At 40.1% G+C, this 144,179-nt stretch overlaps 2 protein-coding genes across 3 annotated transcripts in view; both read left to right on the top strand.

Moving 5' to 3' along the window:
* Positions 1–4,553, top strand: part of sox8a (SRY-box transcription factor 8a) — a 4,561-nt gene extending 8 nt beyond the window's left edge. Inside the window, exons 1-3 of the mRNA XM_088936740.1 lie at positions 1–699; positions 1,590–1,825; positions 2,301–4,553. The exon at positions 1–699 is cut by the window's left edge and continues 8 nt beyond it. Of these exons, the coding sequence (XP_088792866.1) occupies positions 287–699; positions 1,590–1,825; positions 2,301–3,001 (1,350 nt within the window). The 5' untranslated portion in view covers positions 1–286 and the 3' untranslated portion in view covers positions 3,002–4,553. The remainder of the gene's footprint in view (positions 700–1,589; positions 1,826–2,300) is intronic.
* Positions 4,554–76,424: 71,871 nt separating this feature from the next.
* On the top strand, positions 76,425–141,732 carry pemt (phosphatidylethanolamine N-methyltransferase). 2 transcript variants are annotated; one of them, XM_088936817.1, is made up of 7 exons: positions 76,425–76,666; positions 79,251–79,354; positions 99,339–99,454; positions 118,210–118,355; positions 129,708–129,819; positions 137,566–137,640; positions 140,851–141,732. In XM_088936817.1, exons 2-7 carry the CDS (start codon positions 79,253–79,255, stop codon positions 140,903–140,905), a joined length of 606 nt encoding a protein of 201 aa, XP_088792943.1. In that variant the 5' UTR covers positions 76,425–76,666; positions 79,251–79,252; the 3' UTR covers positions 140,906–141,732. The 2 variants fall into 2 exon arrangements, with proteins under 2 accessions (XP_088792943.1, XP_088792942.1); XM_088936816.1 differs by having other exon boundaries at positions 79,247–79,354.
* The last annotated feature ends 2,447 nt before the right edge of the window (positions 141,733–144,179 follow it).

The following is a 144,179-nucleotide window of genomic DNA, read 5'->3' as shown; positions in this document are numbered from 1 at the left end:
GACTGGACAGACTGCAGCGAGGAGGAGTAAGGGAGCAAGTGTCCGGTAGAGGAAGGAAAAAGGAAATTGTCAAGTCGCCTACCAAGAGGCTTTTATTTCTATTCCAAAGATTATCACTTAAAATGAGAGACTGTGCGTTAAACAGGCTACATTTGCAGCGTTATTTCTACTAAAACTAGAAGTGGCATCTCATGAGAGATTTTGTTAACGCGCTGCATATAACCTACAGTTAGGTGTCAGAGAAGGACACGGTGTAACAACCAGGTTCGGGATTTTTTACAGCCAGATGTTAAAAATGACGGAAGAGCACGACAAGTCCCTCGCCGATCCCCCCTGCAGCCCCGCGGGGACAACCAGCTCCATGTCCCAGGAGGACTCCGACTCCGACGCCCCCCTGTCGCCGACTGGATCGGACGGACCCGGGTCCCAGCACAGGCTGGGGAAGAAGCTGGAGGGCGAGGAAGACGAGCGCTTCCCCGCTTGCATCCGCGACGCCGTGTCCCAGGTTCTCAAAGGTTACGACTGGTCGCTCGTCCCGATGCCGGTGCGCGGAAGCGGCTCGTTGAAGAACAAGCCGCACGTCAAGAGACCGATGAACGCCTTCATGGTCTGGGCGCAGGCGGCGCGCAGGAAACTCGCGGACCAGTACCCGCACCTGCACAATGCCGAACTTAGCAAGACCTTGGGCAAACTGTGGCGGTAAGTCCCACCGCAGAGCTGACTTTCCTGCATGTGCTCTGTCCTGCTTCCGAGTGGATTTCAACGTGCTTTCGCGAAATTCTCAATGGGCTGAGCAACACTGGTTGCATTTCTTAAATCTGCGTGCTATTTTTTTTTATGTTAGACAATAGTAAAAATGACCCTTTTAGTCTGTGCTGTTGTACACACGCATAGCTCATAAAGACGCCAGATATACTATATATGATTTTTAATTTTCGTTGTATGGTTTTCAATTGCATAGATGCTACTTTAAGTTAGCATCTATATTAAAGTGGCGTCTATAATATATGAAACTAACAGATTTTTCACTTGGAAATAATACATTTATTTCCCATGAATGCAAAAGGTAAAAACTGCACGACTACAACTACATTTTTGTAAAAAATCTGTATCTGTTGGTTGTCTCAAGATTAGAACAATGTGTTAACCCAGTAAAATGTAGAATGCGGGTTTAAATATTTTGTACTTCGAGGTGATTCGAACAATACGAATATTATGCATAGATCCCCATACTTTATGTCTTTTTACATAAAGGCCCGTGTAAGTCATGTAATTGAAACATATCCTTTTATACTCCTACAAATGTGGATGTATCAGTACAGATGCCACTCGTTGATTTTAAGATTTGTATTTTTTGTTAGTTTAATTAACTTTTCCCGCTGATGCACCTCAGACTGACATGCAAACTGATAATAAGGGGTTGTAAAGCGGTCATGGTTTGAGATGAAGCAAGAGCCGAGAGTCTTATGCAAAAAATGATATATTATCTCGTCTATTTCAATGAACGGCACCGGGAAAAGACATTGCATAATGTCTTTTTGACTGGTTGAAATAAAAGGCATAATGTTATCAACTGTTGTTAAAACCAGATTGTTATCCGAGAGCGAGAAACGACCCTTCGTGGAGGAAGCGGAGCGGCTGCGAGTCCAGCACAAGAAGGATCACCCGGACTACAAGTACCAACCCCGAAGGCGGAAAAGCGTTAAAACTGGACAAAGCGACTCCGACTCCGGGGCCGAACTGAGCCACCACCCCTCCAGCCAGATCTACAAGTCGGAGCCCCTGGGGGGGTTGGCCGACGGTCACCATCACTCCGACCACGCAGGTACGCTATCACTTTGAAACCTGGCTCAGAAATATTGCAAACGTGAAGTCCGCCTGGAGATTTTAGACTTAAAAAGAGGCAGAAAAACGTGTGAAATGGACCGCGCGTTTCTTTTCTTACTTTAATTCTCTCCGCTGTTCAAGGCAATTGAAAACGGAACTCAAGGTCCCCTACTATTTAATGTAAACGTTTATGACGTTTCAAGTGCGTTTTGTGCTTTTCAAGTTTCAAAACTAAACTAAACTAAAGGTCGGAGCCTCAAAAGCATGGCGTGTAGTAGACACTTTTTAAGCCGTCCTGCGAACTGGAAATAACGCCTCTCAAAAGTTTAAAAACTAGGATTGTTGCCTAGTTTGGAGTCCCCCCCCCCACGGGCGAGATTAATTTAGCAAGTCTAACATTTTGTGTTGGTTAGGCCAGTGTCCATCGGGCTTCGTGTCTCAACTTTTTGTTTTTTTTGCTCGTTGCCAAACAGGGCAGCCCCACGGCCCCCCGACGCCCCCCACCACCCCCAAAACAGACCTCCACCAAGTCAGCAAGCAGGACCTGAAGCACGAAGGCCGGCGCCTGCTGGACAGCAGCCGGCAGAACATCGACTTCAGCAACGTGGACATCACGGAGCTCAGCACCGACGTCATCGGCAACATCGAGGCCTTCGACGTGCACGAGTTCGACCAGTACCTGCCGCCCAACGGCCACGCCGCCCCGCCCCCGGAGCACGGCCACGGGCAGGGCCCCTACGGCCCCGCCTACGGCCCCTCGGCCTGGAGCCACAAGGGCGGCGCCGGGCCGGCCCCGTCGCCCGCGGCTGGCGAGGGGGGCCCGCAGCGGCCGCACATCAAGACGGAGCAGCTGAGCCCGAGCCACTACAGTGACCACTCGCACGGCTCCCCGGCCCCGGCCGACTACGGCTCCTACGGGGCCCAGACGTCTGCCGCATCGCCGACCGTCGCCACTTCCTTCTCCAGCTCCCAGTGTGACTATACAGACCTCCAGAGCTCGAATTACTATAACCCCTATTCTGGGTACCCCTCCAGTATTTATCAGTACCCCTACTTTCATTCCTCTCGGCGCCCCTACGCCACCCCCCTCCTCAACAGCCTGTCCATTCCGCCGTCACACAGCCCGACGGCCAACTGGGACCAGCCCGTGTACACCACCCTCACCAGGCCCTAAAGACACCGCCCGGGGACCACCGACGGACAGCTCTCCCCTTCCTCGCAAAGTCTTGAGGACCTCTGAAAGCTGCCCAGAGCTTTCTGCACTAATGAAGGAATAGAGTACAGTAGGGTCGAGCACCGTGCCAACGGGTTTGAAAATAAAGAAGTGCCTGCTGATCTCAAAACATGGAGGAGGGACAAACAGAACTGTTGCCTAGGCCAAGCTTGTAATGTAACGCAAACTGAAACGTTTCCTTTTGTTTGATGAAGACACTGTCATGGCATTGTGTGTGTTACAAGGACTAATGTATGAATCCTCTGTGAGGACCATCTGAAGCCCACGTACGTGTACGGACATGTGCGTGTTTGTATGTGTACGGAATAATATACGTGTCTGCCTTTCGTATTAATTCTGAAATACTGACTAGGGGGGTAAGGCGATTGGCGTTAAACGGGCAGTTTTTCCGAAGCGCACTGGGACCAAGTCTGTGAACTTCCTCTGAAACAATCCTCAACACGTCAAAGCCAGAAAATACATCTGAAGGTTGGACCGATTATAACGAGTCAGTTCCACAACGCAAGGTTTAGCTCTCTGGATGTAAAGGGTGTTTTACTTTTCTGTGTTTATTTTATTCGTGCGACGTATTTATGTTTGCAACCGTTCGTTTGCAATCAGTGGAATTATTGTATTGTGATTTGTGTGTGGAAAATTAAATTCTAATATTCCGTAGTGGAGAATTTTCTGTAACCTCTAACCACTTCTCGCTTAATTAAGATGCGCCGCGCACCCCTCTTTTCAGGATTATAAAACACAAAGAAAGAGGGAAAAAAAATAAGTGACAGTTATTTTATATGGGTTTTGAATGGCAGTTATTGATTTACATATGGCAGTGAAAGGGTTAAAGGAAACGGGTAAAATAATACAACACCTGTTTTGACTGGCAGAGCAACTGCTGTCTGAATGCTAAATCAAATCGGAAGACATGCACTGCTGAGCTGTTACACATTTTAAGCACCGTGAATACTTTCCCTAAGGTTGCCAGTGTTTTTGAAAGAAGAAACCCACTTTTATGGTTCAACAATATCAGCTCCTGAGGATTGTGTGTTCGTAGTGGAGTTGTTAACTCTGCAGCTCGCCCCTAGATACAAAGACTCCTGAGATTGTTCATAAGCGGAAAACTAGTAATTGTAAAGGGCTGAAAGCAAAAAATGATGAAAAACAGCCTTTTTTGTTACTAATTTGTGTGTTGTTTTTCCACTGTTCTTATTGTATGCCGGGCATATGATAACTTTTTTACACATTCAATACTAACTTGTGCCTTCAAAATTCTTTTTTTTTCTCCTGTCTGTCTCTCTGTTAAAAAAATATATTTTTGAATATGTCTTTTTCAGAAAAGTGTTTCCACTGCATGTTTTATTCAGTCTATTTTCTCTATTTTCCATTGGAAAAAAAAAAACTGTAAATTATTTTTTTTTCTCGTTTCACTAGAAGATTCTCACAAGCACTGCTAACCTTTTGTGCAGGCCCTTTTTATGAAAAATTAAAAAAAGTTTTTTTAAAATGTAAAGTGTCCTCTTGTTTGTCTTTGCAAAACAGTAATAGCAGCGGCAGTATTGTTAATAGTAAAGGAACAAGTAATAGGTTTATTCCATCCTGAAAAGAGAAGAAAGAAAACACAACGTTTCGGCCGTGGAGCCTTCTTCAGGTGTGAGTAATAACTTTATTCTTTCCATTTGCAAATGACAGTTTTAATGCAGTTGAGAGAAGAAAGCTGCAGAAGACTTAAATGATTACATTCCACTCGGTTTGAATTTTGATTCTCAGTTTTCTTTAACTAGTGGTCATAGTTTTTACACATATGAAACCCTTTTCTGACTTGCAGCATTCCTCAGAAATAATTAGGAACCGCACCATTTTAAAAGCGACAGAGGCCAGCCAGAGTTTGGATAAGGTTATTTAATGCTAAGACATTTAAGGATGTAGGCAGTCCCCCTCCCTCTGCTAAGAGTATGAGCTGCTAAAGACATTAACATCCTTGTGTAGTGCAATCACTTCCCCTCAACAAAAGGCAGATGTCACAGGGTTAATTCAGAGTCAGGAGACTTCCGAGAGCACAGTGTGACACTTAAACAGGTGACAACAAGATCAAATATGAACTTTGATTGCATCCTGCTTCATGGGTCTATATCTGAATTGACCAAAAATGATTTGAAGCAGCCAATGCTGAAACACTGACAGCAGTAATAGCACTGACAGCAGGAAGTATCTGCACCACATCAAATGTGGTCAGAGTAGTGACCTATTAAATTTAAATGATGAAAAAATGGAGATGAGTAATTGAAAAGCATTATGTTTCAAGGATGGTAAAATATTATTTCTTAAATACTACCTGTGGTGATTAATCTCCAGATTAACACAGATGTATTGTTTAAGCAATTAAGTTAATGTACATACAGTACAGTATATAGATGGCTCACTTAACAGTCATTTACTGTATTTCTCTGTCAGGAAAACATTGTTTTTAACTTTCTATCCTTCATCCAGATCCAAAATATTTCATAAAAAACCTTTTTTTAATTAAAGCATCAAAAAGCTGTCAAGAAAATGTGAGTTCAACCTCTTTTTTTGTAATGCGATCGACTGAACGTAAATGATGATTTCCCCACAATGTTCAACATGTGTTATTTCTGCAATGGTTACCAAAATAACAGCTGCATCATTTTTCTTTTTTTTTTGCCTTGTGTGAGCCTACAAAGGACAGCTGTCTGGAATTTTAGGAAGATAATCTGGTTCTTGGAAGTAGAAACTCAATTATTTAAGAGGCTTGAATATGACAACTGCAAGATTAAGCTGATGTCCCTGTGTTGTGCGTCATTTATTAGTTTAACAGTTACATCGGTATGATGCATATGCAAATATCACAGGGCTCATTCGGTGTGCTTCTGTTGCAAAGATATAACCCTTTGGAGCCTGAAAGGCCCTGCAGATCCTCTGGATCAAATAATCAGTCTTTCAGCATTAGATTGGTCTGTCAGACTGCACATGGTAGTGTTTCAGGGGTTGGAGGAAAAGCCTGAGAAGGGGTGGCACAACTCCCATCGACACAACCACTGATAAAGCAAAAATCTTGTTTTAACTTTTGGATTAATGTGCTTTTGTGCACATTCCCCCCAGTTTGGTTAGCTTGAGAGGAAGGCAACCTGATGTATACTGAGACGTCCGCTCTCAGGCCAATCATCTCTTTTATCAACTGCTAGTCTGCAGCGCCAACACCAGGTCTGTGTGTTTTGTGAGGGGAAGGATGTGATGATTATCCCACTTCCAACTCACAGACTATTCATTCCGAGTATGAATGTGAGGCAGATCTGAGATTCAGCATCAGAAGCGCTGCTTCCCCGGTGTGCTGCAGTGTGTGGAGTCTCAGCACCAATTAGCCAACGATGTAATACAAAGTGGAACCAGTAATCTTTGGTCTATAAGGTCCCAGCTTTACTGGTTGTGTCACTTTGGAGTGCTATATGTTTTGTTTCTAAATCAAATGCTCTCTCCTCAGTTGAGAAGAGTTCACGTTTTCTTCTGACTTTGAGTCTATTTTCAAAATGCAATGGGGTCTTGTTTTGAAACTGCAGGTAATCTGGCTCCTTCAAGGCAGTAGCTGTAAGGTTGCGATCAGGGGAGTGCTTAATCCTTTGACACAAAGCAAGACATACAATCGATCAATTTTTAGATATTTGCATCTCAGTCTTCACTGAACCAGTATTCCTATTTGTAATATCCTCTTCAGTGATTTTATTCTTCACATAATAGGGGATTAAATTATATTTAATTTGCAGATTCTGCGGAGGTATAAAGTGATATTGACATTTTTTGTTCTACAGTACCATTTCATTATCAAAAAGCATACATTATATATATATATTATTATATCTTAATTATTTGAGTCCAGTCCACTGTATTCCTGTTGGCAAGATGAGCTCTGGGGATAATTGTCTTATAATTATTAGGTTCACGGGATTGACAAAATAAACAACATCAATGCATTCTTGGAAACCAGTAACTCAAACTACAGATAAGCTGAAGGGGTCTCATAAGGTCTGTGCTTTGCTGTCCAGCAAACCTGTCCGCAGGAAGAGAAGACACGTTGACAGGTGTCCTGGGGGAGATCCCGGTACTACGTCCAAACCATATCTCCAGAGGAAGAAGGAGACGAGCTTCCCTGAGTAGATCTATCAACTACTTCAAGAAACATGTTCAGGAAACATCGAACCTCTGGCCAGTCTGGAGGGAGTCTGCACGTGCTCAGTTAAACACTCATGAGCCATTTTGGCTAATTCTACAGAGCTTGATGTGATGGTGGGGGCAGCACCACCACGATGTAAGGCTTTTTGTCCACTTGGAATGGGACCGCACTGCTTGGTAAAGCAGGTTTCCTCACGTAATGCGGTCTTTAAGTGGGCCCAGAATCAACGCTGACAATAGCCTGTTTACTTGGACCTCAGAGAGTTAAAGTGACTCAGAACCCTATATCTGCAGAGCAGGATTTTAAACGCTGCTCACATATGAATGCAAAGTAGCCCCGACTGCTGGGGGAGAAGCCAAGTACCCCGGCAAGGAGCTCCTGAATTTTAATGATTCATTATTTTGTGGAAAGGCCTTTGTCTCCTTTTATCCGGAGCACAAGAAAAGAATTAATTGGACAGAAAATGGAAGGGCAAAGAACTGACAAGTCATTAAGGAGTTCTGAATGGATGATTAGACGCACATGGGGGTGGAATTCCAACTCATCTGTTTCAGCAAAACTCCATAAAATGCAGAAATACTAAAAACAAAAAAACTAAACGGGACAGGAAGTATATGTTTTGTATGCAGTGCTACACTGACGGGTAGTGCTGTTATCTTTCAAACACAATGATCTGTTTTCCATTGTTCAGCGAGCTTTCGTTTCATTTGGAATTTTTCAAGGCACATGAACTGCCTCCAACAAGGTAAAACCCTTCACACCTTCACAGCTAGATGACAATCTTTAATCATAGTGATCCGAACGCAGTATCTAACTGGTTCTTGGCAGACGACATGACTCTGGACTCAGATGCAATTCCATTCCAATTTGCTCCATGTCAGAGAAGAGTAACATGGTTACAGCTGTACATCTGTACCATTTGGACTATTTCATTCTGAGAGTAGATCCAAATAAATGCAGGAGCAAACTTAAAACTTTTTTTTAAACCACTTGAATACATCAGTCAAGTCTTCTCTCAGCTGTTGTCCGATTATCATGCAAACTTTAATTTCAAAGACTGCACACTTTATTTTCAGATTAACTCTTCAAGTTTTGGTAAGGAATAGCTATCATGCTCAGAAGGCAGTGAACATTTCTTATTGTCTTGTAATGCTTGATATCGACAGTAGCTAAGTATTATCCATACTGTCTCATATAGTAGGAGCCACATCTATGCCTAATGGCAGTGATGACAGTGTGCTTTAGCAGGAGTCTGTGATTCTGAAAATACGCCTCTGTCTTGAAAAGGTTTTAAACATAGTTCACAATGTAAATCAAGTCCAACCAAATCCAATTGCTTAACATATTTTAAATAATGTTTTTTAAATACATTTTTAATTTGATATCCACGTTTTTTTTCCCTCTTAGCGTACAGCAACAAGGCCTGGATTGCACAGAACAAAATTAATATAAACTGACACACTGTTTTAAACCACATACCTACTGTATCTGAGCCATTCATCTTCACTGCAATCTTCAACAGAAGACGTAGAGACAGCGGGAGGATATCCATGGCAGACCTGCAGGGTCCCAGAATAGCCACAGGAGGCACTGTTTCACCAAGAGCGCATTTTCTGGAAAATGCACCTTGGAGATGTGGAGAATCACAGAGCTTAGCATTCTTTTCGAACTGACCACCAGAACCTTGGCTAGAATAATTAAGAAACCTGTAAAATTAAGGAAACTGATGAGGGAAATTAAGGGAGAAACAGCCACAGTGAAAGCAACAAAAGAAAATTCTAAGATCTTGACTTGAAGCAGCAGGCAGATACCTGATAAAAGAAATGTGACCACTTCAACACAAGACGGTCGAGAGATCCTACTGTGTCCAGTTTAAAACACAGCAATCGGGCGGACAGCTGACATTTCCCAGAATTCCAGAGGTCTAGAAAGACGTCTACTTTAAGGGAGGGAGTGAGACAAAAATTAAAAGCTGAAACTTCAATGTCTTCAAACAAGTGGTGTTTTTCTGTGGAAAATCTGTATGAAACACATTTCACCCTTTTCACTAGTAGGGATTTTCTCCTACTTTATCCCCTGTGTTGACTGCCACCTAGTCCTCAGATGTAGTCCTCAGTCCTCAGATGTACTCTTGTGAGACAGGCAAGTCTTCACGGCTGCTGTTTGCCTGATGTCACTCACAGCTGCTAGAGAAGAGCTGGTTAGGAAAAAGGCTTTTAGTGCAGCAGCCAGAACTGACATCAGGCACGCCACCTGGATGAATGCAAGCTGACATCTTGAAACTGAACACAACTTTGTAAGTTTAAAACTAGATAAAAAATGCACAACACTTACTTGAGCCTGGCTCTTCTCATCCACCAGCTGTGTGTGAGATGTCCTAAGTGGCAGAACATAACTAGCAGAGCGCTGTTGATGTGGTCAGGGTATTAGTTAGCCAGAACAGCCGAAGCTCTCAGTACACCTGCATCACCTGTGACTTGCCCAGGTGCCTGGAGCTTACAGTGGCCTTAGTGAGAGATGCACCACTCTCCCAATCAGAACTAGTAGTTCCTGTAGAGCTTGCAGCCTCTTAAGAGGCAAATGGCAGGTGGATGCATCAGAGGAGCATGCTTACCTGTCCTTATTCTGCTCCTGGGCACTACTGGGGTCACAGCTGTGAGACAAGTCAGAATACACTTGGAATTCTGGCTCATTACAAAGTGGGGAAGAGGTATATAGGGTGGCACAGGAGTGCAGTGGTTGGCATTGCTGTCTCACAGGCCCTGGGTTCAATTCCTGGCCTGGGGTCCTCTTTGCATGGAGTCTGACATTCTCCCCCCGTTTTTGTGGGTTTCTTCCTATTTTCCAAGGACATGCCGGTAGGAAAATCAGCTAATGTGGAAATTGGCTCTGGGGAGAGTGCGTGTCTGTGTTTGTGTCCATGTGTGCCCTGTGATGGACTGGTGTCCTGTCCAGGAAACATCCTACCTTGTGTCCATTTCTTGCTAGGATAGGCTTTGGCTCCCCCAGAACAATTACAGTATACTGTGCATGACTTCATGGAGTGTAAGAAAATGACTGTAATGTTTTGGCCAATGTAGCCTTTATTTCTCTTTGATGAGTGATGAGTATTTTTTGTATGTCTTGTTTCACCTCATAGTATTTAGTGACATAATTACAGCACTGCTTTCTCGGCTTCAAAACGTAGTCATATTACTTAAAGAGTACATGCAGTAGATGGTAAAGCAACATTATACTGTATAAATGTTCAGATCCTTACACCAGTCTTTAAAATCATGAATCGAACCCACACAGCTTGAAGAAGAGGACTGATTGTTGAAGGACAACGAGCAGACATCACCACATTCTTTAAAATGGATTTTTTCAGAGCACAGGGAAGTATTATATCCCCGACTGATCCCAGGAAACACTTTGTTAAAGGATGAAAAATTCTGCAACGTCATAGTGCTGACCTGAACAGAATTTTACTCTGGGATCTTTTATGAATCAGCTAGATCAGTCAGGATTACCAGCATTGCTGGACATACGCCAGCTCCCTTCTCAACGGTTCAAATATCCACAGTCAGAAACGGAGAGCTAAAGAGGCATGAAATACTTGGGGGCACAGTCTATGCTTTTGAAATCACGGCATTACATAATAAAATTGGAGACACTGAGAGAGTAGTGCTAGCTATCCCGATGCCTCATTGTTTGAAATAAAGCAGTATTTGAGTAACAGTCTCATCACTTTTAATGAGAGCCTGGCTTTTTAGAAAGGGGCTCTGGGAACCTCAGCTGATTTGCAAGTGAGATGAAGTGTAAATAATTCTCATTACCAAGAACCGAACTGGTCTCATCTCGAATTCACTTAGTCTGTTGATTTCCTGATAAGTTTGTCCCGTTTACCCTTATGCCCTGTAAATTCATTGGCATCTTGTTTTAATTACTTCAGCTATGCATAGTGCTGAAATGAGCCATTTGGGCATACATACTATTTTGTCACAGAATAGTTGCTATTCTCCATTCTAAGTTCATCATTACGCAGTAGATCTTTATCGAAAGAAGACGTCCACATTAGCTCAGTTCTTCCTTGTTTTAGTGAAGGAGTCTTGATGACTTAACTTAATTCTGTTTTGCTCACAAAAATCTCTTCTAACAAATCTTCTTTAGATTTAGCTTTAATAATTACTTACATCTGTGTAGCTCTGTATAGATCCAAAAGACGTACATAGAAGTACTTTCTTTACATAGAAGAGAGAACTCACTTCCTCCACCACTGAAGTACAGCACCCACCTGGGTGAGAAATCGCTTCACCAGTTGAATTAAGGGTGAACTTTAGGAAGGTTAGATTGTACAAAGTCAGGGTAGAATTTCTTTGTGAGAACACTGGGGTTAATACTCTTAGTCCTTTTAAAAGTGACATGGAACCTCTTACATGCATCCCTGGTCTCTATTCTGAATTATCAGCAAACAGTGTGTTTATAGTCCTCCACACAGAAAACAATTTCTCTGCTTCTATGAATCCTTCTTCAAAAGTGCCTTTTGTTTATAACCTTTCTGTGAGGTACTCCAAATTGAACTGTAGCGTATTGCTGTTCCACCCTGTTTTAATGATTTCCTGCACAAGACGTTTTTGAAAAGCAAACCACTTTGTTGAGCATTACTGTTTCCCCAGCCACTGAGCCCTGAAGGCCAACAAACATAGCCAACTAGACAGAACCAACATTTACTCAGCAAGCTCTACAGGAGTGGGTATGGACAGGAAAAATGTAGTGTGGCATTATGGGATTGCTTTGTGAGCACTTAGAAACTACATCTCCCTGCCTACATCTGAATCTTAAAATTATATCAATATTATCTTTCGTTTATACATGAGGGGTAATTTCAGCTGTATTGTCAGCTACAGTCTTTCCATCACAAGAAGGTAACAATAGTTAAACCTCCATGAATATCTGGCTCATTATACTTGGATTCAATTTATGAATACATCCAAGTCCGAAAACTTCAGAAGGGAATGATTGGTTGTTCTCACAACTCTGGTTCCCAAGAAAAAAAACGAATACAGTCATCAGCCTTTTCAGAACTCTGTCAATCAACTTAATCTTCAACTAAATGGCATAAAGCCTCACCTTTTAAGGCATAACTAGCTACTGGTGGAAGAGTTCTGGATTTATCTGTGAGTCATCTAGCAACAGTGCAAGGTGATGGAAAACATCAGCAAAGAGGTGATATGCAGAAGAGATGGAAACATATATATGAAGTTTCAATAAGAGGTAACCAGCCTTGCTGTCATATCTGTGTGCAGAAGGCAGAAGGCATGTTCACATTTCAGTAAAATCTGGGTTTTGCACAGAGCCCCATGCTCTCGGATAGAAGCATGAGTGAGTGTGGTTCAACACCAATGGTAAAAGCAGAACAGTTCAAGATGAGCCATGACTTGGGCGTCTAAGACATCTCCTCTGTAGAGAAGAATATCTGTCACATTGGAGGAAGATGTAAGTCCCTGACATTCTCACTACATGAAAATAACTGAATTAATTTAACAGCAGTAAGTATACTGTCACATCATTTCCTAGTGAATAAAGCTGTTTATTTTCTGGAGCAACTTACTAAGACTAATTAGGGTGCCAGTCTACAAAGGTTTAAAATCATACCTAAAGACATTTTGCTACCCAGTGGTGACATTCTACAATTTTTGTTGGTTTTAATTGCCTTCAGTTGGTACTTAAACCACCGCGTAGATATAGAAATAGAAAATATCAGGTTTTGCAAATCTTTATGTCTTAACTGTACTAAGTGAGCTTTTTCAATTTTCCACCTTATTGTATAGTATTGGCCACTATAGCAGTGTACTTAAATTATAATAAGCTGCAATTGTAGATCACCAAAGATGGATGCATTTCTATAGAACATCCCTGCAGGAGCATTCTTGAATGTGTCTTCCTTGACATTTCAAACATTAGTGGACATTTCCATCACAGCTTAACACAGAGCCCTGCCATGTTACATCACGTTCGCCACCCACCCCCAACATCCAAGGATAGGAATTGTTCCCTCAGTACTTCCCTTTTCAAGTTGTATACATCAGCCCTCTGCAAGGCTACGTGTGCTGAACCCTGTCTGCTGCACAAGGCCAGACAAATCAACATGGATGTGTTTGCATTGAGTATTGGTCCCTGTGTGGTGCACAAGCCCAGACTAATCGATACGGATGCGTTTGCATTTGGCATTGAGCCCCGTGTGTTACAAAAGACCAAGATACTCAAAACAGATGTTTGTGAGTGTCCGATTTTCGTCTGGGTGTTGTCTGACTATGCAAGGGCAGTCCATTTTTATTGCACTAGTGCTCTCTTCCACAAGCCACACCAGACTGACTCTGTGAAGGACTGTTCTGGAAGTTGTCCCGATCTGCAGGCTCTGGGACTTTAATCAACCAGATCACACAGCTACTGCCGGCAACAGCTGTAGCCTTTGAGCTGCTCCAACATCTAGAAAGCAGTTTATCCAGGGCTTCAGACCAAGAAAACACATAAAAACAGAAAAAGGTGTCCAATATAGCCTAGTCTGCAAAATACAATTTGTATTTTTTGTCTAGTGTTTAGTCTCAAGCCTAGCTGAAAAATGATTATTTTTTTCAAATTTCCAGTTAACTCGTAGATCTTCTTATTTTCTTTTTATTTCTACCATTCAGTCAACATAGCTTTTGTTGGAAGATTTTTTTGATAATTAGGTTCAGAAAGACCACATTAGTTAGGTTGCTGGAGTTCCATTTTGTTTTAATCAATGTTGTTGGACTATACTTCTATAGAGACAAATTGATGAATATAAAATCTAATGTGCAACCTTCATTTTGTAATAGACCACAGGGAATATTGTGCTTGCAAACATTTCAACTAGATATCAATAAATCAAACAGTGAAAGAGTTGGTTAAATACTATAGCTTTACAATAGATTGTATCGGCAGAGACAGGTTTTTTTTACCCCTGCTCTGAAATAATTTTTGACTGAAAGTAAGGAAAGAGAAGAAAATTATCCCAGGTCCTCTTTCTTTTTGTAAAATGATGGTCAGAGACAGGCAGCATGATGGCGCAGTGGTTAGCATTACTGCCTTGCATTGCTGAGACCCTGGGTTCAATTCCTGGGGGTGCTGTATGTGTGGAGTTTGCATGTTCTCCCTGTGTTTGTGTGGGTTTCCCTCAGGTGCTCCGTTTTCATCCCACAGTCCAAAGACAGACTCGTAGGTAAAAAGGTTTTTGGGAAAATTGGTGCTGGTGTATACAGTATGTTTGTGTCTGTGTGATTCCTGCGATGGACTGCTGTCCCATCCAGAGTGTACCCTGCCTTGTGCCCATTGCTTGCCAGGATAGGTTCTGGCTCCTCCTAGACCCTATATTGGATAAAAATGAATGGATATTTGGAAACAGATTTACACAGCTGTAACTCAAAAGTATGTGTGCTGTGACATCCAAAAAACCTCAAGAAAAATACAAATATGATTTTTAATTTGTGTTTACATTTCTGACATTTCTGATTCATTAAAAGTCTGATTTTTAAGAAGTGAGATGTTGTTTAAAAAGAGAGGATTACAAATGATTGCAGTACATTCTGAAGCTTTCCCTTTCAGAAAAAACATGAATTGGCACCGTCTTCGGTTATACGTTTAGAGGGTGTCAGTAGGCTTGGATTTTAGTAGGATTGTTTTCCTTTTTTTTCTGTCCAATCTGGCAGCCTTCCAGAGGTCAGTCAGGGATTCTGTTCTGAGAGGGAGAGACGTCGCCACTCAACACCATCGCTCTCCAACCCCTCCCTTTGTCAAAGGCAGATCACATCACAGCCAGAAAGAAAAAGGGGACTTTAATACGTACAACGGAATTTTCTGATGTAACCCCTTCATCCCTAAACTACAGTTAAAACTCCTCTAGTGCTCTCCTTGTTACTTGAACTTCTAGATTTTCACCTTCATCCTTGCCTATTGATGTATGTAGATCCCTTCATCTTAAAGGATTCCAAAGCAGGAAGGAATCCTCTTCACCCACCAACGATTAACGATTAACGATTCGCCCACCAGCGATTGGCCTTTAAATTCAGCCCTTAGCTGACATATGCTCCATACACAAGACTACAAATCTGCTTAGGTACTGCTGGGTCAGTGGTAACCAATCAAACGGCAAAAAAAATTTGAGCAAAAAGCTTAATGCATCTATTTCAATGACCAGCCACCTGTTTAAATGCCAAAGGCAGTCATGAACATTGAGGTCAAAAGATGACTTAGGCAGCTCTGTCGCTGAAGGAGGAGAAGTACATATTTCAGAGTGACCATTAGTTTCCAGGTCTCATTTCTCCGTAAAGTACGCATAATCAGAGAGACACCCAGCTCTGCCGTTTCCAATATATGGGACACCAGGCAGAAATGAATTAGAGCACTTTCTTGACCCTGGAGTAAGCTCGTCTGCCCCAGGGCTTTCTTTATTTAGCAAGTCTGTGAGGAGTTAAAGGGAAGAGGAAACATTTGCCTTTTAGTGGTCTGCTGAGCCTCATTACAGAAGAAAAACCCCAACCGCTCAATCCCATGTGGTTAGAGAGGTCATCAACAGCACATCGAACTGGCGCCACTTTTGAGAATGCATCTTACTTTAATTTGGCAAACAGGAATGTGAATGCTGGTAACAACTGTCCTCCCCACCCCCAAAAGAAAGCCTGGGATCTCTTCACACAGAGGAACACACTCTGAACAGCTCTGAGCTTGAAAAAACAAGTACATGTATTTATTGACAAAGACAGCCTGGAGTTTTTGTTTATTTGGGCTGGGTTTTAGTTTGTGTTGCCATAGACGTGCGTCAAAGTGTTTAAAGTAGTTAAGAAATAATAAAATGATATGACATAACAAGCAAATAAGGTGTAAGACATCACATCGGCCAATGGAACAAGGTCAGGCAACGTCAAGCATCATATCTCTTATGATAGTATAATGAAACAAAATGTTCCCTATTCTGTTATTTCAAATTTACAAAGACTCACAAAATGATTGATCTCTTGGGCAGGGCATGACACAAGGCAGACTGTGGACTGCCTAATTCATTTGAACTTTAATTTCAATAGACAATTTTAAAAAGCAGTGATGCCCATGACCGAGACCACATAGGCAACAGCTCCGCTCACTCGTGCAAGCTGAAAATTTGGGTGGAGAGCAATCGAGAAGAGTCAGGGACCCCCTGAAGAATAGAAATTGGCAATTTATTTGGAACCCCGTAAGCTGATGTACCAACAGTGCCATACCATATGTTGATCTGGACACTGTTCTTATCTGTATCCATTGCATCATTAAATTCTGGACAGTGATCAAAGTAGTTATACTGCACCTTCATTATTCGTGCTCTTAAAACCTCTCCTACAGCCTCTCAAATATGTAAACAGCGCAACACAGTAACTGTAGCTTAAAACCTGACCAAAGTAAACCCATGATACATGCTCTATGACTTGGGATAGAATATGATATAAATATCTGCTACTGGATAGCTTTACATCATTTGTATCAAGGATATACATGGGGTGGATCAGCAATATGTTCAGCAAACTGACAGCTGGTGCTGAACACAAACAGCAGATATTTTTATGGGATAACTGGTCAGTAATAAAAGTCACCAATTTTGAATCACCATAATTTGTAGTGCTTGTCTTGCAATCAAGAATAAAACTAACGATTCTTTATACATAATCCTTTAGCTAAACTCGGGCTTCCTCATACTGGTCTCGAGTACCTACTGTCATCTGTTTTACATTCAGCCCTCTATTATTTAAATGCAATATTCAATTAAATAAATTGCACATCAGATCTTTAAGTGCAAAAGAAATAAAAGACGCCACAGGAGAGAGCTTTCCCATCCTGTTTCTGGAGGATTACTGTGTTGCCATTTGTTCTAGGTCTCTAAAAGACTTGAAAAGCTCAGGAAAACTTAAATTGATCTAATTAAGCCTGATGTAAACCTGTAAAGAAGTTGGTCCTCCAGAGCCAGGACATTGGTCCATGTTAAAAACATAATTAACCCGCTTGGTTTTAATGCCTTCCCCAGTTCTAAGAATGTTTACAGTACATATATTTCAAGTCATCCCTTAGCTTTCAATGAAGAAAGGCTGAAAATTGCATTCACGATAAATCTGACAACCATGATTCTTGTTTACAAATGTCAAATGAAGCTTATTTATTCAATCCCAGGTTTTAACTCACATCAACATCTCTGGTCGCCTTATTCCTTAAGAGACAATATAAGAAATAGTAGTTCAGGTGGGTAGCTGCGTCAGCCTGAAGAAGGCTCCAGGGCCGAAACGTGTTTTTTTCTCTCTTCTTTTTTTCAGCATGGAATAAACCTATTACTTGTTCCAATATAAGAAATAGTCTATGGACATTTAGAAGCATCAAAAGCTTTGGCTATGTTTTATGCAAATGACTTTCCTCAGAAACCAAGTTCTAAACTAACCATAGACAGACACTGGGAGGATTTAACAGAAACCAGCAGCAAGGAAGATTATGAGCTATTATCACATGCATTTTACTAGATGTTTTTAAGTAATGATTTATGGCAGTATGCTTTGTTGCAGTATTTTTAGAACTCATTGTAAGCCCCCTCTAGTGAAAAGGGTTTCATTATAAGTCGACAACAGGCTGGAAATCGACAGTTCAAACTGCAGGCAGTTAGCCACAGCTATGAAGACAGAAGCTGTCATGGAGTCAGTGGTTTCTTTTGGGTAAAGCTTTGAGCTCAAGGGTTAATTTTGGTTGCGTCTTGTAAAAAGAAATCTTGCGTCGTTTTTGCATACAATGATTTAAGGTAAAATTATTAGAAGTTCTGAAACATCTCTGTCTGGTGGTGGTCTCAATGTTTCAAATTTCTCTAAATGCCTTAGAGATAACAAGAACCTAAAAAGGTCACTGAGCAGACAAGAGAAACTAAACTTCCATCTATCTGTTTCTTAAAAATGCCTAGAGTTTTGGACCTCAGTCACTTGTCTGAAAAGTAAATTCCAGTTGTCCACGACTCTTTGTATAAAGAAACATTTCCTATTCTCAATCAAAAACAAATTCCCTTTTAGTTTGCGATTGTGACCTCTTGTCCTTGTTTCATTATTGAGTGTGAAACATTCCCCTGGGTTAATCCTTTCTTTACCCCTTAGGAGCTAATATATTTAATTCAAATCTCCACTTACTCCTAGACCTGTGTCCTAAACTGAAGAGATTTACATCCCCTAACGTTTGTATACTGACAATCCTTGAGTCCAGGAATCATTTTACTGCTGTTCTTTGAACTTCTTCCTAAGGCTATAACATCCTTCTGTGGTATGATGACTAAAACTAAACACAGTATGCTAAAAAAGCTATTACTAGTGCACTGTAAAGCATAAGTTTAATTCCCTAGATTTTAAATTACAATTATTGCCTTCCTACAGTGTCGAGATGAAGACATTGTTATCAAATTATTTGGCTGACACTTTAATCCCAAGCAATCTACATTTATTTCTGTTTATATGGCAAGAGATTTTGTTAACACAATCTCTGCTTAAGGTAATGATGGCAGTGCCCTACCCAAGATTTGGGCCCACAATCTTGCAGATACGAATCCAGAGCCCTCACCACTGCTCCCTTAGAAAAACACATAGAAGGACGCCGGACATAACCTGATCTAATATACTGTATCAGTTCCTCCTGTTAAGTACAATTCACTTAGGGTGTATTGCTCATGTTCCTACTACCACTCCCGATCACACTCCTCTCATCAGTGTTAAAATTCACTTGGCACACTGTTTGCCCAATCTATGACTTTTGTGATTCCATTTCTGGCTTGATCAATCCCCCTGTTTTGGATCATCGGTAAGTTTTACTGGTTACGTGAATTATATCAGAATGGAAATCACTGATATAAAACATGAAGAGTAACAGTACTAAAATGGATCCTTGTGGCACACCACTGCTTACATCAGCCCAGTTAGCAGTTTTGCCCATTAAGATGATGTGTTCTGTTCGTTACCCAGTTCTCAAATTACTTTCCTATGACTTTTAACTTGAGAAACAACCTTTTATGAGGGATCTCAACAAAAGCCATTTGAAAGTCTAAATATATCAAGCCCTTGTGCGTTACTGCGCTAGGGACAGCATGACAGCTCACGCCATTTTGCGTCAGTTCTGTTATAAAAGACAGACGTGCCAAACTTGTCTGTCTGCTGCTGTCTCAGTCTTCCGGTGATGCAATAGTCCTGCTTCTACTATAATTACTTCTTGGAAGAACTATAAAAGGTTATTTAAACAGGACTGTCCCTTTTTAATCTATCTTAGCTGTCTCTTGAAATGACCTTGTTTTTAAAGCATTCTTCTGTTTGAGCTCTATCAATTCCAAAATGTTACGTTTCATGGATGAAACCTGGTCACCAATGCAGGTTTTGTTACTTACCAACCAGCAGTTAAAAATCTCTTATGTCAGGTGATTGGTGACTCCTATCCTCAGGGAGTCCCTTCTGCCTGGAAAAAATACTTCCCTTGAAATGTTTGGCAAAGCAGATTCCCAGATTTCGTGGTTCCAACAGGACATGAACATGAACGGGGTGGTGGAAATAAATATCATTAAAGACCTACGTACTGATTATGTAGAACAAATAGGACAAAGCTGAAAGGAAAAGCCTTTACAGAGTAAAAATATACAACTATAACAGAATACCAAAAATAAGAAAACAGTTGGCTTCCCCAGTTTGTGGATGAGTTCATTTTAAAATGGCAGGGCTCTTGATATAAGCAGTATGGAGGCCTTGTGCTTAAAAAGGCTTTGTAAAGGAGGGGGAGAGGAGACATAAGAGTAGTGGAAACGCCGTACTTTGCTCCCCCTGATTAATGCGCAAGACAGAAGACTTCAATTTCAAATATCCACGAAAAGTACGGGCAGTTTTACTTTGCCTTTGGCAGAGACGTGGACAGGGAATTATCGGGAGAGGGCCCAAAGCCTTCCCCCTCCTCCACACACCTGCATAGCAACCACTGACGCCAAGGACACCGGAGGAGGCCAGAAACTGACAGTGAACATGAATGATGTCATTGGCGGTGATGTCACCTCGTGGGCTGTTTAAAGCCTTCCTTTGGACGATGGCAAGGGGGTGAAAATAAACAGGCCCTCGCGGGCCATGCACTTCCTGTCTGGATGAGCGGGCATTCATAAAGTGCTAATGAGCGCGACCTCTCACCCCCGGGAGTGGGTTACATGTCATCCTGTCCCCAGTACAGCCTGGCTCTGCCCGTGTCATCGGAGGCCGGGAGGAGCCTTTCCTCCCTGTTAGGATCTGTGCTGCAGCTGGCCAGTACAATGCGCTGCACTGTCCGACGTCTCTGAAAGGAGCGTGATTGCAGCCGACGCTGCCTGAATAGCTTCAAGGAAAGTGGGGGTTCACAGCAGTGCGTCATGTGGCTATGTGCAGCTCGGTGTGAATACAGCCAGGATGTCTAGATAACACGCACTATCAGAAACCAAAATCAGAAGGTCCTCTTTGAATAAAAGGCACTGTAAACGCTTACAGAGCAGCTCTATTTTATGCAGGAAAACAGAAAACTTTTAAGCAAAAGGTATGATCTACATCCACACTTCTTTTAAGAAGAAGTGTAATCCTATTGATTTGGAAATACCTTTTAACATTTATTCATTAATGACTGAAATTGCATTAAATTTATTAGGTGCAATCCAACAAAATAGGATGTTTAGGTTAAGCTTTCTTAAGTTAAAAAAATAACTAAATAAATTTGTGATTACTGCTAAGTTTCCCACACTGACATGTTGTCAGTGATCTACCTGCTATCTGTCTCCAGCAAGTGACCAAAACTGGCATTTTCCCCCCAGGTGGAGCATTAAGGAATTATGTTTACATGAATGTCGCGACCTCAGATCTGGACAGACATGTTGGTGCACTGTAAAACGTTTCCAGGCTGCCTGGTTCAAAACAGCGCGTTTCCCTTTCTGATAACCATCCACCTGGGAAACACGGCCTGTGCTGAGCAATAGAAAGGCTGAGGATGGCTGCGATGAGCTTGAGGATAGTTCATTATCCCTGCCCGTGTTGGAAAGAAAGGTTCTCCTTCAATAACTGAACCGCTACCTCAGGTCAGTAGAGTTCGCACACATAAAAACCTTTTTAAAGGCTTTCTCGTTCGTGCTTGTCTCCAGGCTAAGCTCAACTTTACAGCTGATATTTTCCACCCTTATTTTCACATTAGGCACAAGGTAATGCGAGAACCACAGTTAAATGCATCCGATTGCATATCCTGGCTGAAGATGCATCTGCCATTGAAAAGGTTTTGTCCTCTAGTGCAAACTGTAAATAGCCTCAGACATCGAACTGAAGTGCTATCGATGCTTTGTTTTTGTCTTTTTTTTGCCCTTTAATGCCAGCTCTCGGTGCTGGGCTCGTAAATGTAGGTGTTTCCTACATTAGAGCACTTTTTCTTCGGGACAAATCTATCAAATCTCCCGGCCTTCATCTGCTGAAGAATCCGTCTCTTCAGGCGTAACTGCACGAGTCGCAGTTACTGTTTCATTTCCTGCCGGGCCCATTGCGGCCGGGGGATTATGTGACCTGATATGTAAAGCGATCCCGTCAGAGGTAAGGTTTTTAATAAAAAGGCTTTCAGAGGACCTGGCGTGTGATATCCCTGAGAAGACCAAACTCATTCTGGAGGACTTTATTCAGTAAAAAAAAAAAACGGACAGTTGCTATGGAACCCAATGCAAAACCCAGGAGGACAAAACCCAACTTTGAATATTTTTTTTTTATGCTGCTTCAAACAAGAGGGCAAGAAGGCAAGGGCTGCGGCATTTTCTTGGCCCAAGAGGTGAAACAGTGGGGGCCGATCTTGGGAATTAAAGATTAACTGACTAATACTACCATAGCAACTGTATGTGGAGCAGGGCAAGAGGCACAGGGTGTGCGATTACTTAAGAAAAGCCTTTCTCAGCTAACACTTTTAAGAGGTGGCAGTCGCATGAAAACGGATATAATCTTGAAGTCGAAAAACCATCTATTTTGCAAAGTAGTTTCCAACAGCTTTTGAAGGACAAGTGGAATACATTGTTTCTGTATCATCCTTGTGATTTTCACAAGTCTTTTATAATTGTTAAGTCTTGTTTTTTTCCACGTCTTAGACTGTTCTTCAAAGGATAGACAATAAGGGCGTAAAATAGGGTTAAAATAAGAGGCTATTCGGCCTTTAGGGGTCATTTGATGATTTTTATTTTATTGATCCTAGAATTCCGCTGGAATGCTTTTTGAAGGCAGCTTCCGCAAGGTTGGAGCCTGAAACACCCACAGCTTCTCATGTGAAGTGATGTCTCCCGTTTTCTTTCCTAAATAAACTTTCAGCAGCTTCCTTTAGCATCCTCTGATCCTGGTCTCCTTGCTGAGCTTGAAGCAGTTGTTTGGGTTAACTTTTGCCTGTCTTCTTTTGAAAGCTTAACACGAATCACCATGCAGTCCCCTCTGTTCTAGGCTTAAGAGAAAGAGGTCTTTTAACCTCTCCCTTTATGATGTTCCTTTCAATCTGGGGGGGGGGGGATTATTCTTATTGGTCTTCTTTGAATGCCTTCCAGGGCAGCATGATGGTGACAGTGATACAATGAGTTTCAAAAATAGCAGAGGAACGTAGGAGGCCGGTTATACTTTTCTTCCCTGAACGAAGGTGCTTGTGTAGCCTTTTCTCTGCTACATTTGCATGTGACAAATTCACACATTTGAATTGTAAGATATAAAATGAAAGATTAAAGGGTTCTATCACAGGGGTGGGGTGGGAGATTCTCTTATGAGGCATCCATAGGCTGTTGAGTTTGACAAGGAGGAAGTGGGCCTACAGTGTCCTCTGCTGGAAGCAAGTGACAGTGCAGCCTCCAGAGGCAGTGACAGAAAAACCCCATACTTTACATCTTATTTCCATGAGATTGCATACATGTGAACAAATACCTGCTAAAACATTCCCCTGCCAGTCCCCTTTGCAGCTATTAAACATGTTTTGTTTAATGGCTTGAAAATAAAGAATCTAATCATTTTAAAATGTACTAGAACCCATAAGAACAGTAAATCAACTACCAAATCAGGCTGAAGCAGCAGAATGGTCTCGCTTCATTGACAACGTTTTTAAAACATCAGGTGCGTGTCCACCACATTTCGTGACCTCAGCGCTGATCACAACCATGGATCTAACACAGGACTCAGAGACTGACGTCGGCAAACACGGAGAAAAGGATAAACAAGAACACAAACGAGATGGATCAAACATGCTACATGGGGCCAACCCTGGTCCTTTAAAACATCAGTTCTGAAAGGACTTGGGATGATTACATTTGTCATTTCAGCAGGCGATGTGGTCAATTAAGTAAAGTGCAAATAATTTGAAAAGAAAAGACCAGCAAGCTGCAGCCCCGAAGAACAGTTGTCCGAGTTAAATGGACCAATTAACCCCTAAACTGATTGAAGTCTTTAAAACCTGATCTACAAGAGCTGCTGGATTGTGGCTTTGTGGGGCAATGGCTAGAGCCTGTATATTGTAAAGCAGGGGTTCCTAAACCTTTTCCCCGAGAGCGACAATCCTGCAGGATTCCATGCCAGCACAATCCCGAATGAGCTAATGGGGAAAATTATTGTCTGTCTGACTGTGCTTAAGTTTCATTGGAACAGTGTCACAGATATTCCCAGGTCTGAAGGTACTGCTGAGTTAAACATACTCATGTCTCCTGTGGGTACACCGTCCTCTGGAATTGGGAACACCTGTCAACGTCATAGGAAGGCTAAATAAAATGTAGATCCCCTTTGCGTTTCCTAAACAGGTGCCCTGGGACTATTCGGGGTTCTTTTGCAATATCCTAGGCTCTGTTCTGGAATGCTCACACACTTGTGCCCAAGAACAGTCAGGGTGCAAATACCATCTCCAAGCAAGATATTCTGTCCCTTTATCGGACCTGTCCTGTATATGGAACTGGACAGTCTTCTTTTTTTTTTCCATTCCATCCTGTTTCATTCCTGTTCCATCCTTGATCTGAATCCATTGGTCACTAAACTGTTACTTTATACAATTGGAATACTGTTGCTACTGTGGTTCTGCAAGAGATGCTGCATTCTATATCTGTATTACTAGTGCTTGCAGGTTGGTCCTCATTGAGGACTATCAGTTACCAATCATCTGCAATTCCTCACATGCTGAAAATCAGCATTGTAATTATTGTATTTGAGTTTGATTGATTGTCAGTCTGACTGGAATGGGATTCTTATTTGAAAAGTGCTTAAAGTGTTCTGCATGCCCTACCCTATGAGGGTAATAGCTGCAACATTACCTGGTTTTTCCACTACATCCTCTGGTGCACACACCATGTCATACGGGAGCAAAATCAAAGCCCGTCTATAAAATCTTATGAATCACAATTACAGAAACAAATGCTTTTTCATTCCATTTCCTCATTTTAAGTTTTACGCTCATGAACGTTTAGAGGTGTATGAGAGTAGCCTGTACAAGGTTAAGTGCCTGTCTTAAAGTATCAGGGAAACAAGAGCTATCATGGCTGCAAGAAAAGATTAATAAAAACAGTGCTGAAGAGAGATCTGAATGCCACAAAACTCTGAAGTCCTCCCCTCCCTGTTGCATGAAAAATTCAGTCATAAACCCCAGTCAAACTTAATCTCCCAGTGGAATAAAAGTGCACCACATGCAAAGATCTTTCAGCTGCCATTACGATGTTTAGTCTTGCTCTGTCAGCAGTTTTTGAACCTGTTCCAGAAAAGCTTTTAATCCCAATAATTCTTAGCTCCTTTTCCATCCTGAATGTTACTCAATCTCAGGTCGGCAGGCTGTCGTTGCAGCGACAATGGATCAAAAAAAAAAGTGATTAAAAAGGGCCTGTGAATTTCAAGGGATACCGAATAATATCCAGGTAAAGGGATATACAGTTTAAGGCTCAGGCACTGAACCGCAGGATCAATTTACTTGGTATTTAATTGCAGAGCCAAAGTGACCAGAGGTTTAAAAAATTTAGTTCATTTAGGAATAAATACCTGAAGAACTGTCATAAATTCAAATGGAAGATAAGAAAACTTTTTTTAAGCCAAGTCTTGAAAAATAAAACAGTATTTTAAGAATAATTACAACCCTAACAAGGGCTATTCTACATGTCTGTAACAACAACTTGTGTCCATACATACTGTATATACAGTATACACTGCATGCATACTGATTTATTAAATGACTGCAGAATGATATGTACCAAAGCACTGACCCAGTAGTGGGCACTGAGCATCACAATGCAAGTTTCATGATTCCCAAGAGCTGCAAAGTAGCAGCAGACCAGCCCTTTTCTTCAGTGTGGTGTGTTATGAAAAGAAGATTTATATACAGTATGTGACACCACAACACAAGAGGTGTGACAACTGGGGCACCTGCCATTGGTGTATTACTGAAAGCAACAGCAGACCTGGCTAATGTATTGGATCAGACAGACTCAGTTGTTTAAAATTCTCTGACAGCTTGCTACTGAAAAAAATATCCGTATTTCATGCAAAACTGCTTCAGCTAGTGAATGGTCCCACAGCTCTAGAACATCTACTGGAAGCGGTAGACTTATTGCAGCTAAAAGTATTTTTTTTTACAAAGTATATAATTTACTTGGTGACATCAGTGATCCATCCAAAGAAATCAGAGGATAGTGTTGCAGAGTGATAGTGTTAATAAAAAAAAACTTCATTCTATACAGCACCTCCAAAAACACTCATCTTAGATATCAATATATTGAGGTTAAAGCACCCAGATAAATATTAGCCATTTGACATAGAAATGTTGTTTACTAAGTCAAAGGTGCTTAATATGAATTTTTCCCATAGTTATCATGTCACTGCCAACATTCACACTGCCAACATCATTACCGGCTGAAGGCATTATTTTTGGAATTTCCCTTGGCTATCCCCCATCTGAGTTCAGAAAATCTAATACAACAGGATAAGTTGCTTTAGTGTAGAACTGTAAATCTCCTCACAGATCCTAGCATTTGGGGAAACTACTGGACTCAATACAGATAAGAAAAGAACTATAAAATTTGCCAAATGGGGAAAATGACATACCATATCAAAGGAAACATTTTCACTTTTCTGAGATTATGCTTTAGATACTCAAAAAATACACTTACATATTCTGAATTATAAGAATATCAGTCTAGAATATGAACAGAATATGTTTTGAATTTAGATTTTATTATGAGCCTTCTCAGCACCACATGTATTGGACTGTGGTAGTGTATTAATCTCAACAACAACTTTTTCAGACATTGTCTGCACTTTTAGGTACAGTACTATCCTTTTTGAGATCTATATTTACTTGTACTACTGCATGTTCCATTCTAACACCCAGCTTTACCATTTATTCACTTTGATTATTGATGATGTTGCAGCAGTACAGTACAGAACAAAAACTATTTTGATTGGTTGAGAAAAATCCCACGTTCCAGGTGTTTAAACAAGATTAGGTCACCCCTGGTTTTGGTGAACACTAGTGATATGAAATGCCAACACTTCCTCATTGTCAAAAAATGTTTTTCAGAGCTTTCCCACTTCCACTTTTCTGCCTCAGGTGGGACCAGAATTGTCAAGCGAAATGAGCTCTGCCACTAGGCAGGGAGATTTTTGGGACTTTCCAACCTTGGAGCAGCATTTGTTTGGAATAAATGATGTGTAACACCTGTTCACGAAGAGCCGTACCCAACAGAAACATGAGATCACTGCTGAGGATTTTCAAAATAAACAACAAAAAAAAAGTGGTTTGCTTTTTGAGAAATGCATTTCGTATACGAAGGGGCTTTTTTTCCTTTGTGCATTTAGTTGCGTTGGCTTCATTTTATTTCATTATTATTATCGAAGCACCCACTGACATAAATAAAAATCTCTCTCAGATCATACATCCGAATAATGATGTACGTTAGTTCTGGAATCTACCTCCACTGGAATGGTTATCCCCTGTCAGAGGATTAACACATTTCTGGGTTACGTCTTGGTGCTGATTTTCCTAAAGCTTTGCTAATCCTTCCTTCAGGGTGGTCACTGTGGTGTAGTCCTAACATCAGTTCCCAAATGAGGTCTTCCCATTTGTGTTTTGTGGAGTTCAGCCGTGGAAGATGTAGATCACTGTTTTTGTCATCTCTGGGAAGTAGTGTCTGGCTCCCACACAAGACAGACTCCATCAGAGGAACATCAGCAAGGGTTTCAAACAAGATGAACCAGGCTGTCTTTGTTGTCTGGCTTCTTTTACCAAATTGGTTCAAGAACCTCATTAGCCCTGCGTCTGAAAGAACCCTGAGAATGAGCTTCTCCAATACATCCTTGCAGCCTGGGGCCTGGAAAAGCAACACCTTCCTGAAAAACACTTCCATTTCTCAGTCCTGAAACCACCTGGCTCACATTTTGATTCGTGTCTTACAATTATAGCTTTGCTGCTCAATTTAAGCAGATTCGTACCATAGTCTTTTCTATCTTATTAGGAAACTGTCCATCACAGCAATGTCCCTTTGTAGTGCTGAGGCCAAATCTGATCATCACAATCTCATCCTAACATGACGGGCGGAGTGGTGGCTCTGTGGCTAAGCATCTGAACCTGTGGCTGGAAGGTGGCCAATTTGTATCCCTCAGTCAGCAGAGGAATCCTACTCCACTCAGCCCCTGAGCAAGGCCCTTAACCCCAACTGCTCCAGGGGCACCGTATAAATGGCCGACCCTGCGCTCTGACCCCCAGCTTCTCTCTCCCTGTCTGTGTGTCTCATGGAGAGCAAGTTGGGGTACGCGAAAAGACAAATTCCTAATACAAAAAATAAATATGGCCAATACTTTGGATGGCCAATAAAATTATCTTATCTTATAACATGATAACAAGTAGGATTTGAAAAATACCATCAGTTCATTAACTAAGGAGGCTTTTTGTCCCTTTAAGGCTTCAATTTCAGATTTCGCCTAGTCAATTGAGACTGAATTTACAATGACATCCTGAAGACTCACATCTACAGTGGGGCCCTTGTACTACAACAGCTACCTCACTCTGGGGCATCTGGGATTCAAACCCACAAACCTCAGCTATGGAGCCCTAACCACCAATCCACACCTAATGTGAAATCTATAATGTGAAGCTTGCTGTACTGTATAATCATATGTATGGCAGTACTGAGTGTGTGGAGGGTTTTCATGGAAAAAGACTCATATAAGAAACAAAACAAATATCCAAAGCACTTGTTTTTTGGAGAGAAGACAACTAACACGCCTCTATTATTGCTTTAAAAAGGAAGCCCGTCATTAACTAGACCACAGCTTCCGAGAACTAGTCCTGAAGGACCATATTCTTGGAGGTTTTATATACCTTAAGTCAGCAGCACCTGAACAGTTGAGAAAATCTGTTAAGCCACTCAAATTAGATCTAGACTATCATTACTGACTGTTACTTATTATTTTGTTAAACTCACCTTATTCACTATTCTGTAAATGTGCTCTGACTCGGAGTCAGTGAATCTCCATATGCCCTGTAGTCCTTGAAAAATAACCTGATTGTTCCCTTACGATCACTGTTAGGTATGCTTTCCTTCTCATAATTTCATATGAATACCTGCTTCCCGCCATTCAAGTGTTCAAACACTATCTTGATCGCAGGAAAGCAAATGTTGATAAAGCCGATACTATGGCTTCTTTCAAGAAATTCCTGGATGAGACCCTCAGATCCATTAGCTACTTGCAACCACACAAGCTGGACAGGCAGAATGACCTCCTTCTGTCTGTAACTTGCTCTTATGCTCCTTTTCTTGATAGATCTGTGATGAAGACATTTCCCCCAACCACACATTTAATCCATTTTCTAAGATATGGGTGCTCATTTTATTCTGACTGGACACTGTGTATACAGCCTGGTCCTGTATATGCCACCGTATTTTCTTATGGCTTTTCTTTTATTTTGCAAATTTTGGTTAGGTCTCTAACATGGTATAAACCCCCAGGATTCCCAGAGCAGTTTTAAGGAATACTGAATTGGAATTACACAGTGAGTTTTCATCTCCAGTATTGTGTTACACTGCGTGGTCCACAGTTGTTGGCAAGGGTTTTGAGTTAGAAAATATTCCTTCCAAATTGCAAAAAAAAAAAAAGCTGAAATCACTTCAGGCCTTTTGCACAATCCTGACCTGGTTCCAAACATTTACATTTGGTTCATTAAGAAATGAACAGCAACAGGTGAAATCGGTTAAACAAGGCAGCAGACGGATTTGTCTCTGAGAAACCTAATCGCAAATGCACGTGGTTGCCAAAGCAGAAACTTCTTAGTCATGTCTTAAAATGTAAAAAAAAAATTAATCGGAAATGCTATAATAAATTTGTTTTTTATATTTGAGTCTGTGTTCAGAGATTGGGAGATTGGGAGAGGTCAGAATCATACTTCTCATTGCCAAGTTTATCTTTTGTTTTGTGTGTTTAAGGTAAGCAGTAAAATTAAATTAAGTTTTAGAAGCTGCGATCAAACCTCAGAAATTTATTATTGCTGACGATATAAGAAAACAAAGTATTACATGCGGACACTCAACAAATACTGACAGAATTTTCCTTATGGGCAAGCTGCTAGACAGAGGATCACTGGACCTTCTCCTACTGCAGGAACCCGAGGAAGGGGTCAGTGAAAGAACAGAACTGACAGAAGAAAAGGCAGGGGATGAAGATCAGAGGAAGCTGGGGAATGCCTGAAAGAGGTATTGGATGCCTGTATGTCATAAAATCCAGACAGTGGATTTTCAATTATTGCTCCCGGTTTTTAAGGCTCTAAAAGGCAAAGGTCCCATCTACCTCACTGACCTTCTTCCTTTGGAAACTTCATCCCGGTCTTAAAGATCAGGTCAATTTAATCTGCTGCAGGTTCTCAGGACCAAACTAGGCGCTATGGGTAGCTTTGCTTCTACATCTCTGCTCCTCACCAGTAGAACAGCCTTTCAGATCATCTCAGACAAGCAGCTTCAACCGAGACCTTTAACAGATCTTACAACCCTTCTCTACCAACACGCCCGTCAACCTCCAGTACCATAAATTGTTTGATTACCTATCTTTTTCCTTCTAAGTCATTTTTAGGTTCCTTGACTTCCCTTTAGCTTCTTTTTTCCCACGTGAAGCACATTGAGGTCAACTGCAATGAAATGCGCTACATAACTTAAATGTACTTTTATGAATTATTATATGTCCGCAAGTGATGAAAATAGGTGTGAGGCAGACTCGGAGGTAGGCTGATTTACTCTTCTGTTACGTTTGAGCACGAGCTCAGTTTGTGTGATTGTCGTATTTTTGAGCACGCAGTCCACTTCCTTAGTACTCCCTAACCTGCGTACCTGCTCCGCACTGGCGATTTTAAACCCTAGCTCATGTGGCCAGCAGCTGAGAAGCGGACTGGCTGGTCACTCATCCCATCAGGAGAGGGGAACTCCACTCACCCAACGCCTCTTGACCAGCAGACAGCTAGCCCAGGATAGGGAGGAGGGGCGAGAACCTTCTGGAGGCTGTGGGGAGAGTTGGATACTTGGGTTGGTCCTACCAGGATAAGGGAAGAAGCTAGCAAGATACCAAGGTTTTGTTTTTTGGCCTATTCGGTTAGGATCACTTACCAAGGGAGGATAGAGAGGGCAGTATCTCGGAAGATGGTGCCTGGTGACCAGTCTGAGAGACAGCCTGTATGGGGAGAGACATCCCTTGAGCCCTCAAGGTGGAGCCACAGGCAACTACCGTCTAGTATGACTTGGATGGCGCACTGGTCCAGGAATGGTCATAGAGATCTAGGATGGGAGGGTGCTCACTGGCCTGGACGTACTGCCTAGTTGTTGCTTTGTCTCCTTTATCCCAGATCCAGCTATGGTGTCCTGGTGTGAGAGAAGGGCCCGACGTGTCTGCTCTCCCTTTGACACTGACGGCGGTGCCCTCCAGAGCATGTTGGGATGGCAAAAGCTCGGACAGTGCAAGCGACAGAGACAGAACTACACTAGGCGGCGTTGTTGGCTACAGTTCTTGCCAATTGTGACACATATATAGTTGGACATCAGAGTTAAAAATACGTTCAGTACTTAGGCAAGATGTCCTCATCTATACCCACACTTTCCCTCTGGAAGCAAAAGCTGATTATGGGGAAAACAGGACAAGAGGTTGTGCAGACAACGTGCTAAGTGTTATATCTCCTTGTCTTCATTGTTCTAAAAAAGAGAGTTGGCCTGGATCAATAGAAACCAAAGACCTTTGAAGAGTTTTAACTGAGAAATTGCATCATAAGGGAAAAAAAACCCCGAAAAAAACACACCACAACTGAAAGGTCATAAAAAGAGGTGACTTTAAATTCAAACACTAATTGGGAGGGCATAGCCGAAACTTTCATCAGCTCTAAACAGCACACAGTTAATACTGCCACTTGGGAACACGCCACACTAATGTTTTTGACGTTTACTTGTCTTATTTTATGGATCATTCATTTGTCCTAAGACGTGGCAGCCAGAGAGTTATAGTGAATTAACTCGTAAGATACAGGATGCATGTCCTTTTAACCTAGACACTTTCATCAACCTCCACACCAAAAAGATCAGGGCAGCCATTGGGATGCAGAAGATGCGGAACATACTTTTCTTCCAACATTATTTAAAAAAAAACAAACAGTGTATTTTAAAAAATAAAAGTAACAGATCTAAGAGTGTTTCTGTTTCATGCAATTTGTCCTGAAGTAACCCTATCATGAGGATCCCACGTTTAAAATTTCTTCTGCTATTCTATGCGAATACATGAGTTCCTGATAAGGTCAGAGGCACACCATACAGTTGGAATAGCTTCCACCTGTTCCAAAACGCTGCTGGATGTATCTACATACCTCTTCCTTATACCAACATTTTAAGTCCACTTGCACTTTGCTTTAAAATAATATTTCTCTACAGAGCGCAGGCAACTGGCTAGGAGTGCAATACTTTTTCTTTCCTGCCCTTTGCAGCTGTTGATTCACCCGGGCTTTCCTCCATAACAACAGCTGTGATCCCCGCCCCCCCCACCCCACTCCTGCTCCCCCCAAACAAGAAAGGAATACCAGTGGGGCTTCTAATAATGAGTTACGAAACGTCTTGCAGTATCTGTTACACACACCCTGCAGATGCCTCCTACTTCCGTTTAAACAGATGGAATAATTATCTACATTGAAATGGGAATTTCATTTGTCAAGCTCTGCTGCCCCTTTAAGACATATGCGTCACAGGTGGAGGAAAATAAAAAAAAAAATACAGGACACACAGCTCTCCCTATTCCACCTGTTGCGCCTGAAAGCTTTGGCCTGCAAGGAGATTAAAAAAAAAAAAGGACCCCAGAGAAAACTTTTTTGCTTTTCCGTGAGGCAAACAGTGGGCTTGCTGAACACTTGAGCAGAGTGGTTTCGCTTTCACTGTCAAACAATATTTCGCTCTAAACTTTAACCCTCCCCGCCAGTAAATACTCTTGCCCGACAAGAGAGACGTCTCCCTGGAGCACACAGGTTAGAAGAGATCACAGGGAGATGTGCTATTCCAAATTATGTTCATGCGATACTGTACAGGACTGTGTTTGCACTGAACAGTGGCAGAGGAAAGCACTGATTCATACTTGAATGTAGGCTTAATGTTGACAGCATACCACCATCCTAGAGTTTCTGTAAGAGATTCAATAACATTCAAAAGCTTTCTTTACGATTGTTCTGAAGAACATCCATCCATTCATTTTCTAACTGCTCCTTCCAATTCAGGGTTGCAGGGGAGCTGGAGCCTATGCAGGCAAGCAATGAGAGCAGGGCAGTGTGACCCCTGGATGGTACGGCAGTCTATGGCAGGGAAGAGACACAGAAAAGCACACCCTCACACCAGGGCCAGGAAACCGGAGCACCTGGAGGAAACCCATGCATAAACACATAAGCTCCACACAGAGAGCACCCCTGGCCAGGAACCTGACCCAGGACCACAGTGCTGCAAGGCAGTAATGCTAACCACTGCGCCGTCCTCTGAAGAACATGGACATGTGCAGTTACAATAATCAAAAGCGTTTGTCACTGCTGAGGTCATAGAATGTGTTAGGATTTGGGTAGAGATTGGGGGCATCACAAATACTTCTGCCTCTTTTATGGCTTTTGGAGACAAAATGAACTAGAAAATAACTCTGAAGGTTATGGCATGTAGCCTGTGTGAAGGTGCTGTCTGTATTAGACAGCTCTGTAATTAAACAAGGGCTCTCAGCAGTCACTCCCAAAGACCTCCAACTATTCATCACCCAGGCGACAAGTGCAGCAGGTTCTCAGACCTCCTAGTGTTGGAGCAATGGCCTTCACTTATTATGCTGAAAGCTCAGTAACCAGTCATTGATGTTCTTCGATCTAACTACTACTTCATCACTTCCAAATGTATCTGAAAGCTTTGTGAATCAACACAGATACTGGAAATGAAATCTAGCATTAAGACAGTTCCTTTTGACTGCAATTTACTGAGAAACTAGAGGCAGATTTTTGAGACAAACCTGGAGGTTATTTTAAAACCTTGGATGAGGAAGCATTACTGTACAGCAGAGAAGAGATTTACTGGACTTCAGCACCCTCTAGAGTTGGAAAAGGTTCAAACACCTGATCAAGCAAATTATCTCTTACATTGAGATTGAATTGATTGTAAGTTCTCCAGGCCAGAGTACACTTGTTTCCATAAACCTTCCTAAAGATACAGCAGAAAAAAAAAGGTAGCTGAACACATCTTAAGAGCTCTCTTTAATGACTTTTTTGTTAGATGTTTGTTTTATAATATACTTGATAAAAGAGTTTGTAATGTACCTTTATTATCATCATAATAATTATCAGAACTCTATTATATGGAAAGCAGGAATATTGTGGAGTACTGATGAGAGCTGTAGATTCATGACTGGCAGGATGCAGTTGTACCTGTGAGTAAGTTACTTAACTTAGAGTGCTCCAGCAAAATGACCAGATATATTAATGGGTACAAATGTTCTGTAAGTGACTTCAGATAAACATGTTGTGCAATTAAATTAATTAACAATAATTACATGCAAAGGTAATTACATGCAGTTTGTGTAGAATTCCATTACGTAATGACAAATGCAGCAATAATACTAAATGTCTTGAAAAACTGTTACTTTGGATATTTTGAATATTTGCTCAAACTATTGTGTAGTTGTGTGTAAAAAAAACTCTGGGACAAATCCAGTGCAAAGCCAGAAAAAAGACTCGATTACATTTTGAATTTTAATTTCACCTTTTTAAATTTTTAAAACGTTATGCGCCAGAGACTCCAGTCTTTTTAAATTATGCATTACACAATCCTTTTATCCTTTTTAATGTGTGATAAACTGACAGAGAGATGAAGCCTTTTAAACCAATATCACTATTCGAGTTGCATGCCTCATTTGCACAGGATAGTGGTGGATTACAATAAATGGTACTATATTACTATATAATTATATTGTATTATACTAATATATTGGTATGCAGATTCTAAATATATATTTAGAATATATATTAGCATCTGATGGCACAGAATCAAAATTCTGACCCACCTGTCAACTTCAGGTTCCAGTCCTGCTTCTCCTGAACTATTTCTACTGAGTTGCACAAAGATTATTCTGGCACACAGAACCTAACCTGTACTTTAACCCTAACCCTATCCCCAGATCAAGTAGTGCCCATGTTTGGACATTGCAATGGAAGTTTAGATTTAATCCACCAGCATAATGTTGCTACAAACTATGGCAGTTTTACATAGCAATATCATTTACCTCCTTATTGTTTTTTCCATCAGAACTTATGTTGGAAACCAGTGCTTTAGAATGTAACTGAAAAAAAGGTTTTATGTTGGTCATTATTTGCTTTTAAGACAAAAAATACAGGATTCATGGCTTGTGATACAAATTTTATTAGGTGTATTCCAGACTTAGGACTTTGAAATACTTTTGTGAATGTCATTATAAACTTGTATCTCTCAGGTTTTATTTCTGGCAGCTAGAGCTTTGATTTGACATTAGAAGAGCCTCTTTCAGAATGTAGATACACACAATTGTAGCTGCAGTAGGGGCTCTCTCAGTAATTCACTCTGTATAAATTTATATACCATTAAAATTGATTTCTGTTCTATTATGTATTGTTTTAATGAGAATAAATCTGGGATACTCACATTAAAAGTTTTCATGTCACTGTGATCCTGAAAGATGTTTTTTAAATGGTTTTCTTTAAACATATCTTGCAGGTACTCATCACTGCTTTAACAAAATGTTATTTCTAAACTCTTTGATCAGTATATCTGTTATGATTACAAGTGCTCACAGACACCAATGTTAAAAAAAAATGTCAAGTGTGTCATGTTCTTTTGAAAACATTGCTTCTGGAGAACATTCACTTAGCTTGTTAATGGATCAAGCTGGTCATCATTGACACTGACCCTTCCAGTTCTTATTAGTCAAACCATCTTCCCAGCTGGGATTACATGGAGAAGGACTAGAATTCTGTTATTTTACCTCAGGAATTTATTAATTTTGTGAAAATGAAAATGGCCAGTGTGCAGTTATTATTTTCAATGTACGCAATCATTTTGTCCTGAGTTTTCTTTTTCTTTTCCAGTTCTTACACAGGTAACAAACTGTAATTGTAGCCAACTGTAAAAGCTGTGGGGGGCTCAAATTACTATACGTGCCAGTTTAACGTCAAACACAGAGAAAAACGAATACATCTAAAGGCACTTTGTGTAAAAAAGAGCCTCATTCATTGCCTTATTTTCATGGTCTAATGTAAGATGAAAACAAACTACATAGTAATGATTCTATTTAGGTCATTAAAAGTCTTAAGGCCTTAAAAGTAGCCTTCAAGACTTCATTGGAGGAGGTAGGTGTCTACTCAAAAATGTAAATCATCTTTAGCCATCTTTTTATGTGTGAAAATGTCACATTTGTAAGCATACATACTTTGTCCCAGGGTTACCTTTAATGTAGATATTTTAATGTTCTAATGGCCGTAGTATTTGAGATTATATTGTATTTGATCTTTCTTCCATGGTCAGCTGAGCAATTTTCTTTTGCCACCATTTAAGGAAAATTTAAGAATAATCTGATAATGGCTGGGCCGATGGACGGTCAAGGTGTTTATATTATTTTGATTTAATTCAACTGAATGGCTCATTTGACATCTTTATATCTGAAACTGAAGCTAAACCACCTGAGATTGTGCAGGGCCCTACATCTGGTACAATAGCAATCTGGTCAGAAACACGAGCGCTTGTCCACCACACGACAAAAACCATGATTATCATTTAGTAATAAACCATTTTGGTTTGCACGATAGAAACTTCATTTTCATTTCTATGTCATTGTTGCCAATTTAAACAATTAAGCAAAGTTCCACCTAATGGGCTGCTTCCCTCACTATCTTTGCAGGGCTCAGGGAATTGTTCCTCTAAATACTGTACCATGGCTTTATCAACCTATAAAAGTGGTTGTCAGGACAATATTTGATTAGTACAAGATGGGGGTGTGCTGTGACAAATGGTTTCACACTCTGTCACAGTCTAATTGCATCAATTGAGGATTCGAAAATGATTTTAAAAAACGCCTTTGCACATGTCATTTCAAAAATGTTTTCCTCCACCATTCAGATTAGAACAGAAAAAACAGAAATAGGACAAATGAGCCATTTCCTCCTCTTGTGTGAGTGTTTACTTGCTTATTTCTGGTTATAATGTGACCCCCAGACAAATTACAACAAAGAAATATACATTTAATCCGGGACATTGTAGAGGCAGTGGAGTCATTGATGGCTGCCTCATTTCAATGAAATAAGATTTGTCAGCTGTAGTGATAACAGCAGCTTTTATTTTGTTTCGAGTTGTGTTTTATTTGATTGTTCGGTTTAAACTTTTAAAGATACAGATATCTACTTTTTAAAACCTTTGTGGAAATGGGAATTGACCAGAGATGTTGAGCTCTTTTAAAATCCTATGCGTTGGGTATTTACAGTATGTTGATACCTTATTTTTTCCCTTTAGACGATGAGGAGAAGCGATAATAAGGGAAGCAGAATGTTTTGATGTACAGTTTGAAGTGTAGAATTTAAATCTTGTACTCATTTCTTGCCGGGATAGGCACCAGCTCCCCAGCGACTCTGAACTGTATAAAGTGGCGAATGGATGGATTTTAAGTCTGAGTTAAATTGTACAACACACTAGGCCTCGTATATGGCCTACCTTGTAAAAGGATAGTACTGCCCTGCAATCAGGTCAAAGAAGAGCTGCCAGATGCATTCTGGGGGTTAAATGAGTGTCCTAGACTGACAAGAACTGAATTTTAGTCTTGAACTGAGAAGAAAATAACTTTATTGGAATATTCAGTATTGTCAAAGGACGTCACCTGCGCAACAACAGCTTGGGCTCAATTTGTCTGTTATCTGGATTGACTGTGGGACTCCAGGCTCTAATGCAGGAAAGCGGGAGAGGTGTGCAACCCTATTTCCTCGAGCCGCAGTTGCAATAAACCGCTCATCCTGACCCACCGATTAGTCCCTCGGCTGAGGTTGCACTTGTTCTGGTAAATTCAATTCGATCATCTGTGTTGTAACAGCTCTGCTGACCCCCGACCTTTTTTTTTTATTTCCCTTGAGAAGAAACCGCATCAGAGCCCCCTTTGGCTCACAGCTTTGTGCTTCGTCACTATTGACAGCTAAATCAATTGCTGCGTGCGCTCTGCGAAGCACCGTGACATCAGATCATTCGCAGCTCTTACACCTGATAAGTAATCGCCAATGGCGCTCTGCATGCAACCTGAATAAAGGCCAGATGATCCAAAAACGATACTGACTGGAAGGACCTGGGAAAAGAAAGAGAACCAGTGTTCCTGTAACATCGTTTGCTGGATAAGTCACCAAGCGAAAACTGACAAGACTGACAGCAAGAATTGACATGTCAAAAACTGCCTGTGAGACTCATTCTCTTCTTATGACAATATTTCAGGCTGTACCTCTCCAGGTAATCTCTGCTTTATGTTGCTCATTAAGGCCCAGATGCCAATACCTTGTTAATTCATGAAAGTGGTGCTCTTTTTCTGTGTCCACCAGCAGTAAAATGCTCAGAAGAACTCACCTCCCAGTCCTTACCCTGCCATTTCACAGTATATGATCAGTATTTGACCAAAACTGGACTTGATATGAAGACTAAAGCCCTTCCAACTACTCAGTTAATATTCCGTGAAACTGAATCTCGCTGTCCTGTATTGGACATGACTATAATCTTCCGCAGAACAATTTGATTTCCTGCATGGATATCCAGTGAATTCTCTGTGTGATATCAATGGAAGTTATTAACTGAAGTTCGGGTGGGATAAAAACGACAAGTCAATCTCAATCAAAGCCACTCCTAATCACCATCACCATCAAAGTAGCTACATAAACTGAACTCAAAGACTTCGCATTTGCCCCAAGTTTTCCTCCTCTGCCCCATTTCATTGTAAAAAGATCAGGGTAAGGTAGTTCATGAGTAAGTTTTTTTTTTAAAACAGAAAAAATTAAATCATCTACCGAGTCTTTAGAACAGTTCATCAGTTTGTTGCATTAAAACCTAACTATTACGGCACGGGATTTGTTGATGTGTATATATATATAATTAGAACCTTGCTAATTACATAATAGCACTTTGACTGAGACTGATGACATTGATAAGAAAGTGCAATGATGTGGATATCTTGATCCTGCCTAAGTATATACAGTACCCAGAAATAGAAATAGAAGACTGAACGGTTATTTTAGCCAACTGTTCTTTCTGGTATCGATGAGTTATGATGGGCAGAACTGTTCTGGATAGGATCACTAAGACTAAGTTCCTAGGCATAAATGTCTTTTGTTCAAATTACACAATCAATACAGCAGAGGGCAAACTTGCATAGCCGTAACTCATACTGTTTAAAAACTGCACGTGTCACCTTTAATATAACAGAATTTACAGCCTGGACTGTATTAAGAGAAATATTTAGTCAACTTTATATACTATAGCAACTCACTTGCAGTCTTTATTCATGTAAGATAAAAACAGGCATGGTTCAGTCTGAAAGCCTGATGTTTAAAAGTTATGCAGGTGAGTTAATAAAACATTAAACAGCTTTTTAGACAAGAAGTAGGGATGTGTGGAGGATGTGATTTTTTCATATGCAGACATGTTGTCCCCTAATGGAGCAATGGAAAAACCCATAAAAATATCATTAGAAATGTGATCAAAATGATACTATTTTGGATGTGTTTTTTTTCATGCTTGCAAGGATTAATCTTGTATATTAAAGTACATCTGTCCAAGACAAATTGACCACTCTGAGTGGACTTTTACTGCTGAGGACTGCTTCTTAAAAGGAAAACTGGTTTTCACTGAATATTCACACCGTTATCATTTGCTGTGGTTTACAGTACTGTATTGTGTTAAAACGATGCTGCACGTCTGTTGCAATCCATTTGTCCTCTAACAGCCTGTCCATAGTCTGAGCCATTAAATGTATTAACTGTCTTCTTTGTGACAAATTAGCCAATAGTAATGGGACCAGTCGTTCATCTTCAAGAGGCTTTTGTGAAACCACACTTAGATGCTGTTAAGTAACAACGTCCTAAAACCATTAGTAGCAGAGAGCCTTGCTTCTTGTTTGGCTTCAGAGGCATTTCAGATGCTCTCAGGAAGGGACAGGTTTTCCAGAACATGTGCTCGGTGGAGCAGTAAAAAATGCTGGCTGGCCTCTATTTGTGCTCCTGAAGTAAACCAGAGAGCTTGTGTTTCCCCAGGACTGGAAGCACTCAAAGACTCTTGCCCTATTACCAGTGAGCTGCAGATTTGACCAGATGCAGCTGAACGGGACAAGATGAGGCCCAGCAACTAAAAACTGACTAGGTGACTTTTCTATTCCTGCGCACACATTAAACACTAAAGGATATTGGGATCCCCAAATTGCAGGCAACACTTTATGACATGTTCAATCTGTAATATGGAAACAATATATTTTTAGTCTGCTGTCTTTAAGATAAGATGCCTGCACTTTTTACATATAGAGTCATACAGAAACCTTTAGTTTCACAATTCTGGTCCATATAAATAGTCCAATATCTAATCAAGGTTGTGTCATGGCCTGTGACTGTGCGGTAGATAGAATAGCCCTGTAATTCAGGATTAAGCCGATTTAACCTCTGTCGAAGGCCATTTTTAAAACTGATGAACATGGTCTCACTGAATTGCCATTTTATTTTTCAGTTCAGAGATTTCTCCGGCTCTGACCTTACGAGCCCAAGACTTCTTCAGTCAAGTCTTCCAGATTATTAGCTGTCTGCTGTCTCTTTTTTGTTGCTGTTATCATTTTCCAGTCACAGGACTCCGCCACACCTGTTCCGTTTCTGGCAACAGGAATTGTTCACAAACAAACCTGTCAGAGGTTCCTCCAAGCGGTGTTTGTGCTCCACTCTCCACTAAAATTGGACGTTTCCAGTCTCTCACGGCCAACAGCTCTCCACACAAGCAGAGGAACACTGCCTTTAGATAGGTACACAAATGCTGGGCTATCTGGACTAAATTATATTTAAAGAGCTCATTCCCCTTTTTTAAACAAGAACAGCGAAATGTTTACCTAAAATTTGTTTAAATAAAAATAATACATTCAGACAACAGTTTGCCTTTCCATGGAGAGGGTGTGCCCTGTTCCGTATGAAAAGAGCTTTTCCTACCAAGCAATAACAAGGCACATCTATTGTGATCTTCGTCCGGTTTTAGAAACAAATTCATATCCAGTCTAGTAGAGGGTGTTATAGACTACATTTATGTAAGCCTTGTTGTACAACGGGCTCATTAAATTATTATTTCATTGTTATGCAAGGGTTTAATTAGATCAAAGACAGAAAAGTCAATCGCACCAGGGAAAGGTGACAAACGCACATTACTGTGATGATCTTAAGAAACATGAGAAGGGCTCATGAGTGAATTAGAGTAGCTCAGAGATCAGGGCTCTGGTCTTGTAAGTGAAGAGTTGTAGGTTCCAGTTACAGGTGCGACACTGCTGTTGTGGCCTTGAGCGAGATGTTTCACCTGAACTGGTCCAGTAAAACACCCAGCTGTGGAAATGGGTGCAAACATAAGTTCCTTTGGATAAAACTCCCAACTTAATAAACTGGGGCATTTAGCAGCCAGGTCTTGGCTTCCAGTGATTACTGGGCCAATGTACTTCAGTAGGGTGGAGTGAATTTTGGACCATGGCCTAACAGTTTGGACCATGGAGCATGGAATAAACCTATTACTTGTTCCTAATAGAAGTTTTTGTACAGTATGTATATTATGTAGAATTATGTTATGGACACTATATATGGGATTATAGAGATGGACCAATCATTCGCTTTTATCTCCAATATCTTTTCTTTCTTTAAAACACCCTATAAGATTACTTGTTCTTATAGACTTAAATAGCTGAAACACTTGCTGTTTAGGTCCAGTTGGTGGTAGGCTATCTCCACATTTTAGTATTTCTGCTCCCTGTAGATATTGCAATACATTGTAATCTTTTCTGCCGTGGATGCTTACCCAAAGCAAGAAAAAACAAAGCAACAGATTTAAAAACTGCTTTTTTCCTTCATAATTTATATCCTTCACAACTCCGCATTTTTTAAAGTTAATCTTAAGCATTTGAAATGAATTTACTATGAGCAAAGACACAACAAGGCCTACTGAAAATGTGTCTCAGTTTTCCTTAAGCTTTTAAGTTCCCCAAAGTTAAAAACCCCAATAAAACTGGCAAAATGTACCACACTGCTAGACTAATTGAAATAAAAATAGATCAATCTGTCTTTCCTGTCCTTTTTGCCTGTATTAAAAGCAGGCTGACAAAAATGACCAGAAAACTGAAACGAAATGGCACACAGTACTGTTTAATATAAGATGTGCTGATGAAATGGAAGAAAAGAGAAAAACAGTGCAGCATTAAACTTGGGCTGAGAAGCAGCCAAGGTCTCAGCCATTATCTCCATTTTTGTTTAGGTGCTTCATACAGATACTCTAGCATAAACTGTGCAAACACAAGCTAGCTGCTTCTTGGAGTATTCTGTAAATAATTTTGTAAATATCATACTGTACAGTGTAAATGGAAATCTGGGTTTTAACCATGACACCGTTTTTCAGTGATAGTTCTGCTGAGAGACCTTGATGGGGGTGGGATTAAAAATCTAAACGGACATCACTGGTGTATAAACCGCCGAGGGGTGAGAGCAGTTCTGAGTGTCTTAATGTGAACCTGTGCTTGTTTTCCAAGGACCAAGGTCAAATACGGTAAAACAGTAAAAACATTTGGGGAAACAAAGGTCAGACTGACAAAAGATTCTTCAGAGTGCTCAATCTGATATCCGTTATTCACCATAAGTAACTTTTTGGAGTAAAGTCTGCAACTTACAATTCATTGAGAAGAGTACCTGGAAAGAGGAGTTGATGCAGATGCATTTTAAACATGATATACCTGTACAGTAGGTCTTCATGCTGTGGTGTTTAGATTGTGTTCAAAGTGAAAATGATTAAGAGATACTAAACACATTTGCCACAAGAATGTTTCTGATCATGTCAGTGTTCTTCTGGTCTTATCGAATATGACGTGCAAGACCAGATCATTTTTCTTCCTGTGTTGTGTTGCTCTAAATTAAATAATTTAAGTGAGCTCTGCAATGTTGTGATTGCCAGTGCTTCATAAGAAGTCTTTTTAAAAATATTATAAATCCACAGAATTTATCAGAGTGCTTGAAAAAAGTGGTCTTATCATGTGGATTTTTTAAATTCAGAGTAGAACTTGGTTTAAAGACACTCTAGAACATATTCTATTTTGTGGTGATACAAGGCTTATAAAAACCTGCATTTGATAAATTAAACCTTATTATAATTGGTATCAATCCATTAACTAATAAATTGTTCTATTGTTCCATGAGGCATAAGGTAGTACATGGACTCTGCAGTATGCTTTTCCTATTTTCATATTACTCAATGTTACAGTTTCTCTATAATATTGGATTCCAGAATGGGATGCATTACATGCAGAGAAGGTGTTTAATAGCAGCAAAACTGTCCCTAGGTTCTGTGGAGATTTTATTTTGTTAAAGAATCACAAAACTAGATTCTGATACTGATGAACAAGCAAGGCATGCTTATTTCAGTGTTTCTTGTTGGAAGGCCAATGAGGGCACCAGACCTCTCTTAAGTTCTCAGACCAGTCTGCGCTAGACAGGGCAGACAGAGACCACGCAGGAATAGACCTAATTAAATTCTCAAGAGGACTTTTTGTTCAGCACTAGTGCATTTGAATATGAACAGCTGCAACTTAACCAGTGATATCAATACAATGTATTAGAAAGCCTAATTCCACTGCTGAATGCCCTAGTTGGGTTATATTATTTAATTGCACAGCACAGATACAGACCCCACCAAATGAAAAGAACAAATTTCATATTCTACAATAGTATTATGGAGCCTGAGTAGTGTGATGTTCGAGTTCTGTGAAATTACTGTGAAGTTGTCGTGTAGCAGATACTGTATACGCATTCAGAATAATCAATTCAAAACACAAAGGAATGTGCTTAAAAACTCTTACTACTTTGAAGTTTCACACTGGCTTTATGAATGATCATCAATACATTCAAAACATCGCACTGTGTGAAAAAGAGTTGGTATTCCTTCTTTGCAGTAAAGACTAATATCAATTTTAGAAAGGTTTAACATTCAGTTAATGGGTAACCTTGTCACAAAATGTCTCAATTGGTTGCTTTAATCTGACGATGGAGTGATATTCTGTAGCATTATCTATCTCTGAATTAACCTCATTAATATAGGTTAGATGGCCTGTGATTTAAAAATCATGAAGGGTTTATAGTCCAGATAAGAAGGAAAAAGGCGATATGTGCTACTGCTTGTTGTCAGTCACTAGGCTGTTGCGTGATTATAACGTTTTGTGTGTTTAAGGAGACGTTACCCATGGTTACAGAGACATAATGGAAAGTGCTCTTCAAATCCAATTTAAGACAGCATCTCCATGGTAACCCTGGCAATACTCTATTGTGCCAACTGTTTCACCTTAAATTCCCATGCTGTCAATTCCTGATTCAGCTTGTGACACCTGAAACACTGTCAAGATGATTAAAAAAAGGGTCAGTGTCTTATCTACCCATAAGGAGGCAATCTACATAACGGAGTACCTAACACTAGTGTAAAAGGAAATTATGAAGTTGGCATCTAAAATTCATTGGCTGTGGTCTGTTGTTTCCTGGGTCTCTGTTTACTGAATGGACCTGGTCAGGTCTATTGGTAATGACCATTTTCAACCTATCCGCTGTCTGTTACAGGCCTCTTACTTGTCAGGTTCAACAGATGTATTAAGGAAAATAGTGGTTTTATGCATAAAAGTTATCCTACAGCTATTTAGATACTGTCATGTTAGAACAATCCTCTCCAATCCTAGTCCTGGAGAGCCTCAGTTATCAGCAGATACTTAGCCCCCAGATCTTACTTTATAGAGGCCTGGAATAATTTAACTACGATTAAACTCAATTAAACAGGGGGTACTTCCAAAGAAGTAATGTAGAGATCATTTTGAACAAAAATCAGCATATCCTTTTGCTCTCTAGGACCAGTGTTTCGTCCATTGAAGCATTACTTGTTTATTGATCAATTGCTCACACAAGAGTTCCCAATCTCTACATAAGTGATGAATTAGGGTGACACACAAGAATTATTGGATTGGACTTTGCTAGACCCAGGTTGGAGACCCTTGTGGTACAGTAGATCTTATATAATTCTATCTATAACAGTCCGTAAAGAATTTCTTTAATGTGTGATGTAAAACAAAGTTTGTGCATGGCGATAATATTGAATTTATTATCGTAACTTCAAGGCAAATTCCCAGTGCTGTCTGCATCACTTGAGAGATACTGTTTCTGTGCCACAGCTTGTAGGCAGATGCTAAATGTAGAGATTATATGATTTGAACGGGAATGAAGGAGTAAATGGAAATCCAGTTCCAGGAGAGGGACGTATACAAGTCGTATGCTTAACAATCTCAATGTATACAGATTGGGATAAATTTGTATTTTGGGTTTCTTGGGATGAAGCGGGAAATAAAGCCCCATTAGATCATCTTGTTAAAATATAAATAATCGTCTTAGGTTTGTGTGTTGAATCAGTGACAAATGAGTTAATATACAGTAAGTGCAGTGTGTGGAGACATACTGGTTGCAAGAGCACTTCAATTCCATGTTACCTCTCTCCTTGGCTTAAGAGCTGACATAATACCTCTCTGCTTTAGAATTCCCTCAAGACTTTGGACATCATTAGGAGAGGATTACACAGCTTGAACATTTGATCCAATTTGCAAGATGCTAGGGTGTGTATCACCTGCAAAACCTACTGTACTGAGTGCTAATGAACAGGAAATTTGGCAAGGGTTTCAAAATCACTTCAAAAAAAGCCTTTAATCTGACATAATACTGATGCTCCTATACAGTGGTGCCGGGCAGGATCCATTCAGTTGCTTACCCTATCACATGGATTGATTATAGGAACACATGCATTGTATAAACACGTTTTTCATTTGTTGCAGGCTGCAGTTGACTGCAGCCTTATAATCCTTCGGCTCATAATAAGATATGGAGTCTGACATGTTACGTTCGGAGATTTAATGGGTTTCTGTTATAGAAATGAGTGTGAGGTGCATGACTTGCTGTTAACAGCCACGTTCCAGGAAAGAGACAGGCATCGGGAGCATAGAGCTCAGAGCGCAGCGCAAACAGTGACAACAGTTTTGAAAGAGAACCACAGTTGACTGAGGAGCCCCCAGGCCTGGTGCAAATTACGGTACAGTCTCGATTATCCAACCTTCAATTATCTGACATAGCAATCAACATGCTAGATACATATATGCATACTGTCTATGTGTGCACGCATAATATTTTGCCCAATCCCATGTTGCTTTGTCTGTCAGTGCGTCAAACGCTGTCATTGACGTAGCTTCGTGTGTTTGTTTGCGCTCGTTTATGGAATTTTATTATTTGAGAAACACGACCAGTGCGAAGAGAAAGAGAGCGGTTCTTTCAATGCAACAATTGCTTGAAGCGTTAAAAAAGACCAGATAAAGGCGAGTCCATGCAAAAACCTGCATCTGAATTCGGTGTGAGACGAGTAGCGGTTGGTGACTGGACGAGGAAAAGAAAAGAGATGGGGGCCTCAATTGAAAGACCGAGGGACAGAAAGACGATGAAGAAATGTGAATGTGAAAGGGTCAGTGAAACTCTGTTCTTGTGGTTCAAGCAGCAAAGGGATAAGGGCATGCCTATCACAGGTCCGATACTTCAAGAGAAAGCTCTGATTTACAGTAGATTAATAAACATGAAATATAATTGTATAATTTCATACTTATACTGCACTTCCATTACTCTATGATTTGTCTACTCGGTTTCTGCATTATCCGACAATTTTCAATTACACGACACACTATCGGTCCCGTTTAGGCCAGATAATCGGGACTCTAATGTATATCCTTCACGATCTCTCCATGTTTTCAGCTGTGGAGCTGGCTGCTGTAGTACAACGAATTCCACTCTTTTCACCTCGTCGCAAGGTCCTGACTGTCACTGTGCCGGAGTAAGCACAAGCAGCTAAAAACAGCACAAGCACATCTCCACCTTGACTAAATATAGAAATAAGTACAGAGAGAGGAGTGAAAGTAGCCGCCGAGCAAGCAAATCTAAGTGGTTACGTAACCCTGCCTGAGCAATAGCTCCATATCCCACCTCCTTTTTTGCAGTTCTGTGGAAACAGTCTGTGCGCCATGACATTTCAGGTCCTGATTCTCATTTGGTTGCTATTACCTATACAGCTACATACTCTGGTTTGTTATTGACTATACTGTTGTACAGATACACAAAATTAACCTAGTACTCAGGTCTAACCAATGTTATATTAAAGTAAACGTCAAATCAAGCAAAATCACGGAAGACATGAACAAAACTCATGAATCATGATAGGTCTTCGGCTGCACTGTAGTTTAGGAGTTGCAAAATTACACAAATGGATAATGTGTCTGTTGTTAGTACATACAGATAAAACTTCTGCAAACCTTTGGGCTAGAGTTAAGAGTATGGCTCAACCACTGTCAAGATAAGGGACTTGTCACTAACATACAATTAATTTATGGTTATCATCAAATTTGTCTTTTATTCCTTTAGCAATATACTTCTATTTCTAAACTGCATTTGAAACCTGTACTTCTAAAGTATTACCAAGTTTTCATTATGAAACATAATACACTAAAGGTATTGAGTACAACCTCTCTGAGCCATTAAGACATTAGTGGCAGCATAGATGCATACACCTGATCAGACTCTGGACAGATTGCTGTGGGTTGTCACAGCAGACTTCCCATTCAGGTCCAGCCAGGTGATCTCCTGTTGAGGCCACTGGTGAGCGGATCACACAGATGTTCTTCTGGACTCAGATTAGGAGGAAAAGCTGACTCGGACACTAAACTGTCAAAATTGCTTTTTGAAGTCTTGATATGGGAATTCTTACAGTGAGTGGTCTCGAATTACCCAAGCTGGAAACTTCCCAGGGAACGTCTAGAACATTCTGTATACCACAAACCTCGCCTTAAGTAATCTTGTGGTATTCTAGTAACCTCAAGTGGATTCACCCCTCCTCCCAGTCTATACTTGTTTTATTGGATCTGTCCAAAGGGGTAGTGGCAGTAACTGGTCCCTTGCCTACCAACTGTTGCCAGACAGGTATGTTAATCTAAAGGGGCTGCTTTGAGTCAGGGGTTCCTCAAAGGACCTGGATTTTTGGATACACGGACTAAAGGTGAAACTTTAGATGACCAGAGTACCTTTACAAAATGAACAGTGAAACACGAGCCAGAGGACAGAAGTGGAAAATAAGTGGATGGGCATTTACAAGTGATAATGGGGGCTGTTCTTTAATCAAAGGCGGATGGGAGTCAGGAAGCAGCTAGCGAGCCATGTGGTAGAAGCCGATACCTGAGGTCCTTTCTGGATCTGCTGGATTAGATCCTTGAACCACTAAACTACCCCTTCCCAAGTCTGCTAGATGGGTCAGAAGGTCTCCTCTCAATGGAATCATTTCTTATGTTCAAATATGCAATTGAACCACTCTTGATTTGCAAGAAAAAGGTTCTCTTCACTGAGATAAATATTTATAAGGCTCAGATTGCCCCCAAGGAAACCAGCAAAAAGCAATGCACGCTGAGTCGATATTATGCCCGACCTGGAGTTTTGATCAGGGGCTCAGCATTATTCTGATATCAGGCCACAGTCACATCGTTTGTGGAGCTGTCACTAAGTTATTGGTTCTCGCAAGGGAATTAATTAAAAATATGAAATCAAAACATAGGCCACTTTGAATGAAAACCATTAAGCCTAGTGTTGTTAGAGAGTCAGTTGAGGATTCGTGGTCTTTATTTTTCCACTGCCAAATGTATATATTTTTTTAAACGGAAACCAAAAATTGTGTTATTTAACCAAAGTATGGGAGGAGGTCAAATTCTAATGTCGAACGTGCCCTCCCCTACATGCAAACACTGGTTGCATCTTCCCTGCTTCACTCCTCAGAAGTGAGGGGGGTTGTGACAATCCTGGTCTTCGGTCAGAGATATAATTTCCTTAGCCAGGTGAATGTCAAAATATGAAATACGTTATTGGAAGATGACCTAACTACTGAAATTCAGAGCTGAAAGAAATGGACCAAAAGCATCTCTTGTATCCCGTTGTTTTACAATCACAGACAAACTTGGATCGGCTGATATAATTTCTGGCAGTCTGGGCCTCTGTGAAACGTTGTACTTGTTTAAGCACTACTCGGAACACAAGCAGAATGCAAGCATGATCTGGCGTGCAAACAAAGGAGATTGAGTTTCAGCGAAAACATGTCATTGTTTTTTTTTTTGTATATTCCCTCTTGCCTGATCTAATTTGTCAAAGCCTCTGCAGCTCTCCCAAGGAAGTCAGCCAAGGGTTAGTCTTCGCAAGTCTTCGTCTTCAAGGAAGCCGGATCAAATGATTTCGGCGAAGTGCCGGTTCTGCCAGCAAAGGGATGACAAGCGATCTTTGTGAATCCGTCGGATTTTAGTTTTTAAAAGTCCGCTTTGGTTGCCCTGGAAATGGACTTCTTCCATTTTAGAAGAAAACAGTTTACAGTTATATACATTTCCAAAGGTTCTTCACCTTGACACAAAAAATTGTTTCGCAAGGAAGGCCGAGCAAATATCCAAATAAAGCCTTGTTATTTCTGTTTACCTCTCAGGGAGGAATGAAAAAGGTGTGATAAGCATCCGTTTGAAAAGGCTTTTTCACGTGTAAAAAGTACTGCCTGGTAAGAAGACAGCCAAAGAGAAAAGCCTGCTCATCTTTCGCAAAATAATTGAAGTGATTTCATGTGATTTATTTGCCATGCAGTGATGCACAGAATGCATCAGCCAAAATTACAACAAAAGGTAACAAACTTGTCAATAATATGAATTTTGTTCAAATTATCACATGTCAAAATTTCAATTGGAAGGTGTTATCTTGCCATTTAATTGCAGGTGTCCAAAAACAGTTTACATGTAAGTATGTGGCATAAAACCAAAATTCTTATCATGTTTGAAAAGGAGACCTGTTCAAAATGTGCTTTATAACGTGTCACTGCAGTGATGCGGATGAAATAAGGCTTGTCTCTTGATTAGTATGGTCCCTTACCTAGTTGCATATTTTTCTGTTCCTGTTAACTCAGCTATTGTGCAGTAATTGTCTGGGTTCAATTTAAAGGTTTGAAGGTTAACAGGGTTAGGTTAAGATGAATGACAAAAGAAGATGTGGCATCAGTCATCTCCTCTGGGAACAAGACCAGTGTGGGGAGTCACTCACGACTTACTAGCCCATAGCAAAATCAATAGGATGTGTTCCATGAGCCAAGCTGGGAGAGAGTAACCTCCTGCTTTGTATTTAACCTCATTATCATTTTTTCCCCCGATATTTAACGTGTTCCTGACATTAAATAACCTTTTTCATCCAGGTCATTTTTTTTCTTCCAAACTCAAGCTGCCACCAGCTGTCTACAAATACATGTTTCCTTCCAATACAGGGGAAGAAAAAGAATCCAAAGGGCAAAGAAATGCACATAGCAGAAGAATTGCGACACTTCTGGATCAGTTTCTTCTCCTGATTTTTACTACCACAGCCAAAGTAATGGGTGGGTGGGACCTGTGTCAAAACATATAACAGTATCAAATAATACCAATATCCAACATATAATAATATCACACCCAGAGAAGGCTTCACAGCTGAAACGTTGTTTCTTTTCTTCTCTTTTCAGGAAGGAATAAAGCTTTACTTGTTTTTTTTTTTACTTTGCAACAGTATCAAATGGCAGGGTATGAGCAGATTTTTACCAACTTCAGCACGTTACGCTCATAAATTAGATGAAACGAAGTGCAGGTTGATTTCAAGATCTTCGAACCTGTGAACATTCACGCTTTCATTGTGAAGCCTGACCTTGTATATGTGACATACTGTCCATGTCTGGAAGCAACAGATGTCTTTAGAACATGAGAACCAGGAAATGTTGGGAATAAGCTATTGAGCCCTGTTTTTGAAAGCCATCAACCTGGTTTCTTTCAAAAGAATTTATTTTAGTTCTTCCAAACCAAGGATCAAGTAGCTGCTATCTGGGACAGAGGGGCTGAATGACCTCCTCTCATTTGTAACCGTTTTCCTTAGTGTTTGTTTTTCGTAGTATTTTGCTCTGGGCAGGACATGAGACAGAAATTTTTATACTGCAAATCTTGGCTTCTCCCTTGGACAGCATCTGGAAAGTTCCTTTTATGTCTCCTGCAGAGTGAATGTTCTTTGTTGTGCTTTCTGGGGAACGGCTCTTCTTTCTCGAGGCCACTATCGAATTTAAAGTGAAATGTTTGTGTTGCTGATGTTGCTAGTGCTTTAAAATGCGTACATTTTAATTGTGTTTTGTGCGGCTCGCTGAATGAGGCCCATTGTTCTGCATCTTGTTTGGATCATGAAGGCTAGCTCATGAGCTCCTCAGATTGGTGCCAAGACTTAACTTCACTTCTTCCTAGTAACTGGGATACTTACAGTAAGTGCTAGAAAAGCAGAGGCAAGGTCCTAACTGTTCGGTGCCCAGAATGCTATTACAGATGGAAAACATTGGACAATCATTATTGAAAAAAGCCCAGCATTCATAAGGGAAGGGAAAAAGGACGGGATGCCGAATCAGATTAAAAATGAAAGTAATTTCTTTTATGGAAACTTCAGAGTAAAACCAATGAAGAGAATCCTAGAGAAAGGTCAACTTTTCAGAAAAATGGTGACTGTGCTGCATGGACCCTATGGAAGTATTAGAATGCAATAAAGGAATTCTTTATCTCAGACTGAGCTGTATGAACCAAGAGTGTCTTAGGATCTAACCAGGTAGCTATGAGTGGAGAAGCTGATTCTTGGATATGTGATGAGTGTAAGTATCAACTCGGACCCTATGGAGATCTGTCTATCAGCAAACTGATATATTGACAACGGAGGATGTACAGTATGTGGTGTTGGAATGTCACAATTAACTTTCATTATTAATTTAACCCAGTTTGCTTGTTCACCCTAGCCAGAGACACAAGTCGATTTTGAACTATTCACAACTGATTTAGAAATTACTTAGATCCTTCGCTAAGCATCTTGCAAGTTAGAAAAATGTTTTATTGCTATACTGCAACACTTAAACCCTGAAATCTAAGCCAGGATGCTCTGGAGAGCGGAAGCAATGCCGTAAATCGGGGTCTTAAAAAGTTGCCTTTGTGTGGGTACGCTGATAACCCAGGATTTAGCTTTCTGTAGAACAGAGTTGTGCACATGCTGTATACTGCAAAATGAAACAGTCATCCCTTTTGGCTTTAAGATAAGTAATATGCCTAAATCTGTCTTCAGAATGCCATTAGAAAGCATGGCATTGAATGAGCCAGAGGGGAAAGGGTGTGTGTTTGTGGGAGTAGGACGGTCACCTGATAAATATACTGTTTCCTGCCACACACAGGTTGTTCAATCTTAACTTCAAAAGATAAATCTCGATAAATCATTTGCACAGATTGAAAGTGTGCACGAGTCTCGCACAGCCCTCTCTTCCCAGCCTTAATAAAACACCAAGCTCGGAGCCACGTGAGCACAGAGGGAATAATGCCACAGGATCACAGGCCGAACCGCTGGTGCTGATTGAAAACTCAGCCGGCTCTCAATGGTGTTGATTGCACATGCAATGGCAAGAGAACAAGATTACAACTGGTCTTAAATAAAAGAAAAAGTCTCTTATTTTCATTTTATAGATTAACTACTGGATGACAGTAATAATTAGCTATCACAGTTATTACTATTTCAAGGAGTAGTACTTAAACACAAACTTTATTTATGAGAGCTGTTCTGTTTTTTTCTCTGAATGCAAACAGATACTGACAAGAAAAAACACCCTGGAATCAAATATGCTTGAGATGTCAGAGTATATAGAGATAATGAAATTTGGCCTTATCCAGTCCCCTGGCCTCGCTGTAGGAAGAAGGAGGCTCCCAAAAACAAATATTCCATATTGCTCTGTTGCTTATTTCCACTTTGGTGTTTACAGTAAAACTTTAATGAGCAGCTCAAAAAAGAAAATTGATCGCAATGCAATTGTGGAAATTTTAACTCTGAGTGAGAAGCTTGCAAAAAAAGTTTTGAAAGCTAAAAATTTTGAATATGTATTGCAGAAATGGACAAAACACTTCAGATCCCAAACTATGTATTTGTATTTAAATAAGCATCCCCAAAGCAAGTGCCGGTATCCAGTTTTCCTACAGTACTTCTACACAGTACGTCTAGTAATGTAAAAGGACAAACGTGACTTCAAACACGAACACAGAATGTAAATTCACAAATGTCACACGCTTCCCATGGGCCCTTGTCAGCTAAATAAAGATTCCTCACTGTCACAAAATCAAAACAGGCAGTGTAAACTGAAGAGAATTTAAATTCAGATCGCACTCTACACTGTACAATTCACGAGGGCCTGTGTAGGCAAGTCTTACAGGTGAGGCTAGGCCTTCACAAATTAATTCTTAAATTTTATTCCATTTCCGTTTTAAGGCTAAGTCATGTATATAGGTATCTAGCTGCGTAATCTGTTAGTTTCTTCATGCTAAAAATTAAATGCACAGCACTGGAAGTCTGGTTGACTAAATGTGTACAGTATTGCAAAGCATTTTTGAATATGGGCTGAAGAATAAGGCTGAAAACATAAAATTTAATACATTTGTCAGAGGTAGAAGAATTGATGCCTAAAAGATGCTTTTAAGAAATCCCTGCACTCATTTCAATCTCTGCTATGAAAACTGCATGTTTAGACTGTATAGAGTATAAAATATATACACAATATTTTCAACAAGGGCCATAACAGTGATAGCATTTGTTACCTCTCTTGAGAATAGATTAATTCTATCTCTGAAACAGAATTCAGTGTCAGTAGTATAAAGAATCTCATTGTCACATGAAGATTGCATCTCCTTAAGCACTCAATACACCCCCCCCTTCTGTTTCAAGTGTCTACGAACAAGTGTCTGATTTCAAATAGAAGGCTACAACAAACGCTTCTGTTTCATTGGCATGAGTAAAGACATAGGGTTTATTTTGCGAGACAGAGGCAAAATATCAGGGAAGGAGAAAGTTCGGTGGGAATTAACTTATCTGCTTTGTTCACTAAGATAATTATCCATCCATCCATTTTCTAACCACTTCTTCCAATTCAAGGTTGCGAGCAAAAGGCACAGGGCAGGGTACACGCTGGCCAAGACACCCTTCCACCACAGGGAGACAGACAAACACAGATACAAACTCACACCAGAATCCAATTTTTAAACCACTTTTTCCATAGACCAGTTCACCTACCAGTATGTTTTTGGACTGTGGGAGAGAACCAGTGTGAACACAGGGAGAACATACAAACTCCACTCAGACATGATTCCAGGTCCAGAATTGAACCAGAAAGGCCCCAGGACTGCAAGACAGCAATGCTGACCACTGTGCTACCATGTTCAATAGTCTCAAAAACTACAATGATGCTCAGTATGTCACAGGTTTAATTTAACAACAGGACAATCCATGTCCTGCAGTGCCTCACTTACACTAAATAAGTGCCTTGTGCCATTTGCTAGAGACAATGGCTGAGTATAAAGAGAAAGTTAGAGAATATTGAACCAGAAATAAGAGTGAAGAGAGCCCTAAAACCCAGCCCTCAGCCTGCTACTTCATACCCCATCTTAGAAAATCTACCTTTGTTCTTTAAATCTAGGCCTTCATCCTGAATCTTATATACAACATAGGGTGTGCTTCTCGTGTTTTACTTTTAAACCTTTTGTTATGATTGCAGAGATTGGAGGAGATCGGAGTACAGTACAGTGAAAATTGAACTCTCAGCCCTTCTGTGTTGTTGAAGTTTATAGAAGTTGATAGACGGACTATCCTGCCTCTGCAAACAACCTACTTCCTTATTGTCGTAGATCGGAAATGTACTTTGTAGGCACATAAAGGTCATCACACAATAAATAGTACATTATCAAATAAGAAACATGCACAAATAGGACGAGAAAAATCAAGTTAGAAGTTTTAAGTAATAGGCACAATTTAGAACAAATAGTAAACAAATGGGTTATTGTTCTGTGAGACAGAAACATAGGATATATGCATGATGAAGAAATAAACAAAATAACAATAACTGATAGTTATTATGTTGCCTTGAAGTTTAATCCAGTCTGAGCTACAGTACCCAAAACCCTAAGTGTTATAGAAAAATTATTATTAACCAGATCATTTTAAGATTTAAGCTCGAATAAGTGGATGGCTCATTCATCAGAATCCTTTACTTTACGTGTTCATTATAATCCTTTACCTATTTAGCATAATGCTGTGTTTTGGAAGTTAACTTTTCCCACTGCTAGTGAATGTTCGACAATGTAAAAAAAAAACCTTGCCTGCAGCTTGTTTGCAAAGACAGTTGTGTAAGATGTTTTCATTAAATATCCCATCATTTACAGTGGCCGAAGTTGCATAATTTCAAAGAGTCTTTTGTTCTAAGCATGTGCACTAATGTCTTACATAATCTAACTGCTATAATTTGTTTGGGGGGTTTCTGTTAAAAATTGAAACAGGACCCGGGAGTTCTTTTATAAATGATTTGATAAAGTGGCATATATAAACCTGATAAAAAAATTGGAGGAAATGAAAACAGTGTTGGCTACACATCTGGTGAATATTATTCACTGTTGAACAAGGAAGAGAAAGTAAACAAAGCAGAATATACTGCACAAATTTAGAAAGCATAGTATTTATTTATTATATCTACAGCTTCAAGGTGCAGCATGTCTGTGGAGGACTGGAGGCTGTATTAACGTGTATTCCGTGGCAGTAATTGCACATAATTATCTAAGGACTTTTTGCAAAATTAATGAGAACAAATGTTGATCAGTGGTGACTCATCAGTCCTGTGTGAGACACTTAGTGTTAATGGCAGTGGAGGTCATTCATCTCCAGTTCATTGATGAAATAGGTGTTTCAATAAGTGCCTGAAGCATCTGATTTCAATCCTGAAGGGAAAACCACCTGGTTTAAAAAAAAACGTTGGCAAATGATGCTGTTAAAAGTTTATGTGCATGTCGGACCCACAGGTTGCTAGCCAAAGCCTTGCAAGTTCAAAAGATTGCCTAGTGAGGTCCTGGAAAGTGCTGATGTCCCGCTGTGTGGAAAAGGCGCTTTGTGAAAAAGGTGCTTGCTGTAAGAGTGCTGGCCTTTTGACATGCCTTTGTTGAGACCACATTCATGGATATTTGGTGCAGTGAACTTGTTGAGTATATTGTTAGTTTCCTTTGGTTTACCATAAACATACCATAAATTCACCATGCTTTGCCCTAGCGGATAAAATTTGTCATGCTTTAAGATACTTACAGTATGTGCTATTACATTTTTCACAGAGCTTTGTTACCCTTTGTATGATGCTAAACCTTGGTAATGATGGCCTAAGACTAACATAGGCTTCTACTGTTTTTGTTTGACTTTGCAAAGTCCCCCACAACAAAAGAGCAGTTTTTTGCAAGTTGCCCCAGATAGCCTGCATGAACAGATGAGATCACACGAAAAAATCCTGTACTTGTTCCATGTGGCACAGGTGCCAGTCTCCCTGTGAGGCCACGCCAAACAGTACAGGATCTTCTAAAGAGGAGGCTTTGTGACACAGCAGGACTTCCAAGTGGTCTTTCAGCTGATGTACAGTAGGTCAAGGCATAAATGGAGCATAATAAATAATGAGGCCTGTTAACTTTTAAGCTGATGAATGCTTCCATCAGACAGACCCTTCAAAGAGCTGATGAGCTTTAGTCATCATATGGGAAAGCATCTGCACAATTGTAGGTGATATATTAATGTACAGGAGATCAGGGGAAAACTCTGCTTGAATGTACAGTAACTGCAATAAGTAAAGAAAAAACGATGATAATCTAAAACACAAGTTTTTACTCTGTTATGGAAAAATTCAAAGTTTCCTTGTGGCAGTCAAATAACGATGACAACACAACCAAGGATAATAACCACACTTACATTTTGATGTGGTTTAGGAAAGGAATCCTCCTACTTCTAACCACTTCTGGTTAATCTGGGACAACTGACAATCCAAACCCAGAAAAGGGCTATTAGTGTGGCATTTAAACTCAGTTATGTACAGTGTTACAACACAGGATAAGAAACAAAAGAAAACAATATGAGAGATTGTTCATTTTTAAAGGGTGGCTGAAGTAATCAAAAATATTCAACACTATGCTGAATATAGTCACCACAATAACTCCCCTGCTGTAGAGAGAGAGAGTAAAGCAACTATTTGTTTAATAAAAGGCTGTTGCAGAAACTACACCTGTACACAGAAGTGGACCCCCATACTGCACTTTTATGTTTAAAATGTTTAGAATATTTTTTGTCTAGTCCTGCAATGTGGTGCAGCACATTGTGGGTAAAATAGTGGACCTCTGGGTCCAGAATTCATTACCAAATGTTTGTAGCCTAAACTATGATAAGCGTTGAAGCAAGTACTGCTTGCCAAACTGTTAAGATATCTTATTTTTGAAATGCAGTGTTTGATGGGACTGAAAAAAACCCCAATCAGACTATCTCTTTTAAGCTATGGGTCTATTGCACAATCAATCACGATAATTTCTGTAGTGCAAATCATTATTGGCCACGGTTTCCTTGTACCTAACACTAATTCCATCCATCCATTTTCTAACTGATTTTTCCAATACAGGGTGGCAGGGGAGCTGGAACCTATCCCAGCAACCAATGGGCACAAGGCAGGGTACGCCCTGGAAAGGATGCCAGTTCATACAATCACAACAATGCACAGACTGTCACAAGGGCCGATGTTCCCAGAAGCTAATAAACCTGCCAGCATGTTGGGAAACTGGAGCACTCAGACGAAACCCAAGTGAACCTGGAGAGAACATACAAAGACAGACAGCACCCCAGGAATTGAACCCAGGGCCCCAGCGCTGTGAAGCAGCGATGCTAACCACTATGTGGTTACACTAATTCACGTTGATTTAAATTTTCTCTATGCTTCCTGTGTAACACTAACCCCAGCTATAATAACAACACCTTGATTGATCACTGTAGACATTCATATGTATTGTATCACCCAACCATCAAAAGTATAGCAAATCATGGACTTCTGATTGTCTAGTGGAGTAAGCCCAGCAAGCAAAGACTGCAGCAGGAAAACAGGGCAGCATCAGTGAACACAAGGGTAGACTGCACAATGTCAGAAGAAATATAGTCCACTTATCAAAGCGGACTTTTGTAAGTTCACTGGTAAAAGATCACAACCCAAAAACACAGCTATGGCCGCCCCCTGATCTTCCTGGAGATGTTAACGTGAGCTCTGTGTGCTTCGGAAATAATTAACTTATTTTTCTGGCTGAAGCCTCATCTGTCCAACGTCATAGGTGGATACAAAGACATACCACGAAGTGGAGGTGACACAGCAGCCAGCAAAAACATTAGCAGGCGTCTCAGACCCAGAGTGCTCCAGCCTTGTAATGGGCTCTTCAGGGGCTGTTTTGTTGTGACTGTGTGCAAGACACAAAGAGATGGGCTATCTTACTGTACAAACAATGTGCATTTGTTTTTGAAAGGGAGAGCAGAAACACACAGCCATTTTTAGCACCAACTTCCTACGCTGTTTTCGAGACTTCTAAACAGTTGGAATTCACTGAAATCGCCGGCCTGTATATTTGCTCAGCTGCCCCCGGTTGGAGGACAGAGATGAGAAAACATTATGAAAGAAAACACTCCGTTTAAGAAAACATTTAGAAGTGGGGAATAGAGCTAGAGAGATGATTTCTTCAAAACGAACAACGAAGAAACCAGCCAGAGGGCGTAAGTAGAAACTACATGAAAGTGCAATGAAAACTGAGAACAGGAGGCACTTCTTTACACAAAGGGTGGTGGGAGCGTGGAACAAACTACCCAACCTCATTGTTAAAGCCACTGCCCTGGCCTTGGGCTTGATTAGCTAATAAAACCCAGACAAGGCAGATTGGCTGAATGGCCTCTCCCTGTTTGCACTCTTTTGCATGTTCTTAAAATAAAATGGAGAATCTTTTACAGTATGGTAGTCACTACTTAGGTTTTACATTTAGAAACACGAAGGAATATTCTGTTTCCCCCATTGATCTGATGTTGTTGACTGGTTATATTGAGCTCACAAGTCTGAGGTCAGCGTTCCCAGCTGACAATAGGCTACTGCCTCATGCTTTTCCGGCACATTAGGAAAGAACATAAAACGCATTTCAGGCATCATTAAAATGTCAGGTGATTTTGTATTGTTTTCTCAGTTGTTGGTTCACCTTTACAGAGAGCGAGGTGCTTAATTGCCTGGAAAGTGTCAGGATGGAACAAGGTTGGTTTACTGATTTTGGACAAATTCCAGCAGGGGAAAAAAAAAACGACCAGTGTCTCATCTGTCACCCAAACAGTGTGTTTGTTTTTCTTTGATTGTGGTTTTTTTTCCCTGTTCTGTTTTTCTGCAAGTCATTTGTGTCATCGTAGCCGTTGGGAGGAGGGTCTGTTTACCCAGGTGCTAATGCTTGCGATCCCAGCGCTACCAACTCAGCTGTGAAACCTGTTATTGCAACTTCCATTTTGGACACAACTGTCCAGAGCTCCCGTCTCAATTCGCACTGCTCTAACACCGGATGACAGGCCCTGGGCGCCCAGTGCCAACAAAAACTTATTGGGAAAATGGAAAAGCAACAAACATAACAGCAGGACAGTGTTCCCTTTCGGCAAAAAAATAAAAATAAAACTGTTGCACAAATTCAAGAAAGTCAGAAAAAGGTGTGTGTTTGTATCCCAAGCTACAGTTAATTTTCTGTACTTAGAAAACAAAATTATAAAACAACTTACCCATTTCTGATACTTTAATTCTGCCATTGGTTTCCCAGTTATCTTTCTGAATTTCTAAATATTATCTACAAATGATGATTAACAGTCTTCTCAATACAACAATACAAAATTGGGCTGCACTCCTTTCAATACCCAAGGAAAATCCATTGAAACCATTGTAATGCGTTATTAATACTACATAACATTGTCACTAGATTAAAATATGACATTTTTGAAACAAGAATAATGACGTGAAATATCACCATAATATCTTAGGCAACTATCACATTGCTCAATGTAGATCTCTCCACTCTCTCTCCAGGGGTACCTGAACATGCATTATCTCCTGCAGTCGGTACATACAGTACCAGCTGTGTAAGAATGATCATTATAGCTGAGATAGTGGCTGAGGGAATTAATCCAGGTCTGCTTCAGGCTGTGGCTCTTGTGAAGGGATGTGTGGATATTTGAAGAGCTTCACACCTTCAGAATTTAGAAAATAGCAAACTGAAAGAATGCACCAGAAGGACTGAAATACGATCATATCTAAACCCCAGTATCGTACACCTCCTAAGTCTAACAAAAAATGACTATTTTCTACTAAGAGTAACGACATTAAAATGTCGCTTTTTTATTCTGGTAGCAAGAACTGCTTAAATACATCAGATTATTGTAGCTGTGAGATGCTCATGCACGATTTCCAGATGTGAGAGATGAGTATATCTAAGCACCATAAGCGAGCTTAATGGGTCAGAATGCATGTCATACCACGAATGGCCACGATGGTTCCGCTGAAGGTTCCTCTTCATAAGATTTGTAAATATCAGCTGTTGAATTCGCTGGAAATGGTTTGCCGTCCTCCAGTGTGCATTGCAGGTTCAAATAATGTCACTTAAAGCCACAAGTCAAATATTATTTTCCTTTTATCAATGTGTGTTCTATTTGCGTGTGTAGATGTGGTTCCTTGAACAGACATAATTAAAACACTAAAAGGGTAATAAAACAAATATCAGCGCCTACATCAACATGCCTGTGTTGGGAAATACAATACTGGCATGTTGATGTAGGCGCTGATATTTCCACTGATATTGGTTTTTCTTGCTATTTGTGTGGAGTGAAAATGTGCCTATTTTATATTCACCTACAATATATTTTTTGTTATTACATTCGGCTTAGCTCTGCTTACTCTTCACAGGACACTGACACAGGGGGACGTATGGCTCTGGGGGCCTCAGGGACACCTGAATGTTTTCCTGATGGTTCTCCAGACTTCTGCTGAATGCTCCTGTGTGAACGCAGTCACCCCACGCTTGCTTGCACTGTCTCTGGTCCCGTTCCCAGTCGGGGGAGAGCAGGGGTCAGTTTCACTTTGTTTTCTAACGCTCTGTTTTCCAGGCGGCACAGCTCGTGCACGTGTGCAGGCCGCACGACTCAAGGCAGCAACATTCAGCGGCTCACGGTCTTTTCTTTAAGCCCCTTTGTTTATTCAGAGCTGGAGACGGCAGCCTATCAAAAAGAACTCACAAATGGCTCACAAATGACTGGAACATGCTCAGCCTATGCTGTTGTTATTATCTAGACCTAATGGCTAGGCACTGCACTAAGCAATGAATGGCTCTTCGATGCCACGCTACATAGTACCAAGTGTGCGCAAATGATAAAAATAATGAAAAAATGTCTGTCCTCATCAGAGTCCTCTTTACCGATTAGGTTTTGTCCACTCTCATTGAAAACACATCACATTTACACATGCTTATTTTTGGTTAGGAAACAGCGTGCACTAGGTTAATTGGCACTCAGACGTGCAATGCAATAGACACCAAATGCAGAAGGTCATGTACAGCACATTCAGAATTACATTACAACATTACATCCTGGTACATACACTAAGGGTCCTGGGTTAAAAACATCTTTGTCCATCCATTTTCTAACTGCTTAATCCTATACAGGGTCACAGGGCACCCAGAGCCTATCCCAGAAAGCAACAGGCATAACAGGATACACCCTGGACGGAACACCAGTCCATCACAGGGCAGAAAGACATACAGTAACTATGCACATATTCACACCAGGACCAATTACCCCAGAAGTCAATTAACCAGTATGTCTTTGGACTGCAGGAGGAAAGAAGCTGGAGCTGAAGAAGAAAATTCATGTGAACAGGCAGAGGAACCTACCACAGATAGCACCCCAAAAATTGAATCTAGGGTCCTAAGCACAGTGAGGCATCCTAACTACTACGCCACCATGCTGCCCAAACCATTATGCGTTTCCATTATGATTTCAAAAGGGACAAATAAAGAAACGACGCTTGAAAAGAACTGCTTTTTTTCCCATGTGGACGTCGATAAGAACAAAAAGCTCTAGAAGGCCTACCAAAATAATAACCACAACTCAAGAGTCTAAAGGCTTTGACACAGAGAACTCTTTTTTAATTTTTCGTCACAATCGCCAGGAGGACAACACTGCGCAAGAGCACGGAAGCTCGAATGATATTCAGCATTTCCGGCCCGAGACGTGACGCATGCTCATATATATATTTAGCGGCGCCAGCTGCCTGCCTTGGACTTCAAGAAATTTAATACAAGTTTGTGCCTGCATCATCTCTGTTCTATTTAAAGCAGGGGAGCTGACTTATTTTCCCTCGCACACAATGCTGTCAATTTATGGGTGCTTTCTGTAGTAATTTTGTTGTCAGCCGCGGTTCTGCATTGTGTGATTGTCTGTTCCCCATGCTTTAATATAGTCTTCCTTTTGGATTGCCTGTTTCCTCATTAACGTGCTTAACTCCGCATCTAGTACATTATGTTGCTGCACTGTCACTGTCCTTCCTCCCACAAGAATACTTCACCAAATGGCATTCCTCCTAGATTACTGCTTGGATTATTCAAGTCCAGTTCTTACCAGTATTTGACTTGGGCTCCAGTCATATTTATAATAGTTCCACATTATGCTTAATCAGCATACTTCCATTCCTCGGCGCTGAGGATTTATGTGCGTCTCATGGGCCAAAATGAGAGGACGGAGGGGGAGCCTGAGCGGCTCAACTGAGTGAAAGACATTCCTTAGGAGCTGCGGGTTCGAATCCGGGCTGTGTCACGAGCAGAATGTTAGTGAATGCTTGAAATGCACATTTTGTTTATAATGTACCTGTCTGGAAATGTATTTTCTTCTGTAGGTAGTAGGCCCTAAGCCTGCTTCTGGAAAATATTTATTTAGCAAATATTCTGATTTTTACAAGGCCATAAAAATAAAGGGCAGAATAGGCAGGAGCCATCCCCCGCAAGCATCAGTGCAAGGCAGGATAGACCCTGGACAGGAAGCTAGTCTATCAATGAGCAGACACAAACACAAGCATTCACGTACTGTACTTACACCAGGGACATTTTTCCAGAAGCCAATTAAGCTACCAGCATGTACTCAGACTATGAAAGGAAACTAAGCACCTGGTAAAAAATCATGCAAATGTGAAAAGGTCATGTGACTATTTAAAAAGCAGAATGCTTATTGGCTTAGGGGGTCGAGGCAGAATTCCTGTGTGCATCACCTGCCGAAGGCAGAAGGAGCGTTCACTTGTGACAGTTTTTGTGAATGTCTGGAGGTTTTGTTTTGAAGAGTTGGAGACTGTTTGGAAGCCAGTAAGCTGGGGAGCTGCTCGGCCATAATAGGGAGGGAACTTCAAGAGGAAGTGTAGTTAGAGCTCGAAGAAGAGCTAGTGTTTTTGTTTTGGTAGTTTTTGATTTTTCCATGCTCTGTAAAATATAAATTGATCTGGAGATTGTAAGCCTTACAGCACACACAGTATCATGCACTGTATGTAGAAGAGGGATAAAGCAAACTAAAAAAAAATTATATATACAGGTACTTGATCAGGAGATGAGTTTAAAAGCATAAAGCTGTTCTAATGTCCATCAACCCCTGCTATTTCCTGCACCAGATGGAGAAGGGAGTAAAGTCAGTCCCGTGGGGTTTTGGAAAGAGTTATGGGGAAAATACTTGTGATGGAGCCAGTAAGCAACTTCGTAGCCTGGCTACTTAGGGAGAACATAAGAAGAGCAGCTAGCATTCAGAAAGAGTGCGATTTTTTTTACTAGTGAAGTTATAAACATCGTGTATAAAAGAGCACTGTGTTATTTTTACTTTTATGGCTGTTTCTATGTCCCAAGATCTGCTTATAAAAAGTTCAGTGCCGCAACACACAGCCCTGTGTGCATCATAGCCCTTAAACACAAAAGCCAACCCTAACCTGGAAAGATTCGTATCACAGTGAGTCATTGGTAAGGGGTAGCTTTCCACTTAAATTACACATCCAAGAAGATTGTTTTTTCAATACTCCCCTGCCTGTAAAAAGGGTTTTAATGCTGACTTAGTCAGAACTTCATTTGTAGATACACAGCATAAATGATCATCTTCACTTGGCTGATTTAATGGGGGAATTCAGAGCTGTCCTCATTCCTTCCCCTCAATGTAAGCCAATGAGGAACTCAGTTGAGGAAGTTGCCTCTACATACAGTACCTTTCCTCCTTTGCAAGCTGTTCTTTTAAAGTACAGTGCTTTCATGTGCAGCATTGGCCACATCAGCTTGGCAAGGCTCAGTCAAGTTCCAGCCTCAAAGGCAGTCAGATTTCTCTAACAGTATCTCTACTCAAGCATTAGGACTCCATCAGTGTCTCCAGATCTCAACATATGAAAAGGGACACCACACCTGAAGAAGACTCCGCAGCTGAAACGTTGTTTCTTTTCTTCTCTTTTCAGCATGGAATAAACCTTTACTTGTTCCCATCTCCATCCACATCTTTGCAACTCTAGTCATTCACATTGACCTTTCCAATAGTTTTCCAGTTTGAACTGGACAGAACATTTTAAGTACTGAAAGAAACTTTTTGCTCGACTTCACTGTGAGATATTCTGTCTGGATCCTTGTTTTTAATATTTCATTTTAATATGAGCCCCAGCTGCGTTTTCCTCCGATTTATTCAGCCCTGGCAAAGATTTGATGAACCTGAAATCTCGGTTTGGTTATTGGTTGGTTTTGTTTTACTCCTAGTTTCACAAACGATAGCACTACATGTGCAGTAGTATTAATAGTTATATCTACTTTTCAATTATGAACTGAGCATCTAGTTGTACAGGTGGAAGTACCTGTAACCAACAGGAGATATCTTGTTATTCATCTGTGTAAAGTAAATGAAGGCCTAAGCTGAACTGTATCAGAATATTCACACGAGAACTGAAGTGAACAAAATTCATAGGGAGCCTTGAGGGTTGAGAGAAGCTTATCTGCAGAGAGATCTCAAAAGGATTTGAGCTTAACATTTCATCTTTTTTAATTATTCCTCATCTGCCTATGCCTATTCATAATCCTAAGACAGAAGAGAAAGGGTATAAGTATATGCAGATGAAAAAGAAGGCTATTTTTAAATGTAAGTAGCTGCATGCACGACCTGTTTTCCATTCCATTTTTGAGTCAAAATGCAGTCAAAGGATTCTGTAAACAACATAGAAGGTAAGGATCCTTCTGTATTTAAAACAGAGTGCAAAGGCATGAATACTGCCTTTTATCCTGCTAAAAAAGCCTTTAATGTAAAGAACTCAAAGCAGTAGAAGGTTGGATGAAACCGACAACTAAAACAGATAAAAGAAAAGAAGACCCCAACAAGATTTACACAAGTAAGCACAAAAAGCACAAAACTCAGGTACTACAAATTAAACAACTACCCGTATGTGATGGTAGTCCATCAGAGGACTATCAATGCCCCTGTCAGTGCTGGTCCTCAATGCACTGGACTGGAGCAGCTGGAGTAAAGCACTTCACCCAAGCTACTGTACAACAGCAGTGTGTACGCACGACCCAAGTCCACAGCCTGTCCACCCACTGTGATGTGTCACCCCTGTGTTTTGAAAATCTTTGCCAATATTCAACGAAACATATTGAAGGCATTTCTTTTTTCTAATAGGTTTGTGAGTTTCTGCACTTTCTGGACTGCCGTTTAACAGTGGGGGGGAAGTATAATTAAATGCTGTCATCGCCGAGGAACCCAGAGAACTAGTTTTTATCACAATGAGAGTGTTACATGATGTTACATTAGAAAAGCAGGCTGTGGTAAATTACTTTAAATTGCAAACACAGTCGTCCTTATCAAACACCTACAAGAGGAAAGTACAAAGCTCTGAAGGAACTACTTTGCAAGACCTGGTTTCAACGCTCCATTTGTTTTATATTCTGAATCATTTTTGGCACAGGATTGATCTTCTTAAACAGGTAAGCAATGCAGAAACTATGAAACCTTACATTTTGAACGGATAAGGTTAAAAAAAAGGCAGAAAAACTTTGTTACGGCCACGTACCTGTACTGTACTCTGGTTGACAAAAATTTCACTTGGTGATTGGACTTTAGAGGCTGGAGAAAGTAACTTATTTGTAGGACACAAACTCAAAAGAACACATGTTTAATTGACCCAATTCAGAATTTTGTGATTTACTGTTAAGTTAGCTTCTGTCTTAGTTTAGTCCTTTCCCAGACATAGATTATTATAAATCACATACATTGTTATGATCACCTAGATTTTCAAACAGATCCAGTTCAGTAGATACTTGGCGAGACTGACCACCTGTTGATCTGATATGCTGATCTTCATTACTTTGGCTTCTGTAGCTGTGTAACATCTGATTCATTGCATCAGATGGGAGTGGTGAACAGAAGAGCGCTCAGATACTCAGATAAGCTGCTCAGATGTGTATTGTAATATTAAATGACACTAAATGAAAACGAGATACAGTACATTTAAGTACAAGATGTTTTTTCCAGGTGCACACAAATGTATTATAAAAGTATAAAAGCTATTGGAAAGGCATATTTAGCTCTAAGCAGAGCGCATTAAGTTTTTTTTTTTCAATTGAGTTCCAACACAAAATGTGCTTAATGTGACCTTAAACAATATTGGTGACAGTAGGATGGCGTAAGTGAAATTGTGGTAATAAGGAAGCCAGCTTGTTCTGACAGGCACCTTAAGGGGTTTTCACTGCGTACTCCACATGTTGACAATGAATATCTTTAGGATCTGCTGCAATTTATCTGTGTTGCTAACTGCACTCTTTGTACTTAACTGTAAGACTTCAGGTTGTTGTTTGACGCGTTGAGAAACCCACTCTCTGCCTGACAAAATAATCACAGTGTTTTTACACCACCCTGAAATGTGGACTCAGCTACCACATTCATTAGGTCAAGACAGGGGTACCTTTGAAACATTGAAGAGCTCTTTGTGTGGGGGTGCTGTAAATCATGATAGCTTTTGTACATCAGAAGTTACAGTTTCGAAAAGCTGCAGAATTTTGAAAAAAAGTAGCCTGTGTGTAAAACCACAATTTTACACTCCAACTGAATGCTCAGATTTTAAAAGCGGTGTCCAACATAGAAGAATGAATAAGAAGGAACGGTTTTACTCTTGTACACAAGGTATAAATGGATTAAGAAGTCATGTTTCCCGGGACATTTTGGTCTTTCTTTACTTATGTGGTATAGGTTTGTTCTGCGATGTTGCCCCAGTTCCCCTTAATACAGTATCATGCAGAATTGTGGCTTCTGTGTTGTCTTTTAAGTTTAAAAAATCATTTCTTGGCCTCTATTGCTGCTTTGTAAAAACACAATTCTTCCGGCTTTGTACCCAGAGTTTTGCCACATCAAAAACATTTCTGAATGGGTCATGCGGTAAACAAATATAATATTTACTCATTATTTGCTATAATGGGTAAGCAGTGCACTGACACTCAAATTCTATTAATTATGCTTCAGGAAATCAGGAAAGGATTCAAAAACACTATAAGCAGTCAGGACAAACATTAAGATTATGTAACAGCAAGGTAATTGATCATACAAAGATACTAGTTTTCCCCACAGATCAGTTATCTCTTGGTATGAACTGCATTACTTATTCGAAGGCACTGTAGTGTTGATTTTATAAGACCTACATTTCCAAGTACAATGAAACAGTAATGCTTCAGAGCTAATAGACCTTGAAAAGGCAATCTGTCTGGAACCTTAAAATGCTAATGGACCTTTAATAATATCTGCAATTGTTTTTCTAAGGACCGTTACATAAAAATACTTATTCTGTGACTAAAGGTTCCAGTTGAAGTTGCAATACTTAATGTTTAGAAATATCATGAAAGGAGAGGTAAAAGAGGTACTGTAAATTTGTTCTTTTCTGAAAAAATTAAGCATTTTTCTTTTCGTTTTATTCCTACCCAGTTGACAACCAGGCTTTACAAATTTGACCTGCCTGTAAGAGTCAAGTAACATTTGACTTTCTGTGACCTCCGCAGCGTGTGACAGGAGAGTTATTGCCAATTGGAGGAGTGGCACGTCTGTTACTCGCATCACTGCAAACTTGCAGAGAGACCAGAAGGCCACAGCACTCACTGCTGTGCCAAAAGCCAAGAAAACCCTCTCTGAGTAAAGGCAAACCAGCCCTGGGGGGCACTCAGACAATTACATCAATACCTGGAGACCCCCAGTCACACCTGGTCCAAGGTTCAAACCATCAAGAGCTGAACAGTAGGGCTCAGCTCATATTCTGATCACACAGGAACTCCTAGAGTAAAGAATGTTTCACTAAACATTTACCCACCTGAGAACTGCATGAGTGCTGTGTCTGTGTTCCAGTTGCCTTTAGATCTAATGTCTATAGGAAAGGAATTTTAATATCTAAAAAACTAAACCATTGCATGAACTGTAGAGACTGAGTAAAGTGTGGTGGGATTGGAAAAGTTTGGATTTTTGCCCAACACAAACATCATATTGCCAACCCACATCTAGCACAGTCAATGTTTCTCTTTCCTGAGACAGCAGAAACTGTTTTAAAAGCCAAACATTGCATTTAAACCTGACTATGAAGGGAAATAAGCAGAAACTAGATTTATAGTGTATCTCCAGAGCTGCAATAATGAGGGAGTTGATTGTCGTTTCTTTTCACTAACAGAATTTTGTTTTGTTTGATCATTGTAAGGTCATTTATGGCAGGGCACAGTTTATTGACATATCATTTAATTAACCAAGTCATCAAACCTTCCTCTGAGCTGGTATCTCTCCATGAAATATTCCATTTGATTGAAGACTCTCCATAAAAAGAACATCATACTGACCTTAAAAGCTTAGACATAGGTCAAGCAGTAATATAAATTGAGTTCACAGGATACAGACACTGTTTTGACTCATGGGAAAGAAAGCTTTAAATACCAACCAGCAAGGGAAAAAAGTCTCACCTCTTGTTTTCAATCTAGTTAAAAGTGAATATTTCATTATTTTTAACAAAAACTGACTCAGACAACCCAGGGGATGCCAAAGTTATGAGAGAGAGCACCTTTAATTTTCCCCACAGCTTGCTGCTGTTTCCATAACAACTGCGTTGTGTGTGTGTTATTTTCTTTTGGAAGGAGCAGATTCTGCAAATGGGTAGTGAATTAAACACCTTTTCAGTAGCGCACTGCAGGCTCAGATTGATTTCTCATTCTTCCCCTCCTTCATGTCTGAAAAGTTCGGAGGCTGTGGCTGCGCTGTCTTTGTACTGCAGCTGTTTGAGTAATAGATGTGTGCTCTTAAAAGGAATTAAGGCAAATCACTGCTGTTTTCAACCACTACAGAGACGGAATTCTTTAGTCAAAAATATTCACCAAAAAAAGCAAATATTACATGCCAGTCAAAGCAAGTGGCATCTGTCAGGACAGAAACACTACGAGGCACAGACAGTACCCTTGAAAAAGCAAGCGAAGGCCTTCCCATAGATTTTTCGTCAATATCCAAGGCTGTCTGCTGCCTAATCTGAATGAGTGCCGAGTGCTTTGGGAAATTATAATGAGGGGGTGATTATTTGTATGTTGAATTTCATAGAACAACATCTAAAAACATTTTTGTGCCAAGATATCATTAGCACGTCTTTTCTAAGCTGTGCTTAATGCCCTGTGTAAAACAGGCAGGACACAGTAAAGACTGCACCGCTGGGATTAGGGACTGGGATTTAAAGAAGTCCTGCAGGGCTTTGGGAAGTAAGATGAAACCACAGTCCCTCTGCGTAACCCACAAGGACATGAGGAGAACATGCACACTTCACACGGGCAGACGCTCAAGGCCACAGTCAAACCCAGGAGACAGAAGCTACTGTATAAGACCGCAGTGGTTAGCACCTTGCCAGGCCTAGAATATTTTGATTTGAAGAACGTTTTATGAATGGAAACAAAAAATCCTTGATGATATAAAAATGCTTCCTGAGCATTAATGACCCAAACGCCTCTCATCTGTCCTGTCTGAAGACCACTGTATAGAGGGACTGGTATGTCTAAAACAGGGGGAAAAAAAAACTCAGAGCCACCAGTTTAGAGCTTATAAATGAATTTCAGCCTTGTCCTTTCAGAAAGGAGGAATGACGATATCCTTTCATTGACCTTTGGTCTGACGTGTACCTCAGAATACGCAAGCTAATTGGATTGATTCATCCTGCAAAGCCTCTGTCCCTCAGCTGAGCCCTTTTGGGGAAACGGCAGGAGGGCGGTTGTAACTGAAGCAGTAATTGAAGACGCCTCACCTTTAGAATCACCCCGAGCTGTATTATTTTCTAGCAAACTGGGACTGGCGGTCTAGCTTCATGGCCCAGAATACATAAATTATAATCAAAGAGCAGGGCTGCCACTTCCTAATTAGACACTTTCCCCTTTTTTGATGCCCTGCGTTCAGAGAAGCATGTTGGCTGAGGGCAGAAAGTGGCAGAATGAGTGGCCTCCTAATGAGGTATTCTCAATATCTTCACACCCAGAAGCTTCTTGTGTGACATTTGACAAGTTGAAGCCTGCTGATAGCTGCTTAGAGAAGCTGTCACCTAGAACGTCTTGCTGTGAATTTAGATTTAGATATGAAGTTAAAAGAGAAAGAGTGAACACATTCATGTAGCACTACAATTAACACCCGGTGTTGCTCTGATCTCATGCTGAAAGGGGTTAAGGGAGACGTGACGTATAGACCTTTGCCAGGATATATACCACATGCATTTATTTTAGGCATTTTATATGTATTAGTTCTATTGCAGGAGGCTGGTTTTTATGTCTGACGAGAGTATACATTACTCAGTGGCGAATATATTCAAAGGTTCTTTAAATCATGATTGCTCGTAACGTATCAAACGGCTTCCTGTCATGTTTTTAGAAGTGTACTGCATGTTCCTTCAAAAGATTTTCAATAGAGAAGGAACAGAGGGAATTCCCAGAAAGACTGCTGGTAACAGAGAGGAAAATGGTCATTCTGCTGTAATGCTACATTTGGTTAGAACTATTTTCCTTCTGAGCTAGATACCTAAATCTGCACTAAAATGGCTTTACATTTTTCTGCTATAACTAGCATTCATTCTTCCATAAGACATTAATTAACAACACCTTTGGAAATTAATTGACACAACCATGATTTAGAGTACAGCTGTAGGAAAGGGCACTTCTACTATAAAAGAATACTTCGACAGGATACATGATAGTTGAAAAGGACATTCACATTAATTGCCGTGGAGCCACTGTACATGTTGAAAATGAACAGCAGTTACCTCCCTAATGAGGAAGATTGTTCCTGTAGTTAAATGATATGTGCTCTACAGATGCAATGCTTGTCACAATCGTAATCCCTCCTCTTAAAGGCGCTCCGGCTCTTTCACATTTCAGTTGATTTTGTGCACCTGCCTCCTATCCTGCCCCTCCTTATTTAAGCCAGACGCTCTAACCATTCTGGGCTCAGCTTTGGAAGATGGACGGCCCGGAAGCCCACCTACCAGCGGGCTCAGGAGAGACCTGACGGCATCGGCTTCACCACAGCGTCCTGACCGTCTGGGTCCGGGGCTCGGATTCCCCATCCCTGTACCGGATCCCGCTCCGGTTTTTAAACCTTGTCTTGTCTGTCCTGGATGGATCACCCGTCTCTGGACTCTTGGACTTCGCCCACGATTTTCCCTTCGGTCTCCCTTGGACTAGTTTGCCTTGTATATATAATAACACATTAAACTACTTTTAATGAAGGGAATTGGAAAATTTGCATTGTTTTTACAATGGCCTTGCCAGTACTAAAGTCTCAGTACCATAGCCATAACCAATATAAGGCTGTTTTAAAAGACTTGACCCTAGAAATCAAACATCCTTCGAGCATTAATTTGATTAATCCCCCCCAAAAAAACTGCAAATGATGAAAGAAAACATTCAGCATGAATGCTCTTTAATTCTTTCTGATATGATGTAATATAAGGAGTTTGTGTTTTGTTTGCCTTCCACAAAGAGCAATTAAAAAGATGCGGTCAATTCCACAGAGGGTGAAATACCTCATGAATATGTTCCAGAATGTCTTTTAAAAAGATATTCAGGCAAGAGAGAACAATTTTGCTTAAGATCCACCTGATCCTACAGCATGCAGCAAAAGAACAACCCCATTTCCTGCTACTCTGATCTCTCTGTTATTGTATCCAGGTCACACTGGCCCTCTTGAGATTGGATAGAGGATAAGAGAACATTGCTCCTTCAGTTTAATAACTGTGCTCAATATCACGTTATTTGCTGATTGTATATATAAAAAAAACTATGACTGAAACTGCAGCGGCGAGATCCGTTTACTTCTTTTTGTCCGTAAAAACCAGTGAGGTATTTAACACAAGCATTTTATGAAACACGTGGACAAACATGATGAATATTTTGATGCTGTTTTTGTAAGGAGAAGCAATCAAATCCTTCAAGTCATATAGTGGTTTACAGTGCTCCACTCAAATAGTACTATGACAGGAGTGATCATGCTTGAACATAGAAGTCGATTTGTACTGTATATACGGCCTGTTCTTGTAAAAGTGTCTTGTATTGTATAGCTACACCACTGAACATCCTTACAGTACATTGGAAATCTTAAAGGGATGTTTGGTTTTCGTTTGCTGCTGTTACTGCACTTGATCCTGGACTGTAAATAAATGATACAAACTGAAACCATTTCACTGTAAATGACCAAATAGGGCCTATACCACAGAAGCCAACCCTGTTGATTAAGACATTGCAGGTTTTGGTCTGGGCTGTCTTTAAGCCAGTCATGATACAGCAGCAGTGTTGCAGAATTTGTGGAAACAGTGGCACAGAATGAGCTCAGCGTCACTGGGATTGAGTTTGCTGGAGCTCGCAAGGTCAGCCAGAGCCTGCAGCACTGTCAGCGAGAGAGACGTCACTCCTCCGGAGGTGAACTGCTTTTTATGGGCAGTTTGGGGCTCTCAGTGTGAAGAAGAGTCCACAATTCAGATAAAATCACATGTGTGGTTTGCTTGTTCAAGAGCCTTTTGCGACAGCGAATGGATTGAAAGCCAAGTATCACACCTTTGGGGACTGGCTGATGGCAGGTCATTAAAAGAAAACAAGCATTTTCTCAACATTCAAATTCTGAAATAAAGTCAATGTCAGTGCGGGTGGTGCAGTATGATCATGGCATTTTTTTTTTATATAAAAGATTTTGATATATCAAATAATATTCATGAGTCAAGACTTCAAATTGAAATTCTACTTTTTATGTCTAGATCGGACATATGCTCTTTGTTAAGTGTGCCCGCAGTTTTGGATACATTCTGCTTATCTGCTTATTGAACTCTTTTCTTTGTAAACTTTCTTCTCTTAAATTCCTACTCTCACGTCTCCTCTTCCTGTCGGAGACCGAGCAGGTGTCATATTGTGCTTCTTCTAGGCCATCTTAGCTGTTCTGTTTGAAGTCCTTCATGGACTCTGCTATAGATGTTGTTAATCTGGAGATTTGGAATATTTTTGAATTCCTCACACAGCCTGGCAGACCACGTAGCTTAAACAACTTAAACATTCACTTGAAAAAGTAAAAACATGAACTAGGGAGCACAAGTGGTTTCTTTCAAGAAATGGCTGGATGAGGTCATCAGGTCAATTAACTAGATGGGCCAAACAGACTCCTCTTGTTCTGTCGTAGCAAAAGATTGAATCCCGTCACACCCTGTCTGATACCATTTTCATCCTCGTGCTTCATGTTGTGTAAAGAAGACAATATGTATCATGGTGAGGCTCTTTGGTACTCCTCTCTGCAACATTTCTGAAGAAGTATTCTCATAACCCGACAAATTTTAATGACCAGATATGAGCCATAAGGTTATGGTTGGGGCAGATATGAAAAACACAATTCTCCCTGCCCCTGGCCTGATCCTGGTCACTTGTGGGCTCTAAACAGACACGGGCTGCTCTCTCAACAGCAGATAACTGCCACATCAAAAGACTCTGTCTACTGCTGCAGCAGTATTTTACACTAGATTGCACTTCAGAGCACAGAGCCCTGTCACACAGAAACAATGGAAAGGTAGTTGTGGGAGAGTTTTTCAGCAGATGAATCAAAGCCTCTCAGCTGTACAGAGGTGGAGGGATGACAAACGGAAGCAATTGTATTTTCCGAGGACAAGCAATTATGCATGCATACAAACTTAAAAAAACAAACAGGGTCGTAGTGTGAAATCTGTGCAAGTCTTCTGAATCCAAACGCTGGCTGGGGGTTACTTCTCAATTTCAAACTCTGAATCATGTGGCTCTGGTGTTACAAAAGATTAGTTGTTGTCATGTAGACAGAATTTCTTACAAGGAGCAAACCACAAATTAAACCCTGTCATCTGTGACCTACACATCTCTGCATGTGATAAATGTACGCAAGTAAACGTCTCATTTATTTAGTGCAAATTTTCACCAGTTAATTTAGTTTTCGCTGTTTTATCCTTTCTGTTTGCAAAAATCTTCAAAACCAAGGCATAATCAGTGCTGGATTTCCCATTAGGCACAGTGCCCAGGGCCTACGAAATTTTTAGGGCCTACAAAGGAGGGAAACACTAGTGACTAACAAAAAACGAGCTGAAACAACATGCTTGCGATCGACTCTAGGTGCTCCAAATCAATCGTCATACGCTATCTTGCGGCTGTTCTGGAAGCTAGAAGTATCGAAGTGATGGTCGCTCGACTTGCTCCATCAATCACGTGGTTTAGCATGAGAATAGTTTAAAGTGCGTCATGTCAATCGATGTCATTCAAGTGGCATTTAGCCCTCTTTTTGCACATTTCAGAGTGAAAGTGCCTGGAGCCTACGAACACCAAAATCCGGCCCTGGGCATAGTGCAGTCTTTAAAAGGTTGTGAAAATGGAAAAAAAGACATTCTCTCAGAAGTCTGATTCATTGGAGTGATTCCAGGTGTGATTTAGGATATAGCTTTTTAAATAAAATTACACTTTGCACATCTAGATTGTAGTACTGGCGATAATGGATTCTCATGGATCAATAGAAAATTTAAGAAAACATTTTATAAAGTTCAGGTGGGGAGCTGCGTCAGCATGCGTAGGCTGCAAAGGAACAAGTAATAGGTTTATTCCATGCTGAAAAGAAGAAGAAAGAAAACAACGTTTTGGCCGTGGAGCCTTCTTCAGGTGTGAGGGTGTGATATTTTATAAAGGGTCAGATGTACTGTGATGGCCATGAGTCCAGCTCACTGCCACCCAATACTGGAGTAAGCAGTAAATGAACAGTCAGGCACAAGCTTCTGTTTATGTAGAAAGAATAATACAATTTTTACTTATGGGCACTTTTCAAGAAACACGAAATTTGGACTTGCCCCTGTTTTTCAGAAGTTAGTTTTGGGTAAATGTACCTGTTTTGGTATTTTATGCATTTTGCACGGCTCCTTGGTATTCTATCGGTCCTGACTTTTATGTATTTTATGACTGGTGTGTGTTAAGGATGGTTTGTGAATGTGTTGGGTGGATGTTATCCCTTATTGGCTTAAAGGTGTGCATTTGTATGTCTTTAATTGTATGAGCAAATTAGTTTCATGCAACTGGTTGTTGTAGCAATAAAGTATTGAACTTGATTTTCTGTAATCTGTCTTGAATAACACACTTCCTTTGGACTAATATTAAAGTAAACATTTTCTTTCCATATTTATAAGTCAAAAATGTTTTTTTACAACTTTTTAATGAGTTTTTTTTTACATTTGATATCCTTAATATAATTAGCCTTACCACCATTCATTCATCAAGATGCTCTTTGCACACTAAGTCAAACCAATTGTTTGATGCAATTGCAAAATGTATCTACAGGATAGGTGTCAGGCTAGATACACGCAGACAAATCACGTTTTTTATATTGATTCCGATTTGCAGAAATGAAAACTGCAGCCATCTATATTTATACGTAATAAATCTATACAACATTTTAACAAGTGTAAGCACGATTATTTTGTCATTAAATTATTTTGTCATAGTAATAAAAACAGCGTCCATGTGCTGGAGTTGTCAGGTGGAAATTTACCGAGAAGGTGATCCCTGGATCAAAATTAAAAAAAAAAGTTAATTTTAATTTCAGTTTAGTTCTAATTGTAAGAATAGAGGTAACAGGAGTAAACTATAATGTCTACATTGCAGCTTCTTCAGTGTGAAAACCGCATTGGGATATCCTGTCCCGATAGCCAAATTTGTCAATAGATCACTTATCAGATTTTCAGAGGCGAGACCGAAGAGAAAAGACAAAGAAAAGCAAAGGATCCTGGGAGTTGGAGGAAATCAGACAATGGCCCTCATTACGTCAACTACATTACCCATAATACATAATGCTGAAATGCAGGAGGAGCTTGAGTGTAATGTCAGTTGTAGTACGAAGTGGTCTTTTAAAAATTAGGAAGTTGATAAATGTCATTACATTAGACATATATAAACCTGCTTTTCTTCTAGATATTTCTTTTCTCTTTTTTAGTTGTTTGCACGTAATAATCTTGTATGAACGGTGCGTCTGCGTTTCAGACAGAAACATCCCTGTTGGATTGCTGTGGAGGGCTAAATAACGTGGATTACACCAAGGTACACGTACACGATTGTGTGCAATCGATATTTCGCTATTTTAATAAAAAATGAATGAAAATAAACTTCATTCCCGGGGCATCTTTGAATATATTATTTAATCCGCCTTAAGAAATGTATAAAACGCAGTTATCGTTTAATGGGAATATGTGGTTTAAATCCCATTTTAACTCCTACCACTTTTTTCCAGTGTTCACGCAGTTCCCATTTTGTATTTTAGACTTCAGGCTAATGTCTTGTCTTATATGCAAATGCCATATTCACGACGTTAATTATTAAAACTTGAAGATGATTGCATACCCACCAAAGAAAAAAACACAACAGGAAGTTAATCTTGCGCAGGTAAATAATGTGAGCATTAGGGCAAGAAAAGAGCATGTTGACGGTATCTGCGACTGTAGCCGCTCACTGAAGATGAAGTAATTACAGCCGGTGCCTAGCAACGATCTAGCAAGGAGTCTTTTTAGGGCACTGATGTCCCGAGATGAATAATATCCTTTTGATTTCAGAGGAAGCAGATCGATTTATTGTAATTTTAATCATGCTTGCATAATTCTGATGCCTGTATAAAGAAATGAAGTGCAATGCACAGTCTGTCAAGCTGCAGTTATATTTGATATTGAGTATAAGAAGAGTGCAAGAAGAGTGCATTGCACTGCACTTAAAAACATCCGTCTTCAGTAATGGGTTGTTAACTGCAATCATATGTATGAGCTTTTATCAATATCTTGTAATGGGAAAACACGTGAACAACCATTAAATTATGCAAGTCTATCTCTATGATAGTTTCCTAACTCCACACATACTGTATGTAGGTCTGCATGAATAACATGATTTGGATCCCATTTTGTGTTCTGTATCTACATGCTTCTGCTGGTTCAAGTTCCAGATTAATGATGTGGGACTTGCAACGTCTGTTTTTCAATTTTTTAATCAACATTTTGCTGCAGAATGTAAGATACAATCATGGTGAGCAAAGGCAGACTGGGATTTCATTTGATTATTGCTGCGGTATTGTCATGTACAGTAGCTGGGACTCCTTCTGTCTCTTCACAGTACAAATATGCTACAGTATCTCAGCATGAAGGTATAACAGAGGCATTCTGCCATCTGATATCATTTTGCTACTCAAGTACAAAGCCCTCAATCTTAAGAACAATCTCAACATGCCTGAATTATGGCCTGAATTTTTCTTTATGTGTAAAAAAAAAAAATGAAGAAGTACTCATGTATCGGAGGCCAGTATTCACATCTTGCTCTTTGGCAGACAAACTGTGGCCAGTGTAGTGTCACTGCTCACTGAAAATCTTCTCTTCCTCCTCTTTGAAGCCCAGATAGTTTACAGACTTTTCGTATGTACTTACAAACTCAAATTCCATCTTTTGAAACTAAATTCTTTATGTTCTTCAGAAGCGTAGGATTCTAGTACTCTTTAGTGTCTGGCATGACGACTCTGAATTTCTAAAGCAGATGTGTTAAGTATGATCGATTCTGCCTTCTTAAATGCAGTTTTGGCTGCAAGTCATTATACTGTGTAAATACATATGAATAATTCATTATTTTTATTGCTAGACCAAGAACATTCTGATCCTTTTTGTGGATTCAGCAAATTAAAACCCCTCTCTGATGCGTGTGTATGTATGCACACCAATGGTCTTGAAAAAGAGCACAGAAGGGTCGACTGCAGTCTGGATCTTCTGCTGTTACATGTACAGCTCCTCAGAAGTGCACTGTAGTGTCACTCCTTGAGGGTTTTCCACATTGTAGGCCTTTGGTTGAACTGAAATGGTGGCATGTGTCATTAATTAACGAAAGGGGAAAAAAACAGTCTGGGCTGGCTCAGTGGTTGTTATTGCTGCCTTGTGGCGCTGTCTGTGTGGAGTTTGTATGTTCTCCCTGCGTTTCCTCCACATGCTTCGGTTTTCATCTGCATGTTGCGTGTTTGATAAATCGTGATGCTGTTTGCCTAGTAATTGCATATCTGCCTAGTCATTACAAATCTAGAGGATATGTCTCAGGCTAGATATACACTCAGGTACAGATCTCTGCCAAAAGGAAAATCCCATTCTACAAATTGATATTAACACCGATGTGCAGAAACCGAAACTATGCAGAAAGTCGTGTGTGTCGTGTCAGACGTAACACCAGTCTATCCTGTCCCATTCCCCTTGCTTGCTGGGATAGGCTCCAGATCCCCCCAAGCCCCTCTATTGGAAGAGGCGGTTCGAAAATGGTTGGATGGGTGAAAAACAAAAGACTCTGCGGTGATTGAATGGGCTGCAGACAATTGCTCAGAATGAATTGATGCTACGCAAAAGCAGTAACGCATGTCACTGTTTGTTTTGTTTGTCAAGATGCAATTTCTCAGACCAAATATTTGGGTATGAATTATTTCGTCTGAACCCACCTGTCTGTGTAGCAAAGAATACTAAATAAAATAGGATGGTAAGGTTCAGCTAATGCAGACTAATGATAAAATTTGGAATAGCTCAACCTGCTATGCACAGCTGGCCTGTTATCTTCCATGTGGTGTTACTTTTTAATACGCTAGAGCTTTTCACAGTTGGGTTTTCTTTTCAGATAGACATGTCAGTGATGGCAGAAGTCCTCCACTACGTCGATGTGACAGATGCTCAATTTTCTGTAGCCGTTCTTGCCATTATTTTCAACCCACTCTTCTGGAATGTGGTAAGTAGCCCTTTTCTTTGTATATGTATGTATACTGATACATAATCTAAACTTGCACCGCCCCTGCTAGTGACCGAGTTGGTTCAAAATGTGGAGCAGGGAAATTAGAGATGTAAAATTTAGACTTCAGGTGGTGTTTTTGAATAACTTCAGAGTATTCAGTCTCTAGTGAGAATAACACAGGAACATATGAGCAACAGCCAATGTGGTATTTTGTTCTTTGTTATTAAATTGTTAGGTTTGTTATTCTTTGATAAAACAAGGGATTGGAGATAATGAACTGCATTATTAGCTCATTGGAGCTCAGTACTCCTGAGTCTAAGGGCTACATGTCTGTAAGCTCTGAGAGATCTGCTCTTAATCTCTCTACATGTTTATCACGGTTTTCTCTTCCAATTTAACTTCTGTTATTAAAAATAAAGATTCTAATACACCTTAAGAATAGCGACACCTAGGTGTCAGCTCCAGAGCTTACACGACATATGATTCAGATATTTGCTAAGTCAATATCTGTGCAGGCTGGCAAGAACAAAATAGCTGTTAATAACTAAAACAACTGCTCTCCAGCATCTCTTCAATGTTGATAATTTAAGGGAGAGATACCTCCCATGTGTTCATTATGTAGTCTTGCCCATGAATAAAGACAAACTAATTTTTGGCATAATCAGTAGCCTTGTAGTTATTGATACAATCCCTGTTTTGTTCCTCTCTTGCTATCGGCTTGAAAAGTAAGAGGTAAATGCTTAAATTTAATCTGACTAAGCATCAAGCGTATTTTCTGAATAGTAATAGTGTGTCTGCAGAGGCTGCAATGTGGGTAGCTTTGGTATATTTTCTCTTACATATGTCCGTGCTGCGCCTTTCAGTGAGGACGCCACACAGTACTTGACTAAGACCATGGCAGGCTTAGGAAACGTCCACTTCTCTGACCGTCATTACAGTGACCGTAAAAAATACACAGGCATCACTCAGTCCTCACTGAAGGACAGTGCACAAGCTGCTTTTGAAATCTGTGTTAAAACATTAATTTCGTTTTCAAATACTGGGGCACGTCCATTTCTTAGAATACGCCAATAGCGGGCGAGATTAAAAAAAATTGAATGGGAACCAAACCAGATACAATATATAGCAGGATGGTTTTCTTTACTTCCACACAGTGTTTTAACACAGCTATTAAAGGACATTTTGAGTTATTTTGTTTTTACAAAAATAATACATTTTGCATTGGGGGGGAAAAATGACAAAAAAAAGCCCTGTTTGGTTTATACTAGGACAAATCTGAGTACTCAGGAGGAGTGAGAAGCATAGTACATGGCTCTCTGAGGACCAGAGGACCAATGAGTGGTTAGTTGCCGATACAAAGAAGACAAAAAATAAAATGGAAATCTGTGCCTTCATCAAAACGGTTTTTAATTCAAAGGTTCGCAGAATGTTTGGAAAAATTCTTTTTTCACCCCTCTGCCTGAACTGAAATGAGGCTAAAAGTTCCCTTTTAATTACCAAGCACAGTCAAGTCCACAACACTGTGGTAAATTAAGTTAGTAAGGAGAAGCTCAGGAAGGCCAGCTACAATAAAGCGTTTTGCATGAGAAGCAAAGCACAGCAAGGACCCAAGCAGGAAACACACTTTAAACCCATTAGTTACAATTCAGAAACACTTCAGAATGTATTTTTAATGCATTAGTGTTCAGCGCACTGCATGAATCACCCCCAATTTCTGCATTAGCAGTGAGGAGCCCATTTTGTCATTGCAAAACAACAACATTCAATTAGCTGCAAGGAAGGGATTTGTAAAGTTCCTTCAGACTGCCGCATCTTGCTGGAAGTTTGAATATGCTCCCTCCTCCCCAGCCACTTTTGGCTTTTTTTCTCCCATTTTCTCTCTATTTTTCTTCATGCCAGCAGCCATATCACCCTGCAGCTCCCAACTGGCAACCCGTTGAAGCTCAGCAGGCGTGAGCCTGGTCAGTACCTGGATGGGAGACCTCCTGGGAAAAAAACTAAGACTGCAGCTGGATGTGTTAGGGGGGCCAGCTGGGGGCGCTCACCCTGCAGTCTGTGTGGGATCTAAAGCCCCAGTATAGTAACGTATCATTCGGACTCTCTGTGATCATTAAAAATCCCAGGGTGTTTCTTGAAAAGAGTAGGGGTGTTAGCAGGTGGGGCTGCACATTGGTGCTGATGGAGGGGAGTCCCCATTACCTGTAAAGGAGAGAACTCTCTGGAGCCCTGCATCAGAGATCACAGCCCTCACAAACAGCTCTGCAAGCATGCACGTACCTAGGTAGCCATAGGGGTCATACTGTCACTGAAAACTGAAAGAGCCCTGGTCAGCTAATCACATCCTTTTCCCAGCATTGCCCAGCCAATAACAGTCCGATAGTGACATAACCCAGGCTTGAACCCGCGATCACAGAGCTCAGTCAGTGCTCTGTTTACCTATTGAGCCACTCATTAGACCCCTCTGTCAGCATTTAGGTTTTGTTACACTGGTTTGACCATCTGCCCTGGGCTTGCCATGGGTTTGGCAAGCTAGAAGTCAGGGAGTTACTTAAAAGGTATGTGATGCCATGTGACATTGTCACAGCAAAGAGTGACAGGAAGAACTAGAGTATACGTGCCCAGTCTGCATTTCTGTAAATAAACTCCATGGGTTCTCCATTCTTGAATTCATACACAAGCAAGTACATCCAGGGTACATCTCTGCTTCTTGCTCTTTAAGAACGTATTTTTCTGCATTTTGTTAAATTCTAGCTCGCATATGATTGACAGAGGTGCTTGATTCAAGACCCAGAAAGCCCAAATGACCATTTTCTGTGCAAAACACAATCTGCCTTGTCAGTATAATGGTCCTGAGGCTCTGTGCATATCAATAAGTACAAAGTTCTCTTCTAAGTAAGAGGTCGGTCCCTCCAAAGAACATTTTTTTCTTTCCATATTCTAGTAACATGCCTGCAGGGAAATGCAAAACATTTTCAAACACCCACTGATCACATCTGAAGCTGAAAGTATTGGGGGGATGCTGTGAGGTTTATTAACGGTACAGTATGTTCTAATAAACACACTAGAATACTGAATTCTCTTGTCTCATTTTCATATCATTAATAAACTGGAAATGCTTTGGTTGCGTTATTACATAATCTGCCCATCTTTAATTTCTGCAGTTCAAAACATACACCTTACGGTATCAGCATCCTGGTGTGGATATTCGGCTTCTTCAAAAGATTAACCATTTAGATGTGGATTTTGTGTGAAGCGAAGAAATCTCATTGCCCAGCCACGCACCAACACCTCTCCAGAAGTAATTTCTTCAAACTGCTTATGACAGCAGATCTGAGATGATTTTGTGCGTGAGAAAAATATTTTTCTCGTCTTACAAAGGGCTTGTTCCGTGCTCTAACACTTGGTCGACAAAGCGTTTCCAGACAATGAAGAAAGCTGGCTTTGTGTCTGTTGTGCCTAATTAAGCACATTGCGGATTTCGAGCTGCACAACGTTTTTTGCAATTCTAATTGCTGGGTGTAGAGTATCTAACAACCATCCAGACGAAGCATTTGAAAGTGGTCATGTCTTAGGGTGGCATTCTGAGATTAAGAGGTGCAATTTGCTTTTGTGAACTCAAGCACCCCGTTTTTTTTATCCGTTTGTACAACTTAGCGTCTGAATTTTGTCTCTCAACTTGCCAGCCATTAACGTAACCCGATCCAGCTGTTACAGGCTTTATATTAAAATCACTCACGTCCTCATTTAACCCGGCCACCGTGTCGCCTCGCTCTTAACCTAAATCAAGGCAGGGAGGAGTGACACAGCTCTGGTAATTAACCCCTAGCAAGCCCACGGGGAGCTGATGGAGCAGAAGGGGTTTTAGGATGGGACAAACTGGGAACTTTGTGTTGTCTTGCAGGTTCAGTACTATCATCTAGGATCTTCTTAGGTCATTTCTTTACAATTTGCAAAGTAGGAAACAAGCATGGCAGATGTGACATAAGCCAAGGTGGTCTTCCTCAGCAGCCCCCACTTGACTTTTGCCCATGTAGCCACTCAGCATTCTTCCACTTGCCTGCTGGGCACAGTTAGGAGTGCGTCAACACTCGGTTGTGCGGTTTTGTTTTGTTTTCTCGTTGAACTCGTTGATAAGCCGGGTAAATGCGCATTTGACATGTTTTGCATCTTGCGGTGCTCTGTCGCGCCAGCCCTGAGAAGAGCCATTACCGTTTATAACGCAGGGATGACGCAAGAGAAAACCCAGCGTTGCTCTGTGGAGCTGTAAAAGAACTCGGCTTTTGGCTTATGTTGATCTTTGGTTTGGGAAAACAAAAATGGTACAAAAGCTTGTTTTGACAGATCACCAGCTGTGCTGGCAACTTGTTTTAAGCTTTCCACCCATCTAGTTTGTAACTGATTTATGCAGTACAGGGTTACGGGGGAGCTGGAGCCTATCCTGGCAAGCAATGGGTACAAGTCAGATGAGTTTTAGAGTAGTTACCAGTCCATCACAGAGCACACACACTCACACCAGGGACAGTTTTCCCCAAAACCTACCAATATGTCTTATGACTGTGAGAGGAAACTCACACCAACGTGAGCATACAAACTCCGTGCTGAGCTCACATTTTTGCATCTCTAGGATTTTCTTTCTATTTTTACCATCTGCAATAATTTCTGTCGATTTCCAGGTGAATCAGAAATGTTTTGAAAAGATTCAGACTGAAGCTAGAGTGCATCTAATTGCTCTGTTGCTTTAAGTAAATAAAACTGAAAATGTATTGAAACAACAGAGGTTTTTCAGCTTGCCATTATTACTCGCAGACTGTGCCTGACCTCACTATAAAACAACAGAAAAGAAAAAGGCAAAGAGTGGTTTGATGATGTAGCCTTAAAAACACAAGCAAAGCAAAACCTTCACTCCTGTTTCTCAGATAACATGGTCTCCAGCTGGCAGTGTTATATCTGTGAGGTTTATTTGAGCAGTAACTCATAGTTTACCATTTCCGGTGTTTTACAGTAGCTTATTTAGCATTTGCAATTTATTTTGGACAGGAATATTTTGGGAGGTGACTGTTCCCCTTATTCTAAAATGCTGAATGCATCAGTAGACATTTTTCGGTATACCACTGGAAATTTAGATGCTGCGGAAGTGGATATGGGTCAGGAAGTAGAGGGAGATATTTATATATTTATTATTGTATATCATGTATTATTTATGTAATTAGATATGAATATCTCTGTACCTGTAAGGTAGTGCATTCGATATTCAGACGCAATGCAGAACTTTGTGCCCTGTTGACTGTCAGCAGGTAATTTCTGTTGTTTTTGAACTGCTAATTTACCAGACATTTTTAAAAGTGATGCGGAAAATAAATAAGTATGTATTTGATTGTTAACTCAAACAGTATGTATTTGATACTGTTAACTCAAACAGTGTAATATACCAGTACAGCATCAATCACAAATCCTTCTTTTGTGACTAGAGCCTGTTCTGGACAAGTTGAGACACTATGGTTATGTTGTAGGAACACACTAATCACTAATGTAGTAGTACATTCACAGGACAATATAGTGCTTAATCACAAAAAAGTTTGTCTCAGTTTTCCTCTATGTCTAGCGGTGGAAGCCAGCACAAACTGTTCCCATTGAGGGAATGGAGCCATAGTGCCAGAATTAGATGAAGATCAATCTGTACCTGACTATTATTGTCTAACCTTTTAATATTATGAGTACATGGCTTATAAAAGCATTTTCTCTAAAGCATATGGGAAAATGTTCTTGCCTTTTAATTAAAAACTGCATGTGATATTCTGAACTGCAGGTGTACTTATTACACTGTTAAGTCTAGCATGGCTGTACATTTGTTTGTCATTGCTTTCTTATCACGTACATGCAAGATGGTTTAAATTACTAAGGCTCAGTTAGAGAGTACTCTTTGATTGCTTTCGTGGTGTGGTTCCTTGAGCATGTCCATGGACGTGTGTGAATATGGGCAGCTGTGGAAGATTCACGTTTCAGCAGCAGATGGTGTAAGGGTTCCAATGTATTGAAAACCCAAAGACTAAAACGTTTCGATGTTGTGTTATATCAATATCTTGCACAAGGTAGCACAGTTCTGAGGCTGGCAAACTGGTAGGAGATGTTCAGGCTTTTGCATAAGAACGTTTTGTTTTAAAAAACATTTTCATACTGTGAAAAGAATAAGTTTCGGGATACTGAAGTGGAATCTGTCATTTTTTATGTGTACTACTGAAATTTGAATTTCAGATCAAGTGATTAATAAGAGGCAGATTGGTGATGTCCAGGGGTTGCTGTCTTGAAGCAGTCATTGCATGTAAGAGGTATGCAACCAAAATTAACTTTACAATAGTTTAATTTACTTCAAGCTAATTGATCCCAGTACTAATGCTCATCTCAAATCAGGGGGATTGAGAACACAAATGACATTGTTCTAATATGGAAAAACACGAATGCAAAATAGTACCCAGAAGCAAAAGCTGAAATTCTGTCCGTTTGCTTCAAATTCATCTTTTGATCTGAAATACATATTTCACAAATACACAACAAAAGTGACACATTTTGTCTCCATAGGTTTCTTTTCCCTGTATATGCCTGTCAATATAATACTGAGATACATGTCTGGATCCCCGAACGGTTTAATATGATTCGGGCATTTAACTCAAAGTTGTATTCTGGAGGGCAATTTTAAATCATTCAGAAGTGTAACACATGTGCATTTCGTTCTAGAAGAGAAACACTTGCTCTACTTCAGGGGGACCAACCACATCGGGGAATGTGACCTTGTAACCTCCAGTGTAAACACACCCAATCAAATTATACAGCCGTTCAGAAAGTCACCCCTTTCTCAGGATGGAAGACAAGTCACAGTACTGATCTGACCACATCACTGCAGTAGATGGGCTGTGAGAAAGACTTGTTTTCCTTCACTGTTGTTTGCTCAATGTTAGGTCTGTTTTGAGTCTACTCCAGGTCCTGTTCTGTGGCAAGTTGGGGTATCTCTGGGCAGGCAAGTGAATAAAATCATTTAAAATTCTTGGAAAAGTGATCAAATCACGTTAAACTAATTAAGGATCCTGGAAAGTAATTAAAACCATGTAATTGCACGTGTTTACGACCCCAAGATTCTGTTCTATGTGAACTAAGCATTTTCAACGCAATCCTGTCCAGCATTTAATGTTTTCTGTTCACGTTTTTTTTTTAATTAAAGAATGGAATATTGACTTTTAGCAGCTCAGTGACTCACAAACCTTATCTTGCTTTTTTCTACATTATCCACAACAACATGTCTTTCCTTCTATAGCAGCTACCTTGCAATTCAATTTGGAAGATCTCAAACAATTTCTTTGACGTCTCCATAACACGTCACTGCACGTTCACAGCATTCCAGTAGGTTTACAGTTGCACCACAGCAAATGAAGGATGGCTTAGTCAGCATTAACCCAACTGGTTTTTGTGTCAATTGCAATGACTCCATTTGGAAAAAAAAGCAAAACAGCTAATGACATTCTCCAGGTTTGAATTAGCCATTTCTGGACCACGAAGAGCAACTATTCCCTCTGACCCAGAGCCTTACAGGTGACCCCATTTCGATGCTACGTTTCCCTGTATGAACTGGTTGCATACTAACATTAGCAGAAGCTGAAAGAAATGTTCCAAGAGTCAAGTAGATATGTTTTAGTTCAGTCAAAGATGACAGAAGCAACAACATAACGACAGTATAATAGGTAAACTCAAATTTTGACTAAATCCCTAGTGCATGAATGGACCAAGTTCTTGGAATACTTTGTTGATGTTTTCGACATTGTTGATTTGAGTATCTGCGGCAAACAACCAGAAATATCAGTTGATTTGTTTATAGTCGAGTAGAGGAGACACTCAGAGACTTAGATTTTGCTTTGCTAAAAGTATGCTTGTACATTGTGTTCTCAGAATGCAGCCATGCTCTATGTGAGGTGCCGGAACAAGACAATTGCTTGACATGAAAACGAGCAGACATGAAATAGATACAATAGATACCATAGTTGTACAGATAGACCATGGCAATAAACAACTTGCTGCACTGTAACTGGATTTGTTATTTGCCGTTCTCTCAATTTACATATCAAAATTGAGAAGGCTATGCCTGGAGATGTGGTTCTCTGGGTGCTACATTGGAATATCTCCCATGCTCTTTGCAGTCACACTCTACTTAGTCATAAGATGCTTCTGGGCTCTCAAGATTAGATACTAAGTTGCGATAATATCTTAGTAATGTGACATAATCTTGAGCAGGCAGCAAGATTCACTCAATGATTGTACTGTTTCTTGTAGAGGGAGACTGGAGATGCGCGTCACTGCTGTTTGCAAAACTGCTGTTGTAATAAATCAGGGATATCAGTTGTCTATTGCATAACTCATCAGACAAGACAGATGCTGACCAGAAGGACAGAGCATTGGAAGACTTCAACATGAAAATCAGGTAGTTCATGATTCTGCATGGGCACAAAGCAGAATCCTTATTTGACAAAAGGGAATTTGCACGGAAATTTAATAGGAAAGTAGAGTTGCATAATTGACAGAGATTTTTGTGAGATGAGATTTGGATACGTGAGGGGTCTCAATTTCAGAACACAAGAGAGGTTTAATAATCAATTGTACAAAACAAGATGTCCCAGAGACCTATGTTTTTCAGACCCAGAAAACTCAGACTGCAAACTCTCTAACCTGAAACACAGTATAATACTTAAACAGGGCAACAAGAGAAATATCCTGCACCCTAAATTTAAAGTACAGTATATGACCAAGTGCAAAATCTCCCTTCCTATAAGCTGGATGCACAAAAGTCAATAGGAATCTCTCCCTATTCTAGAAATCCATCAACAAATTAGGAGAGTGTTTTAGCCCAAGGATTCAACAGTTCAGGAAATCAGAATTTCCTAACATAGAGGACAGCATGCTCTTAAACAAGGTTCAAATTACTTACCCAGAATCTGGTCCCCAAGACTGATCAGATCAAGGTTGTCTTCCCAGGCACAAACTTCAGTCTGCCACTCTCTCCAGTCTCCCTTCTCCCACGTCTTCCTTTATGTCTCTCTGTTCTGTCTTCTTATGCCATCTTTCGGTGTCTTTGTTATGCTTAACCATAGTAATTCACCAGAAGATCCAGTTCGATCATTTGTGTTTACCTGTTCAGCAGCTTGGCCAGACACCTGGCATCCACTGCTTGTTTAAATTTTGTGACCTCTTAAGTTGTAACAGGATGTAATTTAAATTGTGTGTGAACTTAACAGGCCACCGCGTAGTTTGGGCAAAGAGAAATGTTTTTTTCAGTCTAGTATTTAGTTATCTAGTATCTAGTAGTATATATTGAGTGATGCAATTCCAAGCAAAAAGGTTTGAAAGTGTATATTTATATAACCAACTAACTGATTTTGTGGTGAGTCTCCATCACTCAAGTCTGAGATTAAGTCATCAGTAGCTTTTAAGAAGGGGGTAATGATATAAATTAATTGTTCTGTAAAAGGTTTTTACTTGATGTATATACTGGAAAATAATCATTTGAAACCCACCATAACATATCTTAACTATATTAAAGAATAATGTTATGAACTTCTATTTTTTTTTCTTGATTTTTATTTTAGTCTGTCACAGGGAACAATATCACTAAAAGGTATCCGTTATGTGAACACATGTATATTAGTGTAAGACTGATGGACATTAGGTGCCATCTCCTGAAATTGAGACAGACATGCTAACTGCTGTAACACCCTTGAGTCTCATGTTGCAAATAGATCACTCCCAAATTAAATTGGGTCTTAAGGACAGAAGACCAACTACAAAAAAGAGGTGCCCCTTGTGCTACTGTAGCCTTATACTCAGGGGAATATTTGGCATAAACTAAAGTTTGCAGTTTACACTTAACAGGCAGAGTAGAAATACTTATACCAGGTAGGAGTTTGCTACTTAACAAAAATCAACAATGCTCTCACTGCATTTTGCAATAGACATTGTGTTTTATCCTTACAAAAGGATAATTTCTGTTAAGAATGCATAACTTGCCAGGAAAGCTGTGCCCCATCTGTAAACAGTGCAATGAATGCCAAGTGTGAACCCTCAAGCCAGAGTGTGGACCCAAACCAACATATCAGATGACACGTGGGCATTTGGGTAGTCCATCACTATGTTTAGCATGTAGAACCCCTATGGTCTCTAAAGCTGTACCAGTAGTCCCCTTGTGGGGAAGCCTGCACACCCCGAGATCAGTTCATTTCTCTCCCAAGGCTATTGACACACTCACTCCAGGTCCCCTTCCTCTCCTGTTGGCAATCTTTAGTTGCATCATCAGGAGAGGCCTCAACAGGTGAATTGTTCTTCAAAACTCCATTACAAAAAAAATAAAATACACACAACCTGGCTTATGCATTTGTAATCAGTTTTACCCTTTAAAAGGGAAGATTCATGTTCAGTACCTCCTTGGAGACCTTCTGGGGCACCTTACCTAGCTTAGTCTTTTTACACCCAGATTCTAACTACACAATCAATGTAGCTTTAAAACTAATTTCAGGAATTAAGAGTAATATTCTCCTCAGGATTCTGCTTTCCTTAATAAATCCTTAAACAAAATCCTTACAAGCTTTTCCCCCTTAACATCCTTCAAATCTTTACAGACACAGACTGCAAGACTAAATGCTCATGAGAATCAGACTACTACCCCCAACCCATGCAAGCTAAACTCACTGCAATCCATACTGCCACTCTCATGCACTGAGGTTAACCACAAACTCCCAACCCACCTACACCTGGCTACTGATATACACCGATCGTTAATCCTGTGGAATGTGCAATTACTGACTGGGCCAATCATGTGAGCTCTTTCCCTCCTGTGGCATTCTGGTCACACAGGACACTAATCAGGCAATCAAGCCAGCTGTGTCCAATTTTCACTCCAGTTTCAAACAATACTTGGAGAATTCATGTGTGTGAGAGCAACTGTCCATCCATCCTCTTTCAGTAATGATGTTATTCTGAGATGATCATAGTGAAATACACTGTAACCTCACCAGCACTGAGCACAAAGCCATACCCTTAAGAATAATAATTTGTTTTAATATAGCGCCTTTAAAACTAGCATCTCAAAGTGTTTTACCGAAAGTGTAAATAAAGTTATAAGCATACCTTATATTTGAAAAAAATAATCATATAAAAAACATAATTGGGTAAAGGTGCTGCAGAAGATCCAAGGTCATTAGAAAATGCAGCAGGCACAGATACTAATTAAAGTCTTTCTGAAAAGAAAGGTTTTGAGTCGAGATTTAAATGCACTCAGGGTAGAAGACTCTCTGATATCTTTGGGGATAGAATTCCAGAGTTTTGGGGCGTAGCAGGAGAAAACCCTGTCACCCAGAGAATGTAAATGAGCTTGGCAGACATGTAGTGTTGTGTTGTGTGGTGAGGAGTAGACAGATTATTAATCAGACAGGTACTGAGGTGCCAAGCCATGTACAGCCCTATAGGTGAGCTTGAGGGTTTTGAAGTCGAATTGAAACATAATAGGAAGCTACAGTAGTGCAAGGCCTCCAAAACAGACACAGTTCTCCTCACTCTGTTCTCCTCCCCACTGATAGCTGGTGTGTGAGGAGTGTACTGGTACACTATAGCTGCTGTCGCATCATCCAGGTGGGGCTGCATACTGGTGGTGGTGGGGGAGAGTCCCCATCACCTGGAAAGCGCTTTGAGTGGAGTGTCCAGAAAGGAGCTATACTGTATAAGTGTAAGGAATTATTATTAATTATTATTAAAACAGGCGTAATGTGATCGCTTGCACACAAACTGATCAGGATTCCCTGTCAAACTAACCCTTGACAGGGTGTCAGTCTGTATATCTAACAGACTACATGTGGCCAAAATTAAGAGGCATCTCTTTTTACATGCTATTAGGGTTATGAACAGAAAGCCATGTGAGGATACTGCCTGTTAGTGAGCAAAATCCTTTCATATCCTTATGAATTATAAGTAAACCAATCTTGATACACTACCTGCCTCTAAATGGCATGTAATTATGTGAAATTGTACTCATGGCCTCATTATCTCGGTCCGTAGTTAGTGTATTAAGTCAGCAATCTATGAATCTACACTCAGTGGGCAGAGAATACTGTAAGCATCGATTTGATTATTACAGCTGCCGAGTTGCCTTGAAAAAGGTCGCGATAACCAGCTAATATCCAACTGAGTCTTCACTGTGACTACACTTGCTTTTGCTTTTTGTCTGTCTTTACCTATTCAGAGTAAATGTACAATCACCTTCTAATAACTGAATGATTGGTAATGTGTTTTTTTTTAATTGATATAGTTTTCGACTATAACGACTTTACTTTAAGAGTGGTAAAGAGCAGTACCACTGAAAGCCACTACAACTGCAGTTTCAACTCCAGTGTTTAGCGAGGGGCAGTAAAAGGACAGTAGGTTGACGCTTTCAAACTAGTAACTGCTCAGCTTTTCAGTAAGCCCTGTATAGACAGATTACAGTTGACTTCATCACAACTATTAATCCGTCAGTGCTCTCAGTGGATGCATGTGTTTTCTGCTTGTGCTTGTGCTTATATCGTGCTGTATAAATTGTGTGTAAATGTACTGGGATTTGGCCCCAGTCACGTACAGTGGCATTACCAGTAAGGTCAAGGCAGACTCAGACTCTTCTCATTTTATCTCGCTGTGATTAAAATGTAGCGTTGCAACTTGGAACACATTTGAAGCTTCAACTGAGGCAATGATTGGCTGCTTCTCTCACCGCAAGATTTAACAATATTGAAATTGTTTTCTTTTTTTTTTTCTCCCAGTAGGCAAACAGAACATTTATCAACACCTTTTGTACATAAACTATTTGCGCAGAAATATTTATATTGGTTTAGCCTTGATAAATCTCCTTTTCACACTTGGGCTGAGATGAAGGAGTTGACATGTGTCTCCCTTGTCAGTTTATATCTGTGTGGGTAGTTTCGAAATTTCTGTTGTGTCCTTAATGATAGGTATGCACTCACATGTTGGTTAGGTTTTTGCGCCAGTAGATTTGGGTTTGTCAGTGCAATTATGAACAGACGTAATATGCTGTGAGATCAAAACAAATCAATTTACTGTAGTTGATGTTATCACCCCTAACAAATAAGACAAAGGTGTTTGTTTAATAGAGATAAAGAAAAAGGCATGTGGCCCATAGCCTACTTATCAAATCCATTAGTTTTGTATTAGTCCCGCATTTGCACTGCTGATGTCACAAACAAGCACAATTTATTTGCAAAGTGTCAAAGGCTGATCATATGTATATCGTAAATGTACAGCTCTCCCACTGCCTGTATTACAAAATCCAATAAATTCTAATATTGAGAAGTACAAAAAAACAACATTTATATTCTGAAGAAGGCTCAGCAGATGAAATACTGTACTGTTACTTTTCTGATTCCTATACAGCCCAGAGTTGACGCTGCTCTCCATTCAGATGTGTTTTAGTACTTGTGTTTTTCTGTGTACAGTAAAAAAAAGATTCTGATTATTTGTGTCAGGGTGTAATGGAATAACTGCGTTATTTTGGTGCTTTTCAGACTACAGTTCTATTTCCTTAAATTACACTGGCAGAAAACAGGGAACACAAGAAAGCACACATGATCAACGGTGTTTTAATGCAGCTGTTTAAATATAACCAGGGTTTTAGTCTGAATGACATTAGCTGGAGGATTATGCATTTATCTATTAGAAACCCAGGTAAACAGAATGATATAGTAAAGTATGGGATATTAATTGCATTTAATATTTCTCATTTGGGTTCACTGCTGTGGAGGCTTGTTTGCAGTTCAGCTAATTCTTAAACAAAGGTTTATAATCGGTCCACACAGTACAAGTCAAATACCTGTTTGACCTCAACTAGCTCTCCAGTCCAGCCTTCCCATGATTCTTACAGTATCTTCTACCTTGGTAACCCAGTGCTGCGGCTCCTATTGGCTGTGTACCAAGAGAGTACACACTGTTCTGGACGCTGCTTTCCTCTCTTTCCACGTAATCCTCGTCACTCTTCCTCAGTTTCCGAATACACTTCTCCTTGTTTTTGTTCTCCTTTCTTCCCTGTGCACACGGACGACCCACCTGAAGAGAGTTTCACTTTTTCGTGTTATCGCGTTCAAACTCAAAGAGAAAAAAACATTGTCTGTTTAGTTTTAATTTGTTTCAGTGTTGAGGTACCTGGGATTGAATTCCATACAGTATCTACAGGCATGTATAGCCTTGTCTTTGGGCTAGACTTTCATATGTAGAGTCAGTTTCAGGCGTGCTTGTAGAGTCTATGTCTTTGGGACTTAATTACATTTGTAGAGCCAGTACAGGACAGGCATGTAGAGTCTGTGTCTTTAGGATTCATTCCAAGTGTAGTGCAACTTGTGGGCATGTATGTAGACCGGATGTTCTCTGTATTGGCTTCAACTATCCTGTCTTTCGTACTGTAAGTTTTAAACAAAGCAAGGCGTGCCAGAAAAAAAAAATATTTTAGGGAGGTAAAATCCCTTTAACTTTTAAAAGATAGGCCAAAGATGTTCATGCTTGAGTGTGATCTATTAGATGTTTCAAAATACTGAAGGTCAATAGATGAAATTATGATCCAAGGTCCTGTCAAATTATGCATTCAGCAGTTAACGAGAATTATTTATTTTTTCATGTTAATATCAGTTTAATTAAATGGTAAGAAAGAACTTTTGGTGTAATCTTAGATTGATTATAATACTGAAATATGAAAGGATCATTTAAATGGATGTTTTTTTAACTAAAAAATAAATATCAGTTTTACTTGAAGCACTACAGATTGAATAAGCCCGCTGTAGTTCAAGACGCTTTGCCTCAGTGAACTCAATCAAATATGTATGTTGCCTAGTGTGGCTTTTCTTCTTAAAGGTTTCCATTTCAGGGTTATCAGGGATAATGGGTTGTTAATATGGATTATTAATAGTTAAAGCTGGCCTAGTTTTCAGCAATAACAACATCATGTTATTGCAGTCTTGCTTATTCATCAATATAGATTTGTTTTTAACCTTTACAGAAAACATTTGTTCCTATCTTTAGTTCCTGTCTGAAGTATTTTTTGAGTAATTGAATCTTAACTCTCCAAACCCATGGTGTATTTAAGTTCCATGTCACATCTGAGATTTTGCAATAATGTGTAATCAAGATTTTAAAAAGCAAATTGCAGATTTCTTTTTAGTAAATGTAGTCTTAATGTACTGTTTTTATTTTCACATGATGACAAGCTTTTAACCAGGACTTGGCAAACCTGGAGGTTTTCTAGGTCATTTCAAGGAGCGAGCACCTAAAGAGCTGGGAAGAGTTGCTAAATTGGTCCAGTGAACTACCAATTTGGCAATTTAGGTCATTAAGAGCTGCAATGAAATGAGAATCTGCAGACACTGACAAGATCTCCAGGTTCTAGATTGCCTATCCCTGTTCTGAGATGTCAGCTTGTGTGTAGTATTGTATGTCAGGCCTCGCATACAAATGGACGTAGCATGTGTCAACAGAATTCAGTCACGACACGTACATAACATAACATCACTTTATTAGCCTTATACAATTTCTTGCATTAGGAATTCGTCTTTTCGCATACCCCAGCTTGCTCTCCATGAGACACATAGACAGGGAGAGAGGCCTTGGGTCAGAGCGCAGGGTCAGCTATTGTACAGTCTACGGGCTTGCAGTGACATCATTAAGGGATGCAAGTGTCCTCCAATCAGAGATGACCCTCCTGTCAGACACTCTAGAGCTTGCAAAGTGTCCCCATATCCTGATTCCTGATAAGGATATGAAGAGCAGGCATACTCATTCAGTGAGCTGAGATGGAACTATTCAGTGGGAAACAAATGAAACAAAATAATGGAAAAAAGGCCTACAAACACCATATATCTTTACAGAGCTTATCGTCATTGCTCTTTGAATATTATTGCAAGAGCGGCAGCAAAGAAAAAAGTCGAAAAAAATTGTTAGTTAGATAATTTCATGTCTATAAAAATGTTTATATATTTGAAGAACTGTACCACAAACCACAAAGGCTGTTAAAGTGGATCCATTAAACTGTAAACATGTACTGTCCTAGATATGCAATCACATTGAATCACAAGACTGAGGTCAGAGGTTGACATGTGTCGTCTTCAAAGCATAGGGCAGAAAGCAGTGGTTAAGCCAGGGAATTCTGCTAGGGCAGCTTAAGTCATGCCTGCTTCATGAGGTGTCTTTCTTAGGATAGGAGGCACTCTTGGATTTCTGTAACAAAGAAAGTTGTTGAAGCCATCTGTGTTGGATCCTCCATGAATTAGGAAGATAAGATTCTGGATTGATTAGACAACTGGAGTTGCTTGTTTTTACTTGTTATGCAGGAATTCTTTATTGTGAAATGGAATACTTCATATTAAATACCACCTTTCCTTCATTCCTGTATCTCTATTTAATTTCATGCTGGTTGGATGCTATGTTACTCCTTTTGGATAAATTATTTGAATTTGAAACTGAAACTGAATACTATTTATTTTTGTAATTTCTTTGCATTCTACATTCTAACAATCTGCTGCAGTTGCTTTCAATTTGTGCTGCAATGAGACTATACTTTCCAATTTATAACAATATGCTTTTGAAAGAAAGCAGGTACACTCCTACCTCCAGAGATATAATTTACATACACCCCTGTGCACTGATTGTTGCTATAGACTGAAAATAAAATAAGTCAAACAAGCACCTACAGAACCTAGTTCTTAATTATTAAATATTTTAAAAGTATTTTTTAACTTTTATGTTTTATAGCCTTTCAATTTTTTACAGTAGCAGCTCTCTTTTCCTTCCTCTCAACAAATACATAAACCCGCCTCAGTGCTCACAAGACGTACAGTAGTTGTGTGTCTTCAATGGGATATAGAGGCATCAGTCTGGACTCAGAAGATCATACAATATACACTTCTACTGCTGTAGATACGAGTGCAACATGTTTTCTTCATAGATTGTTCATAGACTCACCCTTCACAGTTTTATGGCTAATTGGGAGAATCTATCCCCCATCATTATATTAATATGAGTTTTAATGCTCTGGGTTGGTGATTAGTGAACAAACCGAAACTGAGTTCTTTGCCTGTACACTTGGTCGCTTTGCATACATGTATACAAATTTCCATGCACCACATTTGTGAAAGTATATTGTATTCGTTTTGCAACCATTCATATACATTTATTGTTCTTTTATTTATGTTTTAAGCAGTTTTAATTGTTTTTTTGTGCATTAAACTGCATTTTATGTATAGCATATGTAAAGCATGCGTTCCTTGAAAGGTGGTATACAAAATAAGTGGGCTTGACTTCAGAATTCCTGCGCCACCATCTTACCTCATTTCTTTAACTGAGTCAAAACCATTAGCATTTAAATGCCAACTTGAAAAAAGAAAAAAAAACCTGCAAAATTATGGCTCGATTAAGCACAGCACGTAAATGACCACTGCATGTTCTGTTCCTTTTTCATAATGCTGTGAGCTCACGGTTCGCATTAATCTCTGCAAATATATGCAGTTTGTGATTAGGCAATGCAGCCTTGCCAGATTGCCATATGAGAACGGAACCGCAGGAATAATAAAAAAAGCTGTTCATATGAGCACAGCTTTGTTACATGAACAAGAGAAAAAACAATCTATGGAGAGCCCAGGAAAATGTACATTTCATTCAATTGTTATCACCTTGAAGTACAGATGATATCACAAAGGGAAGATTAGGACACGAGAAGGAAAATGGCTTTTAGATGAATGTGGCAATTAGCTCCAATTCCAGACTCACACTTAAGTTCAAACACAGTAGAGTACATGAGACCAATTCTTGTTTAAGATAAAAGGATCCCAGCGTTCATCAAGTTTCCGTGCTTGTAGGTACATTTGTATAATTGCAGTACCTTCTTTTTGTCAACAAATGTTGTTGATGTAATGTTTAGGTTTAAACATACATGATAATTAGGGATGGGAAAAACTGCAATAGAAACATTCAAGGTAATGGATTTAAAATGCTTTTCAGTGGGATTGTACAGCATGTAGCAAAAGATCGTCTGTGTTTTTGTTGTGGTACAGTATATGAACAGCTGGACTCTTGAGAAAGGGGTTTTTACACCTGTGTTGTACTGCAATTAACTTTGATTGTGTTCATAATGTAAGTGTTTCTAGTATGTTGATTTTGTGAAAAATGTGTTTTTTAGGTTTTTAACAGCGTTTTTCCATTGTCTTAGTATATAAGTTATAGAGTAAATAGTCCAAGAAGTATTACATATCTCCTCATCTTAGTACCAGCATTTCACTTCTGCAATTTAGAAATCTTTCAAAACTGTCTGCTGTAAAAAAACTACATGCCATTGTGTTATTGTGCCTTTTTTATGTATACAAGAGAAGACATTGTACTGCTTGCCCTAGTTTCTGTATTACACTTCTTTGCAATTACGTAACCATAACAGTGCAACAGATGAGAACTATACTAATGGACACTGAGGAGAAAAAATAATTTGATCCTTCGGAGTCCTTCAGAGACCTACAGTAGAACTTAGGTTAGAAAGTTTGCCTGTACAGCTTCTATTCAGGCACTTTATTTGAGATCTAAACTCTTCTGGTAATAATAATGAACTTTTTTGTTTTTTTCACGGCAACAGATGGGCATCTATGCTTCTGAATTACTGTTCTACACAGATAAAGGGTTTTAGGGTGAATCCATTCATAAGAGCAGCTGGTGATTGTCTGTTTGTTTAGTTATTAATTTTGTAACAATGCAGCCAGACAACTGTATTGGAGATTAATCTAATTAATGATACACAACTTCTCCAAATCTTTTTGAGAATAAGTTAACCCCAAAAGTACTTGGTGTATCTAAATAGACTTTAGGGGTGTGAAACCAATCAGAAAACCAACAAATTATACAGATTATCCAGCCAACACAGGTGACTTCTGATACAACCAGTTCACAGCTTCATAAAGACTTATGAAATACAATTTATTTAGTGAAGTAACTTACTTAATTGCAGTGAGCATTGCATATCATTACATGGCTCACTTTTGCTTTGACTTTATTTAAAAATATCCCACTGTGCTGGACTGAGGCAGAGCTCTCAGTGCATGGCAGCTTGACCCATTCCAGGTTTTAGATCCTGCAGGTTTTTCAGTGTTCCCTGTTCTGTCATCTCTGTGATTTTATGTCTTAGAAAAACAAAATATCTGAAGAAACAGTGGACAGAAGAGGCCAGTTTTCACACTGACTGACAATTTCTAATACAGTCGACTCATAACTTGCACAGGGGTTAGGGATTTTGAATGGTGTTTAAAGCCAAATTTGCGTGTATTCAAATTTTATCTTATAACCCTTATAAAAACCCTACTAATCTCTTAGGGTAATTCAATATATTAAATAGAATTATTAAAATAGTAAATAAAATTAAATAAGAAGACTGTATATGCACATTAATTAGCTCTCATAGGAGTGTGTGAGGCGTGTTCTCTATTTTTTCAGAGAATAAAGAGTTTTTTCAAAATGTTTTATTTTCCAGAGCCGACCATGTAAGTTGAGAGCGTGTAAGTTGTGAGTCGACTGTACTGAGTTGTCATTACTGCTGTGGGAAATAAATGGGATTTCATTTTTTAATCTTAAATGTACGTGCCTTACAAACATCTTAGAGTAAAAATTATGCTGTCCTTTTGGATAGTATATAAAAAATATTGTACTTTCTAGAGGTCCAGACCTGGAAATGTACTGGCTGCTCATTCCTATGGAATTAACCTTTACGTGTTCCTCCTTATTATATTATTATATTCATATTGTCCATAAATCATATGATGAAGTTGGACCCTGTTTATTCTGTTTTTCCAAAACTGTGTTGGGGTCAGATTGGGGTCAAGTCTAGACCCCGATGTTCCGGTCTCATGCTGTTTTGTAATTGTGATGATGTCATCACTGTGCTTTACAGGTGGCCAGATGGGAACACAGAACCAAGGGTCTCACGAGAGTCTTTGGATGCCCTTACGCCGCCTGCTACTGTCTGGCTCTTCTCATCATTCTGCTTAACGTGTATCGCAGTCACAGGTGAGATTGGTTTGCCGAGCCCACAGAGCAATACGTACAGCAGAAGGGGGAAAAGGGGACTTGTCTCATTGAAACGGCTGTATTTCTCTTGAGATTGGTAAGGGTGGCAGTGTGCTAATACTATATGTTCTTCTGAATGCGTGCTGTAATGTAGGAGACTGTGTGACAAGAGCTGGAAGAACTTGATCAGCAGTATCAGGCAGTTTGGGGTCTGGATCTGCCAGGCTTCAGTGTCTAATTCCTCTGAAGCTGACAAGCGAGACTATAGCTTACGTTTTCTCAAAAAAAAAATACTGTGTGTTGATCAACAGGAGAAAAAATGTAGGACACCGAAGTATAAAGTTAAACGATTTTGAATTTGTTCTGGTAAACAGAATAATACAAGGCGGGAGAAAGACTCAACACACCAAACAACACAAACAAAAATGCTCTCTCTGTCCCCCTCCGAGGCTAAATACGCTAAGCCCCATCCCAGGTCCCACACGACTAATAGGTGAACCCCATTAAACAGGGAGAGGCTGCAGGGAGAGGTAGCCTGACCCAAGAAGGTGGAACAGACAGCACAAGACACGTTTGTGGATCCGCATTAGGCAACACATTAAACATACAGAACAACTCCACACACAGTAAATATTTAAAACAAATGAACTTTCAAAATACAGTACCTAATGCCAGGCCACACAGGCCAAGGGGCAAGGGCAGTAACACAGCCTTTCGACTCACGGCTTCCTTCCTTTAACAAGACAAAGAAAAATCAGGTTAGACTCAGACTTCTGTTAGAATCCATCAGTTAGTGGCCTTAATATACATTACCTGAAGTAATGCTTCACCTGAAGAAGGCTCTATGGGCGAAACGTTGTGTTTTCTTTCTTCTTTTTTTCAGCATGGTATAAACCTATTACTTGTTCCTTAATATATATTATTTGCCAAATCTATTGTTCAATCTATTTGTGTCTTAGCTCAGGATTCGAGACTGGGTGCCTCAGAAGAAGGTCTGCACCGTTACTGGTAACACTGGGACAATGGGTAATCTTGAAATGGAAAGGTTGTAAGGACAAAGCCCAGTGTATCAAATGATGGTTCTTGTCCTTCATAGATTTGAACCATTTTAAAGCCAGATGATATGTTTCCAAGGTAAATAGTCTCACCAGCAAATATAATGGAGACTTTCCGATCTCTGTGTGATGTTTCAAGGGCTGAGTACCAAGTCTCACTAGGTAGTAATGTCCTGCTGAGGAATACAATGGGATGTTTTTGTCCTCCAAAATCCTGGAATAATACTGCCCCAATGCTGTGTTTAGAGGCGTTTAAATGATTTTGCAAAGTTGTTTTCAAAGGGAATCGTAACCTGAGCAAAATCAGGTTTGAAGCAATATAGTCGATGCAATACAATCCCACTAAGCCAAGAAATGATCAAACTACTTTTCTGGTTGCTGGCATTTCTTAGGAAGTAATGGCAGCAATCTTATTGACTTGTGGTTTAGTAAGACCATTTCCAAGTGGTCCCCAGTAATAGACCTGGGTGGACTGAACCAACATACATTGCTCTAAGTACAACAGCAGTGTCTGTAGCAGGGACCCGAACCCACAACCTGACAGTTATGAGTCCAAAGGCCTACCCATTGCACTACAATAGCATGTACAACTGGTGATTGATTGTTGGCGAATCTCAGTCCGTCTTGCTAGATTAGACAACGGATTTGATAGATTTGCAACTATAGCTGGAAGAATAGCGTGCATTTAAATTCCTTTCCTTTGTGCATGAACTTTACATCATCATTTGAAAATGTGTTTTAGAAATAGCCATCGCTATAAGGAAATAACGCAAACGTATGTTTTGAGCTGTCACGTTAAATAATGAGTGGTATTCTGAGAGATCTGAGATTCTAATATAAAGTACAAGTCATAAAGTATTCTTTGAATCCAATTTCCACCAAGCTGGACAAAAAAGGAAAGTAATAATAACTTTATATTTCATTGTTGTGACTCAGTGTACTGCCAGTGTGGCTTATAATAAGCAAGTCAATGGGAAGATAAATTGGATTTTTGGCTTAGCGATGTTATTTACAGTGAGAAATCTATGGGACCTCCTTATGAATTCTAATCACAGCTCAGATCGGGCTGCCAGCTTCAAAAATTGCTCAATGACAAATCCACCAGGTGGGCAGGCCCCCTTTCTTCAAGTAAATCCACATCTGTGTGCGTCACATACGGAGACTGCATGTACAAGTAGACCCAGAAAGTTACAAAACCTAACTATACATTGCGAGACTACATTAACAAAGGTTACGCAGTGTCAGTACACCGCTACAACATCCATGTTATATTTTATTGATGAACAGCATCAGAATTAAACATTAACGTATTTATGTAAGCGTGTTGAATGTAGTACTTTTGTTAAACAGCCAACTTTGGATTCAAGTTGAATCTAATCCCTGGAGCGACCCGGACAGTTTGCTTAAACTATCCAGCTTTGTATCTGAGAGCATTTTCAATCTTTCCTTCCCGACGACTGGTCTTGTTAACACTGCCAAGTCCTGTTAAGTGTTAATATACTACAGTATGCTGTAGTAGTTCAGGTGGGGAGCTGCGTCAGCATGCGTAGGCTGCAAAGGAACAAGTAATAGGTTTATTCCATGCTGAAAAGAGAAGAGAGAAAACACGTTTCGGCCGGGGAGCCTTCTGCAGGTGTGGGCTGCAGGTAGTATGCTGTGTCATGTTCTCTTATTTACTTTCCTGTGATCGTTCTTTTCTTTCATACACTGCTAGGTCTTCTGAGCAACAGCAGTATGAGCCGTTTTGCTCATTTCAGATGAGAACGGATTATTCATGTTGGTCTAGCATGTAAGTGGTAGGAAAAATGTACAATGGCTCAGATGAGTCAGTATCGTGTCAAGTGGGGATCGAGTCCGAGTGCCTGCACACCTCTTGGTCAGACTCCGCTCCTCTGTTGTTTTCCCAGCAGCGGCTGCTCCCACCTCTTGAGAAGTTTTTATGTTCGCTTTGATATTTCATTCAGGCGTCGCAGTGGCTTGTGAACGCATCCTTCTGTACAGAGACGCTGACAATCCATGGATCATTAAAGCTTGAGGCAGGGAAGGACAACAGAACAAGAATGTTTCATTCTAGGCTGTTACATTACTAGGACCACTTCACACTTTTGATGGCCTTCAGAAAAACTATATAAATCCCTTATACTGTAAGTTCTCACTGTAACTGGGATCCCCCTGGCACTGTTCATCACTCTCCATCACAAATTTGTATAAGAGCATGCTATCCTTTTGTATTCAGAGCTGGGGAGGTGCCTTGTCCTTGCAGAACAAAAACAAGTTGAATGAGGTGATCAGGACTGGTGGCAAGATTACCAGTGCATCCTTGGACTCAAAAACATGGCTGACGGAGAGCCATACAGTGTACAGTAATTAATCTCGTTATTATTATTGTTGCTTTGGACACTTTACCAGCTAACTGTCTGTTTTCAATCTTGTGATACTGGAATGAGTTCTGACTTAGCAATGTTCAGTGTTGTTTGTATCATGGTATTCTGCTGTTGCTGTATTATATTACTGTGGTATATGTTATGCTGTATGTTATGAGCTCTTGATGTGCAAGACAGTTTCCTTAGGGGCAATAAAGGTTAATTCAATTCCCCTTGAAATGCTGTCCCCACTTTGTATATATTTAGTCATACAAAAACTAAGAAATTAAATATGTTGCCTACAGAAACAGCATGTCTACGCATGCAACACCAGCTGATCTCTTTGAGGTGTGATGAGTGACATTAAGGTGTTTAAATCTTAAACTTTAAGCTCTTTATGGGTTCTTTAAGCTTGCCATGGCCAGGGCTAGAGGTGTACATGACCTCTTATGGCAAGACTAAATCAATTATATCAAAAGTAAAAATAGAAGAACAAAGCAGGTCATGTCACGTTTTTGCTTTAAGAGTGATTGAATACGGACACGGTGTTTCACTCACTTTCAGTTTCCTTGAAAAGAGCTGAACCTACACAACAGTTACATTCTATTCCCACTACGTGAAATAGCCTGAAACGTACTGTCCGAACACCAGGAGGCAAACAGGCTCAGTCAAGCCTCTCACGAAGCAGAATTGATTGGGGTAGTGAGGCAGAGAGCTGATGATTGCATTAAGGAGGACCGAATTCAAGGGGGTGGACTGCAGTGATGATTGGAGTGAGGCAGAAACTCTTGACTAATAAGTGGGTCAAAATCACCATTTTTGAGAGCTCAACTGTGAGTTGAATGGCTCAGAGAAAACGAAGAGTGTACTTTTTAAGAGTGTCAATTAAAATCATGCCTGTTAAGTGGAAGATAGCTCATTGCAAAGCTGTCTCGATCTGTGATGGAAGTCGTGGAATGAGAGATCCATTCAGTGCACACAGTGGGCACATACCCTTTTTTTTAAGATTTCCGAGGACGCTGCTGGGAGGGGGGTGAATTCTAGGAAATGCAAAGATCTATTTTTGGAAAATCGAGTCTACAATTATAATTCACGCTGTACAATCACAAGCTATATTGCCTTTAGGAGAAAAGTCTTGATTCCAAATTCCAGAGAGAACTTTAGGAGAATGAGAATATGTTTTCCAATCGGTATCTTTAAAAAATAATCTATTTTTTGTGAATTTTAAGTAATGCTGTTATTCGGACCATTATACTGGACCATTATACCGGAATACTGGAATACATTATACCTCACAGAGGTCCAGCAGGACTGAGCATGAGAGAAAAGCCCATTGCACATGATCAGAGGATTCAGCAAGCGATAAATGCAGTGATGCAAAGAACTTGTTAATATGTCGTGATCAAGCCTTTTTTTCCATGCAATTGGTTCTGCAGTGGCCTCAACCACCTATTTTCAAAGCATTGTCGAGTTTTGCAGACTGAAGTTCACTACGTTTTGTTTGAAAATCCCTTACTGCCACAGCTGTTGTTGCTTTGTCATGTGTTTGTTACAAAAATGCTATGTTTTGAAAATGTCCACCTCAATTATCATGGGTACAAAGGACACTGGCCCCCCAGGTTCACAGAGATCCATACTCCATACCACCCTTATGAAGTAAGCAAAAAGATCACAGTAGGGGAACCTACTGTGTGGAGTTTGCATGTTCTTCACAGGTTTGAAGGAGTTTCCTACAGGTGCTCGGGTTTTGGCTGACCTCCAAAAGCATGCTGAGCAGGTGTTTATTGGCTTTTATTTTTTAATTGTCCCTCTCTCTGTGGCCTTGAGACAGACCAGCATCCTGTCCAGAGTAAGAGCAATATACAGTTTATACTCCTAGACTGTGTTTCCCATAACTCGGGTATAATTCTGGGTCACATCAGGACAAGGAACGTTTGAATGGACAGACAGAAAAGTTTCATTGAAAATAGGGAACAGAAGATACAGTAGATTCAGAAAGAAACAGTGATTTTTTAAAATCAAATTTTGTTGGATCAATCTGCATGTTTAAGTGTATTGTCCAGGTGGATGCACATAACCCATCTTTCTCAGAAGTCTCTTTGTTATCTTTTTATTGAATTAAACTATTCAGGCTGTGGTCTGAATTCAACACAATTACTGAACATGCTGAAATACACAAGAGAAATACTCGGCCTGAAAATACTATAATTGGCTTGATGTATTCTGCTAAATAGATCTCTCTGCTGTGAATATTTCAGCTACTTCTGCATCCATGGTCTTTTACTGATGTCATTGCTCTCCTGAAAATGTTTAATGAATACTTCCATCAGTTTCCATGACATCAAATGCAGCAGAACTTATTTCTGTGCCTTTTTGTTGCGATTTAGTGTCACCACCTCTGAGAAAGGGATTTTAAGCCTAATGCCAACCAATTAAGGGCTTGAAAGGCTGTTGTATTGTATTATGGAAAGGAGAGCATCTCAAACCATTAGACACAGTTCAAAACCTTTTGAAATGAATGTATCAGTAGCGAGTGAGCTCATGATAACTGCAGAGGACCTAAAATAATCTCATGTCCAGTTCTCAGCCGTGTGCAATCTTGCGAAGAACTTTTTTAAAATAAACTAATTTGAGAGTAGAGCTTTTCACGTGCTCTTAAATGTTTAGGCACCATGATTGCAGATGGCATTAGGATAAATCTAGGTTCCTTTTTAAATCTGTAGAGTGATTTAGATCATTTTGATCTAAGTAGCTGATGGCTAAGAGCTACACTGACACTGGTCAATTCACCATTAACCTAAGACTAAAATGTAATGATTTTTTTACTCATTACTAATAATATTACTCATTGGACTCAAAACACAAAGCATTTTGATAGCATTATGCATACATTGCACAGGTGTTAAGGTACAAACATTTTCATTGTAACATCCTCTAGATGTTTTGAAAACATCTTGTAAATGTTTTACCTATGTTTTCATGATAATGTTGCCTCTATTGTGATTATTGAGCAGTCTAAGAACACAGAGACAATGGTCAACATTTAGCTAGTGCAAGTGTTGTGCGAATGTACTAACACAATTTGAATTGTAAAACTTAATTGCATTAGTTTACCTTGGCTATTGGGAATCAATCAACAGAATAACAAGCAGTCTGCATGCAGATTTACACACAGAATACATGTATTCATACATAAAAATTGTACATGACAGCATTCAAAGTAAAGATATGAAACTCTGCGTGGATACAAATGGCAGCTTGTTATGCATGGGCAATCAAGCTATAGCAGATATCAGGAAGAAAACAAACAAAACAAAAACAAGGGTTATGCATTTAGTATACCATCGGTTACTTTAACTCGTGAATCAGTCTCTAGTTGATACTAGTTACTAGATACTAGTGGGTATCGCTGTCCTTTGAGATAAAACTTATCAAGAACAACTTTATCTCCCTACATTCCAGTACACAGATTATTAGCTATTCTGTGGCTATGACCACAGAAAGGGTCCTCACTGGGGAATCTACAGCAACACTTAATTCTGTGGCCTGTTAATAAAGATTGCTGCTAAACTAGTATCAACAGTTGCAGTTCTCTGGCGCTTCAAAGCAAGAAAGGAACTGAGGTGTTTGCTGAGTTGTACTGGGCCTGAGACACATTGATCCAAGGAGTTGTCTGTTAAGTTCTCGGTAGATCATTGAGAGTCATCAATAGTCCAGGAACACAAGATCAAAAGACAGAGAGGAAGACAGGAGACACTGGAAGGACAGAACGACACAAGGAGCCTGAAGAGACAGTGCCAGGCTGGAGGTCCTTGTTCCTTAAAGAGCAGATTCTAGTTAAGTATTTGAACCTTGTTTAGAGAGCTTCCCATTCTGTTGTTTTAGGAAACTCTGATTTCCTGCATAGGCGATCCCTAGGTTAAAAATGCCTGGTTTGTAGAGGCATTTTTAGAATAAGAAGTTTTGTAGCATCAGATTTATAGAGAGATTTAATTGTAGGTCATATTCTATTTGGTTTAGAAGTTTAGAAGGCAGGCTTCTCTCTTTCTGACCTGTTTGGATTTGAATGCTTGGTAGCACTCTGGGGTTTTTCTAGTTGGTCAGGACTAGGCAAGACACTTAGAGACACCTTGTTTGTAAATAGAGTAACTTGTAGGTCTATGTTGTATGTTGTTGTGTTTGTGTATTTGCCACTGTTAATAAATATTAATTTATCCCAATGTCCATTGATTTCTTATTCATTTGCCAAGCCTGTGCCAGAAAACAATGATCTAATATTGCAATCATCTTGTGACGTTATTATTGTAATAACATTTCAGGAGTCTAGGCAACCCCAAAAGAGACAGAGTTTAAGAAGTAATCAGGTTTTCGGGTATGGCTTAGCCCAGCTGGCTGAGGAAACCGTAGCCTTGCCGTGATGTGCCATAGGAGCCTACTGAAATTTGTGTCGCAGGTGTGAATGGGGAGGCTTGCATGCGTGGGCAGAGAAGAGGAGCTGGAGGCTGTGCTGTGGGGACACAGGGATCCTGCTGGTGAGGATCCTGCTGGCGTGGTGTCATCAGAATGGGCTGAGGCAGAGGGGAGGGCAGTGAGGAGCAGTGAAAAGAGCTTTAGGTCTAACGTGCCGAATGTTGGGCATACTGGACTCAGAGCTGGAGTGGTGGGATGCAGGGAGGCTCGGGGGTGGAAAACCAGCGATCGGAGGATTTGTCAAGTCTGTCCATCGCGTTGCACTCCAGGGCAAAAAGAACAGGCGCACGGAGGTTCGCTGGCAAACTGGCAGCCCTGACTGGCAAAGGGGCCAGAAGCAAAATAGATCAGCTGCTTGCCAAGAGGCAAGGCAAGGAGAGCGGTGAGGCTTGTTTTCCGGCGATTCTCAGGTTTCTGCTTCGGAGGCCAGATGGTGGAGAACTGAAAATGCTGGGGGAGATTATGGATGAGAGAAGGCCCCAGGAGGTGGAACGTAAGGAGAGCTACCGCATACTGCAGGTAGCAAGCTTGGGTCGCAGGGAAGAGCATATGCACAGATCCATGGGATGCAAGGTGACGAACACTGGGCAGGTGTGTTCGATATCTGATACCTGTGCACAGGTGGGAGGAAGTTAGGCGAGGTTGACTCGAACCCCAAACAAAAGTGTCGTTATAAAAGCATGTTTCCCTGATAGAGTTCCAGAGGAGGCCAAATGCAAAGTCAGGTTGTTCTGCAAATGTTATTAAAATGAGACCCTGCATTTTCATCCTGCTGTGCTATTTGTGCAAGTGTTTTTTAAGGTTATTGTGTTGTGAGTGGATTTCCTGGGTTACTACTTGATTGACTGACAGTCTGCAGCCCCCAAGCATTCAGCCTCCACCTCCTCATGCTTTCGTCCTTCACAGGCGTGCAGGTCCTTCTGCGGCACTTGAGTGCTCGAGCCTTGCTCCGCTGGACTGACACAGCTGTCAGTAAAAGATGTGACATTTCCCCATGAGCTCAGGAATTCCTTAAAAATCAAATCTATTGGGAATTAGAATGTAAAAAAGGAAGCCTGCTGAGATGCAGTATTGATTGACATTTGCCCCCCACCTCCCCCAGGTTGAGGAAGAGTCTTACTGCCATTGAAAGTTTCCAGCATGAGTATTGCATGAAACAGTGTTGTTACTCAGAAGGGCCAGTAGAGGGCGCTAGTGTGATGTCATTGGTGATGGACACCACCAGCACCACCGTACAGTATATACTATACTTGGCATTCAATGTGAACTTAATAACACAGTCATCCGCTATACTGTAACCCCTGCTTTTTGAAGCCTAAGTTATGCTTTTAATATTTGTACAGAGAACACGGTGCATTAAAAATTAAAACTAAAGTTTTTTTTTTCCTATTCCCCTTCTTTAATTTGGCTTGCTAAGCTGTTGGCAGGCTCACTGCTCAACAACAATCAATGCAATAACAAAAGCATCTTTATGTTTCTCTATAGATCATTAAAAATTGTTCTCATAAAGAAGGAGACTGGGTCTTAATACAGAGTAAGCTGGAACAGTGTTTTCATATGATACCTGACGTGCATTAGTTTTACGGGGAAGCAATACTACGTAACTGCAAGTGACACTTATTTCCATTTGATATCAGTTTCACCTGCATTTCCTGACATGCTGTTTCTGTCTTTTGGTATCTAGCTTTGTTTAATGTTTGTTGAACAAGGATCCCAGGGCAGTTAATAGAAAAAAGCTTCAATTGTGTCTCTTTGCTCACTAATCCTTGACTAACTGTCCTCAGTGATGTGCTGAATGGGGGGTATCTCTTGAGTAATATAAAGAAAATCCTTTGCCAAGGTTCTCTCATGGCCAAATGCATTCAAATGAAAGGCTGTACATATTTAAATATTTTCTCTCTTCGTCGGTTACAGTATGTCAACAGGCATTCTTTTTAGTGCTCACTGAATTGCCACTTTACAGCCAGTCCTGTGGTATTATCTGTGAACGAGTCAAAATAATTGCTGTCTCCTTTTATGCAGAGAATTAGTCACCCTGATGCGGTTGCTGCTGATACTGTATAGTAATACCATGTTTAAAATCACCATATCATAACTGTCCTCAGGCAATCACTGCAGATGTAATGGGAGGTTGGACAGAGTGCGCTGAGGTGGGAGGTTATTAAACCAGTCACTTGATAATTATACTGAACTTTGGTATTAAAAAAAAACATGCCATTAATTTGACTTCATTTAACAAACACAAGGTATTTTTTGACTGTGACTCATGATATTAAAAGATATAGGAACCATAGGAACCTTTTTTGCAACTCATTTGTCTAACAGGGTAAGTCAATGGAAAAAAAATCTCATTTACAGTGATGACCTGGGGACCTGTTTATACAGAAGTGGATTGATTATTTGCTATTAACTATTTAGTGAGTGTTATTTCGTTAATTTTGAGAAGTGTATTTTGCTCAAGGACGGAACAGCTAGGATTGTGAACCCTTGACTTTTGGGTCTACATGCCTAACCACAGCTCAGTGCTGTCGCCCCTGTGATGTTCAGTAGTTGTTTTTAACTCAAAAAGCATTCAGAAAACCGCCTTTCCTGACAGCCATCGAAACGTACTATGCGCAGAAACAACAGATACGGAAAATTTAAAATGGAAAAGGTTAAAAGAAATTAAACTCCTTAAGAAATTAAGTCCTTCATAAAATCATTGAGAAAAAAACATTCTTTAGGAATTTAGAGTGTGTTTAATTGGAAACTCTTCCATTTATGTTTTCTGTGTGCACATATAAAGATCAATTGACTTTATTTTGATCATTAACTTTATTTTACATTACATTTTCTAAAATAATGCGTATCAGACTTACTTTAAAGGAGAGAATAAGCGGTAATCATAACCTTACCAAAATAGATCAGCTGGACAAAATGCAGTGTTCTGAATGCAAATACTGCTCATATTTTCTCTCGACAGGCATGTTCAGTCTCAGTACATGATGGGAATTGCTCGCAAGAATGTGTGTTTTGAAATCAGGGGGAAGCAGTCCAGATTGTGCTGAATGCAAAAGAAACTGGCGCTTAGGCTTCCTTTATCGAATAGATATACTGTAACTGAAGGCCGAGGAAATGTGCTGACTAATTCAGACACGGGGAGGAGGGTGTATGCAAGTGCTTAGGAGCTTTACTCACAACAAGCTTTTTATTACACTGCAGCCATTTGTACATGAGTGCTCGGGGAATCATGATCAGTATTGGCTAGCAACATGACCCAGGTTCAAACCAGCAGCATCTGGGCAGTAGAACTTAACCCACACTCCTTTAAAATGTTAAGCCATGTGGGATGTTGGCTCACACCTCTGAGATAAGGAAATGGGATGAAAGTAGCTTGGCCCGATATGGAGACCAATCTAAAAACCCTACAAAAAACGGCCCAGTGTCCCTTCAGGCACAGTCTCGACTCGCTTCGCCGGACAGCCAAAATATTCCTGCACAAGTTAAACAAGATGTTTTGGAAAGGAATTGATCACATTCCTGGGCCGCTATTGTCCAGGCTGCAGATCTGTGTGCGTTGCTGGAAGATATGCTAAAAAAAAGTCATATTATTATCCAGCTCAACGCCATCACCTCATAATTCATTCAGGCAGGTGTCAACTCAACATTGTACCATTGCAGTCAGTGCAACTTTCTATTTTCCTGCTAGTGTTTCATAGATACACCCCTATGTGATGATGTTTAAATTGTATATGCAATCCATGATACATGTCTCAGACCACAATGTCAGCAGGTCCTGCTTGCTTGCAGACATGAATGAACTGCTCCTTCTGCGTATCTTGTACTGGAGAGCTCATGTTTCAGATTCAGCAGCAGATTCCTGCTGGGGTTCCTCCTAGTTACCCGTGTGATGCATGCTACGTCTTCCACTTTCAGGAGGAGCTGAAACACAGCAGCCAAAATGGCTGGTATTGGCTTAAGCTAGATCTTTTTCTTTTTCTCTCTCCCATCTATTTTTGACAAGTCGCACATGCAAGGGTGAATGGACCTTCCCTTCCAGAATGTGCCTTAACTGAAATCTCTATGTTGCACTGGAGAGCAGAAACAATTTTTTTTTTAAATGACAGCTTGACATACTCGAGGGGGGAAGAAACAGCAGAGACCTTTGTTGGAGGTCTCTAAGTGCAGATATTTGCAGCCAACTAAAATGGCATTACAATTGAGCCTCAGAGTGAAGACTGCTGGCAGCAGACGGAAGAGTACGTCCTCCACAGTTGCAAATGTCATTCTTTTAACTTGCAGAATTCTTGCTCCTCGTTCAGAGAGTGGATACATCTGTTCTGTGGGCTATTTTAAACCTTTGGAAGCATTGCTGGTGTCTTTTCTGAATTTAGCTCCATTCGTAGGCTGAAAAATCGGTTGTTATGCTCCTGATTCCATTGTCAGGAGTATTACTTATTTTTACCAAAATGTGATACATTTCTTCACAAGGGGAAATGATAAAAAACACAGAACAGAAGAATTGAATGCACCTTCTTCTCTGTGCCTATCAATGTGACCAACGTGACCGCCTTTTAGTTTACACTTAGTTCTGTTTTGAGGATTTTTTCTGGTATTTCCTTGCATTTTCTGTTGATGTTACCTATTCCTACCCCCCCGAAGCTGCAGTGTATGCTGAAAACAGGCTTTTCTGAAGGCTTTGTCATAATTCAATAAGATCCTATCTTAATTGAACAGAAATGTGTTCAGTAAAATATCATGGAGCTCTTCATGGAAAAAAATATATGAAATGAAAGCCTCTGTAAGTTAAGACTGGTGAGCCCAGGGCTTGAAGTGTTGAGGGGGCTGAATGAGGTTCCAGCAGGAGGTGCATGGAAATACATTTTTCTTAGGCCTACATGTTGGCTTTTTGGGTTTTGTGAACATTGATCTAATGCTCCTGGTGGAAAGAGCTAAGTCGCGCGTTTGTTTCTCACTTGGCTGCCAGTTGTTGGTTCAGTGGAAAAGTACATTTTTATGACATGCGTAGACATCTGTATGTCTATGTACTTACATCTGTGAAGTAAAAAGGTTGCATTGTAAGTGGATGAGCACGATTAAGGGCAAAACAGCCATCTGCAGCTGCTAACTTCGACTTTGCATGTGCAGCAAGCTGAAGGAGTAGTCACACAATGGAGAAGTAACACAATGATAATTCGGACCCAGAACTCATTTCTGTTGATGCTCTTAACTCACACCTGGTCAATGGCTATTGACTCGTCTCACTCACTCAGTCTCTATTTTTTTTTCCAGAAATAGTCTTTGAGCTTTCAGCTGGCCATTTAACACATTCACAAAGGTCAGAGACAAGCTTTAGAAGCATTTTGTTTCCTGGTGTATATGTAAAACACAGTTTCTCAGTGCTTCTGAAACAGAAAGAGAATTTCTGGAGTATTTTGTGAGTTGCAGAAAAATGTTGCTGTTAGCAAAGAGGAGAAAATTGCACAGTGGCTGATATGCCTTCGTATTGACTGATAATGTAAGGTTTTCTTTTTCCTTGAAAAGAACCACATTGAGCCTTCTAAGAAACAGCTAATCTCATGTAGAAAGGTAGACTGCAGTGCTAGTTAAGGTGATTCATTAATTCATTTGCACTTTCAGTACCTTTTTGGAATGTTTTGAAAATCAGTGACACTCCCAAAAGAAAAAATAAAATATTTGAGTGTAGTGAGCCTCAGCAAACTCATTGAGGAATCATGGAGTCAACTTTATGATCACTTAATTATGAGTCATTATTAAATTAGTAAACCTGAATGAGTGTTTTCCACCTCCATAGACACATACTTTACAAATGCCTTGTTAGCTGCATTTGTATTGACCTGAATAGACATGTCTTGTTATTGAAAGTTTCACATTTTCTGCAGACAGCCTTATCACTTAGTGACATCTCAAGTCTCGAATATTACTTTTTCATTTTTCTACCTGCCACATAGATGGGTTAGTCATAAGGTCAGGTCACAAGTAAGTAGGTCAAAATATAAATCTATTGTTGAGAGCTCAACACATCTGTTTTTTTTATATAACTGCTGCTCATTTTTCTGATCTTTTCCTCTTTATTTACAGTCCTAGTGTGAGAATTAACAGAAATAATGCCTTGGAGTACGAATGACTAATGTGTGTGTCGGAAATCTGTTACTGTTATTACTGTAAGTGCACTAACTAATGCTTTATTTCCCCCCTGTTTATGGGAGTTAGCTAAAGTGAAGTTGCTCCAGTTTGTTCCAGTGGATCCGGGTGAGAGGAAGTGGAGGATTATGAAAGGTGTCCCACTTTCAGCTTGAGAGAGCCGAGAGAAATAGGTCACTTCCAGTACTATGCTGGTACCTGGTGAAGCAGGCACAAATCTCCAAAGGGTGAGAAAACATTAGGAAAGTAAGGGTTTTATTTGGTGTTGATTTTTATCACCTCAAGAATGGCGTTTCCATCTATTGAAGTGTAGTTGTGTCTGTGTCCTTTGTTGAAAATGCCCACAACTAGATACGGCATTAGTCAGCTCTATTCCCATTAACAAGGGACCTGCTGTCCCAGTTTCTCAGACCGGTTATTCAATCTCAGTCTCAAAATAAATTAATTGACGTTCTAGAAACATTTGACAAATTTCAAATTAAGCACAAAATCGTGACCATTTGTGAAAGTACTGTCAGCCGCCATGTTGTTGCAAGCTCCTGGCCTCACCACGGGCGAGAGCGAGACTTTGCCCAAATTTGCGACGTGAGGCGGCCCTTCCTACTCACTAGTCACTGAAGGGACCAATGTAACACGATGTATGAGAGAATAACTACAGGTTGTCAGAAGATATTTCACTGCAGACATTTGGGCAAAGTCATCTGCATGCAGTGTTAAAAAGTTAGTTGTATTTGTTGGCAAAACTGTCTCGAAGTCAAGAGCAATACTTCTATCGGACTAAAAGAGATGTATTCACAAGCCCGCTTGTTTACAATGTCATAGGGCCACTTCACATCACTGTAAGTTTCGTTGCCTCGTTCTGAATCTCAGAACATGGCGCGGCGCATAGCTGGAAATTGAGTCTATTTTGTGATGTAAAGTGGAGGTTATACACGTAACTCTGTGCATTTTACTTTCACTGTGGTTTGAAATGCACTCGTCAATGCTGATTCTAACCCCCAAGTACAAAAAAAATAGCACTGCAGTTCCCCTTTAAGTACTTCTCAGAGCCAGCTGATATTGTGCGCTCACAGATGTTACTGAAAACTCCAGAATTACAAAAATTCTCTTTTCCATACCATAGCTTGAAATAACATTGCAAAGCATTGGAGTTAATAAATTGACTCTTGTCCACGCAGGCAGCACAAGACAGGCTATCTCAATTGTCTGCCGATAGCTGTTGCCTTGTAACGATGACAGTTATCAGCTGATAACCTTTCAGTTTAAGCCTGGAGACATTGTGTTTTGCAAACTTTATCTCAAATAAAGTTTTTTGTGACCTCCACAACGAGGCATTTTTTTAAACAGTGTGATGTCAGTGTGACTAGAGGAAGGATGGTTTTTTTTTCTCTCCCAGGAGTACTCTGACAAAACAGAATGTCTCAAGTGCTCTTCACCATAAATACTGTAAATTGTTACTCTAATGTTGGTCATTGAAATTGTGATTGTACGTATCCTTGGGTCATCACCGTGCTGCTCTAAAGACATCTCAGACAGTTCTCTTTTCATGCTTACTGTATGAGGTTCCAATACAAAACTGTATTCCCCTTCCCCTTGCTTTTAGTCTCTCAGCAAAATAAAAATGAAATGTATTTCTAAGTCGCACACCTGTATGATGAAGTCAGAAATGCAGGATAATATTTCCGGCAACTTCAAATGTGTCACTATCTCTGTCTGCAATTATTTTGGAGAACTGAATGAATACATTTTATTTTTTCGGAATTTACCACTGACTGACTACATACAGTACCGTATTCTGAGATTCGGTGCTTTACGTTTGGATGAACTGACATAGTGACCTCTTATGACTCTGAGAATCTATGTTGAGCTGGAAGTATACATTTGTGTTGCCTAAATCAGTGGCTTTTAAAGATTTTGGTCGCTTGGAATTTTATGCGTCATATCCCCTTGCAATCCTTTTTCAAGACTAAAGAGATTTAGAAAGGGTGAGAGAGAGGCTAAGCAGTACATGCTAGGTATTTACACCTGTTCTCTTCTGGGCAAGAAGTCATGAATGTGTCATGTGTTAGGTGTTGTCTACTTTTCTGGACATTCTTTTCAAAACTTTGCAGTTTTTTTTTTAATGAGAGCATCACACACAAGGCTTCACAAATCAGCCGAACGGCGCGCATTGAGGATGAAAAGCAAGTCGGCAGTTTAACTGCTGCTGGTTATATCATGCCTTGTCATCCATTTTGTATCCAGCAACAGCTCTTCTTCAGATGAAAAGGCCAGCGTTTACTGTAATCTAGTTGTGGGTGTCAAAGTCAAATCATCTTGAGGCCAGAGATGTAAAAGAAAAAGAAAATTGATTCATTATTTTTTGCTGTTGTGCCAGAGAATACAGTCACATTAAGCCTTTTTTATAGACGGGTTTTGATCGTAATTGTAAACGGCCGGGACCGGCTTTCAAGCCTCGTCAGTCACAGATCTTGTTTCGAGAGCGTTGGTTTTTAACGAGCTGACGTAAGGAAGTGACATCACAGAGCCGCGTTGCTTGTTTATAAGAGAGGGGTTGGAAATGGCACAGAAAGTAAAAACACAACAACCTCGCTTATTGAGCTAATTCATTTTTACACAGATTGAACGTTTGAAGTTAAATTCTATCCCCAACACCTTTTTTGTCTTAATGAAAATATCAAGTGTGGAATTAAAAACCTCTGGTCTCACTGTCATCCAACTAAATCCCATAGCCCACTTAATCACTGTCATCCCATTTAATATGCAGAAATAAAGTATAATGGAAAATATTTCTTAGATTTTGTTCACTGCTTTTTAGCCCTGTGCCTAGGGAATCTACGTGTCTGCTGGTTTTCTTTCTAGCAGAATTCTTAATCACTGATGCTAATTAATGCCTTTAATTGATCTAATTGCTCAGCTTAACAGTGTAACTTTAACATACAGCTCTTTATGTATTCTCTCTTCACTGGGTGTAGTGAGAGTTTTCTCCCTTATGTCTATATAAACAGATATAGTTTAAACAGATCAGTTTACAATGAACAGACACCACTAAGAATGATGCTGTATCAGACATGCAAAAGACATGTCTTTTTTTCCTTCTTTCTGCTTAAGTCCAGCAGGTTACATTGCAGGCACTGAATGAGGCCAGTTCCAAATCCCATTCTCTGTTTAAGGACTCCAAATCAAATTTAAAGACATGCCTCAAATAGAATACTGAAATCAAGAACTCGGCTGGTGCAAAAAACAGAAGATATAAAGGTCACCTAGGACCAGAATGTGGACCATTGCCATTCCTACATCATATTCACAGGCACCTAACATCTACATTGACTGTAATGAATGTACAACATTTTAGTGTGAATGCATGACCACAGTACTGTGTGTGCAAGAAGCCTGAAAACGAGGCATTGATTGGGTGTTGCACATCTTAGTACAGTAGCAAAATGAAGCAATGGTCATCACTCAGGTGACATCTTGTACAGGGTACCTCCAGCAACCAAATTTACTGCAGGAAAAGCCCAGCCATCTACATTGGGGAAACAGGAAGGAGACTCAGAGACTGCTTCAGAGGGCATGTTAGGGCTGTGAAGATCAAAGATTCACCTCTAACGGCCGTGATCACACTGATCTCTCTGTCTGCATTCTCAAAGGAAGGGTTTCTTAACTCCTATTGCAGAAAGACATCCGAAACCAAAATTATCCTGAGTCTAGGATCACACCTTCCCCCTTCTCTCAGCGACAGACTCATTTGCTTCTCTATTCCTTCAAATGTTTCGACTTCACACCTCTCTTCACCTCTCTCGTCTTTGCACCACCACAGAGTGCCCGCTCTACCTCTCTACCACGTATAATTTAGGGTTAGGTTTCAGTATTGCCTGTTTATTTAAAGTGATGTACAATATAGGCAAATCTCTCATTAATCATTTGTTCATCATACAACCTGTATTAGTAATAATTATCTTCCCACCAGGAGACATGGAGTGAGTTGGATGTTCAGCTTTCTTTATATATCTTTGTAGCACAAACTGTAACCAAAAACATTTAGAAACAGATTAACTGAATTTACATCAGAGCAGAGCTTCTTGTTTCCTACCAGCATGCCTAAATACCTTTTGAATTAATTAAAGTATAGCTGTATTGAGCAGAACAAGAACATGTCCAGGAGACGGCTATAGGTGAAAGAGTTAAAACAGGTAATTGTGCAGCTTTGAACTTTTTCCTGTGTCCGCTTCAAGAAAAGTCTTTATAATCACTCTGAATCGCTGCGTCACCACAGGAAATTCAGACGTCTTATCAGAAGTGGTTTGTTTTGGTTTATTTTCTTTTTGCTGCAGGATTTAATGGAATGTCATCTAAGCACAAAACCTCAACAGATAATCATAGAACAGAGAAGGTTTGTGTTAGCGTGAGCATCAAATAAGATAAGCAACACAACAGCAAGAGTCACATTAAATAAAGTAATCCATTTATGGTGTTCAGCGTTCAGGAAAAACTGTCTGAAAGGAGGTTTTCAGTGTTCAGGGGTCAGAATTTTATAGGGATCCTTATAAAAGTGGGAGTGGAAAACTATGTTCATTTCAGGAAACAGATTAGTAATATATTTTAAAGCTCAGTGAAACCCAAACAAGAACAACTTGCTGCACAAAGCAAGCGGTGTGATGTGCTGCTTGTAGGCCTATCTTTCCATCCTAATTATTGTGGTGATCTTCTTTTATGCTTTCAGTTTTACCGTGGCTATGAATTCACAGCCTAAGGCTGAGCTGATGGGGAGGCCCGAGATGTTTTATGCTGGTGCCATCCTGGTGTTCATCGGCTCCGTCTTTGTCCTCAGCAGCTTCTATGCCCTCGGATTCACCGGGACCTTCTTAGGTAAGGGTCTGATTTTGGAGTCTGGTGACATGACCAGCGTTGCGTAAAGTAATCCATTAACTCTTAAAAAAATACCCCTTGCTTCTTATTAATTAACAAAGTAGTCCTCTTACTCAAGTAACTGTTAAGGATCACTTTTTAAAAGTAACTTTCCCCAAACCTGATTACAGCATAGATAATCTTTTTGCTCGCATCTTCCCCACAGATGAACTGCCCCATGGAAAATCTTTGCACAATTATGTTTTTCAACAGCAGTAAAGTGCAGTGAAGTGCATGTGATCAGGCTTTAAGGTTTTGAGGTTGTGTCAGATGATTTGCAGAATCTCTTTTCTCAGCTATGGACATGCAGCTGTGTTTTATGATGGATGACGGGATATACTGCGGGATTTACAGGTACTTCTTAATTAGCAACTGATATAGATCTGAAAGAAGTCAGTTTATTAACACCTGTGATCCAAGTAATTAGTTGAATAATAATTTTGATCAGACCTAGAATCCAGACTAGAGGACTTTGTGGATCCGGAGGACAGGAGTTGCCTGTCCATAATATCTGTAATCTAAAGTACTTTGTTTGACTTTATATTTTATTAAAAGGTAAGGCTTGTCTGAGCACAGATGGGGCTCTGCGATCACAGGTTCAAACCTGAGTCATATCACTAGTTTAACTGTGACCAGGATTTCCCAAGTGGCGGCGATCAATTGGATAAGTCCTGCCGAAGAAAGGGTGGTGTTAGTTGGTCGGGGCTCTCTCATAGGCACTGTGATGCCGGCAGCTCCCTAGTCACTGCCAGATCTAGGGTGAGGTTGGTGGGAGGGCATGACTCTGCCCCAGTTGGCTCTGAACCTCCGGTGTGGATCTGTGTTGTGTGTTTGTTGTGACATGTTAAAAGAAGAGTGGCTTGAAAGTGGGCGGGTTGGAAGAATTTGGAGCCTACACTCTCCCCTGTGTGCGGTTGCAGGGTTTGAAAGGTATCCCACCAAGGTGTGTGAAAAATAAAGCAAAAAATCAAGTGGCTATGTCAAACAAAAGAGGCGATTCCAAATTTTGAAAGAAAATCAGGAAAAGGACCTTTACGGTGTGAAAAAAGGTGAAAGTGGACCTTTTCTGTCAGGGGAAGTTTACCTTAAATTAAGATGAACTTTCAATCAAGCAGAGCTCGATGGGCTTTTTCTCCTGCCGTTGATGAAGACGTATCGGAAAGGCCAGTGTATTACATTCCAACAGTCAGGAGCAAAAAAGAAACTTGTGTGCAACATCTTTTGAGAGGTGTAATAAGGAACGGCAGGCACTTAGCAATGATGCACTTATTGTTAGTTACTTTGAACGAGTGTAGTTTCCTAAAGGCATCTTCTTCAGTCATTTTAACCCTCCATCATCTTCCTTGTTGTGTAATCTGTAGCATGCACCAGTTGCTTTCCGAAGGGGCAGTGATGGCACTGGTCGCAAGCTTACAGCTATGTATTTAGAGGTTACGTGCAGCTATTTGATGGAAAGCATTTTGCGTTTGGTATCTTATAAGTATAATTGAAGTCTTTTGATGTACAGTACATACATGATATAAGTAGGTCCTGGAAAGCTGAAGATATGAAGGAAACATTAATGCATAATTTAGACAAGGAAACTTAGCCATGTTTTAGCCAGTGGAGCCTTAAATTTCACCTTGAAATCTAAAGCCCTCTGATGATACCACACTGAGAGAGGAGTGTGACCTACAGTTCAGTCACGTGGCAAGGACTGATAACTGCAAAATAAACCACGGGCTGGAGTTTGTACTGAGTCCCTTGTATCACATTCTACCCTGTCTTGTGTGTGCATCGTCAATGCTAGACACAGTTCTCGTTCAAACAGTACTGGGGTGTAAACAGTTTCTGTCCATTGTGTCTTCTGCTGAAAACGAGTGTTTTATTGTCTGTCTAGATACGACCACGAAAGGAACAGGAAGCTACAAATAAAAGAATTGGCACCCTCTATATCGGAACTTGCATTATTCATCTGGAACCTTTCCTGTTAAGCACCAGAATGAGTCAGGTGTTAAATCACTTTTTAAAATATACCATACCAAACTTGGAATATTAATAATTAATTACATATGAAGGACACCCACACTTTTGTTTGCATATGTTTTTGCATTCTTTTTTTGCCTGTGAACATTTCAGCTCTATTAAATTACAACACTTACAGAGCCTAAATCATAAACATTGATCATATGCATCATTGGCATAGAGTAATACAGCCCGCCTGTGGAAATTCACACTGAACAGGCAGTGAGGCAGTTTGAACACCGTAAGGCAGATACAATTATGTTATTGCTGCATGTACACCCTGCATCTGTGTCCATGTGTAGTCCAGCCCCACTGTCCCAAAGCTGCGAACTGTTTGTCGTAGATCTTGTTTCTTTCATCAGCCCCAAGGCATTGTACAATCTCTCCATCACTCCCTCATCCTGCATCCCTGACTGAAGCTCCCTCTGACAGCAAAACAGGCCACCCGAGAGTGACCACAGACAGCAGAGCTTGTTAGCACAATGCTTACATGGAAACTGGATCAGAAAGAAAGCATTCTATCAAAGTTTAATGAGTCACTGGGCTGCTTCTGATAGATACCACTGTGAAAAGGATTAACACCGTTAGCACGGAATAGACTTTAGAGACTCAGTGAATGAAGAGGCTTATTATTATTATTATTATTATTATTATTATTAAATAGTAACAGAAGCAGAAATAATTCTTGTTTGAGAGGACTGAAATTTGCAGCTAGTTTTTTGTTTCTGGGCACATTGATCCATGTTCTTTTGGTATGGGTTCAGTATAATTAATAACTTTCAGTGAGGTTGAGTGCGTGCTGTAACTATCAGTCGTTAGATAACGTGGCAGTGACCAGAGACATCGCTTTTAGACCTTGCCACAGAACAAAAATACTTGGGGAAAAAAATAATGTAATAATAATAATAATAATAATAATAATAATAATAATAATAATAATAATAGAATTACTTTAACTGAAACAGCTTGTTTTCTGAAATGTTTATCACAGTATTCATAAATAGCACAGTTTCCTGTGAGAACAGGGCCCTTCACATAAGGACCACCCCTGAAAAAGGGGGGGTCACTCGGTTTTATCACGCCTGTATTGTGTAGAAAAGGTTGAAAGCACAGAGCTGGGGGTGGAGGGGTTGGTTTTTAAGGAAAGAGGTCAAGCTGCGCCAAAAAAGCAATAACAAATTTTAACGTGAAAAAAATCCACATACAGTATGTGGGTAAATATCTGTTGATAATCTTATACAGTGCCACTATAGATAAATGCACTGCTTTTTTGTATTTGTACATGTGAATCCACTTGTGCTTTATTGTAACATTTTGCAGCTTTGGAGAGCCACTTAATTTTATTGTGTTTTGCAGCCAAGGACAGATCTTACGCACTAAAAAATGGATATCGTAACCCAGATTTTATTCAAAGTAACCCTATAGAAACATGTATGAACCCGGCACCCTGCTCCAATCCTGTTTTCATTCTTGTTCTTCTGTTGGCTTGTTCATTAATGTATTGTAATACACATTACAAAATAAAGAGCCTTCACCCTGTGAGCTTGGCTTTGGACTCAGAAGCAAGGGGGGAAAATGCTGTCGGCATCTGACATCATCCAGCCTGGGGTGGAGGATTTTTGCCTGACTTTTAAATTTCCTCAGAGGTTTCTTGTACAATGTCCCAGAGAGGGCAAACTAATGCCCTTGCTACACAGACACATTTTTCCTTTATTACTGGGTTATTCTCATGTGTATTTGTTTTTAGTTTTGTAAATTCTTTTGCACATAACCGTATTTAAGAGCTTAAAGTCTTGACCTCTCACATGCCTTCTTTATATTCCCTGGATCAGATGCCCTGCTTCATATGGACCAACGTTTGAAAATTGATCTCATTGAGACTGCTGATCGTAATTCAGTTTTGACATTGCATCTTTACTACGTCGGTCACTGCAATACATCTTGAGTGCTTTTGTACACAGTACAGTCCTTTAGTCTTCTAGCAGGCTGGGTGACCCAGCATTAAACAAAAAGGCTTGTTTCTGAGAAGTATGTGACGTGGGTCTAGTTTTTGCTTGAGATCTAAAAGCGAGATCTTATTATAAAGTTCCATGTACAGTAGCAGCAGATTTTGATGCATAGTTAACCTCCTACTCTCTGACAGTCTCTTTGGATGGAGAGTAATTTTACAGAGTAATATTACATTTTCCAAGCATCAATTATCTTCCATATTTAGACCTGGAGATTTTTGGCAGTTATTTTTCCCCATATGAGTTAATAATTAGTATTCTTTATTCATTATGAATGTATCTGTGCTGATAAACACAGATAGTAGGATATCCAATAACTCCTTCCTAAGACACTAAGAATTTCTCAGATTGTTTTAACAATGCACTTGAACACTACCTGTTTGCATAAACACATGATGCTCAAAGTGGCTATTTAAAGGGGCTGTGCGTAGACATACAGTGTGGGTTATTAAGTGCTATAAGGTAAGCTTGGAGGATGCAGCTGTTATTTTGTCTGTGTGTGACCAAGCAGTCATCAAACTCTTCAGCAATAATAGAATGCAAACTCGCGTTTGGAAAAACATTTATCCTGGTGAACCACTGACCTAGATTGCATTTTTCTGGGTCCCTTTCTTTTTACCATGCTATTTTGCGCTATTTTAAGATAAAATGAGCTTCACAATGTTCCAGCTGTAGAGCTTTCTCACTCCTGTAAAGTCCTTGTTTGCCTGTCTCCTGACAATAGGTACCGGAGTTGTTACAGGAAGATAATTCGTTGAGAGGGCCCTCTTCATCACAAGTGCAAGGTGGATATGTTGTTAATAAAAGATTTGAAATTGTGACTTGGCTTTTAGGTTACAACCTCTGGAAATTCACGGAGAGGATGAGGAGCTGAGGGTATCCCGAGAAACATGTAACGCACTATAGAAAACAAAGGAGGTAATAAAGTAAAATAAAGGTTCCTCCTGTGGTTTTTAAAGCCATTTTTAGTCGACAGGTCGCAGTCTTTTCCACGTGTCCCACCAGAGAGTTGGCCTGACCCGGAGGAGTAGTGTCTTCGCTTCACTTTGGAATGAGGGCTGAGGACAGGAGCCACGCGCCGGACTGTAACAAGCTGTTACACAGTGAAAAAGGGCAGTGAACCCCTCTCAGCCTGCCCACGATCACACAGAGTTGATCTCCAGTTCACCTGGTGATTAGTTGAGCAGCAGTGGATATTTAGTACAAAATGGCTTACGTAATCTAATTAAATAAGTCTGTCTCTGACAATCTCCACTTTTGGCAAATGATGTCAGTACATTCCTTATAGCCATTGAGAATTTACTAAATGCAATCTCTAGGTTTAAATCTGGCTTATTGTGTATATAATAGAATAGAGTGAATTTTGCACTTTCACAGCTGCAGTTCTTAATTTGTGGCTGCCGTGACGTGTGCCACAGAAATGAAAGGAGAATTTCAGTGCCTTTTGCTGCAGAGCCGAGCTTTGCTTTTGTACTTCTTTGGCAGCTTTTGTAAGTCAAAATCTGAAACGACGGAGAATGGGTCTTGAAAAGAGAAAGAGTTGTGGTTGTGGAAAAACATTATTAAAAATAAACTAGAGTATCAGATATTCAGATATGAATAGATAGGAATAGTCAGAATGGATTCAGAAAAGTTACAGTAGGTCTTGGTCTAACCACCTCATTAGAGATCTTTGAACAAGCAACAACAGAAGTAGATAGACACAAAGCATATGATATGGTGTGCTTAGATTTTCAGTAGGCCTTTGAACTACCAATGAAGAATCAATGAAGGTGTTAAAAATTAATGTTCTCATGAATAGTCCAGAGATTTCACTGCTATTTGTCCATTTTGAAACAGCCAAATAATATTTGACTGCTTTTTACTGCTGTTTTGGGTTTTTTTTTTCTACTTAGCTATTCAACATCGTGTTGCCAGGTTTTCAGTTCAGTTTATACAGACAGTCTTTATGTAAATGAAAGCAAACTTTTGAAATATAGTTCTTCTCCCATTAAACCTTCCATTTTGCACTCCGGTAGCCTTGTATACAGTACTTTTGAAGCCATTTCTCTGTCGAGATGTATTTGGGCTTTAAAATGCCTAATTTGCACAGTTCCGAACAAGCCCACATTGGGTTTGTAGTTGTAATAAATATCCTTCTGGGAACAAATTGCTGTCTAATAACGGTAGGTTATTTTGGGGGTAGAGCTTACACATTATGCTTCTGTTGAATCTCAGGTGCTCTGAAAAGATATGTTGTTAAGTAAAATCAATAGGTAACATGATTATGATGGAGCACTTTTTCTCTGAAAGTAAGGAGGCCTTTTTATAACAAACACAATCCACCTAAAGCACATCCTGCATCTATGCTAGCCTGCTAAGGCTCCTCAACACAAACTTCAAAGTCAAGTAACACATTTCAGAAGTTATATTGTACCAGCAGGGCACATCATTTTAAGGTTGGCAACATCTTGATTGATTTCAAACAGCACAGATATACACTTAAAGTCTGCCTAGTGGATTGCTAGTCCACAACCTTCAAGGCAAAAATAGTCCATATAATTAAGTGCAACCAGTCTGGCCCTTAATTATACTGGCCTTGCTTATTACGTAAATGTACTTATGTGTCTCCCTAGCTGTTTAACACAAGATAGGAAGACTTTTTAAAGTCTATGAAGAGGAAAGAAAGTCAATATCCAGGGCAGCTCATCTTGAGGCTTGAATTTGTGGATTAATTTTTGGTTCATTATGAAATTTGTCTTTGGGTATTTCTTTAAGAAAACAAAACATCTCCAGTGTGCTGTGTTTCTTTGCAGAAACAAGCAAACTTGTTTTGTTGACAGAATAGTTTTTTTTTCTTACTTATGCTCTGAAATGGCTTTAGGAAAGACGGATATGGAATTGATGAATTTCTTCAATGTGGTTTTTGTAACTAGATTTAGCTAGTAAAGATATACAGTATAAAGGACAGTGTTTATTGAGAGTAATATTATGCATTGCATTAATGCCTCAAATTTAATTATGTATGCTACTCCCATAAGGCATGTTCTTTTGGTACTGTGACAGTTACTGTATGTTGTATGAAAGATATAATAGTTTAAATTTTTTTGGATGTGATTAATTGCTCTCTGCAATGCTCTGGTGCACAATGTGAATGTTTTACAGTAGTGATACCTCTACTACTGGAGAGCTGCCTGATCTGCTGCTTTCTGTTCCCCTTGATGTCTTAATTACTTCATTGAACTTGTTATTGCACTAATTGGTTCTCCCACATAAAATCTACTAAGCTGAAGCTCTTCAGGGCAGGGACTGCAAATCTCTGCTTTATAGCTACACATTAGGGTTTGAAATACAAGAAAGATGAGCAAGCAATACTGGACAATTGTCTCGTACCTCACAATTACTAAAGGAGAGACGTCACTGAGAGCATGCATTTGTCACAGATTTCCACAAGCTTAATGCCACCTTGCTCAAGGCAAACTCCAACTTTCATCTCTTTGAAAGAACGTGTTGTTTAAACTGTGATTAACAAACAGTCTCTATTAAGAAAAAGTGAGCCAGGCATAATTTAAGTGCATAAATACCTTCAGGCTTTAGCCTATCTGGATGAGAATTATTATCTTAAAAAACAGCAGAATCTTATGCATTTTAATGATTGAAGAGTACTGTTGCTAATGTGTTTTATTAGAAATGTCCTTAGTTGTCCATGTTAGATACATGGAGTCCCAAAATCTGCTGAATTTATTTAGTTTTGTGCTATCACCCCTGCAGTGGGATAGTGGGGAAAAATGTTACCAGAATTCAAAAGATCCATAATTGAGTTTAGAATACGTGTTGTATAACCAAATAAAACTACACACTAACCTACATTGTTTTCTAAAAACCTGCTGCGTGTCTGTGTGGCTTTAATTTCCCAATTTATACTACAATAGGAGAGAGCTGAATTTTGCGACAGAAGGCTCTGCTTATCTAATGCAATTGCATAACTACTTTGTTCATAACTACCTGTTCTGAGGTCTCCTAATTCTTTATCAAAACTGGAGTGACAGGGTGTCTTTCAGAGCCCTTTGTTAAGTAGCATTAGCAAAGTGGGTCAGAGCTAAATAGACAAGAAAAGTTTTGAGACAACTGTGAAGAGTTACATGGACACAGCGTTTTCAGATATAACAGTCCTGAGCAGTGTTCTGCTAGAACAGTGCATCAGGAAAAGCCCTCAGTACATCGCTTGCTGTTACAAGATGGCACAGAGAAAAAGAAAATAACATCCTACTATCATACATATCATACTGTACACGTATGGGCATGCATATTATTCTAGCAAGGAAGTGTTTTTTTTATTTCCATCTGTGCAATGAGGACAACCTCCTATAGTTAGTTACTATATTGTAATGCTCTTTTTAACACCAAGAAATGGTTTGTAATAAGTAAATGCACATCCCAAATTACAAACACTTCCTTCTCTCTGAGGTCTTGTTGTAGTGAGGCCTGAGCAGTATTATGCACTGTGTGAATCCTTGAATTGAATTTATTGCATGACGAAACTTACTACAACTGTCCTGCGATTCCTTAATGGCAATTTGTTAGCTGTGCATTTACAGTATGTTATATTCATTGTGTATAACACAGGTTGATTATTAAACCCAATTTTAATACTACTAACATTTTACCCTCCACTAGAAATATATTTCTTCCCATTTATGTCGCAGTCACTGCCAATGAAATCAATGCTTGTTATCTGGATTGTAATGAAACATTGTCTTAATGCCGTTCCCACAAATTGTAGGGTGCAGTAGTTTCCTGTTGCCTTTCCAAGTTGGTCTAACTGTACAGAGGTCGGCACCTTCAATATTCCTGTGTCAGTTTTTGTTGGTAGAATGATGGTTGATGGCTTGCTAAAGAAACGGATTCAGTGTTCATCTTTAGTGGCAAAAATTCTTATTGTGTCTGAAACTATGGGCATAAAAAGGCCCTTGGGACTTGGAGGCTGATATCTTTGCTTGGGGTCATTTAGTCAATTTGTCGTAATGCAGTTCTCCAAAAGTTATACCACCTGCGGAGTATGAAAGCTCAGTCAGAAGACAGAATATTTCCCAAAATGTGAAGATAATGAATGACTTATAGACTTGCGTACATAGCAAGTCACTTGAGCCTTTTCAGCATACTGTTGGAAAGTAAATGCCTCTGTAACAATGCAAGGATCACATGAAAAGGGATTTGATAAAGGTGAAAATAAACTGTGGGCTATATGCATCTGTAGTTCTGATGCTCGCTCCAGCTTCTGGGCCCCTTGCCAAGCTTTGCAGTTTCAATGGAGCATAAAACAAACTTGTTGAAAACAAAACAGTTGTTGCTTTGATGTCTGCTTCCGTGAGTGCAATTATATAAAAGGAGCTTTCATCGGCATATTTAAATTGTCGGGTCTGTGCTCTTCATTGCAGTCATTGATATTTCCAGAAAGACTGAAAGTGTAAAGATCAATGGAGGAAACTTGTTTTTCCAACAATCGTTTCTAGGGTGCCTTTTAAGCACTCGAAAATATGTTCAGGACCCTGCTCTTGCCTTCTCTTGTCTTCTCAGTATTCAGCGCTGTTGGGTCGTTGCTGTTGTCTATAAACTGCAGAACAATGACTGGTCTGACAGCCATCCATCACCACCTCTCTTCAAAAGAACATGAAATCACATGACTCATACCTCACAGGGCATGGAGACACAAAGGCTGACACTGCTACCTTGTAGCACCGAAGCCCTGGGTTCAGTTCTGGATCAGGGGTGCGATTTGCATGGGGTGTGTGTGTTCGCCCCATGTTTGGGTGGGATTCCTCCGGGTGCACTGGTTTCCTCCCACAGTCCAAAGACATACTGGTAGGTGAACTGGCTTCTGGGAAAACTGGCCCTGGTGTGAGTGTGTGCGTGTCTCTGTCTGCGTTTGCCCTAGACCAGGCATCAATCCAGACTCTTGCAACCTGTGCTTGCCAGGATAGGCTGTGGCTCCCCTGTGACCCAGTACTGGATAAATCTGTTGGAGAATGGATGGATAAACTCGCACCGCTTTACGAACACATTTCATTTTACTTGACTTGCGTCTGCTTTTGTAATGTTTTACAAAATATGCAAGAGCCTTTCTTTCTGAGAACATTTCTTGAAACCTCCTTAATGATGTTCTGCCTTTAGCTTTACCACCGAACGGTGTCAGTAAAGCTTGTGTAACAACCCCGTCTACCCCTTACAAGAAAGACACGGTGTCAGAGGGTGTAATACTGGCGAACCATTCAAAGTTGCTCTTCAATTTTGAATGTGGACACATTAATAATAATGTTATTTAGTAACATTAAATATTTATAGATGTTCTAGAGGGTACACAAATCATTTCAACCTAAAAGTGTGAGGATTAATTTTCCAAGTGACGCACAGCAGAAATCTGTTTCAGACCTTATAGTCCTACTGCAATGAGTATGTTTAAAATTATGTTATTTTTAGAAGAGAAGGGAGGATTCTATCATGGGACAGATGACGCACTAAAAATGAAAGCCATAAGTAAATCTAAGTGTTCCCAAGGCATATATAGGTACATATATTTATGAAAACTGAAAGCACAGAAGTAATTTCTTTGTTAGTTTTCATAGCCTCATAGAACAAGCATTCAAGACACGAGCATTAGCAGCTACAGACCTGATGCTGCCCTTGGCTATGATTTTTTCTCCTATTTTGAAATGATGGCTCCGGGTATTATAATAATTCCATTCATCCATCCGTTTTCCAAGTCCTTTATCCAATACAGGATTGCAGGATTGCAGAAGGGCCTATCCCAGCAAGCATGGGTGCAAACACACACACACACACTCACGAGGGACAGTTTTCCTAGAAGCCCGTTAACCTTCCAGTACCGTATGTGTTTGGGCTGTGGGAGGAAACCTATGAGAACAAGGGGAGTCAATACAAACTCTGGGAATTTAACCGAAAGCCCCAACACTGCAAGGCATCAATGCTAACTTGTACATCACGCGCCATTGTTAACGGCAAAGACATCCACGAAGTTGTAACTGGGTGTCAGCCATTTATGGAAGCTTATTAGCACCCCGGTGAAAAAAATATTTTTTTTTACAGAGGCAGCACATCACAACTTGCAATACTCCCAACTGTCTGGATGAAATCCATTATATATGTGCAAAAATCAGAAAAGGACATTTGAAATTGTTGGTTTGCAACATTCCTTTTGATTAGCTGTGAAGATACGGTTTTAACGATACAGTATGTGGCTTGGAATAACCCGTACAGATAGAGGTGGATTTACAGACTCCAGCAATCTGCTGTCTTTTCACAGGTGACTACTTCGGAATCCTGCAGGAGGAGAAGGTGAATGGATTCCCTTTCAATGTCATGGAAAATCCAATGTACTGGGGCAGCACAGCCAACTACCTTGGACTGGCTATGATGTGAGTTAATCCAGAGCTGTAACATCCTGAAAAATACAAGGACAACCTTTGACATCTAATACCTTGTAATATTGTCATCACCTATAACTGCTCCTCTATTCTTTTCTAAATTGTAATCTTAGATTTGTCACTTGGTTTTTTTTTCTCTCTCCTACTTTATTGATTTAGAGTTCAAAGATTATTGTGAACAACTTAGGGCAACTAACAGAAGGTTCTGTGCTTTCAGGCTGACAGTCTCCGAAATCCTATCCCTTATATGGCCCTGACTTCTACAACAGCTGAATTGTTCCAGGTTAAGTGTAGTAAAATGTAATCAGCCCATTTTTTTCTGGGTTATCAGGAAGAGTGTTTTCTCGGAATCAAGTGATTTGTTCACTTTAGGTGAGAAAGACTATTAAAGACAGAGAATTAAGGATTAATAAACCACAACCTGCAAAACGGAGGACAGCATTTCTCTTCAAAGTAGCTGTTGTGATGCTTCCACGCATTAGGGTACTTCTCATACAGTACATGCAGTCTCTTCTGGGTGTTTGGGTTGAAGCAGGTCTGCTTTGCCATCCTGTTGCATACTTCAGCAACGCTGAGAATTGGTTGATAAAGATGATTTGCTAGTGAATGTTTTATTTATATAGGTTGTCTTGTTACTGCAATGTCTGGAACACAAGTGGCCCTTATCTTCAAAACACTTAAGCACTTAAATTCCCAGAAGATGCAATAAAAATCAAAGTGTTTTACATAAGAACTTTAGAGAAGCTACAAACAGGAGGAGAACATTCATCCCATCTAGCGTGTTTGGTTACTAGAAGCTAATTGATCAAAGGTGCTCATCCAGATGTTTCTTTAAAGAATCCAGGTATCAGCTTCAACAAAATGTTGGATACCTTGATACAGATTTTGTGAAAAAACGTTCTTCTAGGGTTCAGTTACGAATTCAGTTCCCAGGTGTTTTTACTTGTTTCACTGTTCAATCTGTTGGGGCTGAATTTGTTAAGGCCTTTGAGAATTTTCAATACTTGGAATTTTGTAATTTTCTCAATTCAAGACTGAAATGATTCAGTTTTGAATATATCTGGTTCAAGAGCTTTTTAGACCAGTTCAAAAGAGGTCATAGCCTTCAGTGTTCTACATTTTAGTAGATCAAATAGTATCGATGATATTTTTGGTGAACTTTGGAAAAGTCACAACTCTAACATTGTTACTGTTTAAATGACTATAAAAAAATTATGAGCCAGGATCATAATTTATTTTTTTCCCATTTTGAATGGACTCACTTTTAACGTTGCTGTTGCATTTTAAAAAATAAAGACGCCCAGAACTAATTTTACAGAGATGTCCATTACTCGATTGTATTACCAGAGAAATGGGCAAAAGCATTCATTTTTTTGACGTTTTAATGATTTTACATATGAAAGAACGTAAAATAACGTCAAACGTTAAGAAAAAGCAAGGAATGTAAGATAAACACAAATATGTTTCCCTTTAGAGTTTCAAATTAGTATTAAATCAAAGCTTGTGTGCTTGGTTTGTTTCCATAGTGATTGCCTTAGTAACGCCTGAGCTTCAGAATGCTATGATGCTGTTGCCAAGCAATAGCATAACTAACTGCTTTCATCACTTTCTCTGTATGTGTTTCAGAACTTTTACATTTTAGCTCTTTTAACTATTATTTAGAACAATCGTGATGCAGAACAAATCTGCTGTTGTAAACAAGTAGCCAATAAATTAACTGTCTGCAGCAGCAAGAGGGTATATGAACTTTTTTTTTTTGTATAGGCTAACACTGCTATCCCAAGACAAATGTGACCTAGATCTGCGTTTCTCAACCAGTGTTCCAAAGGACATTAATGGGTGCACCGCAGCATTTTGGAAAAAGTCGCATGGGAGAAGAATAAAAAAACGAATCACTTAGTTTTGTGGGGCGGTGTTGCTCGTTTTGGCATCTAGGCCCTCAAGCTCGAGACAGGAGACAGGTGGGAATGGTGAGCACGGTACGAGCTCAGCTTTTCATGTCTGACAGACGTAATGGACAAAAACGGAGGACGTCTGAGAGCACTGAGGAAGAGCTCTGTGTGTCACCCTCAGCAGCTCCTGCCAGGATAAGGCCGCTTCGAAGCCAGATCAGATTAAGCACTGAAATTGTTGTTATAATATGATTGAGAATGTGCTCAGGCCCAGTGATGTGTGTGAGTAGGGTGGCAGTCAGGGCCGGATTTTGGCGTTCGTAGGCCCCGGGCACTTTCACTCCGAAATGTGCAAAAAGAGGGGTGAACGCCAATTGAATTACAGTACGTCGATTGGCGTGATGCACTTTAAACTATTCTAATGCTAAACCGCGTGATTGATGGAGCAAGTTGAGTGACCATCACTTCGATACTTCTAGCTTCTACAACAGCCGTTAGATAGCGTATGACGATTGATTTGGAGCACCTAGAGTCGATCGCAAGCATGTTGTTTCAGCTCGTTTTTCGTTAGTCACTAGAGTTTCCCTCCTTCGTAAGCCCTAAGACAGCCCTAAGCTGCAAGACATCTGTATTTTTGTAAGCATGCATATGCTTCACCTAGCTATGTACATTTTAACATCCTCCACAGTATTCCTAACATTCAAACACAAATCACAACATACACTAAATTCACTCGCTTGCACTACCATGATGAAATGCCCCAATACTGACTGTCCTGGGATGGAAAAGGTTGAGAAACACAGGTCTAGGTCATGGCTTAGGTTCAAGAAAAAATTGAATATACTGTGTTCTGTTCTGTTAGGCTATGACTGGGTTAGGCCCACACATAGTTTATTTTTACAAAGTCTGTATGTACAGTCTGTAAGATCAGAAGCAGAAGTTTTCCCTCCTGGTCCTTTGCTGCTCCAATTAACTTGATAAACACAGTCTGAGAAGAAGAGGACTTTCTGAAATAATCACCTCAATTAGGGAAATTGATGTACAGGCATCCCACTGCATTTTCCAGTGACTACAAAAGCCACAGAACAGTAGAACCTTACTTAGGTTTGAATCCTGCTGAGAGGAGATATTCTGCACAGTCCTCTGTGGGGCTTTTTTCTCCTTCTGGGGCTTCATCCCTTTTTAAATGAAAGATTTCTCAAAAAAAACACAGAACATTTGTTTGCCTGCTGCTCTCTATCGCTCTATCGCTCTCTATCGCTCTCTCGCACACACGCTTGCGGGCTGTATACAGGTCCAGCTGTGTGCATCTCATTTCCTAGCCCAGTGGAAAGCTTGTCTAAGTGATGGAACATGCTGCACGAGACTTCATCATGAGATTCGGTTCCACATTCAGAGGAATAGTCAGTTATTGATAACTTACTCTTCATAAAGCATTTTGCATTGAAATGTATTAATTCGGCAGTCATGTGGAATAGTTCAGTGTTATTCATCTCATCTCTGGACTTTCCCATGTTTGGTGTCCATGTACCCTGAATTTCTGGTACAGACAGCTTTACAGCTGTCAGTCAAAAGTAATTGAACAATATTACAATTAGATTACATACAGTAATTGTGACAGTGGCCCAGAGCTACAGGGTTATAAAATACCCTATGAAGACAACAGATACAGGACTATCTATTATCAGGCGCTGCGCTATGTGCACTCCGAAAACATCGTGTCAAAAAGCCAGATAATATTATTTTCTTCAGTCGTGCCCTAGGTCATGAATCACCGTGGTTACCGTGATAACACTGAATCACATGTAATTTCTGCTGTGAATCGTGATAACAAGGTGTGTCATGGAAACGTCCTGTGACTGCGACACTAATTCAGGTTTTGGAGATCCTAGCTTGTGTAGATGGGTTTGTACGCGAGGCGTTTTTAGAAAAATGTTGCCTGATACTCATGATACACAGCAGCGTTATCACCTTGTAACAAGTCTAGTCAGATCACGGGCCAGTGGGGGTGGCACTCCACTGAAGACCATGAAGTCACTCCTGTAAATGGAGCTGATGGACCTGTAGGTGCCGTTCTTCCCACTGCGCCAGAATTTCCAAAACTAATGCCCTTGTATGATGGCCGGAGACAGTGTGCTGTAGAAGGTGTCCTTCAAATGAAACATGGAAACCAAGGTGCTGGAGGCTTATGATTCCTGTTTCACTGGTGTTTCTGAAGAAGTACACTGGGATTACTTTGTCAGTGCCTTTGAGGATTTTGAATGCCCGGATAGTGTCCCAATCCAATACAGAGTCACAGGGGAGCCAGAGCCTATCCCAGCAAGCAATGTTTGCGGGCAGGATACAAACCGGATGGGGCGCCAGTCCAATCGCAGGGCGAACACAGATACAGACATGCACGCGCTCCCACCATGGCCGGTTTACCCGGAAGCCAGTTAACCTTTTTGGACTGTGGAAGGAAACCCACACAACAATGGGGAGAAGATACAGACTCCACACAGATAGCACCCCAGGTCTTGAATCGAAACCCGAGCCTGCAAGCCTGCAGTGGTGACATCTGTACCACTGTGACACTCCCAGTAAATACCAGGCTGTATTGTGTCTTGCGTCATCATTGTATCAGTCCTTTATCAAAATAAAGGAATAAAAAAAGGACAGCATTTGTTATGAATAGCACAGGATGTCTTATATTCCCTGAAAATAACTCTTGCTTACTTATTAGAACATAAGAAGAGTTGTGTGGCATTTTGAACCTCTGTTGGGTACTCAGTAGCTCCTATAATTAATCTGCAAGTCACAGCAAGTTATCCATTAGTTTAAAAGATGTTTATTTCCTCCTTTTATTTTGTTTTCTTTCTTCTCACACTAGACTTCAGTGGCATCTTGATTGAGCTGACTGTTGTTCATATTAATCATTGTGGAAGCTTTATTTTTAGGCATTGTTTTGTGTTTGGAAAATGTCAGCAAGTGTACGAGAGAGTCCTTAGAGGTTTTGTGATATTAGATACGCGCCTGAAACGTTGCATGCTGTCCAGCACGCAACCATGGCAACCACACCCAAACTGTTGTCATTACTTATGAAATGACATCTAAGTGAGACCTAGTTCGTAGTTTGTGGAAAAACGCACCGTAAAGCTCAATTTAAAGTTAAAGGGAAACCGTCCTGTTCTCAAGAAAAAACAAGTACACGTGTGTTTTCTCAAAAGTGTTGCCGAATTGGTTTGGTACATGGAGCCAGTCACTTTAACTTGATATTTTCCATGTATTTTCTTTCAACTCTCTGTGTTCCAAAGGAAATGTATCTGACAACTGGACAGACCTAGATTTAGATCTGCTAATATGTAAGGCGGATCTACAGACTGATTCTCAGTTTGTAGACTGAAATGCACGACTGTTTGAACATAGTATCCCACCTCTTATTTCACAGTAGGCTGTCAACAGAGTGTGTCCAGTCAGTATGTCATACCTTATGTTGTAGTGTGGTAGCTGTCCATCTGCAGGGTCTGATGCATTACAGAGGGAGGCGTGATGTGACAAAGGTGGACAGTTCCACTATTTTTCAGCCTGACAGGTTGTTGTTACATTTCTCCGCGCACTGTGCAAACGTGAGACGGGGCTTGCTTTCCCTTTCATCGCTTTGTTCCCGCACATTGTTTTCCCCTGCTGTGGCAGAAGACATTTTGGATTTTCCCGGATCAGCCAATCAGATCAATAACTGATTGGAGAAGACTTGAAATCCCATCTCGAAATATAATGTCTAGGATGGTTTGGGACAGCATCAGACTCCAGTGCAAGCAGGTGCTGCTGAAGAAGCGCTGTTTGTATGGGTAATTATGAAGGTCTGTAATCAGTGCAATAGAACGATGAACTGAATAAGGGATTGGTTACAGTCTTGCCTTTCATCTTGCAATAAATAAGACCTTTATAAATGTATCACTTCAAAAAAAGTCTTGTGTCCTCAGCACTATAAGCTGCCACAAGCAGGTTATTTTTCAGTGCTGCAAAGAAGACAGTTTTTCGTGTACTGTAAATGTCCAGCTCCCGAAGGACTGTTACTTGTCACTGACTTGTCACAACGAAAAAATGACCAAGAATTACATAAGTACAGTGACAGTACAAATGAGAGGAGGCCTTTTAGCCTATCTAACCCATTTGTTGCTGTAGTTTGAAGTCGTTAATATTTAATTGCTTCAGACTTTACCTATTGCCTTTGATTCCGCTCCAGAAAATGACATTCACATTCAGCAACACTATGAGTTCTCGGTCAGACTGACAAACACATAGCAGTAAGAAATAAAAGCACCTCTGAAAATGTATTTTAAAAAGATAAGTATCTGATTTATGTTTAGCTTTTTAGTTTAGGGACTGTAAATAACTTCATAAATGTGTAACAAGCAAGTCAATAACGTGAGAAAAATCAGACTTTTCTTGCAATTAGCAGTAGAGGCCAGGTTACTGACTTGTCAAAGCTCTGACCTAAAGTGATACCATTTTTGTCTCCGTTTTAAAATACTATTAAAACCACTATTACTGTCAAAACAATGTTTCAAGGTCAGTTTTCTTCAGCGTTGTATTTTTTGAGAAGGCTAAGGCTGATTGAAAAGATGAAATTGGCATCGATCGACAAGTGTATTTCAAAACGTTATTGTTTTCCCTCAAATATCAGTTTTAACTCGGGACGAGATAATAGAAATTGAACCTTTATTCAGAGGGTAACAATTCAGGCAGGGCTGTGTGTTATGGTTTCTCCTTGATTTCATTACTTTAACTAGTTACTGCTCCACTGTGATAATTTAGAAATAAATTGATTTCCGCCTCCTCCTACGTTGAATTAACCCAGTTTCTTCAAATAGGTCTTAAAATAATCTAATTTGGCCTTGCTCACGTTAACCACTTCTTCAGTGTCTTTCAGGAACAATGGAGATGGCAATGACCTACATTTTGTTTAATTTTATTTATCAGAAGTACATTATCCCATAGTGTTTCCTAGTTCTTTTATTTAGTTTTAAAGCTAAAAGCGGTGTAGTACAAAATAAGGTCACAATCACCGTGTTTGCCTTTTATCAGAACTGACCCTACCAAGGTCAGCACCTCTACCTCGATATGTGAATTAACATCCAGTCTTACAGTTATAGAAGACTGAAATGGTGACATGACTGGTTTAGAAAATGAACTCTTGCAAGCTGAGCACAGAATTATACAGGGGAAGAGAGCTGATAAATCGTTATGTACCAGAGGAAAGGTGGACAATATTCGTACAATATGAACAATGTCTTTTTCCCAGCTGAGGGAGAGTACCGTTAAGATTTAATTGAAGGCATATATGGTCCAGAAAGGGAGGCGGGGGAGGGTGGCTTTATTCAGGGTGTTTTGTAACAAACATCTGGGAGAAATTATGTCAACCAAATTGCCCTTCATCTCTGCTGGACCTACATTTAATCTTCCATGATGTCACTTCCTGAAATACTACTTTAAAAGATCAGTCAGGCCCTCTCTTCCACACCTTCATTTTCTCCTCATTCACCTCATCTCCACTTGTGTAGCTGCCCATTGCTTAATTTTACCTCACATGGGGGTCCTGCCTTCCTCATACAGCCAGCGGGTTAAATCAGAGCTCTTTATGCCCGACTTTTGCTATACAGTTTACCATAAAGCAAAGTGTCATTATTCTTCCTGAAGTGAAGATTGGAAGGAACACCTTTCTCTGCAGAGAAAACTTAAAAGATTCTCCCTTAAAAGAGAATCTTAAAACTCCCTTTTTTGGGATCTGAGCTGTAGTTCCGCTGGATTTTGGAGAGATCCAAATCTCACTGGGCTTTGTTTGTCTTTGTACCCGTTTGTATAGGAATGCAAGTCCAGCTGGAGTTGTGCTAACAGCTGTGGTAGCTGCAGCCTACAAGATTGCCATTATGTTTGAAGGGTAAGTGTGTTCCCTTGTTGACTTGTTTTTCTTTTTTTAATGCCATTTCAGACATGTTGTACCACCTTCTGTAACAACTAGTTTAGAGCACCACAGAAGTACCACATTGCCAAAACTGCAGACATCTGCAGTGAGGTTGAGGTACGCACTGTTCGCAATCCACCTGGAAATTGCAGTTACATATATTTTTGTACGTGTAACCTGGTTTATTTATGGGTTAAAGCTTCTTGCTTCCTGATATCTCACATCCCTCGGGGGGGGAAATGAAATGTTGCCTTAATAATCGACTTGCACTGCATGCGACAGAAAATACTGATGGGAAAACTTTCAAAGAATGGTCATTATGTTTATTTTACAGTTTTTGTTTTGGAAAGAAAATAGCAATAAAGTTATATATTGGCTCATTTTGAAAGACACAAAAGAGCTATTTACTGCCTAATGATTATGCCGCTAAATGTCATTTAGTTTAACAGAAAAACAGCAATTTCTAAAACTGGGAAGGCGTTAAAAGAAATTTCACTTCTTCTGACCTAGTGATGGATGCCAAGTTTCATTTAGACTGTTGTCTGCTTCAGTAATATCACATCTTAACATGGTATAGGATGTTATATCTGCGTTGCGTGGCAGTGCTATTTATTTTAGAGCTCTAGACTTAGCAGGGGACATTTGAAGATGTCTCAAGACATCGCTGTTTCGTATTTCTGCAGGATGAATGAAAGCACGCTGAGCTACTGTCTACTGGCACTGCTTCTATAATTGTGTTTCAAAAATGACCTACTTCCATATTTCACAAATAGAATTGAAGAATTGCAACTCTTTTACGACAACAACAACAACAAAAAATAGCCTTCACCTCAGGTTAACAATATACTCGTGACTCAGCAAAATAATTGGTAGAAATTTCATTTTGGAAGTACAGTGTGATGAAACAAAGCAGACACACAGATGTGCGTCTCATACCTTGGCCTTTTTCATTAGCTGGGCCTTTTGCTACCACTCATGCAGGATGCTGTTCCATTTTCTTCACTGTTTTATGCGATTCAGGGTAGCTGGAGAGCTGGAGCTCATCCCCGCAAACAAGAGGTACAAGTCAGGATGCACCCTGGTCCCAAGTCCATCGCAGGGCACGCACAGACACACTCACACCAGCGCCAATTTTACGAAAGCCAACTGACCTACCAGTATGTCTTTGGACTGTGGGAGGAAACTAAAGAACTTTCCACCCAAACACAGGCAGAACATACAAACTCCACACAGATACATTCTCCACGAATTGAACCCAGGGTCCGAGCACTGTAAGGCAGCAGTGCTAACCCACTGCTCCACCGTCTCACCCGAATTCAGGGGTTCCCAACCTTTTTTGTCAGCTGAACCCCTTCAACCTAAATTATTTGCCTCCTCAAAGTACCCCCTTGAGATTTTAACAAAATCAAACCTTTCAATAAATGTAGATAAATGCTACAGCAGCCCTCCTAACATGCTTCTTTTCACTTGGTAAAAGATTAACATAACTACTGTTGTTTTTCTTATTCTTATTATTACATTGTTATTTATTAATAGGACTATTTAACAACCACAAACACTATATACCTGTATATATTTTTCAAATTGAATTTAATTTGACATTGACGTTTCCATCACAATCTCACAAACCCCCTGCAGTACCGTTACGAAACCCTAGGGGCTCTCTAACCCCTGATTGGGAACCCCTGCCTTGCTTAATTACACAATGACTTTCAATCTTTAAGCTCTACGCCTAACTGAGCAGGATGCTGACATTATAACAGAGGTGTGGGCATTGTAGGGGAAATCTGCACCTTTACAGTACATTTTGGGGAGGGGTTCTAAAATGACAGAGCTCAGCCTCTTCTACCACAGAGAAACGTGTAGTATCTGAGAAGCCAAGGAACTGGCAAGATTCTCAACTAAAGCTCAGCTGGTATTATACAGTAGTGCAGAGCAGAGGTCTGCAGCTCAGGTAATGGGTTATTCAGTAGTGCAGTGCAGAGGTCTGCAGCTCAGGTAATGGGTTATACAGTTGACCATCAGGTTCCAAAGATTTTGAAAAAAATAATTGTGATTGCTTAAGCAGGTGAAATGTTAAATGCTACTTTGCTCAATTATGTAATTTAGATCATTTGGAACATAAATATGAATGCTCTGCAGCGCACAAGGATTGGAGCTGACTTTTTCTGAAAAATCCTCGTTATTTGATTTCACCCCAAAGGATTCTAAGTGATTTACACAAAGGAGGGGGTCTTACTTCATCCCCCGTTGAAGTGTAGGATTAGTGTGTAATTCTGCACCAGCAACCCAATTGCACAGTAGATCAGCTGGGTGAATGATTAGGGTTAGATTAGTAGGTGAATGATTGAGAAATTGCTTCACAGTAAGGAGGAAGTTTGGGAGGGCCAAAGTTTACCATCCCAGAATGGAATGGTTTTGCCATACTGTGGAAAACTTGGCTTCCTTCGAGAAACTGCTGATTTTCTTGGATGAGATCCTTGGATCAATGAACTGCTTCACGAAATGGGCTAGATGGGGCGTATGATCTCCTCTTTTCTACGTTTGGTCAGGAAACATCTTCTGTATTCTTACTGTCAGTGCTAGGTGGTGTTTTATGATGGAGCAGTCAAGACCACAGCTTAATGTCTCATCCAAAAGATGCCACCTCCTATACTCCTGCCATCGTGAGGCATTGATTTGGAAATTATGGTCCAAAGAGAAAAGCGCCACCTACTGGTCCACAAATACCCACATACAGCAGCAACCTGGTTGTCCTTGGAGGTCTCCCTTCTCAGTACTGACCAGAACCGATCTTCTGATGGTCTTCTGAGGTCAGGCTACAAGATGCTTGCAGGTCTTATTGACAGTACCTTTTGTGATGAAGTCTGGAAGCAAGTATAATAAATACAGTAAATAAATTGTATGCTCCGTTTTGTGGGAGAGACTTCCTTTTACTGTCAAATTGAGGAATGGACTCTGACCGCCAATCGATAGCCTATTGATAATGGTGCAGGTACACTCACACAGGGACCACCCCCCCCCCTGCGGTTCTGGGCCTGGTAAATATTGGATTTGTCAAACAAGCACTCCACTGGGATAAAAAAAACGGTCCTCCTCAGAACTGGTGACTGGTACAGGCTGGTCCACTGAGGCCTCAGCTGCTTTATGGTGCCTATTTGTCTGTTTATTTTCTTGTATTTGCAGACCTTTTACGGAAGAGATCTATCGGCAGAGAATCTCATCCGAGAAGAACAAATGAGTACATCTGTGTTTGTGCAAGGATTAGGGAAGTCTCACTGAACAAATGACCCAGGACCCATGAGACAGGAAGATGGCTCTGGACTGAACACTTCACTGACTTTACTGGGGTGCATTGCCTTCTGATATCCTCCTCCCTGTGGACCACAGTATATCAGCATGAAAGTATCGAGAAATAAAAACGTATGGATAACAGATGAGGTTGAAAAATATTTCCAACCCCCTTTTTAATCTTTTTTTTTCTCATGCTGTTTAGGGTAAAAATGTGAATTTGATGAGACCATAAATATATTTCTGTCTATACTGCCAGGATGATGTACTGTAATTACATATCCCATAGAGGTGCATTATGTACTGTATATGCAGTTTTGTCCATGTTAAACTTTACCGAGTTAAATATGGAGCCTAATGTATTAAAATTAATAACTCTATGGCAGGAGTTTCCAATTTCACCTTACACCTGGTGTAGGTAGCAGCCTTCCCTGTAAGTGTTGTTTCAGGCTCTGCGTGAAGCATCACACCAGGCCTCCAGCACGTTTGTGACTGCTCCTTTTTGTGCTGGGTATTGTGCTTCATTCCTCTCTGTCGGGACTCGGGATTTAAGACAGAATGGCTTTGTTTGATCATGTGTGTCCAACCTGAATCCTCTATCCACACGTTATGATTTGTTTTTGAAACAGACAAAAGAGAAAAGTAAGAAGCAGGTCTGTGAATGTGTGATTTGAAAATGCGATTGTACATTGTGCTTTGGGAATTTGTCATTTTGTTTTGCATTCAAAATAAAAATATAATGACTTATTGTTAAGAATTTGGCAGCACATGTCTAAATACTGTATGGGTGGTATTCCTTCGATTTGCTTTTAGGCATAACTTATGCCTTTACTGTAGCTAGCTTGCATATGGAAGTCTTGTGTATAGCCAAGGTAATGATGGCTTTGCACCAGAGTCTGTATTTTTAAGGGCAGAGGTACAGTATGTGCCTTATTGAGCCCAGCAGAACTGAATCAGTTTAGCCTGTCTTTCTCTTCGAAGTCCTGTTTACTACCATGATTCTGCTGACATTGCTGAAAGCTGTCAGTATTCAGATCCTCAATGGGTAGGTTAAGGTTACTCAAGAACTACAGATTATAGCAGGATAAATAGCTTGGGAAGAATTTATGCTAAACTGTGTGTGACATAACAGTAATTTTTAGCCTTTAATTTTTAGTGACCTCGAGTCACTGAAATTAATAGGAACCAATTAGGAAAACTACAAATTACAAGTACAATACTTGGGGTTAAACATAACGCTACCCCAGAGTGATAAACAAACTCAGCATTCTTTATACAGGTTATTAAATCATGGTCGCCTAAATCAAATTGTGGTTTCATAAATCAGTGCAATTAAGTTTATTGGGTCAGTACATTATAGAATGATCTGCTGATGGCTTAGTACACCAAAGGTATTTTAAAAAATCACAGTGATTTCTGTTTTATACTGTTAAGCAAATCCAAAATACTACTGTATATCAAGAAATCTGTATTTGTTTGCATTTATGCTGCAGGTCAGCTGTTGTCTGCAGTAGTAGCTGAAATCAAGCCTTTCTAACAGGTCTTTATGGTTGACATGTTCAAAGTCAGTTTTGGCTTGAACAATGAGATAAATGAGTTGAAAGCGGTCGTATGCTCTCAGTTCTCCCCTTTTACACCCAATGACCCTCACTAAGATGGATGGAGATAAATTATTTGTTCAATCTCTGCTGCTACTGTAAACTTGTGAAACATTTAGATAATGCCACCTCACTCTAGGTTTACAGTCATGAATTCTATTTTGTATTCCGGCAATGAAGAGCTGAGAAAATATATATTCTTAAAAAAACGAACACGTGTAAAATATTAACCCCAGACGTTTATTCTGTAACCTTGAATGTTTCTGATCTGTATATAGTGATTCAGATAGCCATTCTCTATGATAAAACAGTCTCTGAATCAGAGATACCAGGAGGTACCTGACTGGTACATTTCTCTTCATCTTGATGTTCCACTGTTACCGCCAAAATGTGGTTATGATTGTATCATGTAACCGCATGTTGTTTGAAATCATTCTGTCAAATTACTGTATGACTTATACAATTTTAAATTATTGTAAAGCCAACAAAAAACCCAATTGCCAATTATGTTGCTAATTGAAAACAGCTCGTTCCATACTCCTGCTACCCTTTGTGTAAGGAAATGGCCCTTGCACTTCGCTTGGATGGATGGAAATCACCATTTGTAACTACCGTATCTGAAATTAATTTAGATGTAATTAGCTCCCCCATCATCATAATTCCCAGCTGCGAAGACATCTTGACATATTTCTCCTCAGTAGTCCTGAACAAGACAGCGTATCCTCCTGATTAATGACTGGTGTTTGTTCGTAAGTGCTGATCTGGGCTTTGGTTGAGCTGGGCCCCTTGTGCCGTTTCATTTCTAAATATATGTCATGTAAGTGACCTTTAATTTTGTTCACCTGCTGTGCTGATTTTTTCCTTCCATTTAAAAAGCCTTCTTGCTTTTTTTCAGTTCTTACATTTCATATTCAATCCTAAACTGCATTACGTCACTGAATCTGCCTTGCTGATCTATTTTTTGAATACTTTTTTTTTTCCGCCATAGCAACCAGATAAAGTTGACTCAAAGAAAAATGTTAAGAATGATTAGAAAGGAGGCCTGGATGTCATTCAGATGTTTTGCCAAAACGACTGTGGGGGGGGGGGGGGGGGGGGGGGATCTTTCTTAATAGTTGTTCTTTTCCTCCCTTCTATTTCAAAATCTTCTAGGTCAAACTCTTAAAAATAGTATTTGTTAAAATAAAATATAAATCTAAACCCAATGAGGGTCTAAATCTTTCAGATTCTTGAAAAAATAAAACCATGCCTTTCATTTGAGTTAAACATTTGTAGTTTTATCTCAGATTTTCAACCTTCATTCGACCCAAACCTTCCCATGCAGATGCCATTGTGACAGACTGCTAATATGTAAAATTACAAGACTTTTTTCTGATGGGGACTGACCATTCAGTTCATCTAGGCTGACCACCACCAATCAGTACTGTGTCTGGGGCACTAAGTGATGCCATAACAGGTCTATTTAAGCATGTGGGCCCCCTGAACGTTTTTTTCAATGCACTTAGTGCTTGAATGATCCTCTGCCTGAAGGAAGTCTTTCCTATATTCAATGCAAGATCTGTTCCACAGGGACAGCGTGGTTGCACAGTGATGAGCATTGCTGCCTCGCAGTGCTGGGGCCCTGGG

Source organism: Atractosteus spatula, chromosome 18 (assembly GCF_055471065.1).
Source record: "Atractosteus spatula isolate fAtrSpa1 chromosome 18, fAtrSpa1.hap1, whole genome shotgun sequence".
In the NCBI taxonomy this organism is placed as follows: Eukaryota; Metazoa; Chordata; class Actinopteri; order Semionotiformes; family Lepisosteidae; genus Atractosteus; species Atractosteus spatula.
The sequence above is the reverse complement of the archived record's forward strand: the minus strand, read 5'-3'. Positions and strand labels throughout refer to the sequence as shown.

Coding starts and splice junctions, on each gene's coding strand:
- pemt (XM_088936816.1), top strand. CDS start 76,586: ATGAACGGTGCGTCTGCGTTTCAGACAGAAACATCCCTGTTGGATTGC. Junction 76,667..79,246: donor ATAACGTGGATTACACCAAG/GTACACGTACAC, acceptor TTTTCTTTTCAG/ATAGACATGTCAGTGATGGC. Junction 99,455..118,209: donor AACGTGTATCGCAGTCACAG/GTGAGATTGGTT, acceptor TTATGCTTTCAG/TTTTACCGTGGCTATGAATT.